Consider the following 144179-nt stretch of genomic DNA (forward strand, 5'->3'; position numbering starts at 1 on the left):
GGCTACGTGGGAAGAACGTCAAGACGTCTGCAGGACCGCATAAACCAACATGTCCCCAGATTTATCAGAACACGTGCTTCACGTTCAGTGAAAAGCTCACCCTTAACTCATCCACTTAAAATTGATGCTGATCGGTCAAAGGCCATTAATTCTGCCATCGGCAAACATCTGTTGGATAATCCGATTTGTGCGAATAATTATCGAGACGACCGATTCGAATCGTAGGGCGAGGCCGTTCACAATTCCATTTGTGTGCCTTGGAATCAACTTTTATCAAAATACACCAACCGAAACTCTGTCAACAAAAGGAGTTCGTGTACCACCTAAAAATAGTACATTGAACGCTCTCTCATTCGAAATTTCATGCTGGTGACGTCATATTTTGTGATACGATTGTTGATATACAATGTTCTTTCCAATTCTCTACTAGCTGCTGACGATTACCCCTGACGAGTGTCAGCCGAAAATATTCGGGTCCATTTCAATATGAATATACTATTTAATAAAACATTGGGTAAAATAAACAGCGTTGGTCGTGCAGCGTCGGTCGTTGGTGAGTTAAAAGGCAGCAGCGTTTGTCAGGTAAGGCGGCAGCACTTGTCAGGTAAAAAGCCGGCAGCAGTCGTCAGGTAAAAAGCCAGCATGCATATAACGAAGGTCCTCTTTAAATAGTCGGAAAACCAGACACGCGCACAATCATCATCAATTATTGGTAATTGATGATCCGACGTCGAGAGGGTACGTGCGGTACACCAATCCGCCATACTGGTGTTCACTGCATGGAATCCCTTCTAGGATGTAGTAAATAAAACATTTTGGAAGATCAAAAAGAACCCAACTACAAACAGTTGGTCCGAGAATTGGTATCTGCAGAGCAAACATGAGCATTAAATCTCATTTCGCGTTCGGTCATCTTAATATATTTTCTGATAATATTGTGGATTAGAGGGAATAGAAATGGCCCTGACTTCGACTCCGACTCCAACTTCTTTATCATGAAAACAATTGCTTTCAAAGGTAACTTTAAATTACTATAAGAATAACTAAAACAGGATTTTCATGTACCATCAGTCACTGTTATTAGTAACGATTCAGATCAGGGGCGGCCAAATCGTACCCCACAGGCCAAATGTGGCCCGCGAGAAGGTTTTGTGTGGCCTGCGAGGTAATTCTAGAAATTATATATTAACATCAGGTAAAATTGCAAGGCCAGCCAACATTTGATTAGCCTGACCGCGAAATTTGATGATGACTATAAAACATCAGTTTTGACGCTTTGGCGTAACCAGGGCCCAGCCACATTCATCGCAGATCTTCGTATATGACCAGTGACCACAAAGTAGAATATTCCGTAGCAGATTTATTTGACTTGAAATTTTTCTTTCCCATGATTTATTGTCACATTTCTTTCATTTGGTATTGGAACCTCTCCTGGTATTTACAAAATACGCGTAATTTACAGAATTGAGTCCAACTATACTCGCAATTAGTAGATAACGTGCCGTCCAACATGAGACTTCTTGTGCGCTCGAACGAGATCGTCGGCGATGAAACATTTGCACAAAATGACAGGGGCATGTTGACCGAAACCATCGATATTGCTACGTCTAAAACGCCAAATAATCCTGTCCTTGCCAAATGAGCCCATTACAATACAGAGGTAGGGCCTATTTATTGATCGAATTTATTCATTGCCATTGAAAATATTTCGTGCTTCGCGCGACCAGGTCATGACTGCGCCCTGTACAGTTGCACAAGGACTAATCATTACATAATTGTTATCAATGTAAAGGCGTGGTCATATAAGTCGTGTTTTCAATGTTACCTAAATCGGTTCGTTCCTATCGGATGACTAAAAAAAGGTTATCAACATTCAAGTTGCCCGCGCAATGGTTCGTAAATCTCATGTTGCTCTTTAGCCGAAAAGGTTGGCCACGCCTGACATATATAGAATTGGGCATTATTTGCAAATTACAATTCAGTTGCATGGAGGAAGAAAGAATCAATATGCATATTCGCGAAGCAGTCACAAATTGATGCAATTTTTGTAATTATACCATGATATTGTGACAGAGTAAATATATCGTCTGGTTGTAACATTGGTGTAAATATATCCAAACGCTCCTTCCCACATGACAAAATTAGAGATAATTGTATTGTAGCTTAACTGCTTGAGTTTAACAAATGATTAAGAAAGACTGCAAGTCCTAGTCCTTGAATACTCGACTAAGTGCATGTAGACCAGACATATGCTATTTGACTATACTTCCTAAATTTCGTTTATGACGAATGTCTATTGGTAGCAGAGGTGGTCGAAGTAGTCAAGAAAGCTACTCAAGTAGAAGTAGAAGTAGCGACGAAAAGTCGTAGTAGTAGAGATACTTCTTCCATAACCAACCTAAAACTACTTCAAGTAGAAGTAGAATTGACTGACTTTAAATCTACTCAAGTAAGTAAGTAGTTGTGAAAACGATCCTAATTCCTTCACATGGATTGTCAAAAAGATATAAATTGAGCAATACGAAAGGTGCCGAGCTTGATTCATATTGATGCATACCAGGAGGTATCCAATTTTCGACAGCATATGCATTCGTCCACATTATAGGGTGAAAATGATGGGATTGATATGGAAATGCGATACTTATCCTGTTTTCTCGAACAGCACGTTTTAGAAAATACCATTGTATAGCGCCATCCCACATATTATAAGGTCCGTAGTTTAGTCGAAGAGCAATACGGAGAAGTCGTATAGGATACGGTGTAAACACTTTGCGCGATAAGTAAGCTTTAATAAAAAATATGGTGGAACGTAAAAATGCCATAATTAAAGGCAATACTACACTGGCTTTTATACTTCAACATGTATGTTATCCAGACAAAAGAACTGATATTAATTAGAACTCAAAGTATATGATACTGGGAATTGAAAGTGAAATATAAATACTACTTCTAGAAGCGGATCATGTATTTCATGTCTTTAGTCAAGAAAGTTTCAAAGGTGGTATACAGCAAGCTACAACACTTTTCGAGATTAGGAAACGCCACGGACGGACAATGGACATGCTAGATTACGATATGATGAGTGCTAGATTGCGAAACATCAGTTTCAAACGTTATGATGAGCCATATATACTGTGATGAAATATTTGATATGGCGAAGGGCGACAATGTGGTGTGAAAGGAACAACGCTAACGATACTTAAATTATATTCACCGATGCTATCGTTAAATTATACTGGTTAACCCGTATCCACTGCGCGCGACGCGCGACGAAAATTTTGGGCTTTACTCAACTTTCATGAAAATTAAACGTTGATACTCCGTGAAAACAGCCCCGAAATTCCTTAGGCTATCTTCCTGATTGGTGGATTTAGCTACTTCTACTTGACAAACTGAAAATAGCGAAAAGTAAGTAAGTAAGTAGATCACAAAATATTACGAAGTAGAAGTAGCGAAAATCAGATCAACTTGAGTAAGTACCAGAAGTAGAGGAAAACTACTTGAATACTTCGAAAAAGTAGACCACCTCTGCTTGGTAGTGAGAGTGTGTGTGCTTGCAATCAGTACAGTGTGTAGGCTAATGAGAAAATTAGTAAGATGCATATAGTTGTTGACTCATACACAAGAGCAACACTTCGATTATTTTATCTACCATTTAATTATACAGGATGGGATATATGTCGTGTTTGAATGATTCATACATATACTATTAGGTTATTAGAGAGTCCATGTTATAATAATGATAAAATATGAAAAAAGGTAGGATATTTAGAAAGGCAGTCTTGCATGCATGGTGAATAATTCGAGCTGTGCCACAATGAAACAATTTTGCAAGTCATCGTTAATCACATTTTTGCATATGTTTAATGGCTATATGATAGTCATAAAACCGTCACTGTGGCATATAATTTTCGAAGTAAATTGGTAATACTGTAGGAGTCGGAGTCGGTAGGTTTAAAGACTCAGGAGTCGGAGTCGGTACGTTTGAATACTCAGGAGTCGGAGTCGGTCCATTGAAAATGTGTGGAGTCGGAGTCGGAGTCGGTGGTAAAATTTACCGACTCCACAGCCCTGGTTGTAACCAAGTCACAAGGCTTCGAGTCACAAGTCAATCTCACTTTTATAGTTTTGACTCGAGTCGAGTCGAGTCATTTTCAATTCACCACCGAGTCAAGTCCGCGTCCATCAGGTCAGCGTGCATAGCGTTGAGTCCGAGTCATGGTATTATGACTCGAGTCGAGCCCAAGTCATTGTGTTGACATCTCCAGTTAAAGTCTTTTTAAACCCACTTTCTATAATTCTGTTTGGTGATATCGAATGGTTCACATTTATACTAATTTTGCGCGCTTTTACCGGTTTCTGGCCGCATTTTCAAGTACCAGTACCAATAGACGAAATCTCAATAGTGTGGTTACTTTATTATTCTTCGAAATTACAATGAAATGGCGGTCTTGGCCGTTTGAGTATCGAGTCATATGACTTGGCCCGAGTCATGCGCAATGACTCGAGTCCAAGTCGAGTCAATCCACAAATTGGCTCGAGTCGAGTCGAGTCATTTCCGTATTTTGAGGAAATGACTCGAATCAAGTCGAGTCATCAGAAAATCGTGACTTGAGTCGTGACTTTATGTCTTTGTGCGTCGTGGCGCGGTAAAATGGCCAACGCCGATATGCCCATTTTTATATATGTTGCGTATTTTTTCTTACCCAATAATCAAGATATTTGGCAACTTCCCAGCAAACACTAGATGTCTTTTGAACCTGTCAGGATATCTTTTTCTTGTCCAGCCAGGTTCAAATCATATCTTGTGCATGCTTTGTGCTGAAGCACGACTTAAATATATCTTTTTCATGTCCAGTCATGTTCAAATCATATCTTTGTGCAAACCTTGTGCTGAAGCACGACTTAAATATATCTTGTTCTTGTCCAGTCAAGTCCAAATCGTATCTTGTTCATACCTTGTGCTGAAGCACGAATTAAATATATTTTTTTCTTGTCCAGTCAAGTCCAAATCATATCTCGTCCATACCTTGTGCTGAAGCACAACACAAATATATCTTGTTCTTGTCCTGTCAAGTCCAAATCATGTCTTGTCCATACATTGTGCTGAAGCACGACTTAAATATATCTTGTTCTTGTCCAGTCGAGTCCAAATCGTATCTTGTTCATACCTTGTGCTGAAGCACGAATTAAATATATCTTGTTCTTGTCCTGTCAAGTCCAAATCATGTCTTGTCCATACATTGTGCTGAAGCACGACTTAAATATATCTTGTTCTTGTCCAGTCGAGTCCAAATCGTATCTTGTTCATACCTTGTGCTGAAGCACGAATCAATTTTTTTTTGTCCAGTCAAGTCCAAATCATATCTTGTCCATACCTTGTGCTGAAGCACGACACAAATATATCTTGTTCTTGTCCAGTCAAGTCCAAATCATGTCTTGTCCATACCCTGTGATGGCCTCCGCTGCTTTCGGTGGTTGATGGGTATTATAGAGTGTATAATTGGAATTGGTCGGCTCCGAAATTTTGGAAGGCAATTTGAAAGTCAGCAAAATCCGGCTGGAGAATTTCCGGTTCTGCGTCCCAAAAACTTCTACCAAAATCATGATATCGTATTTAAGATTATAATTAAGAATGTTGCTAAAATCCAACTGTCGAAATAAATTCAGAATCCGCATCCAGTCCGGCTGAAATCGCTGAAATCCTGCTACGACTCCGGCTTCTGATCCGGAGTGTAAACGAGAGGCCGTTTCTCCCTTGCGAGTTCACATAAGTTTTGGCGCGGAATACTGGCAGACAAAGCGCTCTCGTAATGGCGGCTTACAGCTATACAGTCGTATGTTAGGTTTAGTTGCGTTCTGGAATTAATCGTGGTAAATTGAGGCTCAACCAACCATATTCCTTCAGAGGATTACTGAAAACTTAACTGTAGATGGTAATTTATATATGCTTCATACGAAACATAGGTATATGATGTATGGTATAAATGTCACAAAGTATATATAGAACTTGGTTTGCACTTTTGCGAATATCATAAGCTATTGTGACAGTGCTGGATTATATATAATATCATCAGATGGTGGTCGTTGAAATCATTCATTGTGATCGAATGTTTTTGTACTTTTGTCTATAATAGTGTAGTGGGGGCTCAGCTACCAACAACGTGGTAATGCCCAGACATAAAATAAGACGGGGGAAGCATAGACGTAGGCAGTACCAGAAAGAGTGGATACGGTCCAAGCGAGCTAGAATCGGCGATTTGACGGGACGGATCGTTTCATCATCATCAAGTCACTTGAGTACCTACTCCGAAAAGTCCAGTAGCAGTGGTGATGACGTTATACCTGAACCTGCAGTTATGTCGCACCGTTTGCATGATGCATATTCAGAGACACCTTTGTTGAACAAAGTCGGTACCTACTGTGGAAACTCCAGTAGCAGTGGTGATGAATTTATACCTGAACCTGCAGCTATGTCGCACCATCTGCATGATGCATGTTCAGACACCCCTTTGTTGAACGAATTAAAGTCACCCGAGCTAGAAGTTGTGAATCAGGAATCTGATGATGATGACGATGCTGAGCATATGATTGAAACATTCAAGACTGGGCTTGCTCATTGGGTTTCGGTCTGCAATATAACACAGAGCGCAATGGATATGTTGTTACGATTTTTAAGAGCAAATGGATCCTATATGGATTGGAAACAACTTCCTAAAACGGCTAGATGCTTGCAGAAAAGTGCAAGACAAATTGCCCTGAAAGAAATTTCACAAATGCAATATTATTATCTTGGTCTAGCTGTGGAATTAGATAAAATCATGAAAACGTATGCAAAATCTGAACTCGAAAATATTTTCAACCTTGAATTGTCCATGAATATAGACGGTTTGCCAATCTTTAAGAGCCTTAAGAGTAGTTTATGGCCAATACTGTTTTGCATTGACAACTTGGAACCCCAAAAAGTGTTTCCTGTTGCTTTAGCGTATGGGGGGTCGAAGCCGCAAAACCTTGACTTCATGCAAGATACAATCGATGACCTAAAAATTTTATTACGCGATGGTTTCTATTTTGGTAACAAGAAGTACAGTGTTAATTTAAAATGTGTTATTGCAGATGCCCCGGCTTGTGCTATGATAAAACTAGTCAAGCAATTCTCCGGTTATTCATCTTGCGGAAAGTGTACCATTAGGGGTGTTTATGTCGGTAATCGAATGACATTTGCCGATACTGCGAATTGTGAATTGCGGAGTGATCTTTCATTTCGCAATCAAGCTGATGCAGAACATCATATAGGCTTTACTCCTTTCTGCCAACTTCCTATCGACATGATTGCTGTGTTTCCTATAGACTATATGCATGCGGTCTGCCTCGGCGTGATGAAGAGGTTGTTGAGGTGGTGGACCACCAATAAAGGTCCAAGGAGTGTTCGTCTTTCACCCTCACAAATTGCAGTAGTGAACACAAGACTATTAAGCTTTAAAAGCTGTGTTCCAAAGGCCTTTGTGCGCAAGCCTCGGTCCCTCTCAGAGCTTGATCGCTTCAAAGCTACTGAGTTTCGAATGTTTCTCTTGTATTTTGGCAAAATTGCGCTAAAAGGAATTTTGAGGGAAGATTTATATCTTCATTTTTTAACGCTCAGTGTCGCAATTTGTATTCTTGTGTCTACTCATGTTACTAATGAATTAGCAGATTTTGCAAACAAGCTTCTCCAATCCTTTGTTCAGAAGAGTAGTGCGCTTTATGGCCAAGAATTTGTTGTGTATAATGTACACAGTTTACTCCATTTATCGAAAGATGCTGTCAGATTTGGCGGCCTTGATCAATTTTCTGCTTTCAAATTTGAAAACTACATGCAATCATTTTTGCGGAAAGTTCGATCTGGTAAAAGTCCATTATGCCAGATAGTAAAACGACACAGTGAAACTGTGCTAATGGAATGTCTGCACTTAGCTGGAAAGGAAAAGAACACACCAATGACAGCAGAAAGACCGAACAATGCATATATCCTTAAAAATATGTTATGTTTTGAAATTTTGAAAGTTGCGACCAGTGTGGAAGGATATCTTTATGGTCGTGTCTTCTCAAATGCTAAGCCGTTATTCACATTGCCATGCTCGTCGTCAATTATCGGTGCTTTCAAGGTTGAAGCTAAAAAAGGTGTTAATACCCGAGTCCATATCAAGGATTTGGCTTGTCAAGCCATTTTGATGGAGGGTTCTCTTGGTAAAATCACTTTTTTGGCAGTTTCCCATGATTTTCGTTATTGATAATTTCAGTTTCAAAGAACATTCAAGAGGTCTTCGCATTAGGTTTCATAGCATCTTATTTTGACTATAATTGTAGCCTGATATTCAAAATTTTTGTCTTTATATTTGCAGATTTCTAGACAACTACTTGTGTGTTTTTGGTTCTGTCTGATAATGATGGTGCTGTCTGATGAAGATGAATACCTGATTGTTATATTTCTCGAAGGAAAACAATCAGTTGCTGTGATACATAAAAGCTGGAAAACCACTGTAGATGTGAGTTCATTCAATCCTTTTTAACAGACTTGTATAAACTACCCAATAGTTTGTTGATGGTCAACGATTTGACGGTTTTGAGTAGTTGTAGCTCCAGTTGCTGATTTTAAAAACTGATTACGGTACTTCTGGTTCCAGTTGTGCTTTTTGAAAATCCAATAGATTATACAAGTCTGCTCGTTCGTATTTTATGGATTGTAATTTGCATGAAATTGTTTTTATCTATATTCAGGGAGTATTGCATTGCTGGTGGCCGAAGAAGAATGAGAATTATAAGGCAAAACACAAGAAGCAACCGAAATATGATACGGGCAATTGGTCTCTGTACAAAATATGTATCAAATGCTCATCCAGTAAGTCAACTCATAATTTGTGAAGGTTTACCATTACTAAGTACCATTAAATTCTCTTGCTTAGCTTGGAGTCTGGAGTTTTTAATTAGGATTGCAGAAAAGTTCTGAGTAGAGTGCTAACGTTATGTCACTACTGTATATAGGTATTGATAACTAATCTATAGATAGATATACAACACATGACTCACGGTTGAATACGCCGAGGCAAAACCCTAAATCTAGATCTAAAGCAGTCACGAATTCGCGCGGCCCCAACTATACTCTGAAATTCTAAATTTGGCCCTGACAGTGAAAAAGGTTGAGAACCACTGAGCTATACAGTTACTTGCGTACAGTATTTCATTAGCAGTCTAAGTTTGCGTGAGCGATACAATATCGTTTTTTCGAATTTTCAAATTTGAGTAATTCTTGATCTAGTTTTGCTGTTTAAAAATCCAGTAGTTTAATAAATCTGGAATCTGACCATCTATATCAGGGGTGGACAATTATTTTCCTCCGCGGGCCAAATGAGAAAAATAAATACGTTGGCGGGCCGAGTGAACATTTTTAGCTATATTCTCCAGCGTATTTCCAGCGTTGGCGGGCCGAGTGAACGATTTTTCTGTTCATTTGATATAGCCTATGGTTTTCGTCATTCAAAAAGCAAGTTTTATGTTTTGAATTCGAAGAAACCTTTCGCGGGCCGCACAGAATAGCTTCGCGGGCCGCATTTGGCCCGCGGGCCGCACTTTGCCCAGGTCTGATCTATATTATCCATCTGTTTTAGATGAATGGGACAAGGCCCTTCGTGATATGAGGGCAGTTGCAGACAATAGTAGCTTACCCTCCGCTTCAGATAAGGAGTGCTCTTGTCAATGATGCTTCAAATGCAAGTTTGCCATCATTGAGTGAGGAGAGTGTTCAAGAACAGCATGACCCCAACATTGAATGTAGTGGCCAGTTGCAGGGAATCAACCAATGCAGTAAGTTCCTAACACTTTGATTCATTCTCCAATTTAAGCAATAGAGTCGCTCTATTTTCCAGACGATCCTTCATTTGTAAGCAATGTTGAACTGCAAAATTCTGACTGTCAACAACAAGGCCTATCACAAAGTAATGGTAAGTTTATAGCATATGATCAATCCAGTATTATTGAATTCAAATAATTTTTTAGCTGCTCCATGTTCTTCATCAACTCCAACATCTGCACACAGTGACCACTCTATCTCTTTGATGCGTAAAGACATCAAAGACATCAAGTTGCAAATGAACATCATGATGGACCTCAGCTCCAAGCAGATGAACCAGATGATGGATCTAATTAAAGGTCACATGATCAACGACTCAAAAAATAAACACAGTACAACAGCCCCAATCTTGCTTGAAGATCTTATTGAAAACCCCTGTCAAACCGTATCTCAGCTGGAACAACTGGAAAAGAACTTGACTGACGGCGATTGCAAGAAGTCTGAACTGGTATGATTTGTATGACTTGTATGACATTTGGTATGATTTGTATGACATTTGGTATGACTTGTAGCACGGCACACTTCTAGGCTTTTGTAAGGCACCGGTTATTCTAGGGGCGCCAACTCAAAATTGGTCGCAGGCCACTTTTCAATTTCGGTAGAGGATGCAGGCCGCATGAATTCAATAACGAGATTAATTAGGCCACAGAGTTGAACGCCTTATGAAATCTTAATTAGGGATTGCACCGTGTGTTGATTGATCAGGGAGAAAAAACATGGCGGCGCCTGCATGACAATGTTATTTTCAAATTCACATTGTCCTCAGCATTATCGGTGGGAAATGGATTTGAAGTGACATTGCTGTCGTTGTAATACATTCATTAAATACGATTTATTCATTGTATATGTGGATAAATGGGCGAATAATGTATCGATTCAGCAATCCGGCCTATATCCGGCCCGCCGACTGGAGAAGTTGCCCACCCCTGATCTAACCTCTCGTCAAGATCAACGTTCCATCAAGTTATTTGATGTCTATGCAGGCGCGTAGCCAGAGGGGGGGTTTCGAGGGTATAGTCGTCATTTACGCATGTACTTAACCATAATGAATTGATGCTATATTAGTGAATTCGAAAAATATCGAAACCCTGCCATATTATTTTAAAAAACCCTACTTATTTTTTGCCATTTGTATTTTGTACTACAGGTATCTGCTTTGAAAGGACTTCACGGTGAACAATTGGCCTCAACGGTCAGAAATATCATGACAAGCATAGCTGTAAAAGATGTGTGGCAATTGTTCAGCCTAAAAGGTCAAAGAAGCAAAAATGGACAAAAAAGAAGTTTTCAAAATTTTACTCTTTACAAGACTATAAAACGTAAGTTGTTACTGATATTACAATCGCGATTTCAAAACCCATGATAACGATGTCTTCGAGAGCATTTTTACAGAGTTAGGGTATTTTGCTTTCCCTTCTTGTGAAAGATCATCGCAGCTAAATTGCAAATCGTTGCTGACCACACACCCTTATAAGCCCTCGTTTGAAGTCATCTTCTACTGACATTGCCGACATGGCGAAATCACAAGCAAGTGCGTTGATTGCGCAACTCCATGTTGAGTCTGGAATGTTTTGAAATACCAATTTTGACACCATGGGGTGATCACATTCGAGAGAGATTGTTACCGCTGGCGGAGATTCCGATTTGCCGCATTGTTTTGTAATGCCGCCCCTGATCTACTTATATTCTCTTTGAAGGAGCATGTAAAGTGGCTCATCCTACGGCCGACAGTACAACAATTACAACTAAAGTGGGACGATTTCTAACTGTTATTGGAGCTTGCAAGGTAATTTTGTTTATGAATCTGACGTCTGTGTGACAGCTGCGTTCTTTATCCGTAAGTGAATCGTTGCTACCTCCAGGGCCACTACCATTCATCTTCAGAACACTATACCAGTGGTTTCCAAACTTTGACGTGATGTAATTTAAAAAAAAATTATAGTTATTTAACTTCTCGGATTATCCTTGATTGGTGGATAATCCGCGATTTATCAACGAAAAACTCACATAAACCCGCTTCTACTGGTCGGAATTGACTCAAATTTGTTTTGCAACGTCTTTGAAGACAGCTCAACAATTTCATGGGGTTGGCAGGAAAATTGGGAAATTTTTTTTTTAATTTTCAATAATAAATTAAAAATTTTAATTGGATCTGCGGAGTCCTATACTTGTTAGAATCGAACCAAATTTGGTGTGCAGCGTTTTTAGGGTAACCTGACAATTAAATCAGTGAATGGCTGGAATCCGAGGAAAAAAGTTATTTTTGAACAGCCCTACTGCACACGTGAGCAATTACGCAGTGCTTAGTTGGTCTCAGCGCAGAAAAAGCGCAGAAAAAATCTGAAGTGATGTCATTTTTTTAGTCGTTACGTACTACTGTCGAAGGGACCGCGCAGTGAGTTGGTGAGTGTGTGCAGACTCTTCAAAAATTAGAGGGAACATTGGGCCGGCTGTTTCGGTGGCGAACAAGATGCATGGCAAATATGGCTCAATTCCAACGTGTAGAAGTCAAATCATTGAGATACAAAATTAGGGATTGGAAACTTCGCTGGTATATATATTAGGTACATTTTACAGCTAGCTATACTATCCCATTCACCAAAGAAATGTTTGAAGCTGGCCCAGAACGATAACGATGAGTTATACGATCTTCCAGGGCCGTAACTGTCACACTCCAAACACCCAATTAGGATAGCTCGACTGGACCCAAAATTACTTTGTTGGTCGTTTGTTGAAGTAGATGTAATCAAATTGAATATTTTTGTCGTGCTTAGCGCGATTTCTTGTCCCTGTAGGTCTACATTTAAATATGATTAGTAAGATAAAAAGGTGCTTATGTTAGAGAAATATGCAAATCGGTGGTGGCGATTACCACACATTGAAAAGGACTACGACTCTACTCTGTGCTAAGAGATGGGCCTCAAGAACATTTTCAAACAACACACACCACCAAGGTCGTCGTGACTTCCTAAAGGCGATTCGGAATCCTTGGATGAATGTGACTTGCCATGACCGTCCCATTGTACTCGCAACCAAACACATATAATGACTTTTGCTCTACTGCTAATCAATCGAAGTAATCAATTCATTTATGTTTTAGGATGACGATAAAGGAGAAAACAGGAGCAAGACTGTTATCGAGGAGGCTGAAGATTCCGATACCGATAACATAGACTAATGCTAATGCAGAAATATTTGCTGAAGTGATTGCACAGTTCTGTATCAAGGCCCAATTCTTGCTAACGTATTTTCTTCATCCATGTTTTTTTTGGCGTGTTTTGTTCTGATTTCATACAGAACAGAAAGCCATAAACATGATTTTTAAAATTGGCGATTAGTTTTAATTCTGAATCAAGGCCTACCTCTTGCTGCCTACTTCTTGCTAACGTATGTTGTGTCACGGACTGTTATTTTACCTTGATTCTTCATCTATTTTTATTCCAATTTTCCGTCGAGGTCTAGTCCAGTTCATTTTTTTTTGAACTGGTATAATACAGAACAAAAAGCCATACATGATTTGTAAATCTGGCGATTCGTATTCGTTCATATGTGAAGTCCAGCAAATAGCAGGTTTAGCCAACCAGGGTTCAGGGTCACACAGGGTCGAGTTATACAAAAAATCTCTTCTAGGATATGTTTAAGGATGTTAGTCAGGATATCTTTGAGGATGTTTATCAGGATATCTTTGAGGATGTTTCTCAGGATATCTTTGAGGATGTTTATCAGGATATCTTTGAGGATGTCCATCAGAATGTCTTTGAGGATGTTTATCAGGATATCTTTGAGGATGTCCATCAGAATGTCTTTGAGGATGTCCTACAGGACATCTTATATATATCCATTTCTGTCGACAAATGTATATATTTTGCAGTTCAGTGAAGGACATCTTTTGAACTCATGGAAGATGTTTAAAAAATATCTTTAATAAGTTTTGTGTTTGCTGGGTTGAAATCGCGTATAGCGCGAAAATTTTTGAAGAAGTTCCATAAATTTCCATAAAATACTCTATAATTTATGCGAATTCACGAAATAATTTTGGGCCCCCTTCGAGCTCGCCCCCCCCCCAATTGGGGGGTTTGGGGTGCGGCAGTTACGGCCCTGTGCGTAGATCGTGTGTATGTGTATCATAAGTCGGTGTATATATGCCGCAAAAACATCAAGGACAAAAATTATCTACGTCCTTTCCTCTCCTTTGATTCGCCCTCTCACTGACGTTCGCTACTGATGAGAGTCAGTCGTAAAGCTTTTAGTGAATAAATTACCAATATGAAGTTATTGTTTCGCGTTATTCTGCATGAAGGAAATGTAATCTATTAGTTTGATAACTAACCGAACTTCACTATCTCTTTTAGTATTGCGCGGGCTTGGTAACCATTGTTACGCCAAACAGAAGTTCTAGCTAGAGTTCTACCTTTTTCGTGTCGCTAGAACTTTACGTACCCGTTTTCTTATTGGCTCAAGCTTTACAAATACATGTATTGTTACGCATTTTTGGGTAAAAACCCACGTTTTCTCTCACGTCTGCCCTTGAGACTTGAGATTCATCAACGTACGCTTCTCCGTATCGAGTGAATCTGAAGAACTCGCAACGACAGAATAGCAAGTCACCGCCAGCTAGGGATGGTGTGAACGTGAGGTTCACGTTCGCGTTCTGTGTGTGAACCTCGGAAATTTAGAGGTTCGCGTTCACAACAGAACCTTGGTAGGTTCTGCACTGTGAACCTTTTGGTAAATTGTAATTTTAACTCCATTATAAGATCTTTGGCTCAAATTGATTGCATTTCAATTGCGGGCCACTACATGCATGGTGCTGGCAGCATAGAAAATCAACACTAAACGAGCATGCACCATTCACCTCGACAACCTTAAAAGTTTTACTTGCTTTGCTGCAAAAATTTTCTCGGAACATCCAGCTTTCCGTTTGTGAATATTTAGTGACTCTCTGCTGTGAGCTTGACCCGCAATCGATATACGTAGTCAGCGAATGATGCTTATTATCAACCGATCAATGACATTGATATCGTTTTCTGATGTAAAAAATCGAACGGTCGTACTGGGTCAATCTTGACTTCATATCTTTACTGTATCATTAAAACCAAATTCGTGCGATTAAGGTGCTTGCTACTGCTGCATAACTTGTTGTTTGTGGTATCGGTAACGAGTATAGAAACCAGTTGTACACTCTGCTCAATATCAATGAATTAATACTCAGACTCCGAACACATTGTCCGGTCTGGCTAGGACCGTTAAGGCGTAAGCTTGTAATCCTTGGTAAGTAATCGTCGAAATTGTTGGCAAAGCGACGGAAGGTACCGATTTTATGCAATTATTATATCCTTTGATTACCGCAATTGATACATTTAACGACGTTTAAAACGCCGATATATACTTCATCATTGTGGCATTATGTGGGCCGAATCTTCGCTAGGTATCGCGTACATTAATATAGGGCATATGCTAGGCCAGGGATATATAGAACTCCGGGATGGCTGACTGCGTGAATTGCGTCATCGCGGTATTACCTAAGTAGGTCCCGCTTCACGCATTCAGTTTTGATGCACGTTCCGGTCAGCCGCTTCATCTGTGTGTAATTTTAAGTTTTTGAGAGCGGTAGAGGCATATAATATCCATGTTTATGTTCTTATATAAAGCTAGAGGTGAACTAGGTTATGAGATGTTCAGGTAGTCTGAAACTTTGCGGTATTAGCCCTAGTCCTTCAGTAGCAATTTACCGGTATGCCGGTATACGGTCATTTACTCGCCTTCGGAGTATCTCTGCTTCTGTAGTATCTTATGTAACATGTTTTGCTGCGCTGATAATCGTGAGAAGATAACAAAATATAGAATAATTTCCAACGTTAACATTGATATCCGCAGTATGATTTCGATCGCGCCTTGCGGTATGTTTTTCGCGAATGTATCTCACCATCCAAGGCTTTACATTGTACAAGTGCAAGTGTACATTTACACTGTACTGTGTGAACTATGAAGGCGACCGTTAGGAAGGACTTCGTCAGTTAAGATCTTGTGCTATAGATTAATATGTGAATATGCAGGTAGTACTGGTATTGCAGGCTTACCGGTATTCCAGATCATTGCTGTATTATTCCTAGTAAGAATTGGAGCCACTGAGTACACTACCGGTGTGCAAGATTCAAGAGGCATTTCAATTAAGGATAACCAAACATTTGAATCTAATACAAACGCAACACGTCAAGGTCGTTGCAGTTGTAATTGTCCATAACAACTGTTGAATACAATCTCTTGTTACAGATACTATTCACCAGTTACATGTCTAGTAAAACAAGGCAGGCATGTGTTTGTTTGTTAATGAACTGCACCTTAATGCTACAGTACTGGAATTATACTTCAACAGACGTGCACTGTTGTGAACTGCCAATGGCTGACTCCCAGTATATGGCCACAACATTTGTTGACCATTTGCTCTTACTGAAGCCATGAAGATGCCCACTCCCTTGAATGGATAAGCCAACATAATCGTCAGGACACGATACGACCCTGAGATACGGCCTGTCTTTACCATATAAACACTTACAGCCTATAGGCTATAGGCCTGTACGACGAAGGAAAAGAAAACTCTGAAGATTGCTTTCAATTTGCAAGGTTTCGTCAAATCGTCGCAATAACGCATGGAGCTCTCCTTAGTCGGCCCAAGGTAAGTTTGGCTGATTCTAGTGATACGTTATCAAATGAGCGATTTACATTAATCTTGATGTGGTTAAAGTAGTCAGCATTGCTACTCAAGTAACAGTCGTATTCCCGGGTGTACTGGTGTTTGAACTTCTTCAAGTAGCTGTAGAAAGTGAAATGCTTGCAAGGTACTTGAGTTTGGAGATGGCTGCTTCAAATTTACAAGATGTACCTTCGAAAATAGGCAACACCTACTTGAGTACTGCAATGAAGTAGAAGTTCTTCACTATTGACCAGCTCTGCATACATCTATATATATATATTCTTAAGGTTAATTTGTGTCTCTAAATACATCATTTGTTCATTTTTGTTGCAGCTTCCGGAAAAACAAACGCGATGTTCCAGTATTTGCATCACGTCAACAGTGGATATCCTGATGTATTATACTGGGCACATCCCATTTAAATCTTGGCAAAGATGGCCACAATCTGAATATTTGGATCTCGTGCCTCCTCACCGAGATGTTTTTTGACATGGAATCATCTATCGCTCAATCGGAAAATCTGCAAGACAATGATACTGAATATTTCTTAACTGATAAATGGCATGAAATGCTTCAGGAGGCCCATTCATGATGTACCGTTAAGCCATGGTGGTAATTTCTACACTGCGGTCATGAAACTATTTCTCGGTGAACAAAATATCAGCTGAATTCAACAACTGGGTCTACCAAATGCTTCTCAAATTGATAATGATATGTACCAAACTTCTACCCCCCGAAGCTGCATTTGAAACTGAAGAGAAGTATCAATGGTGTGCTGATTTCTTGATCAACTTTCATTGAGTGACATAGAAGATGACAATGCTGCTATCACAATTTCGAGTCCTTACAGGCCGTGCTATCTTTTCGTTATTGTAAATGCTCCATGGTAGGGATGCATTTAAAACAAACGGTGTTTGAAACGCCATGTTTAAAACATGCTTTAAACAGTGTTTTAAACAAAGGCCTTTTGAAAAAAATTCTTTTTAAGTTGTAAAATTATGCCATAATTGTGTAAATACTATCCAAAACACGTGTTGTATGAGCTCACGGACGATTACCACCCGATATAGCCGACAAATATCGATATGGGATGGCTGGAACCCTCAAAATAGTCGGTTCAACAGCAATAGCACAGATATTTCGTCAAAGGAGCTATATTTACACTATATTTTCAATTGTCAAAGTCAATCCAATATGACGTCACTATTGAATATTCTTGACGTCATGGCTTAAAAAAAGATGTTTTATACAAGGGCCTGGATTTACACATGTTTGTTTTAAATGCAACCCTATACTCCATCGTAATTGTCGATTAACGCGAATCGAAACTGTTGATTTAATCAATCCTATTACCCCCCCCCCCCCTTCCAGCTGCAAGGTTTCCGACAATGGCTTGTAAATAGGTAGAAGACGCTGATATTATTCGATATTCACTGTTATTTATGGCCTGATGCAGATTATATGATGTGTAGAAATTAAACACATTCATGATTTACTGAAATACAGAGTTGTCATAGTTTACTTGGTTGGCTATACAGCAGTGTCATACTTTACTAGGTTGGCTATACAGTAGTAAGGTTGTGATATGGGAAGAATGTCTAGCTTACTCACTAACTATTCTGCAAAAGGTTGAGGATCATTATTCTAGAAACAGCTGTATCGCTAGCTTGCAGAAAAGTGGATATTTCGAGGCAGATTGCAGGTGACTTTCTGGACCTACTTAGGTAAATGCCAAAATTAAGTCAGCCATCCCGGAGTTCTATATATCCCTGATGCTAGGCTTACCATATTTCGGAAATGAAAAAAGAGGACACTTTTTCAGAAATTTCAGACATGCAAAACTGGAGAAGAATTCTCAAAAACCGGTAAATTTTTTCCACTTCATGATCGGTTGACTAAAAGAAAAAAAAAAAAAAAAAAAGGTCATCACTTCCGCTCAGAGCTCAAAATCACGTTTTTCACTCCACATTGCTGACTAAAAAAAAAAAAAAAAAAAAAAAGGTCTTCTTTTCGCTCAGAGCTGAAATCACCGCTTTTCCATCCGAAATACCCGCCGGAGCTTCACTTCTGCGCTAATTTGCGGCATATCACTCGCAATTTGCTCTAAATCAGACCTAAATTTTCAAAAAAGAGGACAAAATCTCAAAAAAGAGGACAAAAGGGCGTCCTCCGAGGACACTTTCAAAAAAGTCAAAAAAGAGGACAAATCCTCTTGAAAGAGGACGTATGGTAAGCCTAGCATATGCTATCACTTCATTGAAAGAAAGGGTTGGAATTAGCAATATGACGTCACGAGGTTCACGTTCGTGTTCACACAGAACCTTTCAAAATGGTTCGCGTTCACACGAACCTGAACCTTTCAGAGGTTCACACCATCCCTACCGCCAGCCACGCATTGGTTCAGGCACGACGAGCCACTGTTACAGTGGGATTCCTTGCCTGAAACGGTAATTATAATGAAACAAAATGTTTAGCTCGGTAATATATTTTGCCCCATTTAACGAAAGGTTGGCGGCCTCTGCTTTCTTGCATAATAAATAATGAACACGAGATGGCAGGCTGCAAATACATTTGTTTACCCCGTAGCGGCAATCGATAAGAAGCAGCGTGGGTAACGCCGTTTGCCTGCTTGACTTTGTTTGAATTGAGCGCCTGGACATTCAAGAATGATGTTACAAAAGTGAGTATGCGTTTCGTAGCTGTTGTTGAAATCGAAAACACTTGAATCTATTTATCGCTTGAGCAATGAACTAGCAAGATGGGACATTCGGTATTGTTTTGCCGGCATCTTCAAAGTAAATAATGCCTAAACTAAGCCCGACAACATTTGAAATTTCTGTCTTCATTCTTGACAGCCAAATGATATCGTCGCAGTGGAATCAGAGTAGCTTTATGTCCATTTTACACATATTGATAGAATTCGGTTTCTGTAAAGTTTTCATTTTCGTTTGACCATGCTTTAACTGTGAAACAATAAGACAATCATAATAACCATCGCCAAGATATAGCTGAAAATTTGATCAAACTTGAACCTCAAAATTTGGAAAATGTTCAGCAGCTACTTCTATCTATTTTTTTAGCAATTTCGGTCTTACTTTTACTGATGAAGTGAGGACTGTTGAATTCTGTGAATGATTGAGCTTTTAAGGCATATTCAGTATTCACTACTATTCAGCCATAATCAGACCTATAAACTAACGTAAAACCTATCTTCGGAAACGCCGTGCTTATTGGGACAGGTTTTGATACATCAGTTTTGTATGCCTCATCAAGACGGATTAAAAATCGTGGTCTGTGGTATATATCACCCGAGAAAGAGGGTCTTATTTTCAAGCTATTTGGGTTTTACTTTCAAGCAATTTAGGTCTTAGCTAGCGTAATCGGGCTTGCCGCGTTGGTAAGACTTCAGGTAAAAATTCTCCTCAAGATAGTAAGACCAAATATGTTTTATAGTGCAGCTTTACCCTATTAGTGAACATTCTGAGTTGACATTAATTATGTATCGTGTGCAGGTCAATTTCTTTCCTAACAACGAGGCACAGACTATTTGGATTAATGATGGATTTATCATCCACAAAAAGATTCCGCTCTGAACATGTAAAGGGAAAGAAAATAGCCATTGAAGGAAATATTGGTTAGTAGTTACTGCCGGTATATTTTATTGTATGTATAGCCTACTATGAATGCATTTCAAATACAAACACTAAACATACGCTGTTCTCAATATCTATGTCTCTTTTCTGTAGATCAACCGGTTGCCAGTAAACTCGCCCCAAAGTAAATTCGGCCCAGTCAAATTCGGCCATTACATCAGTAAATTCGGCCCACCGAGAATATTGTATTAAAATGTATTACCAACTGTTAACATGAATTAATTACATAATTATACTATTATTAAGTGATTTGGATGTCAGGGTATGCGTAGATCGCGTAATCACGGGAGATAGCGCGGATATTCACGGGGACCGAATTTACCGACGGCCGAATTCACCGGTCAATTCACTGGTTACTCGGTCAATTCTGCCGAGAATTTTTTATAAAAATGTATTACCAAATATTAATGTGAATTAATTTCATAATTATATTATTATCAAGTGATTTGGAGAACAGGGTATGCGTATAAATATATATATGTATATATATATGCCGATGTTTACGGGCCGAATTTACCGACAGCCGAATTCAATCGGTATATTCGGCCCTCGGAGAACATTGTGTGAAATTGTATTACGAACTAATAATGTGTATTATATTACATAATTATAATATTATCAAGTGATTTGGAGGTTAGGGTTTAGGGTTAGGATTAGCGTTAGGGTTAGGATTAGGGTTAGGTTAGGGTTAGGATTAGGGTTAGGTTAGGTTAGGATTAGGGTTAGGTTAGGATTAGGGTTAGGATTAGGGTTAGGTTAGGATCAGGGTAAGGGTTCAGGTTAGATAATGGTATTGTAACTGTTATTGTTACTCTGGCCCTGGCCGAATTCACCGAGGGCCGAATTCACCGACGGCCGAAGTGACCGAGGGCCGAATTCGACGGGCCGAATTTACCTTGGGCCGAGTTTACTGGCAATCGATCAACCATATAAGACATAGACACTGTTTTTTTTTTTAATCTGCACAAGGCAGACTGCGTACAAGGTACAATCAACAGATAACTTGCTAGAAGGTAATGCCATTAAGTTTTCTAAACTGTTCGCAAACTTTTTCTTAGTCCCTTTCAAATGCCGACTATCACATATAGCTGCAAAACACTTATTGTAGCAACTTATTTGATTTAGCCGCAGGAAAATCGACCTTCATCAAAATACTCGAGGCAGAGTGTGACGAGTGGCATATTGTACCAGAGCCGGTGGCAAGTTGGACCAATATCACCAATGAAAGTAATGAGGTAATGAGCTTTACACTGTTGAATGTGAACCTCGATGTAGTTTATTCTCATTCATCTTACCATTATCAAGATTGACTGTAATTTTTTGGCTTGTACGGGTTTGTTAGTGTTACTTTTCTGTGGCCACAGATTAGAGCGATTATTATAATTCTGGCTGTGTATCGTTACAGAAAAAGTTTTTTTTTTTTAATTTTTCGATTACAGTATGGATCACACAGATGTCAGTGGTCAGTCAGTAGCTATTAAACTATGGGATATTCCCTTCTCATGGTGTGCAAGATTCAATAGGTGCAAGAAATTATCTTAAAAATAACATATATAGGTTGTTCGTAATGTTACAAATGGCAACAAACAAGGTTTGAAATATACTGCTGTATATCGAAACAGTAACACCGTCTGCAAATACTTACCGGTACATGAAACAAGCAAAGCTAATCTGAGATTTCCAAGTTATAGAGAAATCCTTTGATTATAACTTCAGCCGTACTGGTTTTGTATAGAATAATCAAAATATCGTGCGTTGCCATTGTTACAGCACAAATTACTGGTCTGTGATTTTAATTGCGATTTCATTTTTCTTTTAAATCAACCCTTGCTTTCTCATTACCTAATAGTAACACATTCACTTAGCAGCCAGTGTGAACAATGTCAATGCATTAAAAGTAGCAGTGAAACTAATGCTCTGCACCTCTGCAGAATATATATACGGTAGTTTAAAATTTTGGCTTGATGTACCAAAATATTTTCTGGTTTTCTTGGGTTAAATATTTATCCACCCTGAATTGCGTGGTAGAGCTTGAGTTTATAAAAAATCGGATCAGACCCCGTCATCATACCATACAGTTGATTGCAATCTTTTGTCCTGTATATAATTTGATGATAACGTGTCTGTGATAAACACTGGTCTTGGATTACTATGGCCTGACTGATATCATGTATTTGACCCGATACTGATAAAACTGATAACTAGTACCTTTGCCGATAACCCAGATATATTCTACCGATATTCAAAAGATATGACCTTGACGTGCATTTTCAAAAATTGACAGCGTTTATTTGAACAGCTCGACAGACATTGCTATGCCTGGACATGAAATCAACTAGAAATACTGCATCTGGACACGTAAGCTGTAAAAAATAGAATAATATTCCCAGCTTTACCATCGCAGCTATGATAGCTCTTGAACTTCCTACCACCGTGTTGTGAAGTCACGAAAAGTGCAGACATTTTGTCCACCTCTCAAGGTCGATACTGTTATTTCAAAGTGTATATTGACTTGATATTATCGGGAAATCGATAATAACTAGTCTGGCTGTATCTGCGACATTAGAAATATTAGTTACTAATAAATTTCAAAAAGTTTGATGCGCCCCTCCCTAATTGCGTCACAGGCAGCCGGAGGAAATCTGCTAAAGATGTTTTACGATGACATCCACCGATGGTCATACACGTTTCAATCGTACGCCTTCTTTAGTCGCTTACGACTGCAAAGAGAGGGCTTGCCTGAAAAATTGTCCAAAGCTAGAAACCCAGTGCAGTTTTTCGAGAGAACTCTGCTATCAGATCGGTAAGGCAACTTGTGACCGCAGTTTACAGGTGTCCAGATGCAACCTTTCTAGTTCATTTCACAAGTCCGAGCATCAGACGTGGACAACTAGATAATTCTAGTCTAATTAGACTAATTACAGCGAAATGCTGGTATTCTAATTTGTGAAATGTTTCTTTGCTCTATTTCCAATTCTAATCTAATTTGTGATATGATTTTGTGTTCTCATTTTAATTTGAGTTTTCCTGTAATTGCTACCGGAGAACTGCGTAGTGTAAAGCTAGCCGAGCTTGCTGCACGGACTAGGGTTGGGACTTCGGGATCAAATTTGAAATCCCGGGATCGGGATTTTCCCGGGATTCTCGCTTCTCAATCCCGGGATTGGAAAAGTATTAAAATACACATACAAGCTACACAATAGGGCTGTTCAAAAATAACCTTTTTTCCTGAATCTTGCTGGCTACGTTATTAAATCCTTGGGTTGCCTTAAAAAACGACGCACACCATATTTGAATCCATTCCAACCAATATTCGCGGGTTTCGTAGAGTTTGAAAATTTTGAATTTGCCCAAAAACGCAAAAAATTTTTTTTTTAAATTTTTCTGCCAACCCCATGAAATTGTTGGGCTGTCTTCAAAAACTATGCAAAACAAATTTGACTCAATTACAAGCCGTAGAAGCGGAGTTATTTCAGTTTTTATTCGATAATTCTGGGATTATCATTGATCGGTGTATAATCCAAGAATTATCATCGAAAAAGGTTTATAGTTAGCGATACAGCGCCTTCTTGCGTGTATAATAACTCTATATTCGTTCATCGGTTCAATATCAATGACCACTCCATCAGTATTTCAGACAGCTAGCAAAATGCAATGACGGTATCATGTTTCATACTTCGAAAAGGCAACTTGACTTGAATTGTGACTTGACTCGTGACTTGACTTGGCTTAACTTGACTCGACTTGACTCGAGTCACCTCCAAAAATCGAGTTGACTTGACTCACGTCACCTTTGAAAATCGATTGACTTGACTTGACTCGAGTCAAAATGTGCAATGACTCGAAATGTCTCGTGACTCGAAGGTATTGACTTGATCCCAACACCGTTAGACACCATATACGAGACGACAATTGCATCATATCAACGTAAAAACTCTTGCGCCAAAAGATCGCAGCCATCGGACATATGACACGTGAGAGCGATTCGGGTGTTTGGAGTGGCTTTAGAGTGAATTTTACGTTGTCAAATCCGAAATAAGAAATTTCCAGTTAAATATTGACGAAACTTGAAATTTCAAAATGCTGACGCTGTGACGCAGGCTGCAGAAAATGTTCTCGCGGGCCGCATGTTTGAGACCACTGTTTTAGACAATCAGCCGAGTTTGTGACACTGCTTTATTACCAAAATAAGAGATATGGCGCTACGTAAGCCTTGGTAGATGCTGTTTACAAATCCCAGGATTTCATCGGGATTGATCCCGGGATCGGGATTGCTTCAAATCCCGGGATCGGGATTTCCCGGGGTCCCAACGCTAGTACGGACATGCTTCTGAGATCGAGCTATGATTTAATGTCCAAGTTTTCGTGAATTCACTAATTCTATTTTTAATTTGTATTTTTATTTCGAAAAAAAACTGTCTAGCTACTAGCCGTAGTTCTGATTTTAATCCAATTTGGAATAAACTCTGTAGCTATAATTATAATTTTACTTTATTTTATAAACGACATTGTGGCTATCAGTCTAATCCTATGTAATTTGAAAAAACTGATCAAATAAATGTTGGGAACTTCTGGAAATGCGCCTGAATGTAGATGCATATATCTTTTCAATATCACTGAGTATATCATCAATTTGGTTACGGTGTTAGTCATTGGTTTTATCGGTAGTGGCACAGAAATCGGATATCGGTCCTGGTTCAACTCATACTGACAGGTATTTTGGCACATTTCAGCCAAACCTGTCTCGTAAGACGCCCGGGAACATCATGCGACTGTTTTATAACAACCCAAGGCGGTGGACGTACGCATTTGAGTCAGTCACGTTCATTTCACGTTTGAGAGTCGCCGCCATGTCACCTTTCCACCCCATCAATCGGTTCTCAAATTATTTTTTTGAAAGATCCGTCTACAGCAGTAGGTGAGCCAGACTTGTGCAGACTACTAGATTTTCAAAATAGCCACTAGAACTACAACTACTCATTTTTCAAAACTCGCCAATAGAATTAAAACTTATCACTTTTCAAAATGCGCAGCTAGAAGTAGAGCCACTCACTTTTCAAAACTGGCAGGGTTGTAACCAAGTCATAAGGTTGCGAGTCAAAAGTCAATCTTTCTTTTTTAGTCTGACTCGAGTCCGAGTTTAAGTCTTTATGTTCACTGTCCAGTTTTCATAATATCATAATTTTCATTCATAACATCGTAATTTTACTTATATTTATTTTATATTCATCATTTTCATTCATAATATCGTAATTTTACTTATATTTAGCAGTTTCTGGTCCTATTTTCAAGTACCGGTATCAGGACTGATAGACGTAATACCAATAATGTGGTAACTTTACTATTCTTCGAAGTTACCATGAAATGTGCGTCTTTGGGCTTTCTAGTCTCGAGTCATATGACTTGGTTCGAGCCATGCGCAATGACTCGAGTCCAAGTCAAGTGAATATAAAACTTGACTCGAGTCTTGTCATTTTACGCAATTGAAAAAATGACTCGAGTCAAGTCGAGTCACCAAAAAATCGCGACTCCGAACGAGTCATGACTTGAGTCATTATAACCCTGAAAACTCGCAACCAAAATCAATTACCTTTGAAAATACGCAACTAACTGGTGAGTTAGTTCTAGTTCTAATTGCACATTTTGACAATCCAGTAGCTCGTAAATGTCTGAGCCTGCTTTGTAAATTTATCACTTTAGTTCAACAGTGTATAATATCTACTGTGAACTGATAGGGAAAACAGTGAGAATATCACGAATGATTCAACCTGTTGCAATAAGAAACGACAATTTCTGGAGACTTGACACGGCAGAAGCATGATAGTTTTTTTTTATCTCTTCACAGATAGAATAAAAGTTCATGTTTACAGACTCGTGCAAACTACTGGATTATTAAAATGCGCAATTAGAATTAGAAGCTCTCACTTTTCTAGAACTAGAAATACTCACTTTTCTAGAACTAGAAATACTCATAAAACCAGTACTTAGTTGACATCAACTTACTAGAATGGTAGTTTATATAAGTGTGGGTGTGTCAAATTCCAATGTTCTCACGACAAGAATATTATTTTATATTTTGATAGATATATATTTGCATCAAACTGTTACGAAAGCGGATTAATGTCGGATATCGAATGGAATCTTTATCAAGATTGGACTTCCTATTTGTTACAATCTCTCGGAGACCTGAAACTTGACGGCATCATATATCTTCGCGCTGACCCACAAGTAAGTGTAAGACTCGGTCCAGAAGTGGTCAGTGAAGAAGTACTTCCACATTTTCCCAGAGAAATCAAGTAGATTTTGTGTACTCGTACTATTCTAGAGTGTTTGTGTTTTTAGACTAATTCCACTTTGCAGTTTTTTCGGCTAAGGTCTAACTAGGGATGCTGTGAACGTGAGGTTCGTGTTCAGTGTGTAAACCTCAGAAATTAGGAGGTTCTGCACTGTGAACCTTTTACATGTAATACAATCTTTCACGTCAATATAGCGTCTTTGGTTTAAATCAGTGGTTCTCAACCTTTTTCCCCTCGCGGACCGGTAAAATTTCAAAAAATGGCTGGCGGGCCTGTGAACTTTCAAAATTGAAATGAAGCGAGAATGTAATGTATGCAACCGTTTTTTGCAATGATATGGTGCTAGAAAATGACATTTAGAGGGCTTTTATCGTAATAAATTATCTTCATGACGAGGGCATCCATGTGATTTTATGGTAGTGAGTCGCGGTAAAATTGCATTGTCCAGATAAACGTGCTACCGCAGAGAGTCGTTTACAGTATTTCGTGCCGAAGGCCGTGGATTTTACCGACCACGCCAACTCGAAAAATATTATTCTCTTCGACAATATCGAGAGAAGAAGCGTTTCGGAGTCGAACCGAGCACATTGTCGTGCTACCTTGCTCATTGCCCGCTGCCACCAGACGCCGTCTACTCTGGCAACTACGAATACAATGCGTGCCACAAGAAAACACCTTACAGCAACTATACCGGCCATGCGCAAATCCGGGCCGAAAAATCACTTCGCCGGACCACCCCAAAAAAACGTTGTTCTTGGCCCCCACAGGGTGATAAGTCAAACTTCCGTGGGCATCGTCCCCAGGCCCAACAGTTAGGTGGCTGTTTTCCCCTGTATTTGTGAGTACATTCATTCTACTCAGTGTAAGCAGAGAGTTAATGTAGCTTGATCGTAACAATAGCGGAAATTTTCGATCATTCATGACTCAATCGGTTTTCTCGCGGCCGAATTTTTGGCACACCTTTCGGAGTCCCATTATAGCTTAACCTTCATTATGTGTTGGTACGTCGTGGTGCGGTATTGGCTGACGCCGAAATGTCTCTTTCAAGAGATCATGTGTATTTCTCGGAGAAGCTAATAAGCAAGACATTAAATGACACTAAAGCGCGAAAACAAATTGAAAATGTAGGAAAAAGTTTTTAAAAAAAATAGGCCATGATTTATGTTCATTTGCTAAATAGTTTTGGGCCCTTATCAAGCTCAGCCCCTCTCAAATTGGGCGGTTTGGGGTGGCCCAGTCACGGTCCTGTACGAAATGAATGAATCGAAGACGAATGATCGCGCAAACTGCGCTGTTAAGCGATGAGTAAGCTCGTACCTGTTCTGTACTTGTCGCCTTCAACATTGCATCTTGAGGTTAATAGCAAGAACGAAACACACTACATGTAGGAAGTCAGGGAATTGTCCTTAGTCGACCAAACAGTAGATTACATCAGCGAAATTGATATGAAGAATGCATTGATACCTAATGTAAAAAATCTACCAGGCGTACGGGATCTATCTTGATTTGATATCCTTGTCGTATCACAAGCACCAAATCCAGCAGTTAGAGGTGTTTCACTTTTTAGAATACCTCTGTCTGGTTTAGCCGAGTCCTCATGACGATGGTTGACAAAACGGTTTACTGAAATTATTATAGCATTTGATTGTTCCAGTTGATAGATTAGGTGGCGTTTCAGAAGTCAGCTTGTACTTCAGCATTGTGGCATAATGTGGCCGGAGCCGCCGCTAGGTTTTATATACCGAAATTTAGTGTTGGAATTAGTAATATGACGTCACGTGACAGCATAGGTTCACGTTCGCGGTTACACAAACCAGAACCTTTCAGGGGTTCGTACCATCCCTTTTTCTTACTTTCTCATTAAATGTGTCGATAAAAATGAGAGTATCATAGAGTAGAGACTCGAGTCTGCGAGGCAGTCGATATCACTCAATCAGAGTTGTAAAAAATGATTGAATATGATTTCAAATTGGAACGGAGTAGTGTACGCTTGGGCTCTACCCTTTGCACCCTGACCTCGAGTTGACTCGTTGGTGAATGAAAAAAATGACTTGACTTGACTGGAGTAAGGAGTGTAAAAGTAAGATTGACTTGTCACTAGGCTACATTGCAATTATTAACATTACAAATACATAATATACATTGGGATTTGGTAGCATTTCCTGCAGCGAGTCTTCAGGATTTATTTTCGAAAGGGCTCCTCGAATTAGATTAAATTATTTATTTAATTGTTTGTTATTAAATTAAATTGTACTTGTAAGCATTGTTTTGAATTACAGTTTTTTTTTCCGAATCTCGTCAATGCAATCTTCTAGATTTTATTCAATTCCGCCGGTTCTTTTCGCATTCAGAATTGTAAAGCTGATATGTCTGAAATGCGTTGTATATAGAGTGGGCAGAATGCTTGAAGCACTCAAATCTGAATCGAGTGTTCATTCTAATGATATGAATTGAGTAATAAGAGATGCTTTCTCGAGTACCGGTACTGAAATGATATGGTCGTTGCCATCAACAAGAAGGATAGTTCCGATACTATTTTCCACTGCGGAAGTCTTCAAACCTCGATTGGTCATATCCCAGCATACGTAATAATACATCTGTGAAGCCGTGATTAACAAACAGCATTGTCACGTAGTGCACTGAAATTGGTTAGGTCGAAAAAATACGAAATTAACTTTTAGTGTGATGTAGAACTGGCATTTTATTCTTCGAGATAGCATAAAAAGGACATATTTGAACTTCCCACGGCATTCATACTGTGATGGCGTCTTAATGAGTGATACTGACTCGGGTACTTGATTTTCCGAGAGTTAATTGTTTCTATTTTGATTGAAGGTGTGTTACTCGCGGATGCTTAACAGGGGCAGAAAGGAAGAGAAAGATGTCAGTGTGGAATATTTAACAAATTTGCACGAAAAGCACGAAGCTCTGTTCAACACACAGAGCATCGAGTGAGTTGAGATCATTTTTATGATATTTTCACGAAATTCCCGGTCTTGATTTTGGGTTGCTGAGCTCAAATCTGTAATTAATATTTTGTCTAAGATGGCGGTGATGGAAATGCAGTGACATGTGTCTGTAGGCGAGGTCGATAATCGATAAGTCAGATCATGGCCCGGTAATCTCACGCTGTCTAATACTTGTTCGGTGAAAACTGCTATTATTTTGACTCAAGTGTGGACATGTTCGCCGACTCTGTTTGTAATTTACTGCCTTTGCGAATTTCTCATCTAAATTCTTTCAATACAGAACGCACGATTCGCTTTCCGAAATTCCGATTCTCACTTTCGATTGTGACGGGGATTTTGTCGACAATCCTGTCATGAAACGAGAAATGATGAAGAAGGTACTTGTATTTTGCTAAGCAGACTTCGAGAACTAGATAATTTTAGTTGTCTCATTAGACTTATTAGAGCGAAATCCCTGTAATCTAATTCTAATTAAATTTTTGAAATGTTTCCAGGATCTCATTTTACTTCCATTCCAATTTCTGGTGTTCCTAAAAATGCTACCTATAGGTGTGTCGTGCAAATCAAGCCTAGCTTGCTGTACAGGCATTTGACATACTCGTGCTTATGAGAGTCAATTGTTATTTGATAGGAATTTAACTTGATTTTTTTTGTATTTTATTCAAGTTTCTATAGATTAATTCATTCTAATTTTAATCAAATTTGGAAATCGTCCAACTCTATTACCGAGTGAAGCAGTGTAGTTTCTTACCGGAATTTTGTTTACTTGCCGTTGTTGTTCTTTATCCTTGTCAATCTTTTTTTTACAGGTCCTGAATTTTGTATGCGTGAAACCATCAGAAGAATAGTGAATTTAGTAGAACAATTTCCTACCCACTTCAAGTGATATTCGACCATTCAATCCCTTTTTGTGTTTGGAATGCAAACTTCTTCATGCGCTGTGAGTAGGGCTGGGCCGGATAAAATCGAGAGCCCAAGTGTGCAAGTGATAAGATTCTTAATCGAGTATTCGGCATCTGTCAGTATGACGTCATAACAGAATGAAGGATGTGGAAAATTCAAGTATGCACCTTGCACGTGACCAAAAAAATAGAATTCCACTTCTACATCACAGTAAAGGTAGTAGATATTATTTCGACCACGTCTATTTCATCGCACTTTGTGACAATGCGGCGGAATGATCTCGACTTCACATCAATGTCATTTCCATTAACGCGTGTAGCTTAGTACTGCATGCTTCGTATGCGACGACATGACCAATCGAGGTTTCAAGACTTCCACAGTGGAGAAAGTATCAAAACTATAATTCTCGTTTATAAATTAACTCTTTGAGGCAAGGAGCATATCATTCCAGTATTGGAAAGCATATGCCTCACTACACGACTCGAATCATTTAAATTGATGCTCGATTCAGATTCGGGTACTCGAATGATTGTGCCCAGCCTAGCTGCGAGTCGCTGCCTGTCAGTATAAGGATGTCGAAACGAGTCATTCGATCTCAAGCCACATTTACCGAATGATTTGACTTCGCTCGAGTCACTGCCAGGAAATGAGTTTACTCGGACTCAGCACATGGGAAATATGAAATGCCTTGAGAGTCGAATTTTCAAATCGTGACATATTCTACTGCACAAAGCATTTTGAATTTCTCGTCCACGCTAAGAATTGATGTCGCCATCAATATTATTCATTATTTGCTGTGTTTCATTTTCGTTGTGGTTATTTTCATCGGCAGACAATATTACCTCTTTGAATTGCCCTGAACAGCGTTTACGATATCATTACAACTAGGGCTGGGCAAAATCGAGTACCTGAGTGATTCGATTCTGAATCACGAAATATGCGTCGAGTCGAGTAATCGAGTACCACTCATTATGACGTCATAACAGAATGTCATATGTAAAAGTTCAAATATCCACATTTTATGGGACCACAAAGAATATAATGCCTGATACCAATCACATTACAGATACTTTGGTATTTTTTCGACCATTTCGATTTCACTGCACTTGGTGCCAATGTTACGGCATGATCATGACTTCGGAAATGTGCTATTTCAAATAACGTTCGAAGCTTTGTACTATATATTTCGTATGCTACGATACGGCCAACCAAGGTTTCAAGGCTTCCAACTGTTATAATTATAATCGAAACTATAATTCTCGTTGCTAAATTGATGTTCAGTGGCTCGAAAAAATTGTCTTTTACTACTCGACTCGAATCATTCAAATTACTACTCGATTCAGATTCGAGTACTCGAATCATTGTGCCCAGCCCTAATTACAACTTGAGCCCGATCGATATCGTGTTTTTTTGCCGACGCTGATAAAACCGATAATGGCGCCTTCACCGATGACTGTAAGAAATATACAATATAAATATTCCCAATCTAGAAGTTGCAGATGACAGTTACCTGCTACCATGTTGCGACGTCAAGAAAATTGCCGATATTTCTTTCAATCTGTGACTCGATATTATCGGCTGTAATTACAACCGAACATAGTTTATCCAACAAGCATCTTTCGGGTATCGAAACTTCCGCACAGTGAATGGATCTGTGGATCCAATTTGTGCTCTATGCGAGATTCCGGTTGAGATTTACAAGCACCGAAAATGACTTAAATAAATGCGTACTGTGAATATTGGACACCATATCTGTAATTGAACGAGATGGATTTCGTACCGACATGACCGGATTTATTCGTCTTCCATCGTGAAATAGCGTCAGGGAACGAATCAGCAAATCGGAGACTCCCAGCGAACGTACAAACTTCTGGATTTTCAAAAGACACAACTAGAACTACTCAATTCTTAAAATTCCGGAACTAGGTCTGCTTACTTTTTAAAACTAGCTACTAGAACTACTCAGTTTCCAAAATCAGCAACTAATAAGATCTGTGGTTCTTGACTGGTAATGCACCAATATGGAATCGGTGTCTCGTGCACAAGAAATATTCTACTTTTTGTGTCTGAATATTTTATTCGGCATGGTTCATAAAAGAAAAACATGCGCTAAGAATAAATACAGTCGCGACTAAGGTACGGTGGCGGAAAAAAGAATTTACTTGAACAAATGAATAAGCGAATCACATACATGAAATGCAATATTATTTTAGGACAAAGGACAGAAGAGGACGGGGCCAGTTCGCTAGAAGAACATGAAACATAGATAAAGACGCCCCCACCGAAAACAACACAATACATGGTGGTGGGGGCCTACAAACAACAAAAATAAGGCGCGAACTGGCGAGATCCGACTGCAGGCAATATAAAGTATATAACTATTGTGGTAAAAATCAAAGTCTTCTGTTACACAGAAAGTTTGGGGAACTCCTCCCCCTAGCAATTGGGCACCATACTGCAAATTAACTTAATTAAACAAAGCATACTAAAATGACCCTTTCTTGTTAATATGGGGATGAGTCCGTGAGTTAAGCCCGTGACCATGTGCCTGCAGTCGAACCCCGTGATGGCTAGTGGTAATTCATTCCATGGATAAAAACACACAGGCACTCAGAGTGAGTGATAAGAAGGAGAAAGAGAGAGACCACATGTGCGCACCAAGCACGGCTCAGGAAGAAAAACACAAAAATGTTGGATAGAAAAGAGAAGAAGTAAAGTTGCGTGAAAAAGGGGGGGTCAAGTCCTCTCGCGGTCCCGTACGCTACACCAAGCCTTCCAGACACGATGAGAGCCGCGCTGAGAAGCGACTACGGCTCGCTCTGAGACCAGCCTGGACTCGAAGAGAGAAACACCCATCGCACGTAGAGTGGCCTGGTTCCTGGGGTGGTAACTCCCCACGCTACACACAGGTGTGACGCTGATAACCGTCTTGGCACACCAAAGATACTAAGCTAAATGTACGGGGTTCCAACCCAGGAATGCATTAAATGTGTAGTTATCGTGTGTAGAGAGAGAGAGAGTCTTTATTTTCATCGAACCAAAATACATAACAAACGGCAGTGATGGTGGTACAGAAAATATGCGTGCACAGTATTCGGTATTAGATAGGAATGATCGATAATGTAATGTGGTAGATTTTTGGTTTTGTGACTCACTGAAAATTATCGGTTCCCCGAAGGCTTGCAGATTAGCGTAGGGCACACCTAGGCGTTTTCGGGTACATCTAGTAGGCATTTCACGGCCCCCGGGCCAAATACGGACCGCGAAAAGTTGCTTGGAATTTTGAAATATACATTTGAATATGTACTAAAACTACGGGCTTTATAAATTGAACCGGAAACGCATTTACTTTGAAGGCTGTTTATACTGTTCCATGTTTATATTTATGCACCGTGGTTACGTAGCCCAGCAAACACCCGATCTCCCACGGACTTACGGGTACGTCCACAATTGTGCCCAGTCGTCCCACGTCCCACTTTTAGTGACTGAGGACTTGCTCAGTAGGTCACAAATTGACGTTCAATTATGTAACTCCAAGAGACCCCCAGAGGAAGTAACTTTAAGAGTGCTCCTATGCCAGTCACCAATGACCAGTCCAGTGGATGTCATAATAGTGTGATGCCTGGATGCCACCAACACAGGAGTTGATTTGGATGTCCTTACTGGGAAATCGTTTCTATGAACTCAAATGTGCATTATTCTGCAGTCAATGCTGAATAAGTTGTGTTGAATACAGTCATGATACAAATGAAATCTAGTGGAGTGAAGCCGTGAATGTTGATATGGTGTGACTTTCTCATCGCGTGGAACTTCGCAAGCCCGGCTGTCGATCATTGCGGTCGCACAGTGCTAAAGAGGCTCGATATAATGTGCGATACAGAGCCACAGTGGCTTATTTTATTGTGACATTACTGGGTCGAAAATGGCCACATCAGGGGCAAATACTCGTAATGCATGTGAAATATTCCGATATCAGAACTTGATAATCGTCATGATGGGATTGTGATGACTATTCCAATCACGGAACAACGCAGTAAGCAATCCTCTCGGCTATTTCGATAATGGAGTCGAACACGCCTGTTGCTTCAGATTCATCCAACCATAAAACCAGAAGCCTGCCTTCTTCTATTTGGCGAGCATCGCGCATGCGCCGCGCGTGTAATTCAATTTGATCACCGTATGTAGCAATGGCGGAGGGACGAATTATCACAGTAATGGTTTAGTTCATAATTGGAAACGTTAACAGCGTGGACTGTGAGATGTCTCTATCATGAGTACCGGAAGGGCAGGGAGCTTGGTATTTGAGTGCTATATTTAATAAACAGCAATAGTCTCGATCATCATGAACTGCTGATGCGATATAATGAATTCGATTATATGATTATAGTGGCACGGCTGTAATATCACCTACAGACGGAATTGATCGACCCGCTGCTAATCGGTAACTCATGCAAGCCGATAATTCTTGTAGTAGGCTACATTTGATACTACATGATAATGTATTGATCATAGAAGTCTGATTTATTGTGCTCTGTTCCATAATGTCTCACAAGCAATAACTTGCCATTTCATGTGCATCCTGTGAAAAGTTTTACAAGGATTTCCTAGGACTGCAGGACCCAATCAGCAAACCAGATGCCGCATAAAGTAATGTACCGGTATTTTATAACATATCGGTATCTACTGAATTTTGAAATGTTATGTATAGGCTTACAGAAATGTGGAATGTTCCTTTATGGAATGTGAGATTGCTGAATTTGTGGATGCATGAAGATTGTAGCATCACATTAACATCCATTTTTGTGTCCACAACAGTATATAACCATAACCATCTATAATAGTGTTAATAAAATAATTGAGGCTTTCAGTGAACATGTAAGAATTTTTGGCAATATTGGTTTATATTTAGGGTATTTTAGGAACAACATTTTAATAGTTTGTTAGCCCATCTTTAACCTCGCTCTAATCAAAGGATACTCAAACACTAAATCAATTATAAACTCTATAAACTTAACATGTTCATGGCCTGGTGCAGACGGGTTGTTGGCAATGTTACCGCAATGTTGGCACGGCCTCCGTGCATACTTTTATTGCTTGATTATAACTTTCGATATTAGTATATATACACGGAAACATTGCCTACATTGCAGCAGTATCAAAAAAGTAGGCTATGGATGGGCCCTAAGGAAGGCTGATTGCTCATGGTCATCTTGCCGTCTATAAGAAAACACAACCTTATTATCAATGGATTCTTACTATATATGGATGGGACATATCTGTGTTTGTGTATACAAAGTTACTTCATTTCTACCAGGAGACTAGATATGGAACAGGCAATGTTATGTAGTTCTAAACTTGAGAGGAAGGCGCCGCAGTGGTGCATTGTTCATGGATCAAGATGTTAAATTATGTAAGTTGAAGTTACGAACTATATATGATGATTTATGATATTTCATTAATTAGCAATTTATTACCCTGAAAAAAGTGCCATCGATGATGCGGAAATATACAATTGACAGTGGTTCGCAATCGGGCTGCTAAAACGTGCTGGGTGGAACTATAATTTTATTATAAACTGCATTGTTATAGTGGCACAGAGCGTGTAATTTCAGTAGGCTGTCTTGAAAATAGTCACATACTTGGCTCGAATCATAAGAATTGATACTCGTTCGAGATTTGAGTAACCATACCAATGTGCTCAGCCCTACTGATTAGTCATTGTAGTGAGTAGAATGTGCGAATGGTCCAGCTTGAACTTCATTGTCTTTTTTTTACAGGATATTCTAGATTCCTGGCTTGGCTTCTTGACAAATGGCTTCACTACAAACATTATAATATCTTCGATTATTTAGATCGGCAATGTCTTCAATTGATAGTGTTCAACAACGTCAAGAACACTGTACAAAGTATGTCTTGATGACTGGAACCAAAAACGTTCGGAAGAACTACTGCCACATGGAACAAGCGTTGCTGTAAAATCGGTGCTGCGTCATCCTCAGGAAAAAGTCAAAAGGTATAAAACATTGAATACACTTCATGGAAACCAGAGGCTGTGAAAGTAATCATCTTTTGAACTGAAGTAGATGTAATGTTATGGATTTATACACACCTAGAGGTAACAACTTTGAAGTTGCGTTAGATCTACTCGAAAAGGAAGTAGATAATGCACTTCTGGAAAGTATACAAATAATAAGTTTGAAAAAGTAGATTTGGTCGAGGTGTTGCGTAGGCATTCTTAGCGTTTAATCATAGTTGGTGGTCAAAATACATATTGTTTGCACCGGAGTTTAAATAGTTGCAACGCCTTGAATTTCTACTGTACAATTAGCCATTTACCAGGCTTGTAAAATTCACTTCAAAATGAAGTAAAAAGTTCTAAAAGAAGATTTTGTGCTCTATTCTATCCCAGGGGTTCTTGAACAGGGCCCGTAGACCCTTTTGTGGTACGATATGCATCGTGGAATTAGACCTATATGCTGTGGTTCTCGTGCTATGCGCAATTTTATGTGAATTGACTATCTGATTTTAATATAGGTACCATCAGAAATTGTGTTGAAAATAAATTTTGGGCTGCTAGAAATCTTATGAGTAGCATGAAATGTGCGATCGCTAAGGCTAAGAAACAATGCTATTACTATGGCTAAAGTTGTTGATATGTTCCAATAATAATCGAAGCCAACATCTAATTCTGAATTAATTTGACTTTGGTAATGACAGTAGCAACAGCCTACTTATCACGACTATATCAAAACCCGGTTTAGGCTACACCGCTCAAATGCTCTGATACCAGATCAAATTTCAGTAGATTTTAAAATACAACTGTGACACGTCAAAGGTCCACCAACTGAAATAGTATGACCCAGAGTTTGATGATGTCATGATGCATCCTATTGCATCATCTCTATAACTCATTATTTTAACAAATTATGCCCAGCACAAAAATAATTTTATTGAAATATTCAAAACTGATTTTTTTCGTGTCAAACGTGAATAATACAATAGTAAATTATATTCTCGAGATGTTTGTGGAATGCCTGTCTGCAAGCTCCCGTCAAATAAGGCCTACATGGAAATTATACATTGAATATCCCTATCTTGCTGCGTCGTCAAAAATCCGGAAATTGACCTGCGACCACATTTGAATTTGAAGCCTCTGCTCTATATGATGTGACAACATTATGAACAAGGAAAAGTTGAAATATCTATCTCGTATGCGAATTCGAAGAAAATGAATACCGGCTCTACATCATATCGAAGAATGTTTTTTAGATTTAGGATAATTCCTATTTTATTGTACTTTGAGACAATACATTTGTCATTCACACGATCGTGCGTAGCTACGTCCTACATGTGCCGTGTTCTGTGATATGACGAATCTATGTTTTTAGGCCTCGCAGTGGTACATAGAATCGGAATTCTAATTCTTGTTGAATACAATTTATGTACCCTAAAAGATCATCTGTTTCGACTTATCGTTGCTCTATTCAGATCCGTGGCAAGCCCTAGTTGTAGTAGGTGATAAGTTCCAAATAAAGGTGGTCAAAGTATTCATCGTTAGTACCGTACTAAATGATATAAATAGCGATTTACAAGACATCAAACTACTTCCAAGTGTCGACATGGTCAAAATATGGAGACTTGAGGAATGTCGTAGTTGTATGCTCTTAAACAGAGATAAGGAAAGCAATCATGTTCAGCACTCAATTAGAAATATTTGTAGCGTCAGTAGTCTAGTACAAGTAAGAGTAACGCAATGTATTTCTACTCGGGTTCAAGCACTCAAGCATCGATATACATGGCTTATCAAAACTATTTTAGGTTAAGTAGAAGTTCTGGAAAGTACTGAAGTATGTACTTGAGGTGTTTCCACAATATAATTTGATTGACGGGTTTCATACTCTGTATCACAACGTCAGAAGCTCCCGTACTCGAGTAGACATTGTAGTATCGTCATAAATTATCACTCAGCACAAGTAGAAATAGCGGATCACAATTAATGCATGAGGGAATAGAAATTGAAGCAGCTCTGACGCAAATTTCATGTGCTATGTCAACAGAGTGGCTCTACAAATGATTTGCTGACATTGTTGTATATGTTTCAGGCAAAACAAAGACCAAGAAGAAAACTGTTGTTGCAACCAAGTTTATTGCGAATACGCACTCGCGCTCTTAACATGATGCGGTGCAAATGATGCATCGTTTTATAATATGCAATGTAAATTTTACTTATGATTGCTCCATGCTTTTCCCTGTTTTAGTTGTATTAGCAGTTGTACTTTTTCAAAGTCATGTGAAACGTTTATTTCTAATTTCATGATGCACTTCAATTGAAATGTTTGTAATGGTAATATAAAATTGACTTAGAACTTGCTGTTATATGCAAAATCCCACTGACACATTTATTCGTAGTGATTTCCTGATCGATTTTTCACGTAAGCCTGAACTTTGTTTACCAGTAATAGTTCATTAGTTAATGTTGTACTTGTATTTTGCAATTGTCGTTGTATTTTGCAATTGTCGTTTTACAGTAACCCAATATAAACAGTTCGTTAGTTTATATGATGTTGAATTCCATGTAATTGCACCAGGTTAGGAGGGGAGTCCTGATATGGTAATCCTGAGGAATGGAACAGGTGGTAAATGACATATCCATAGGGAGTCACGTCACGTTCACAGCAGATCCAATGAGTCCATATGAAGTCGCTTCACGTCCATAGTAGACCAACTCAGGAAGTGTTTAGGACGCTTCTAGTAGTCGACAAATCCACTCCAGGGAAGTAACACTGGGCATCCTGCGTCTTTTCCGCAGGAAGTCAACTGGACATCGGGTGTTTGCTGGGAGCCTACGTACATCGTATCTAGATTCAAAATAAGGTCATTATATATCATGGGTTGATTAAAGTTGGAATTATGATATAAACACGCAGACAAGGCGAATTTCGGAAAACCTGCCTGTGAAACTACCAACACAAGGTTATTTCACCAAGCTACCCACCGCTCGGGAGTGACCAAGCTCCAGCTCCAGAGGTCAAAGTAGTCAAGAAAGCTACTCAAGTAGAAGTAGAAGTAGCGACGCAAAAATCTACTCGAGTACGGATAGAAGTACTTCTTTCATAAGCAACCTAAAACTACTTGAAGTAGAATTTGCTGACTTCAAATCTACTCAAGTAAGGAATTAGTTTTGAAAACGGTCATAATACGTTTGCATGGACTTTCAAAAACTGCAAATTGAGCTATGCGAAAGGTGCAGAGAGCTTCATGTACAATTCATATTGATGAATCCCATAAAAGGTATAAATTTCCGACAGCATGAGCATTAGACTGCATCAGGAGATGCAAATGATAGTTTTACTATGGAAATGAGATGCCAATCTTTTGTTTACCCGAACATCCCGTTTTAAAAAAATGCCATGGTATGTTCCCTCACGCAAATTACGGCCTTTAGTTTAGTCCAGTGGTCGGGAACCTATGGCTCTTTTTGGGTATAAGATGGACCCGGCATCGCGCGTCGCGTAATCTTGGATTGCACCACACGTCGGTTGATCAAGAGAATAGTATGACATGGAGACGCCTATATGAGAATCTAGTTTTCAAATACACATTATTGTCATCCTGATCTACGTCAAGGATATAGGCCTAACAGCCTTGGAAGTCACATTCCAATTACAGATCCAAATGACAAACAACGCTTCGCTACCCACGTACAAATTGATAAGTAGCTTTCTAGTACTGCAATTCAAATATAGGCGTGTAGTGCAACGTTTCTGTTACCACCGAATTGAGAAGTCGATCAATAGGCCTATTCATTTTTGGAATCAGTGCTAGGCCTATATAGTTATATTAGATTTGTATCAGTTATTATAAATTTCGAGCTATTTACGATTAATTGCGGTATCACATGATGATTAGTAGCCTACGAGTTTTTACAGAGAAAATATGGCGCCCACGACGAATCTCAAGTAGTGGGTTCGAATTAGTATTACAATGGCATCATAAATTTTCAATTGTGACGTAAAATTGGTGGACATGTGTTGCTCTTTGGGAGTTAAAATGGAAAATATAGGGATAACCTGGCTCTTCAGACGAAAAAGCTTCCCGATCACTGGTTTAGTCGAAGAGCAATACGGAGAAGATGTATGGATACGATGTTAGCACTTAGCACGATTCCTATATGATGATAAAAAAATGGCTTAACGTAAAAACGCCATATTGTGTAATTGTATTTTAGGAAAATAGACGGCGATGCTACACTTGCTTGTAAACGAACTGAGACTAATTAGAACTCTAAGTAATGATACAGCGAATTGAACGGAAATACCAATACTACATCAGAAAGACGGAAAATGTATTTTATGTCTTTTGTCGAGACATTTTTAATGGTTGTTCATCATCATAATCATCATGATTGGTTTATTAGCAATTTTATCAGTTCCGTACACCACAAAAATGCGATACAAGGAAAAGATAGTAAGGTGTCGAAGAGATTTGGAGTAGTCTATATGGATCAGACACCCACCTTGGCCTATGCGATGTAAAGAGGAGGCATGCACACTGAATGAAAAGTAAAGAAGATTGTATTGAAAAAAGCAAGAGAAAAAATCGGGGTTGCATGTCATGGAAGGCGAGATCGACTGGTCAGGTCGTGGTCCAGTAATCTTGAGGATGGACTAGTATTTATTTAGTAATAATTGCTTGTATTTCTACTTGCTAAAACAGATCTAACGCTTAAAAAGTCGATCAGAGCCCACTTCTCCAGATTAGAACACGCCATTGGTTGACGATATGATGGGTAAATGCTAGATTACAAAACGGAGGTTAAACGTTATGATGGGTCATATTTACTGTGATGAAATATGTCATAAGGGTGACAATGCGATGCAATGCAACCTAAATAATATTCACTTTCGTGAAAACATATTTGTAACTCTATATCTACTTGATGTGAAGCGCGACGGAAATTCTGGGTTTGACTTAAAATTTTCTTAAAATGGAAAGTAAGAACTCCGTAAAAACTGCACGAGAATTCCACAGTTTCTCTTTCTAATTAGGGGTGTCACTACTTCTACTTGACAAAATGAAAATAGCGAAAAGTAAGTAAGTAAATCACAAAATATTATGGAGTAGAAGTAGCGAATATCCTATCTACTTGAGTAAGTACCAGAAGTAGAGGAAAACTACTTGAGTACTTCGAAAAAGTAGAAGTACTTCGTTACTATGACCACCTCTGGTTATATCCCGCACATTTTGGTTTCATATTAGAAGGACGTGTCTATGGAACGCTGACTGAGTATGGGACTGCGTCGCGTTCCCTCTAGGGTCCGCAATAGAGAGTCGGCGAATACGTCGGCCTGCACTTTATTGTACGACAGAAAACATTAACGGACTAATGGTAAAACATCGGATAAAATAAAGAGCGTTGGTCGATCGTCAGATGAAAAGGCGGCGGCACTTGTCAGGTTAAAGGCCGTAGCAGTCGTCAGAGGCCGTCAGCATCGAATGAAGCCCTTCTTTAACCCTTTTAATGGGGGGGGGGGGGGGGGCTCACTGGTGACCCAAGTTCAAGTTCATCTCTCAATAGATGTCGTGGCGGGCTGCTTTTGATTTCTATGGAAGGCCAGCTATATCTTTTCTGATTTATATGATACCTAATTTCAAGGTATAAGGCATTGCAACAGTAGTGTGGTCCTAGGTTGTCCTATATACTGTTGCAAGCTCTTCAATTCACGGCACAGTTCTCTGACACGACAAGAGGATACGTTCGTCCTAGTAGCGGTTAAAATGAGTCTGGCCTCAATGCCAATCTCTATAACAATGAAAAATTCGAGGTTGATTGTGGGAGTTCCAGGGCCACGAGCGGACAGTCAGCTTTCGATTGATACCTGTTTTACCAAATTTAATGCTCGGCAAGCCGGTCAAAAATGACCGTCAAATTGCCTGTAGCCAAATGGAAATTGTGACGTGATGCAATTTCACTGAGGCGTGAGATTTGCCTGTGTCCACACCATATAGGACACTATGATGGAATAGCACTTTTCATGGCAGGCCACAGGATATTTGTGGCCGGCCACAAAAAAAAATCTGTGGCCAGTGAGTGGCCACGGGAATGCTGAGAGTCCGTCTCGTTTATGTTGCACTAAAATCGCGAGAAAGTAGCATTCAATTTTTACAAAAGTTGCATTCATAATTTTTGCTGAATCATTATGGTATTAGATACTTTGTATAAATTAAATTTAAATCAAATTTGTTGATTCGCTATTTAACGGTCTGACGAAACCGCCAAAAATTACATTTTCCCGGTACACAGCATGAAAATTACGCAATGTGGGAGTAATTTTCCCTCAAAAGCCAAACAGCATAGCGATTATCCCCTCCCCCTAGTCGAATAACACATCCCAAACCCCCTAGCTTTTCAAACGTATCCCAAGGCATTAAAACTCACTCTTGGCCCGAAAAAGTTGACCCATCATATAGCTCTTTGTTAAATCAAAGACAATAGATCCATACCAGAAATAGTTTATAGCATGTTTTTGTCGCAATATTTGATAAAAGTTGGTGTGAAAAATAGAGAAAAGTTGCACTATAAAATCCCTCGAAACAGCTTAAAAAACCATAAGAAGCTGGAAAAGAAAGTTGCAAAAACTTGGCCTAGTGTCACACGTTCTTTGATTCTGACAACAATTCGAGTCATTTCTCTTCGTCATCGAGTCGCAGATTTCCAAGGATAGTGTGAGTGATCTCAAACCTTTTTCAACGGCGTATCGGCGCACCCCTTAAAATGTTCCATAAGTGTACGCAATCAGAAAACAAAACACAACAAACTACATATTTACATTTTCAAACATCGTTTCACTGCGATTGATGAACTTGACGCTAATCCATAAGTAAGTATATTCTTGCACGAAATCTGTTCTTCATCATGCACATTGCACAGCTTGAAAACCTTGCTCACAACTACCAACTGTATGTAGAGGGAAAGAGGAAAAAACTCTCCACACATTTTACTGCTGGATACGACTTTACCATACTATACAATCCCTGCTCATCATTGTACAAAAGCAATACACTCAAGATTGCAACAGCATTAATCAAGTGTACCTTGATGCTGATGTGATCAGACTAGTTGACCTTCACAGTAGTATCGATCATTCCTATCTGATACCGAATAATGTGCATGCATATTTTCTGTACCACCAAAATTGCCGTCTGTTCCTTTATGTATTTTGGTTGGACGAAAATAAAGACTCTCTCTCTCTCAGGTAATCGCCATGCTACCTAGATTAGACGAGCTTCGAGCCGCGTCATCATATTGCTTACGTACAGCACACGTATATATCCAAATCAAAGATATAATTGCAAAGAAAACATGAAAAATGTAAATACGAATACCTGGACGTACATATTAACTGACGAAAATCAGATTGAATCAACGGCAAGGAAATGTCGCATACAGATTGTAAATGCATTAAACAAGAACCATGAAACGTTGAATGTCGGAGTGCGTCACATATACTATGCAATACAAATTTTGTGCAGTTGAAAATAGCCAATTGGTGCCGATCGACTTTGGTGATAGTAACAGGGATATCTAGAACTAGATATCCCTGGATAGTAATGCAACTGATAAGCAATGTTCCCGCTGAGCTGCGCACAGAAAATGTAAGTTGCACATACAAAATCCGAAGTGATGACTTACTCTTTTTAAGTCATTACGCACTGTTGTCCAAGGGTCTGCGCAGTGAGTAGGTGAGTGTGTGCAGCTCGTCAGAAATGAGAGGGAACATTGCTGATAAGGTTAAAGGATAAAATGCGGGCCTTCGAGAATGATTGTAGCGCTGCTCTAATTCACCAAAATCTTACTGACTCGAATTTTCATCACAGTTCTTAGGCACCTTTCTTGCGTCTGCAAGTGACAGTACCATTGCTAGTTTTATTTTTTATCTAGCAGACTTATTAATACTAATCAGTTCAATATGGTTAGTAGGTGTCGGCACAACGATTAGGATCGAGAAGTACTCCGACTATATGCTTCTTTCCACTAATAGCTACAGCTTCCATACTTTTTCTCTTCGTGGAAGCCTCTATCGAAGCGCATGTAGAGCCAATCTAACCATGTTTGTCGAAACGAATTTCTGCTAAGTCTTGATTAATTCGGAGCACCGTCAAAAAGATGCAACAAGATAGATTTTGTCGAAAAAATACTCAAGTTCTTTGTTGCTGTGTAGAACTGGAATTATTTTTATTTTTGGTGCCTAATCAAATCACCCAGGTAGTCTATTTTGTCCATCTCTGTGCATTACCAATAAGCAGAAGAGCACAAGTCGATTCTGCCAGTTTAAACCGATTAAGGCCACAAATTTCCATCCCAACTCCGAAATACATCCAAACCGCTTCATAGCTGAACAATCTTTCCTTTCCATTTCCCCTCAATGCCATTTTCGGTCAGTTTAATCTGTACAACCTATTGCAGGCAGTATATTCTACTCGTCGTTGATCAGGAATCAGAAGAGAGAAGTGTTTGTTTTCCTTTTCTTGAAAGTAAATTTGCCACCGCGACCTTGACCGCCCCATGGCGGAAGATTTCTCTTTTGATTCGAACCCTGAATGGAAATGTTGAAATTAAAGGAATGACAGACCAATTCGAGTGAAATGCCGGTAGTCGAATTTGTGAGATATTTCTCATTTAAATTCCAATTCGAATCTCTGGTTTTCCTGAAAATGCTACAGGAGAACTGTAAGGGAATCAGCTCTGATTTGATATGAAGTGAACTTTTTGTGAATTTTTTTCTATTTCTCTACAAATTCAGTAATTCTAATTCTAATACAATATGAACAAAAATATGTAGCTATACTTTTAATTCTAATCAAATTTGGTAAAACAGTGTAGCCATAATTCGAATTGTAATCAAATTCAAAAGAAAACATGCAGTTATAATTCGGAATAAAATGTGTAGTTGTAATTCAAATTCTAATCAAATTTGGAAGAAAATTAGTAGTTATAATTCAAATTCTAATCTAATTTGGAATAGCTGAAAAATTTCCAGTTGCCAAACTCCTCCTATGACACCTGCGCTTTCCATCGCATGAATATCGGGCTTATGCACCTGCGACATAGCAGTTGTTGGTGTCGGGGGTTTTTGATGTGCCGGAATTACGACAGTGTTAGGTTTGAGAAAGTGTCTCGACGATAATTCTTCTTTTCCTTTTGCGACGTTTTGCGATTGAGATAACGGCAGAAGGCCGAGCCCTGCAGGTCTATGAAAAAAGGAAAACAGCGTTTATTCAAAGGAAAAAACTCATCAAGCAAAACTAGTCCCGAGTCAGCAATCTACCAAACTAGTTAACTAACAACTATAGTTGTTCCACTTCTCGTTGCGGACTTGAAATAAAAATGTTCTGTTGCGTGATGTTCTTGCAGCCGTTGTTAGCTCAGAGCCAATGGCGCAGCCAGGGGTGGGTTTTGGGGTCGAAACGGATCCCATTTCAAACTTAAAACCCCGCCTTTCCAAAATTTCGATTTTATTTCCAATAAAACTCCACTCATTTGCAATTTAGTAACTCATAATATCAGTTATTAGTTACTAGCGTTTTAATTAGATAGTTGCTGATTTTACAAGGTCTTTCATTCTTGTTCTAGAATCAGCCAGTTTTAAAATGCCAGTAGTTGATTTTTTAATGCACAGCTAGAACGAACTAGAATTCAGGGTTGTAATCAAGGTCACAAGTCAATCTCACTTTTATAGTTTTGACTCGAGTCATTTTCAATTCACCACCGAGTCAACTCCGAGTCCAAGTCAGCGAGCAGAGGGTCGAGTCCGATTCATGGTATTATGACCCAAGTCTGAGGTCAAGTCATTGTGTTGAGTGCTCAGTTTCGAGTTAAAGTCTTCCTAACCCCCTTTTTATACCTGTTTGGTGATATCCAATGCTTCGCATTTACAATATTCAAATTGCCCACACTTTTAGACATTTCTCGTCACATTTTCAAGTACCAGTACCAATAGACGAAATCCTAATAGTGTGGGGACTTCACTATTCTTCAAAATTACAATGAAATGTCGATCTGAGCCACGAGTCTAAGTCGAGTCAATACACAGTCATTACAAGCCTGCTAGAAGTACTTGCTTTTCAGAAAACACAATTAAAACTAGAACTACAAAAAAAAACAGTAGTTTGGTAGTTTCTACCAATCAGCACACAGATGGATCACATGATGCATCACATTCGCATATATTGCAAATCGTTTGTGGACATCAAGTCCTAATGAATGTCAGTCAAAATTAGATGGAGTGAAAAAATCTTAATTATAAACACGTTGCTTGCTACAAAATATAGAAACTTACTTGTCACGAGTTTTAGTTGAAGAATTGGCCGCTTTGGAAGTCTCTTTTCTATTCGCTGTTTCGTGGGAGGCCCTGAATATATAACGGGAGAAAACATGGTTTCCAGCAAATATCAAACAAATCTGGATTGGGTTTTGGTCTCAAATTGCTGACAGCAACCATTCAAAGTTTTCTCATTATTGCAACAAGTTATGAAAATAGATATATGTTACTCACGAGGAAGGGTACAGCCATTGCTATGCTTCGGCATGAAATAAACTAGAATGGCAGCATCTGGACACTTGTAATCCATATAACAGGGTTGTAACCAAGTCACCAGGTTCCGAGTAAAAAGTCAATCTCACTTTTATCGTTTTGACTCGAGTCGAATTAATTAAAAAACATGAGATTGCTTTTTCAAATTTTACGGTCAATTCCATAAAATTGTTAAGTTGTCTAAAAAATGATTCGTCACAAATTTGGCTCGCTTCCAACCACGGGGGTAGTTCTGCAACTAACATTTGAAGAGTGTTCCACCATAAATACTATTCAAATCAAAAATTTTCCCACAAGTATGCGTGTCCATAACATCTTGTAAACCTACCGTTTACTCGTAGCGGCAGGCCTCGTGTCAGAGAACGTCGTCAGTCCGTATTTGATCATGAGAAAAGCCCGGGCAATCTTCAGCTGCACCCAGTCGATCGGCATATCCACCAGCTCTTTGATGGGATACAATCTGCTTACGTCTGTGCGACACAAATCAAAATCAATTAGGACGCTTGTGATGTCGTAACGGTTGTACGACAAGCAATGCAGGGATGACTCGACTCGAGTCAGCACGAAAATTCGAGCGATGTGACTTGAGACGTCACTGAAAAAACATAGTGACTTGACTTGAGTCATGTTCAAAATTCGAGGGACCCGACTCATTTCCATTTCCACATCATCCATACTCATAATGAGTGATACTGGAATACGCGACACGAAGCCTGATACGATTAAGAATGGAATTATGCAGGCACTCCGTTCTGCCAAGAGCCATAGTGGTGACGTCGTACTCTGTTTTCACATTGTGTTGAAATCCCTGGAAACGCGCCAAAGCTTCGGTCAAATGAAGGTGTATTGTCATGGCTTCATTACTAACAGCTTCTAATATCAAGAAGTACTCTTCTTACCGGAGTTCAAAGTTGGCTTTCTAATTGCTCTTTCCACCTGCTCGATCATTTCCTTTGTGATTTTCAGCCTTCTGAAATTGACCGGGTGACCGGCCGATATCGCGTCTGCAAGATGACTGCCCAGAGTCGAAGCTTGCAGTCCGCGTTCTTTCGCAATTTCCTCCTGACAAAGAAAGATTGGTACAACAAGTGTGATTGTTATGGACAAAATTTGTTGTGCATCATTTTTTAACCAATATTACAATTTTACCGAATAGCCAATAAAATTTTAAAAAGTTCTTTCTGAACAACCGAAATGTGTATATGTAAAGAAAAACACTCCTAACCAGCGACATTCCGCGGTCGTGAAAGAGGTTGTAGGTGATCAATTGCGAATCACCCATTTTCTTTGTAGCGAGGCCCGTCTCGTTTTTCAACTTCTCGCTGTCCTGCGATGCCAGCAGATCGTTTTCTTCTTCTGGGAAATTATTGGTGCTCGCCGCGTGTTCCTCGCAATACGATTCGATCACTACACGATAAAAAATCACACAGTCACACTCGTACAAACTACTGCATTTTCCAAACTCATTTTCAAAAACTAGTACATAGGACAGTGGTACTCAACTGGTGTGCCGCCGCACACTAGTGTGGCAATTAAATTGCTCAGGGGTGCCGCTAGCAAGCGTGGTGAACAAGGTCGGCTTGTAACAAAAATGTAGGAATCCAAATCCCTAGTGTGGCATAATCGATGGCTCTATTATTTCACCCGATCACACACTATGTAAAATGCGATGCGATCAACAGACGCAAGGATGCCGAAACAGTCATCATCCCGCTCAACCTAATGCCAGTGTTTGATCTCGATCTTTTCTTAGACTTCATCATTCTTTTCATTCTTTTCCTTGGATTGATTGGGTATTTCGTAGGGCTTATTATTGTAAAGACGCTCGTCAACATAGGAGAGGAGAATCTCAGATAAATCTTCTACGCTTTGGAACTGGCTACTGATACATCAATGGTGGTGATACGTTATTTCGCCCACATATAGTACGATACCATTAAGGACGATGATAACTGAACATAGGTTTTCACGCGGCTAATTGAGACGTGATGCTGAGGTGTGACCCAAGGTGCTTGCATTTTCTAGTCACCCCAGGAGACTGAACAGTGACATTACGCGTGAATATGGCCCTTTTCTGTTTCTTTTTTTAGTAATCGTCTTGAGAAATCATCGACAGGGATGGCACGAACTATTTTCCCTGTGAGAGGGTGCCGATAGGCCAAATAGATTGAGAACCACTGAACTGAACAAGAACTACTCACTTTTGAAAACTAGTAACTGGAACAAGAACTACTCACTTTTCAAAGCCAAATAATTAGATCTAGAACTACCGTACTCAATTTTCAAAATGACCAACCAGAACTCCAGCTAATCACTTTTCAAAATCCACAATTAGAACTACGCATAAAACCAGCAGTTCATTGGCCATCGACTAAATAGACTGGCATTTCGCGCAAGTCAGCACTAGCCATTGCGTATCAAAACTCAACTTTAATTTCACTTCATGTTTCAGTTATTTAGCACAAACAAAACTGTGCAGCTATCTTGTAATTCATATCTAATCAGGAAAAGTTGAAAATTGTCTAGTTATCTAACTGTGAGTGCTATTGCACTGGACAAACTTTCAAGATATCAATCTCACCCGCTAAAACCTCAGTGGCCATCCTGTTCGCTTTCACGACCGAGATACCATCGACGAGAAGCAACATGTCTCTGTTGTTGGGCCTCACCGTTGCGAGTTCGATCAGATCTTTGTTGTTGGCCACCAAATGAGGAGGAATGTCCAAGTCCTGAAATCATATTGTGTTTGTTTACAGGAAATTAAAATATGATAAACAGAATATGGAGTTGGTATTACACTATGTTAGAAATAGTTATAGGGGCTTATAGAGGGAAAATATATCATCTATCAGCTGTCAGCGTTATCAGTTAAGGTGCTAGTTATCGGTGGGGGTGAGTACAATGATTTGAGCACTCAAATCTGCATTGATTCTAATCATTGAGATATGACTGTCAAGTACTGAATTGACACACTCCATGCCATAAATAGTCAATTTACCAACGATAATTACTGTGTTTACACCATTTTCCACTGCGGAATGCTGTAAACCTCGATTGGTTGATCGCAGCATACAAATTCTGTAATACGAAGCTAAGCACGGTAATGGAAATGAGATATCAGTGACACATACATCCACTCACAGTATTGTCACAAAGTGTAATGATTTAGGTATAGTTGAAAAATACTGAATGATCTTGAATGTAATGTACAACCGGCATTATATTCTTTGTGTTGGCATAAAAGGTGTACATTTGAACTATCCACATTTGCCCTACAACTGCGACGTCATAACAAGCGATATTAGAATATTCGCCTCGATCACAAGCCAAATAATAGATTCAGAATTGAGTCATTCAGAAGGTACATGATTTCGCAAAGCCCTACCAACTTGTATGTATTTTCGGTGATGGGCAGTCGACAAGGAAGAAAGGTTGAATGATTTTAGCGTTCTTCTTTTAATATACAATGAATTAATAAATTTAAATAGAAATAAACCCGAATATTTTTGGCTGACACTCGTTATGGAAATTGGAATTTGGAAATTCCAAAATGGTGTGACAAACCGCATTTTCTGATGCCTGTTTTATTCTCCGCTATATTACAAACGGAACCCGTAAAACACGAGTACATACGTGTGCAATATTGTTACGTAGCGAGAGCAACAAATTATACAGCGGTCCGGTGTGCGGGTCCATATCTTGCGTCTTTTTGTTTTGCTGCGACGATGTCTTTGTGGTCTTCATGATAAACGGCCCGAGTAAAAGCTTCTCGAGTTGATCAGACGTGATGTGCTTCGACGCGACAGAAGGCAGGATTCTGAATACCATTGAAAACATCATCGATGATTCCTTACACAAAATATGGGTCATCTCACTTTTCTGAGTGTGATTTCATTTTCAAAAACTAATTTCAATGATGATGTAAGCGAATAATGTGCCGTTACACAGGAAAACTTCTTATGCAGAAAACGAAAATTTTGCTGGCAACTAGAAAATTTCCAGCATTTCCCTACTATGCTGCAATTAGAATGATAGCCACAAAGATCTCTAGCCTATAACCAATTAGATTAGAATTACTGAATTTCCAAAAACTCGAAATTGAATTGAATTCCAAATCAGTAAGAAATGCGACAAAAATCAAGTTTGGTTCATAAAATATCTGAGTTCACATCGTAAGCATGAGAACGGAAAATGTACAGCACGATACCGTTCCCCTGCACCATTTTCATGAACCAAATATGAGATTGAAAATCAGCGCATAGAAACATTTCGCAAATTTGATTAGAATTGCATTACCGGATTTTGCTCTCTACTCTAATAAGACCACCAGAATATCAAGTTCGCGACAATTGGTCAACCGACGACAAAAATAGGCATGAGGATTTTAGGGATCGAAACTCCATCCTTTTGAAATGCCGACCCTATCTCCCAAATTTCTGAGGTAATTTGGGCGATCAGTTGTTAGTTGTAGTAGTTGTGCTTTATAGCTAGTTGCGAATTTTTCAAGGTCGCACATTTCGAAAATTGAGTAGTTCTAGTTACGAATTTTGAAAATCCAGTAGTTCTTGTTCTAATTCTAGTTGTGAGTTCTGAAAAGGGACTGGTTTTATATTTAGTTGCACATGACGCTGTACAAGGCAGGTGACAAAATAGCCTTATAGGCTTTCTCTGTCTTGCACCGCCCCTTCATGCTATCCCGGATATGCTGAGTGCCAAGCAGGAAGCCACAGATGCCAGCGTTACTGGTTAGGTCTTTGGTCTGACCCCGCCGGGGATCGAACCCACAACCTACCCGATCAAGAAGCCTGACGCTACACTAGTAGTTTCAACAAGTCTGCTTAAACGGCATACATAAAAAACGACATACTGTTCGTTGTGATCCAACGCTGTCGCGGGTTGGTTGCTGTGCGACGTTCTCGGCTGTTTCTCGATCAGATCCACCGTCGGCGGCAACATCAGTTTAAGGTCGGGAGAGAAATTTCGCTTGTTCATCCATTCCATGCCCTTCATGGTGATCTCTGAACAGAGGCAGTCAGTAACTAAGTACTCCCACTTGTTTCACACTACTCAGGTAGCTTTTTGAATAATATATACACATTGAAATAAACCAAAACATTTTTGTTGGCAACTAGTCATCAACAGTCGTGTGACCAAATATGGCGACATTCGGTGACACGACTGTTGACATACAATGTTCTTGCCAATCGTCTACGACAGGGGCGGGCAACTTCTTCAGTCGGCGGGCCAGATATAGGAAAATCAAGTACTTGGCGGGACGGATTGCTAAATCGATATATTATTCGCACATTTACCCAGTTATACAAAGAAAAAAAATCGTATATAATGAATGTATTTTACCGACAGCAGTGTCACGTCAAAGTCATTTCTCGCCGATAATAAGTTGTTCAACTGTGTGGTCTATTTTATCTCGATATTGAATTCATGTGGCCCGCGGCCTCTACGAAATTTGAAAACTGACCTGCGACCCGTTTTTGAGTTGGCGACCCCTGACATAAGCGGTATCCTACAAAGCCTAGAAGTGTGCCTTGCTACAAGTCGACGGTTACGGAATCAAAAATATGAAATATCGGCCTGGTGCAAATAACCATTGTAATCGACAAACACTATGATTACCACAAACGACATTAGGGTTGAGTAGATCCCGTAAATGCCGATAATGCAAGTCTTCTCGTTTCGTCGAACTTGAGCGTAAGCTCCACTCTCGCTGCGCATGCGCATACACATACACGTATATAATAACATACAGTCACTAAAATTTGACGAAGTAGGCAAGTATTGGGGAATCTCGACAGACTGGGGCCGCTGGCCACATTATCATGCGAGACGGAAAACTGTCCGCGGGCCGGACAAAATCCTTTCGGACCCGGCCCACCCGTATGTTGCCCGCCCCTGCTGGATATGAGGCGAAAATATTCGGGTTCGTTTCAGTATCAATGTACTATTCAATTGTATGTTGAAGTTCCATATGTCCAATTATGTTTTGCATGTCACACTGTTTACTCAAATGGTTGTGATTTTAAAGATTGCTGCACTTCTAGTCGAACTGTTTTTCGGCAAGACTACTGACTTTTTCAATTTGGATTTCGAAAGGTAAAATGCAGTTTTGGGTTGAATTAGCATTACTTTTACAAGATAAATTGCCAAGAACCATGGTGGACATATCGTCACTGTGGAATTATTCTACATATTCTGACCAAATCGAACCAACAAGATAGCGCAACGGTGAAGCGTCCGGCTTCTTGATCGGTAGGTCGTGGGTTCGATCCTTGGCCGGGTCACACCAAAGACCTGATTAGTAACACTGGTATCCATGACTTCCCTGCTTGGCGCTCATGCATTACTGGGATAGCATGGAGGGGTGGTGCATGACTTTGAAAGCCGTAGAAGGCTATATCTGCACCTTCCTTGTCCAACGGCATATGCACATCATGCGCTCATGGTATGCATATGCACAGATCGTGTGTATGTCTATCATGAGTCGGTGTATATGCCGCAAAAACATCAAGGATAAAAATATACTACGTCCATTTCCTTTCCTTCAAGTAAGTTTTTGAAAAGTTTTCAGAACTCATTCCACAATATCATGGCCATGGTTAACTTTGAGATGATGCGACAAAACATTACTATGGCCAAGATATGGCCGGACAAAAATGAAGTTTTAAAAGAACTTGATTGTATCCAAATTTGAAAAATTTGCATCGGCTACTTTCATTACACTGCAACGATATTTTCGAAAATCCTGCCTACCTTTAACTACTGATAAAGGGGGTACACGAAAGGTCTCCAAGTTCATAAATTTTTCTGCAGTGAAGGTGGTCTTGATCAAAGTTCGTCAGTCAACCATACACAGTAACTCATAAGCTTACAGAGTTAACTATTTATATTGGAAGCGCAAAGCAGGGTAGTAACCAAGTCAAAAGCCAATCTATATTCCTAGATTTGACTGTCTCTGATCAAATGACTTGGTCGAGTCATGCAAAATGACTGAGTACAAGTCGAGTCATTGGATACATGGAATTGACATTGACTCATGTGGAGTCATTATAACCCTGGACCAGTGCACCCGAAGCATTGTGTCCACCCCGCAGCGATTCTCACCAATGGAAGCGCCAAAGGTCCCTTTCCTCATTTGCTTTTCCTTGAGATAGCCTCCGTTGAGCAACGCCTTTCCGAGAGCCTTCCACCATTTTTGGGTGTGATTCGAGCCCATTCCGAACTGGCCGTGGTTCAAAAATCTCGGGAACATCTTCTTGTTTTTCTGAAGCGCGCAAACAAGGACATTCACATGACAAAGTTGCCAAAAACAATAATCATGATACTAATTATTGTAGTAGAAAGATGGTTTGTTATCCCGTATCTTTTGGATTGTATAATTCAGATTGGTAGATTGGACTTGAACCTTGCAATGACCTCATGGTCCAGCCTTAGCTGTCAAGTCTATATGTAATTATCTTAATACAATTACTCAATACAAGAACTTGGAGAGTAAATAAATTCCAAATTCGTGAGAAATACAACAGAAATCAAGCTCAGTTCATATCAAATTAGCTGCCATTCACATAAGCACAAGAAATGAAAATATCTGTACAAGATCGGTTCGTTTTAGCCCGATACAGTTTGTGTACAATTTTCAAGAAAACCAAAAAGGCCAGAACTAAAATGAGAAAGCAATACCATTTCGCAAATTAGATTAGAATTTCATTACCAGCCTTTTTGCACCCATCATCGAATTGTCGTTACGCTTGACAACAATACTTCTGCTCGAGTCGGATTGTAGTCTATTATAAATGTTGGAAGCAGAGTTGGATCAATTGTAATTTGTAATTGTAATTGAATGTAATTAATTACATTTTTTAATGTAATTGTAATGTAATTGTAATTGAAGCATTTTTATTTTGTGTAATTGTAATTGTAATTTGACAAATATTTTGCTTAATTACAATTTCAATTACATTAAATTGCTATTGAGACCTGACAAGCACAACATAAAATAATTGACTTATAATGCATTCTCTTTAAATGTCGACAAGGAATTTGGTGGATCCATGGTGGATCCTTGACTGCGCCCTTGCGGGCGAAGTTTTTTTATTTTTACCGCTATGCTGGTCTCGGCTGCTATTGTATACAATATTTAGATTGCTAACCAACGGATGGATTCGCAACATGTGACTCACGATTGGATACGCCGAGAAGCGAACTGCTGAGCCGGCTAAAAGCAGCAGAATTGATTGTCCGATAGCTAACGATCCAAGCGTCGAAATTTGATATGTATGGTCCTAATCGAAAGCTAGTGTCGCACTGATTCCGCAATAAAAGTATATTTCCAGGCAATGGAACCATCCCAAAATAGTCGTGAAAGTCTGGGAATCGGCATTGTTCTGAACAATCGCTGGGCGTAATTGGTAATTGTTGTGGTCATGCTGCTGCAGCGCTCTCACTTTTCAGAACAGTCGGCCTTAAACGGCTATTTTGGAGCAGTTACATTGCCCTGACGAGATTTTATTTTGTATTTTCGGAATTAGTACATCAATAGCTTACGATAAAGACCAGATGCATCAAATTTGGACGCATGGATTGCGAGCTCTAGGACTATAAAGTTTGCTGCTTTTAGCCGGCTCTGCAGTAGGCCTACGTTTGTCGGTGCATTCATCCGTGACTCACATCTTGCGCAATGCGCATCTATCCGTGGGTTGGCAATCTACAATACGATTTCAGATCACGATGCTGCATCGTTACTTCGTCTGGCTAACTATAACCAGACCACTGGGTATTATATAACGTCTTATCTGACAAAGCACGGTTTTGTTTTTACTCCTCATCCTAATTCCTACGTTCCTCGATAAAAATAATATTATTTCTTTAATTATATACTATATACGCAAATCCAACACGTGCATATTTTATAATACTTTTTCAACGACATACTGCACCCTATCCTTAATCCTAACTCATAGGTAAATAACATTTTACATTTCCAATTACGTGAGCCATAATTACAGAGCATACAAAACACGCTTATATTGCGTCACAATGACATCTTACATAGCATACTATTTACGCACATAAACGCATTTATTACTACACAATCTGAACTAGACTTGAATTGTTGTTAAATACGACGCTACGGTTGTCAAGGAGCACGGTTGAATTTATGATTCAAATACATGTTCAACAGCAGCAATTGTAATTGTAATTGTAATGTAATTGAAGCATGCAAGGAGTAATTGTAATTGTAATTGTAATTTGATATTTTTCGCGTGGAGTAATTGTAATGTAATTGAAAAATGCATGAAAGTAATTGTAATTGTAATTGAACTGAAATAATGTAATTGATCCAACTCTGGTTGGAAGCAAACTCGGACAATAAGATAATTCTAGTTGTCTACATAGATAATTAGCGTGAAATGCCACTTAACTAATTCCAATCTAATTTGAGAAATGTTTCTAGGCTCTCATTTTAATCCTAATCTAATTCTTGGCTATCCTGAAAATTGCTACTGGAAAACTGAATCGTGCGAAACGAACCACTCTCGGTGTACACTGTACAGATGTTCGTTATTCTCGTGCTTGAGAAAATAAACTGCGGTTTGATATGAACTCAACCTGGTTCCGTTTTCAAGTTTCGTAAATTCCCTCGATCTAATTCTAATCAATTTGGAAAAACTGAAACTCACGGATCCGGCGACGAAAGAAGTCGGCATTCCGAGTCCAAATCTCTCTCCCGTGATCTTTATTGCGCTGAACAATTGCTTGGCTTCGGCGGAAAAATCTTTCTCTTCCGACTCGGTAGCAATTTCCTGACACGATTTACCGCTTTTTTTGTTCGACTCGACTCTGGAGAAGATCACGTGTAAAAGGACGACTTAGCAATAGAAATTAGTATATTTTATACAACCATAGAGACAATTGTGATGCTTGCACTAGATATTCAAACTTCATCAACCAAAAGCTGCACAATTAGTGAAAACAACGACCACATGCATTGTGAAGAAGCTCACAATGACGGCGTGCTGTTGGATAGTTTGAATTATTCTTTTAGCCGCAGTTGCATTGCGATAGTTTCTGAAGAAAATGGGACCAAAAACCTTTTCCCGACTTTTTTTGCTTCGTCTTCTTCACTGCACAGCATAGGCGCCGAACGTGGGTATGCAAGGTATGCCACGCATACCTAGATATTTTTTTAGGTATGCGGCATACCTAGAATTCGGTTTGGCATGTATCGGCATAAGTCCCGATTGTGTTATTTAGAACGAATCGCAATGCATTTCCGTTTACGACATTACCTGCTGTCGCTTATGTGAGCGAGGTAAACCGTTGCGACAAGTGCGTTGCCAATTAGCGAGATTTGTCTGTGCACAATGTAACGCGACGCGACTGGGTGATATCGAAAGCTTCGGATTCATAACATACTCATTGCCTCACACAAAACATGTCTAATCAACTAGAAAAAAGACAGTGTCCGGGCCTATTTTGAAGTATTGGTCCTGAGACGCGAGACTCGAATAAAATGCCTCCATTCACGTGGAATAACTTGAGTACAGATCGAGTCAATGCACAGATTGATTCAACTCGTGCCGAGTTATTTTCCATTTTCAAAAAAATGACTCGAGTCATGTCGAGTCAACGAAAAATTGCGACTTGAATCGAGTCATTACAACCATGCAACCCACACACCTTCTCTTGCAGTTGTCGCAGCATTTCTCAGTACCGGAGATGCTGCTACGAGCCAGTTTGTCAAAGTGAGATAGAACAGACTTGCGTCGGCAGCCAACCGTCGTCAGGTAATTCTCCATCTTCAAGATCATGGCGGCCTTGTGTTCGCGGAATTTCGGGTTTGAGATATCGCGCAGAAAAAACCTGCAGCAGAATAGGAAATTTTACGACATTTCGGAGTTTCTAAATTCCAATTTGAATTCCAATTCCAATGAACCCGAATATTTTCGGATGACACTCCTCATGGGTAATCGTCAGAAATTAGTTTAGAATTAGAAAAAGCAACAATCGTATCACAAAATAGGGAGGTGAAATTTCGAACCACCGGGGCAAACCTCAAAGTACTATTTTAAGATGGTAGGTCTACATGAGCTACTTCTACAATTTCCAACTTTCCAAATTTTGATTTATTGGAAGGCTTTAAAATCATTCAATTTTTCCCTACGTGTACTACTGTCGTTGAAGAGTGTTTATTTTAACACATCTTCCTATTCTACTCAAACCTATCATCGAAGAGTTAACTACTCAACACTCGAACTTCAGGCTACTTGCACGCATATTCTAAGACAGGGATGAGAAATTGCCTTTTTCCGGATGGCCAAATGTGAAGCAGAAAATACATTCGCGGGCTGAGATGAAAGTTTAGATGATGTTATGCGGCGAACAGTTTCATTTCTAAATTGAAAGCAGTGAATTACATTGAATAACACTGTTGCTAAGTTGATGCGTTGATGGCAGGCTGCGTCCCTAGCTCTGTATGCCTTGATAAAATGCTTCTGGCCCGGGTCCGCATCAGTCGAGTGTAAAGTCACTGCATAATTGTTCTCATCATGCCGTCTCAAATTATATTCCTTAATATATTTATATTGTCTATATTCCAAGGAACTTTGCACGGGCCTTTCATAATCGCGTCACGGGCCGCACAATGCCCAGTAAGAATGTTCAAAAATATCTGTTTCTTTCAAATTTTACTGGCTACTTGATAAAGTTGTTAGGCTACCTAAAAAGTGATGCACACCAATTTTTGATCAATTCCAACCGATAGAAGCAAAGTAATTGGAGAACACACTTTTGGATTTGAACACAATAGTATTTACGGTAGCAAATTCTTTCATTGTTTTTTAGTAAATCAACCCGCCGTAAATACTAAGATTTGAAATCATAAATTTTGAACATCAATAACTTTGCTTCTACTGGTTGGAATTGAGCAAAAATGAGTGTGCAGCGTTTTTAGGTAATGAACAATTTTATCAAGTAGCTAGTAATATTTTTTAAAAAAGGTTATTTTGGGAACAAACCTAATGCCCAGGTCTGTTCCAAGACATTTCAAAACTACTTCAAGTGGACGTAGAAAAGAAAGATATAAAAGGCAATCAAGTAAGTAGTGCTGTTGAGTGGATTTATTTCATGTGTAGTGTACATTTATTATTAACTCAGAACTTGCAAGAAGCATCACCATGACATTCACAAAATAACTACCGTGATTAAATGACACTCTTATTAAAGCAATTTTCACAAATATATACTATCAGTCTGCCGCCATGATACAATGGCTATTTTCCCCATATCTTACGCTAATTTCATTAATAAAAATGATTCAAACCAATCACTTGACAACCAATAATCGGCTGGCTTCTCGTTCATACGACAAATCTGCAAAATAGCAACCTGTTTGTATTGAAGTCACCCAACGAAAAAAACGTGTGGCATGATGAAGGTAGGCCGTCTCTGCCCGCTCGACCGATTTCCTGCAAACAATCATGGTCACATCGAGTACTTATTAAGGCTGGACACTATCATTCGACACCTTTAATCTGGACTGAGTTTCAATGATAACGCTTCAAGTCATTTGTTGAGAGATTATTTTGTCACATATTGAAATGATACGATTCTGGGCATAAAGAGTTGATTCATCAATAAGAATTATTGTTTCAATACAATTTTCGACTTCAGAAAGCTGTAAACCTTGATCGGGTGCATGGCATAATGTGACAAATGTACAATAAAGTGCAATTAAATAAGTGCGGTGGAAAAAAGCAGACAATAACCTTTAATGTGATGTAGAACTGGTATTTTGTTCTTTGTGATCATATTTTATTTGCCTGGTAATCTAATTCTAATCGAATCCGTGAAATGTTCCTGTGCTGCAATTCAAATTCTAATCGTATATCTGGTTTTTCATGAAAATGCTGCAGGAGAAGTGTATCGTACGGAACGATCCAAGCTTGCTGCGCAGTCATTAGCTATTCTAGTACTTAGAAGAACCAACTATGATTTGCTATGAAGTGAAATTCATTCAATGCCAAACTTTTCACGTATTCAGTAATTCTAAACTGAAATTTGGAAAAGAAGTGTGTAGCTATAACACTAATTCTTATCTAATTTGAACAAAAACTGTGTTGCTATTCTAATTCTAGTCTAATTTGGAAAAACTGTGTAGCTATAATACTAACGCAGCTCAGCAGCACAAAACCTGATAGTAACTCTCGATGTCCTTGGGAGCGCCGTAATGTACGATCCTCCTCACGTCTGGTTTATCGATGCCCATTCCGAAGGCCACGGTGGCGATGATGCATTGAATCTCGTCTCGCATAAACCTGTGATGCGCCTGCTTGCGTCTTTGGATTGATAAACCTTGATACAGCGAGAAAATATTACCATAGCTAGGCCGGTTCATTTAGGACTTGTCTAAAGCAGTTGAAAATGAGTTCAGATTGACCGCGTCAAATGTAAATAGGTGAAAAATTTTCAAACAGTTCAACTTCTAGAAACTGCATTGTCTCATCGCTAGGGCCAGACAATCGACTATTCAAGAATCCCTCATTATGGCGTCAGAATAGTATGAATGATGTGGAACGTTCAAACATGTACCTTTTTTGCGACCACTAAGAATATAATGTCAGATTTACATGACACGAAAGATAATTTGGTATTTTTTCGATCACACCTATTTCATTGCACTTTGTGACAATGCTGTTGGTCGATCACCACTTCTAAGATATGTCAATTCCAGTGACGTATGTAACTTTGGACTACATGTTTCGTATGCTGCAATACGACGGACGACCAATCGTGGTTTCAAGACTTACACAGAGGATAATACTATCAAAACTATAATTCTTGCATGGACCGTATCATTTTACTACTGGAAAGAACCCACTCTCACTGTTCGACCGAGATCATTAGAATGAAGATTCGATTTTGATTATTTGAGTCTTTGAACCATGCCTTTTGACACTGCTGTTAAAAATGACAAATCTCAAAGCCCGTTCTTACCAGCGTGATAAATTGCAGATGGTACACCGAGGGATTGCACTACGCCGGCGATCCTAGCAGTTTCCTGAAATGAGACAATCATATTTTAATGCTTATGCCCAGGGTTGTAACGAGTCGGGTCATGACTTGACTTGATTCGAGTCATTTTCTTAAAAACAACGAAAGACCTGACTCGAGTTGATTTGTGTTTTGACGAGACTCTGACGACCAAGACAGCCATTTCTATGATTTCCATTGTTCGGTTGCTTTAGGGAGAATTGCGACTTTTCTGTTTGTTACATTCTATACACCGTCAAATGTGGCTAGATAGTACTGACGAAATGTAACAAATTTTGTTTAAAATGTCTCAGCTTTCAAGTATAACCGGTATTGAAGAGTTCTGGGTCATTTTTAAACAGATTGGAACAACTATTTTAGCATTGTGACTTACATTGAGTCCGTGAACTGTGTATTACAACATGATGCAGGAAAACATGTTGTGAATTTTTAAATTGATTTAAAATTTGATGTTTCTTTCTCGAATGAAAGGAAAAGCACGCAAATTATTCCATTTTGCAATTGGGATGTAAAATTGTACTATAGGTTATTTGTCGGTATAGAACCACTGAGCTACGATAAATCCTACCATCAACCATCAATTTTCGACACCATAAATAAATTGGTAGTGAAGACAGACTTGTACAAACTGGTAGTTTTCAAAGCGCGCAACTAGAACTAGGATTAGAACTACGAAAAATTCCTGTAGTTTGTACAAATCTGCCAACAGCCCATCTAGAAAATATTAGTTCGAAGAGCAGCTAAAGAAAAAAATGTAGCAAAAATTGTAAATATCCAAGACAATAAATAAATTGATAGAGAAATTGTAACAGCCAGACTGGTACAAACTACTTGATTTTCAAAATCTTCAAATAGAACTACCCGCTTCTCAGAATCCGCAACTAGAACTAGGCTACTCACTTTTCAAAATCTGATACTAGAACTAGAACTAGAATCATCACCAGAAATTTGATGATGAAAGCAGAGCTAAGGAACACAGTGAGAAAATTGTGGCACTTAAAGCCAAACTAAGTAGCTTAGCGCATGGTTTTTGTGGAACTGCAATCGACAGAAGTGATTTCACGATGACGTCCGATTGCTACAGGAGCATCAGATCCCTGAAATCCAATAAGTCAATTCACATAACCAAACCTGATAAAGGACCTGGTGTAGTCATTTTGAATAAGTGTGACTACATTTCTAAAATGGATTCAATTCTTGGCGACAAGTCTAAATTTGAAATCCTTGGCCCTGCGTGTGACAATGACAACACCTCCAAGATAGAAGCTCGTATTCAGCGTATACTATTGACCCTCAAGAAGGCGGGAAAAATCTCTTCTGCTGAATACGACGACATCAGACCCACTGGCTCCATTCGACCACGTATGTATGGTCTTCCGAAGACCCATAAATCGAATGTACCCTTACGTCCGATACTATCGATGGTTGGATCAGCGTATCACAAAGTCGCGAAGTGGATTGCGAGATATCTTGAGCCGGTGAGTTTGTTCTATGGTGGTAACTGCATTCGTGACTCATTCACATTTGCTGATACCATTCGTAATGTTGATCTCGATGAGTCCGGAATCTCTATGTGTTCATTTGATATATCTATCTAGTTTATTCACGAACGTGCCAGTTCAAGAGACTATGGAGATTTGTGCCAATGAACTCTATGGTGGTGTCCTTCCATCTCCTCCATTCTCGAGGTCTTCTTTTGTTAAATTAATGCGATTGATCACTTGTGATGTCGAATTTAGTTTCAATAACACCATATATACACAGATCGATGGTGTTGCAATGGGATCGCCGCTTGGTCCCATTCTGGCTAACATTTTTGTGGGGTATTACGAAAAACGGTTATTCGAAGATATTGATCGACCATTAATGTATCAAAGATATGTTGATGACACCTTCGCCATATTTGAAAATGAATCCCAGTGTCAGGCGCGTAGCCAGCCGAAAAATATGGGAGGGGTTTGAAATGAAGAGGGCGGGGTTTCGATTTTTATAGCATCAATTCATTAGGGTTAAGTAGTGCGTAAATGACGATTTTACAATCGCATCGCGTTGACGAACTTACGCGTATGATAAGCTTGCCAACGTGTCCGGAAGTGCTGTTAATTAACGAGTCCCTGATCTCTCGCGAACAATTGAATACGCGAGCTTTCTCAACGCGTATTACGCGCATATTAACGCATATCACGTAACCTCGGCGACGATTTGCACAAGTCAAAATGTCCGAGTTGTTATGTAATCTGTTCTATAATGGCACCGTTTTCAGGTGGTTCAATTTCAAACCTTTCTCATCTTTTATAACTCAAGCATTGACACACATCTTCCGATGGTTATGTTCAAGTATTAGCGAAAATCAATCAAGTATGTACGGCGTACGCACGTACAATGTCGTCGTCGTACATGTTTGAGGTCGATTGCGGACATTTGATGTCATTCAGTTTAGCGATGTCACTCTTTAATCACAATCGCAAATCCGCATACAATCCATCGAGAGATAGGAGCCAAAGCATGCCAGGCCTGAGACGCGATCGTTAGGCTAGCGATGATATCTTTCGTATCGGGCGTATTGTGGATGCGATTGTTGTGTAAGCCAACGATGATATGGTGCGGGACAGGCAAAGCAGATGCGATTGTGCAGGCGATGGTATAGTTCGCACCGGGCCTATTGCATATGCGGTTCTTCAAGCCAGAAGAACTAGGCTTGTAAGAGACGTGATAAATCAGGCTAGCAACAATTGCCGAGCGCGCGCCAATCGATGACTTAATTTCGCAATAATCTCAGCGAGATCGATTCTCGTTAGTTTTTGTTGTGCCGATGATTGCGAAATTAAGTCATCGGTTGGCGCGCGCTCGGCAATCGTTGCTAGCCTGATTTATCACGTCTCTAACAAGCCTAGTTCTACTGGCTTGAAGAACCGCATCTGCAATAGGCCCAGCCAATTAGCCGCGGCCGCGCGCAAGCCTGGCCCGGCTGTGTTAAAGGATTTTAGCAAAAATATGTTAGCGTAGATTGAAGAATGCCGTTTGAATACAGTGTTCTTCAGATAACCTGTGGCTATTTCTTTGTTCTTTGTTGATATTAAGCCGTCAAATTGTAAATCAAAGTTGCGTTGCCGTGTATCGGTGAATGCGTGAGATTAAGTATCCAATTGTTGAAGCATAGACCCAATAGAGTTCTAAATTTGATGAGATCGCGGACCACGCGACAATTATGAATTACGCGTCGCCAGTGAGGTGAATACTGCAATACATCCGATATTATTAATACTGATTACGCGCGTTCGGAAAAGCGACACGACGAGTTGTAGCTACACTGTCACTGTGATTACATTATACGATATAATGACCTTGTCTCCCTTGCACGCACGAGAAAAAAGCCCTCTCTCGTCTACTGTGCACACGAGAGAAGACGCTAGAAAAAAGCCATCTTATAAATCGGTCATATCATTGCGCAAGAGCGTGCTGCAAATTAGCTAGTGCTACTGACCGACGAAATATTGAAATGCATCGAGAGGGGTTTCGCGTAAATGGAAGGGGTTTCGCGTTTCAAAAGTCGGGGGTCCCGACCCCCGAAACCCCTCCCCTGGCTACGCGCCTGCCCAGTGTGATTTGTTTCTGAGCAAATTGAATGGTCTTCACCCATCACTGAAATTCACCATGGAAAAAGAGGTTAATAATTCATTAGCATTCCTTGATGTTGTAGTGGAAAAGACGGGTGCTAATTTTGTTACATCAGTTTACCGTAAGCCTACATTCAGTGGGCAATACATTTCGTGGGATTCTTTCTGTCCAGTAAAACGCAAAGTAAATTTGATAAGAACTCTGGTACACAGGGCTCTGATGATTTGTAGTAAAGTCAAACTTGATTCTGAATTGGAGAACATTCGGTCAATCTTTCAGTCAAATGGTTATCCTGATCATATCATTAAAATGACCATAGATCGTAAACTCAAAGATTTCAGAAAAGTTAAACCGTTTGGACCTAGAAAATGTCCTGTTTATTTGCATCTTCCTTGGATTGGGAAAGTGTCCAACAGGTTTGAAAAACAAATTAAATCGTCAGTGAGTCATTGTTTTTCACAAGTAGAACCTCAGATAATCTTCATGACGAAATCTCTGATGCCTGCAACGCAAAAGGATGTGCTACCTGCGACAAATCAAAGCAACATAATATATGAATACACGTGCCGATGTGGCAGTCGGTATGTAGGTCGCACGTCTCAGCGCTTGCAGCATAGAATTCGCCAGCATGTCCCACGGCAAATTAGAATAAATAATGTTTCTCCAACTCCTTCATCGCAGTCTGTTGACACACTGCGTGATTATGATCAAGTTACTGCTTGTAATTCGTCTATTGGACAGCATCTCTTATCCCATCCAGAATGTGCTGATCATTACAATGACAGTCAATTTTCTATACTTGCTCGTGGCCGTTCTCTTTTTCATTTAAAGGTCCTGGAATCTACGACCATAAAGCTACGAAAGCCGATTCTCTGTCGCCAGAAGGAACGCCTCTACACTCTTGTGAATATTTCATTAATGTTATGTGTTGTGTTTTTTGGTTATTTATAACCGAATATGTACTCGTTAACGTTTGTTTTGTACCGTTACTACCGATCTAGCCCGTCTACTAGTAGTTTGTTTTTGTTATTATTACGTCATACAGACAAAATAGTTCTTACATTTCGAATTTGATTCACCCTATCACTAACGTTCGCTACTGATGAGAGTTAGTCGAAAAGCTTTTAGCGAATAAATTAACAATATGAAGTTATTGTTTCGCGTTAGAACTAGAACTAGAACTCAAAAATCCAGTAGTTAGTAAAAGTTTGCTTACAGCCCATCTAGAATATCTTAGATTAGCTAAATAAAAACGCACCAAAAACAATACAATATGGGTATAGACAAGATGTTTGAGTAGCACCCAACTAGACAAGGTGTCCCACAAACCAATATTGTATTTTCTTTAACGTACCTTTTTTGTGGGGCAATATATGATGGTGGGTCCGTCAAATTCGTACCGAACCGGCCCTTTCCCTGGCTTCTGTCTCATTAGCGAAAGCAGATCGGCGGACGGGTCACTTGTTTTGTTGTAAACGTCCAAATAGAGGTTGACCCTTTACAAGTGTAAATCCATATTGTTGTCAGATTTGGACAAGTAGCTCATATTTCCAGCTATCCTATTAGACTAATTAGAGAAATTGCAGATCATCGAATTCTAATCTAATTCGTGAAAGATTTCCACGGTCTCATTTGATACCGGTACTAATCAAATTTGTGCTTTTCTTGAAATTGTTATAAGAGAACTGCATAGCGGAAATCGAGCCAAGCTTGCCGTGCATGCAATTGCCATTCTCATGCTCAAGATAATGAACTCTGATTTGATATGAACGGACCCCGATTCCATATCCAAGTTTTGCGAAAAAACTGAAACGAGTCATTTCGCAAAAATGACTCGACTTGACACGACTCGTCATATAAGCGAGATCAAGCCATTTTCAATACTAAATTATTCTGTATTTGTTAGTCGATTCTGAACGAATAGTGACTTAAATTGTTCTTAAATAACTTGACTTGACTCGAGTCACCTTCAAAAATGAAATATCTAAATTCGAGTCATAGCGTGCAATGAATTGACATGACCTGCGACTCGAAGGTAGCCCTCCTCTCCGTTTAGACTGTGACAAAAGTGACTTTACGACAATACTGTGACTAAGATAATATCGACTAAAATAGCGATTGGTCTCACCTGTCAAAACTTGTCAGGGTTACGACTGGATTCTTCAACTTGAGAGAAGTGCAGATGTCTCGACGAACAGCGGGTGTCGCTGTGGCAGTCACGGCCAGGATTGGAACCTGTGCAGTGGAGAAGGGTGATAGTTGATTTGATCTGCATTGTAAAATGACGAAATCTACAACTTCTTGGAGGTAGGCTACATAACTTCATTATGAAACTCCCACAGAAATTTTCCACCAGTATGGCTTCCGATGGATTCGCAGATCGTGTTAATTCCTCACAGTGTTCTGTTTTATCACTTCAATAACCTGGCAGCAGGATATAGATGTTACGAAAAAACCACGCTTAAGCTATTGCCTACAATACAATAGCATCTTCCAAACTTGACAAGACCTTGAACTTCCCAACTTGATAAGAACCAGCCTAAACTGCGGCAACACCGTTTTTGTCAGATCATGATGTAATACACCGTGGTATATAATCCGGCGCTTACTGAATATAAGCATATCGGGTGATCGCAATACCATTAATGAAACCCTCCGTTCCATGTTTGCCGGAATTATCAGCGACACCATACCACTGCTCATCATCAGTAACCTGTACTATGTCTGAAGTCTGATGTTCCATTATTTGAAAATCTAATTAGGAAAACATTGTATAGCTATTATTTTAACTCTACTCTAATTTAGAAAAGTCAAAAAATTCCAAGATGTTCAAGTCTGGCAGCATACTCAAAAGACTTTCAGCGAAAAAAAGCTGAGAAAACATCATTCTGTAAGATGGTGTTTCTAATAGGGTCACAGCATTTTCATTTCCTGAAACTGAACAAACATCACGACAGCAGGATGCAACATACGTTCGGCAGTAACGATTTGAGATTTCCCAGTTTTCTATAGGAATCGCGAAAATCGTGTCCCCACTGCGACACGCAATGAGCTTCGTCGATGGCGATCAGAGATATGTCGACGGTCTCGCTGAGAGCTCGCAGATTTTCCGATGCAACCGCCGCGTATTCGGGAGTGATGTACACCACCCTGTACTTTCCTCTGTGAAAAAAGATTGAAAAATAGTTACAACAGCGCCTATCAAAACTCGATCTGCTGAATATAATACAGTGTTATATCTCAATTGCAAAATGAAAAAAATGGACATCGAGTCCGTTCCGTTTTAATTCAGAAATTTGCAACCTATTTACTGCATCGTGGATGATGTGCGATTGTGCATGTGCAAAGTTCAAATATGTACCTTTTACACCACAATGCCAGTTCAACATCACATCAAAGAGGATTTGGTATTTTTTTGATAATGGCTAGTTACCGAAAAAGCCCGCTCATGACTTCACTTTTATTTTCTTGCGCCGAGCCCAGAAAGCAAGCCGGGATGCTGTTGGTCTCCAGTTTCAAGACCTGGTCCTCCATGAGAGAGATCAACGGAGATATGCAGATCGCGGTGGAATGGGAGTACACCGGCGGGAATTGGTAGCAAAGACTCTTTCCGTATCCTGGAATGAAGCAAAACAGAATATATCAATCACTCGCTGCGCACCAGAGCAGGCCAGCAACAAAGCACAATGGAATTGTGTATCGATATGGAAATGAACCGGAATATTTTCGGCTGACACTCGTCGGGGTTAATCATCAGCAGCTAGGAGGGATTTGGGTAGTACATCGGATATCAACAATCGTATCACAAAATATGACGTCACTAGCATGTAAATTCGAACGATCATGTCACACGGATGACTCAAGCTCGATGACAAGATTACCCCTGACGAGCGTCAGCTGTTCCCATTTGGGTTCATTTCAATATATATTGATTGCTTAATTGTATAATTGAAGTTGTGTACTTGGAAGAGTCTCTTCAAATAAGTGAGTAGTTCTACTTAGTCAGCGTATTTTAGTTAGTATTCAAGCCTCTACTTGCAAGTACTTTTAAAAATAGATTCGGTAGACGGTTTGCAAACGTGAAGCCTGGTATTCTTAAACTTTCTTAAAGGTATGGAAAAGTTCCGTCCTTGCTCTCCGAGTAGACAGCAGCTCAAATGCGACCCGTAGAGGAGAATCATGCACCCCTTGTTTGCGATTGCACATGTTATTTGCTAGTCTTTATATTTTAGTACATTTTTAGAGGAATCAGTTCGCCAATGTAGCTGGCCTTATTTGTATTCGGTTTTCCCAATCATTGTAATTTTACGATTTTTGTGATTTGTAAGATTTTTAGTGATTTTGATTGTTCGATTACTCTTTATTTATCTTTTCGCAAGTGACGTGTTCCGTAAAGCTGTGCAGCGCGCTCTCCATATCATACATGCCCGTGAAATCGCAGCTCATTAAAAATGCATTCAATTTACGTGTGAGGATTGGGTCGCGAGATGTCACTGAAACTCAAATTGCGGTCGCGGTCCAAAAGTTTCAGAACCACTGCGTTAAGCTGCCCGTCAGAGCTAGATACTTTCAAAATTGCAGCTTGTAAAATCTCTTAGGTAGCCTACTCGATTTCGTCCAGCCCCATTACTAGCCTGCAGAAAACGCGAACACAACATTGACATACCCGTTGCCATCACGACGCATTGATCTCTTTTCTCGTTCAACGTCGTGTTGATAATTCTCCATTGCATGCTGAACAAAATGACAATAGAATATTTGTGACGTTTTGTTGCCAATCATGAAGAAATAGAGCAGCCGCTGTTTCAAACTTGTAAGGCGAGCAGCATAACCAGGGTACGATGCCATTCTTTTCAAAATGTGATCAATCAGAAGTTCCTAGTTCACACAGCTTTCATTATCTGGTTTTTGATTACTTACGTGAAGGCTTTTCTATTGCCAAGTCACTACAGGCAGACCTGGAAATGAACAGTGGACAACTAGAAAATTTACAGTGTTTTCAAATTATATCACAAGTACAATTATTGCTACAAGTTTCATTTAAAATTAGGCTAGAATTAGTAGTATAGCTACAAGTTTACTGACCATGACCAACTATCATGGTTCTTCCCCACATAAGAAACATATATACCGGGATCTCAATATAATTCAGATACGATTGTTGATAGATAATGTTCTCTCCAATTCTCTACTAGTGCTGATGATTACCCCTAACGAGTGTCAGATGAAAATATTCGGGTTTATTTCAAAATTAATACATGATTCAATCATTTAGAAAGAAAACAGTGTGCCACTCACGGTCTGAACTTGGAGTGTCCAAAATATTGCTTGAGAACGTCGATGTATTTTTTCTCGGGAGGAATATAATTGGCGTCGACCCCTTCCTCATCGTTAGAATCTTCAGTTTGCTCTCCGGACCCAAAAGCAAACTCTCCTTTATCAATTTCATCATCAAAAGACTCATCTATGACATCGCCGCTTGCGGAATACAATTCCTGAATATCATGATTTTGCGTTTAGTTGTGTGTAGCAGACATCGGAAACTAGAGAATTCCAGTGGTCTAATTAGACCAGGGGCTCTCACCTTATTTCTTACCGCATAACACCGCTAGATTTTATTATTTTATTGCATACCAACCCTGACGCATCATAACATATTTAAATAGGCCTATACCTTCGATCAAGACAATTTACATTAGACATGCATTTACCATTTGACTTTACCACCGAATTAGACTAATTAGAGCAAAATGCCTGTAGTTTCATTCTAAACTAATTTGTCAAATGTTTCTATGCTCGCGTGCTCTATCAATCTATTTCAGACGTTACTGCAAAGCAGGTTTAGCAACGTGTGTCCTCGATTCTCGCCAATCGTGGATTTTTATACCGGAAGTAAATTATGCCAGGATGCAACAGTCGATTGCCAAATAAGGCACGAAATATAGGCATGGCTAGAGACATTCATGGGACTGCTGCAACACATCCACTTAATAGCCCTTGTAAACAATGGCATTCTTTGCTGTGCATTTAGAAAGGAAGTCGACGATTGAAAGTTAACACAGTTCAAACTTTTGAGAATATTTCAACTCTTAATTTAATACAAACGAAACTTGATTTTAGTTGTATTTATATTTCGAATTCAGTAATTCTAATTCTAATCTAACACGGAAAATCTGCGTAACTATAATTCTAATTCTCAGACTTTTAAAATCATTTGATCTAGTTCTAGTTGCGCATTTTGAAAGTTTACTAGTTTGTACAGGTCTGTGAACAATCTTTTGTTACATAGAATATTAGCGAAAGAATTCCAAATCAGCCCACCACACCAAGTGGTAAAAGCCTCATTCAAAGCACAAATTGTAATCATAGCCCAGCCAAACTAAAAAAATCAAGTCATATTATCTCATCACACAAATGGAAAGGGCATGTTTTTAAAAAAAGTGCCACCTGATGTGACTTACATGTTGGCCTGGGCGTCAGCTTACTAATTTTTAAAGGCAATCTGACCATCAGAAAAAGTCCACTAACAGTAAAGTAACTGTTGGACATACTCAGAGGCTGCCAGTAAACAAATACTTTTGCTACTGTAATAACTTACTTCAGTGGTTATCTTTCTAAACTACTTCCACTTCTAGATGAGCAGTTTATTAAGCAAAAGTACTGACTTGTGACACTTTCAACTTTGAACAATTTATAGTAATAGTTTGGGGTTAAGAATGTTAAGATTACGTGAATTTTATTCTGAAAATGCTACAGGTGAAGTGTATTGTGCAAAGCTAGTCAAGCTCGGTGTACAGACATTCCCATTCTCATGCTTTATGATAATGAACCGAAATCTGATTTGATATAAACTGAACCCGATTCACTATCAAAGTTTTGCTTGAAAACTGACTCGAGAAACTTCACAAAAATGACTTAACACAACTCATCATATAAGTAAGGGGATTGTGTCTGCCTCAGTGAGACCAAGTGCTTTTCGATAATAATTTATTCTCGATATATTTGTTACTCGATTCTGAATAAATAGTAACTCAATTTGTACTTGAATAACTTGACTTGAGCCACTTATGAAGAAACTTGATTCGAGACATAATGTGCCATAAATTGATATGAATTGTGACACGAAGGCAGCCCTCCTCTCCCTTCAGATTAGGATAAAAGTGATTTTGCGACAATACTGCGACTAAGATAGTATCGCCTGAAATAGGGATTGGTCACCTATAGAAACTCGTCAGGGTTACATTCTTCAACATGCTTATGAGAATGAGCTTATGATTTGATATGCCCAAGTTGTAGCGACGTCGATAATTCTAATTGTAATCTAGCTTAGAAAAAGTGTGCAGCTATCATCCAACTTGTAACCTAATTTGGAAAAGCTGAAATTCTCAAGTTGGCCAACTCTGGATGACATGTCTCGGAAATTGTTATTTTTACTTGTCATCGAGTAAAAATCGAGATCGCTAATTCTTCTTCTACTAGAGTGGCAACGCAGACTATTGGGACAACCTTTGAACTTACCCTTGACTCTGTGCGGTGATCTTTACGATGGCTGGCATCTCCTGTGATCTGAAATTGAGAAGAACACTTGACTTGGAAGCATGGCACAAAAATGAACATGGTAATGTACAGTACACATATCGAGAGACTCGGGAGGTACAGAACTTCAATATGCAATTGAATAATATATTGATATTGAAATAAACCAAAATATTTACGGCTGACACTCGCCAGGGATAATCGTCAGCAACGAGTAGAGAATTCGAAAGAACATCGTATATCAAAAATCGCACCGTTATTGCTGGCAAGATTCTGGATATACAATGTTTATTTGAGTTCTCTAGTTATTGACAATTGACCCTGAAGAATGCTAGCCTGAAATGACAAGGGAGTATTTAAAATTCATTAATTTATTCAACTAGAGCTAAAACAAGAACTACTCAATTTTCATAATCCGCAACTAGAACTACAAATACTCACTTTTCAAAATCAGTAAATATAACTAGAAGTAGAACGACTTAAAAAGCCAGGAATTAGTTGAACGTCATCCAATTATATTGATAGTTTGTACAAGTCTGACAGTAGGTCACAATGTAGAGAAAGGACAGTACCACAGCGCGTTCAAAATCTTCTACAATCACATCGTCTTCATTTGAGTAGTGGTTCGACCTAACAGGAGCTGGATCATCTGATATGAAGTCATCCAAGAGTCGACCGTCTTCCGCTATAAATGCGTCTAGGTCGTCATCTTCGATAGCGAATGGATTATCTACCGGGGTACAGGGTGTGTTATTTTCATTGCCAGTAGCCCTTTCATCTTTCAATGATCCCTGGTTATTTGCGGTCTTGCACGTTTCTGGAGTCATTCTGGAGAAAAGCAGATACGGACGACTAGCACCTTCATCGATAACCCAATATATTCAGCCGACGTTCAAAAAGAGATGAGATCTAGCTTTAAGCGCACTTCTAAAACAATGTACTTGAACAGCTTCACAGCCATTGATATGCTCATAGGCGCCGACTTTTATTTTTTTATGAGGTGGCGAAGTCTTGTGACGTCATAATTGTTACATATGGATGACGTCATCGTTGCACGAAAACGCACTTTACTACATGCCGCTGGCGTACGTGCAGAGTTAAACCATTCGCGTCACGTTTTAATATCGGCCATGCACTCATTAATATCAAACCATGCAGTCGATTATTAAATGGAATCTTGAAACGGTACGATCATTCGAAAGTGTAACTGCGACCTGCGCAACCGACGGAATGTATCGAACAAAAATCAGAATTCACGTCACTGAGAATCTGCAGTTGCATCAATGTTATTCATGCGCAATTCGCCGTGTTGAGTAACGAAATACAATACGCACTGGCCTTGCAAGTAACACACGACAACTCTCGAATATTTCAAGCACACAATAATGATGATTGCAAGCGCGAAATCGCGCTGCCAATCAGTAATTGTCTATTGCGGTTTCTTGCTTCGCGTTGACCAACTCGCATCGCGGCAATTGTTTGCTGATTAAAACAGTGATTTGGGCGACATTGGTGCATTTCCGATTTACGTTCGCGAATCATTTCGGGAGTACTTTGGTCAATTCGCAAATTCAATTTGCATGTCGACGGCCGCCAACACATACTAATTAAATTACGTGTTGATAGCCGCACAAATTTGCTTCTACGGCTGCAGGTTGGCCACCCCTGGGCCAAAAATTAATTCCACTTCAGGGCGCATGCCGCGATCTTATCAATAGAAATCCGCTGACGACCTAATGCCTAATAGTTTAATATTCGATATTGTTGTTCTCGATAAAAGTACATCCAGCAATCAAGTTTATCGTTGTTCAAACGAATCGAATAAAATCAGAATTTGTGCCACCCAGAATCTTGTGATGCATCAATATTTGACAATGGCATGGCATGGCCTACTGCACGTTAATAATGAAAGGAACTCTGAAAAATGACTTTGTGCGACAATTTCGGAGTACGAATGTATCCAGTAGATAACAAGTTATATGGATGATGGGATGATGGCAAATGCGAAAGCGTGTAATTTGATCAGAATCGCCACGGATGGGTTCGAGTCCGACACCGTATTGAGTAGCTTTCGTCGCGACAATTGTTTTCTCATTATATCGGTGTTTAGGCTGTATTGCTGCATTTCCCGATTAATGGCACTGGCAAAGCCTTGTTAGAGTAACGAATCTGCGCAGAAATGAATTCCAATTTGCAGGCACACGCAAACACATCCTCCAATTTCGCGCTCCGATTACCAAGACTATTACTAAGCTAGCTAGCTGGTGAATGGTTCTGTAATCGAATATGGGTACACATAATTTAGATTTCAGAAAAGGAGAACGTCTATTGGGGTGCTTGGTCGGGAGAGGAGATCTACGATGGTGCTTCTCAGCACACGCTAGGCGCGTAGCCAGTCGAAAATAGGGGGGGACTTGGATTTTTTCAAATATACCAATATAACATCAATTCAATTCGGGTTAAGTACATGTGTAAATGGCGATCATGTAATCTGTTCGTGTTGACGATTTTAGGCGTATGATAAGCTTGCCAAAGAGTCCGGGAGTGCTGTCAATTGGCGAATCCCTGATATCTGGTGAACAATTAAATACGCGCGCGTATTACGCAGTTTCGACGACAGTTTTCGGAAATCTGAACTTGATGGCACCGATTTCAAACCTTTGTCGTCTTTCAGAACTCGAGCCATGATACACATCTTCTGATCGTTACGTTAAAGTATTAGCGGAAATCAATTACGCACGTTAAAGTGCGTTTGCAGCGATTCGATGTTACTCAGTTTCGCGATGTCGCTTTTTAATCAATATGACATAAAACAATCACTAGTTAGCGTAAACTCGACCGCATTGTCTCAAAACCAGCGAGAGATAGGAGCCAAAGCATGTTATGCCCGAGACGCGATAGTTAGGCCAGCGATGATAGCTTTCGCACCAGGCCTATTGCAGATGCTATGGTGTAGGCCAGCCATGATAACGAGCACACCAGGCCGAAGCCGCCAATGCAGATGCGATTGCGCAGGCAAGCGATGATATAGTGTGAACTGGGCCTATTATAGATGCGATTGTTCAAGCCTGCGGAAACAGGCTAGCTCGGTACGCGATAAATCAGGCTAGCGACGATTGTCACGCACACAGAAATGAATGACCTAATTTTGCGACCATCTCAGCGGGAGATCATCACAGACTTTTCTCCCTAATTGACAACACGTCTCTCGCCAATCAGCCGGGCGGAACATTGATAACACAATTATTGAATTGCAACTGGGTATTAGAGTTAGAATGATCATTTCAAAATGACGGGGCTTCGCATTTCAAATAGGAAAGTTCGACCCCAGAAACCCCCGTAGCGACGAGCCTGGCACACGCGCGTATCGAAATCGAAGACGTCTCTAACGAGGTCGCATCGATTCGCCTGATTACTAATTACTGGTCACAAATCACTTGGGCGTTTGAGCATTTTGTACGAGGTGGCCGCCACCTCGTAACCGCGTAAGTCGGCGCCTATTGATATGCTTATTGCTTACACATGAAATAAACCAGAAAGCATGCATCTGGGCAATAGTTTTTTAGATTTACTCAAGTAGGTTGTGCCTAATTGCAGAGATTCCTCATGTGGTTCTGATTTTAGACACCTACTAGACTACTACTAATACAGTTTTCATTCTTTAAGCAAAACTAGGGCTTTTTCGATTTGAAAACTACTCTAGTAAATAGTTTCAAAAAGTAGGTTGGTCGAGGAGCTACAGACTTCAACCAGTTAACCAGCAACTAACGAATAATGACTACAGGGACTACAAATATGTAGAATCTTTGAAAACACACTAAAAATACAAGTGCTAGTGCCCTTATGACAATTTCACTCGTAAGAGTGCTTGAAATGTAACTCAAATCTACTCCCTTTTCAACATCTAAATTCAAAAAGATGTAATTTTGCATGAAAAACTGTTCAAGTAGTAGTGGCATTTGTCTACAAACAAACACTTGAGTAAGTAGTGCAAGTGAGAATGGCCTACTTATACTCCAAAAAGTGAAAGAACTTCGTTAGTGACCACATCTTGTTATTGATTACTTCTGTACCAAAAGCGGAATGCTAGTCCTAGTAGCCTAACCAACATTCCAGTAGAAATTAACCTGCACAAGAGTATATATCTCAATTTTTATGAAAATTGAAGAGATTCATAGAAGTACCTGACTTCAGAATACAACTGAATACTTATTTACACAGAAATAAAATAATATCATGACAAGCTCATACTTGGAATCGACAGATTTGAATTTCCATTTTGTTGTAGCTTCTGGCTTCACATCTCCGATACAAGGCTCAGTTGGCCGAGCGCTTTGGGATGGCTGCGAGTCCACGATGGCAATAACTTCATTCTCCTTCCTAACGCAGTTGAGGATAGCTGATGTGTCTGGTCTCTTTGCATTGCTAGTGACGGCTGATTGCAAATCCCGTAAGTTTTTTTCAATCTTTGACAGGGCATCTGAAACTCTGAGAAACAAGTTGATCGATGTAAATACGATATCTTAGGTAGGTGTAAAGTTGCAACAAAGCTGGAAGAAATTATGTCCTATTATGTCCTTGGTCAATAAATTTGCCGATGGTCCCAAATGTTATATATAACATGATGTGAGGTCATGATTTAACTTGATTACAAATATCAAGCCCTGACTGTATATGAACAGAACACTAGAAAACAGTTGGACAACCAGAAAATTTTCAGTTATTCAAATTAGATGAGTTATAGCTATACAATTTTGTACAAATCAGATTAGAATTGGAAATAAATACAACTAAAATATGTTCAGTTCAAAACAAAACATAGTTGATTCTCAAAAGGACGAGAATGGCAAATGTCTGCACAGCAAGCTTGGCTCGTTTCGAACGATACAATTCTCCTGTAGTAATGACAGGAAAATCAGAAATTAGATTACAATTAAAATGAGAGCACAGAAACCTTTCACAAATTAGATTAGAACTTGACTTTAGTAAACGTGTTTTTCGCTCTAATTAGTCAACTTGAATTACAACACTGTCCTAGTCAGCTAGAACGTGGTCCATGCAAAACTACGAAATGAAATTTGGTATGTACAGAGTTGGTACATTTTTTATCCGTGTGTAACGTCAAACTCAGAATGGCCATCCCCAATTTCTGATGTAAATTTTCCTAGCCCAATTCTGGTGGGAGTTTATTGGTAATGATTTCAGTGCATTTGCCCAACATCCAGACTGGAATCGGTGGTTGTTTTCGACAACATGTTGTGCGTGATTCGAAAATTTTATCCGCGTGACGGAAATATTTTTCGCTGATTGGATACGGAATTACTTATTAAACGACACAATATGCGAAAATAGACCTGGTATACGCCGGACTAGGGTTACGCCGTGTATTTGCTGTTGCGCAAATGCCACGCTTGCTTGCGTTCATTGTAAAGCGCAAGCGCCTTATTCTGGATCTGGACTCTGGTATCCCTTTGTGACGTCAGCATAATTCATTAATCGGTGTGATCAGATATATATGCTCGCGTGACGTTGTGCGTGACGTTGCCACCGATTCCATTCTGGCCCAATATGAGACTTATTCTCATAATCTCATTGTTGTAGTAGCGGCATCCCGGCGGCATAGGCTATATTTAACATTGATTTGTTATCGCGTAATGGTCTGCGGTCGATATATTTTTCAATCTTTCATTCACAATTACAATACTGTGTCAGTGTGTGGGGTCACACCCATTCTACATATCTTAAGCCCATTATCACTCTCCAAAATAGTGCTATACGGGCACTAAGTGGTGTAGGTCTTCGACGTAGATTGCTGCCAGAATACAAAAAACTTGGTATTCTGAGAGTGACAGACGTCATAAAATACGAAACTGCAAAAATGATGCACAACATCTTCCATCATAATAGATCCTTCTTCGACAAACATTTCACTACTTTTGCCTCGGTACACTCGCACTTCACTCGTTCTGCCTCATCTAATGGTTTGTTACTTCCGCGTGTAGATAAATCGTCCTCCCAGAAAAGTTTCTATTATATTGGTGCCGCTACCTGGAACTCTCTACCAGAAGACCTCAGAGATTTGCCCGATCATCTATTTAAAAAACGTTATCGGAAATATATATTAGATAAGTATAATTGATAATATGCCGATTTTGCAACTACTGTCTTATTGTTGGAAAGTACCGTATAATCTACTCTATTGACCCTTTTCTGCTCTGCTGTCTTGAAACTGTAATATTTATAGCTCGTGTATCCTTGTTGAATTTTTTTCTCTGCTTTTCTTGTAGTTTTGTATATTTATTGTCATTTGTTTTGTGCCATTGAATATAATGTGTATACTCCTTCAGGTGGCGACTGTGTACTAAGGCCTTGCGGCCCCTCGTCGTCATCCTGGTCCGTACCGGATTTTCACTGGTGTGACAAATAAATGATTGATTGATTGATTGATTGATTATCACTAATATGGAAAATTTGCAAGGTTCCACCGTCCCACCGGTTATTTGATTGCATCGGAGTTAAAAATTTAATTGACTGTAAATTGCGCCTAGATTTAGTATCTATATTCTATACAGAAAGAACATTAAGCTATATAAGCATATAACATATGGAATTGGTGAATATTGATTAAGCTACTGATTACCTTGGTTGAATCTCAGCAGAAATGGTTGGAGGGTGCTTGCTATCATTAACAACTTCAATGATATCGTAGGCGACCTCTAGTATGTTCACCAGACTGTTGACAACAACACTTTTATCCATTCCATAGAGGTATACAAATCTAATTAATCACGTCTAAAAATAAATAGCGGTAACATACGGTACCGTGTGATTAGAAATCATGAAGCAATACACAACAAATGCATGATGGACTACGTTTCGAACAAATGCCACACATCTCAGCTAATCACAGCAATAAAATCCACAAGTTTACAAACAACTTATCAGTTCAGATTCAGAGCATATAACCACTGCTTAAAACGGCTGGTAGGCTACTTCGTAAATTTCTACTTCAGTACAATTAGAAGTAGTGTGATCTCGTGACGGTGACCTAATATTGCGCAAAATTCTGAAACGGTTAAGTAGGAATGGTTCAAAATCAAATCATAACCACCTTCAGGAGTAATTAATGCGGAACCTATCACTTTAGTTTAGTTTAGTAGGCCTATACTTCTAAAATGTAGAAGTATATCGTTACTGACCCTGGCCACAAAGCTTAGCTGACTATGGACAATTAATGCAGAATGCCGGTAAAACACGAGCAGTGGCGTAAGTATGTTAACGATAAGGGAAACATGCAAAAGCTCCTAGTTTTACATGACCATCAAGCTTCAACCTTCAAGTTCCGCGCGCTCTCAGCTATCATAATCAATGAGCAAATAAGTTTATTGTTTACTCATTCATGCGTAACCTTCGACGATTGTATTTATTTTTTAAAAGCACAAGTCAATACTGACAACTAGACACTAGACACTAGATTGGACTATTAGAGCGGAATGCAGGTAATCGAATCCCAACCTAATTTGTGAAATGTTCCTATGCTTTCATATTCATTCTGATCTAGGTTAAGGTTTTCCTGTAAATGTACTGAGTCGCGTCAACGAGCCAAGCCAGGTATTGGTCATTCAGCCATTCTCAATCTCATGCTCATTAGGATGGAATCTAATTTTATATGGATTAAACTTTTGTTTGTGTTTTATCTAATTCAATTTCCAAGTTTTTTTTTAAATCAGAAAATAGTAAAGTACTCTTCATTCAGTATACAGCGGCCGAGGGGCGCTGGCGATTTTGAAGAGTGAGGAAACGCTCAGGGGGCGATATGGGAGCGCTTAAGAAAGATGCCTTCGCAGCAGTGTTGGGATGACTCGAGTCACCTTTTTCGCATGACTTGACTTGACTCGGGTCACATTGCTAAGATGACTTGACTTGACTTGACTCGGCGTATCAGAAATGTGGATTGACTCGTGACTCGGAGCAAAATTCACGAGTCAATTTCAAGTCATCAATTAATCGGTGCCGATAACAATCACTGTATTTTGCATATGTTCGGATTGTTCGCGAAACGCTGGTGTAACCCGTGAGAGCGACCAATCATTCAATGATCGTACATTTTACTGGGCCTCCATTGTTCTTACACAAATAAATTGACCACAAATGAAGTGATCGAAGCTTACAGCTTACGTTGTCGTAAACTAGTTATAGTAAAGTCATATAATAGAAAATTATATATTTCTGTTCTCTGTTCTTGCCTTAACCAAACCTCTTGTTTTGTTTGAATTTAAATTTGAATTCGAATATAGTTTAAGTACTCCTTAGTAGTTATATAGATCGCTCGCGATTCGTAATGGGCTCTTAAGGGCGGGGTGGCGAGCGGCTGGAAAACTGGGGGTGGCGAGCGGCTCTTATGTCTTATGGCGGGGGTGGCGAGCGGCTATTGCGTCTTATGGCGGGGATGGCAAGCGGCTCTTATTTCTTACGGCGGGGGTCGCAAGCGGCTGGGAAACCCGGGGTGGCAAGCGGCTCTTTTGTCTTATGGCGGGGGTGGCAAGCGGCTATTGTGTCTTGTGGTCGCACGGTAACCCTTTTCAGTATAGGGATCGGTCGCATGCTAACGTTGTGGGTATAGACCGCGGCGGCATGGTGTTGAATATGTATCAGATAAATAGTCATGTGAATGAACCTTTGTTAATGTGTATATCGTAAATTATTATATATGATGTCGTAGTTTAGTCGTGACAAATGACCGATCGTGTTCTAACTCTTTCCTCGCTATTGATTCCTACGTAACCTGGATAATACTTCAGATCGGATTATTCGCACCTTGTATACCGCTGTTTCGCACCTACAGAATAGTCTGCTGTTCACAACCACAACAAGAATCACAAGTATACACAACATTCGTTGAATTTATTACTTTGAAATCAAACTCTTCACAAAAGCACGCACAATCGTATCATTAACTTTTTTATCATCACCAAAATTATTCAAGTATTCCTTGGCTGAAAATCCTTGAACTCTTTTTATCAAGAATGCTATAGCATGATCTCCACACACATCCGAAGTTTTACTCTGTAACTGTTTCCCAGTCACGGAAAATTCATCCGGCTCCAGGAATTCGATTATCTGAGGTTTTAGTGGTCCGAAACCTAGTGAATCATGAAAATGAGTATCGTCATCTCTGTATATAGGCCTACACACCCAGTGAGACCCAGGCAAACTCGATTCGTCGTAATTAATGGTGATAGCGAATTTTCCGCTAGTTGGTTTCTTTGGTAATTGGTCTACTGGATAAGTTCCTAGATATATAGACTTCGTGTATCAGGATGGTTATAGAGAATATCATTGATCTCGCTTATTCAAAAAGGTGTGAAATAATTTTAAAATCCTACGACCGCTCACAGGGTAATGCTCCAGACATAGCGATCGCTCATGATTTGGTGTTACAGACATATCGATCGCTCACAAGGTAATATTTCCGTAATTAGTTTGTCACAGAGTCGTCGCAGACGGTGATTCGTAAACCAACAATTTGACACTTTCTGGTGGTCGCTATATGTTTGACACTTCGGAACGTGGTTGACTTTAGTTGTATGGTGAGAATCATGCGAAAATACAAGTAATGTGTCAATTTGTCAACTTGAAATGAAACTTACTACACAGCTCAAGTTGATTCGTATCTGAATGTGTTAATTCGGTACAATTCTAATTATTTCGAGAAATCTTTTTAACGTGATCTTTTGATTCGAATGTAACCTGAATATTACTGACGCCGACTTTCAGCCACATTGAATTATTCGCACATTCCGCGCCGCTGTTTTCACACCTATAGAATCAATACCAACTATAACTCTACAAGAATCAAGAATCACAAGTAGGCCTATGTACATTATATAGGTATTGTCTTTATCAACAGGAAATCAAACTCTTAACAAAAACACGCAACTAATCATTTGCCAACTCTAGCATTACCAAAAAATTCAGGTATTGTTGATTGAAAATCCTTGAGTCCTTATTATCAAAAATGTTATAGTGCCGCATCCGAATCCATTTGCAGGATGTACTAAATGTAAATTCAGATAATCCAAAATGATCGAAATATTAGGACTTTGACATAGTCTGAATTGAAATACATTGACAAACATGACTACCAACTTTCACCCAGTCACATTTCGAGATTATACGTACATTGATTCGAAACAAGTAATGAAACATTACAACTCTATTCGCGACCTGTCTTTACGTTTGTCAAAGAGAGTTTCAGAAATACTATCACTATGACATCTCAACATTTTAACATCTTACCAAACGCAAAAGCGTAAAATACAAAAAACCTTGTCAAGTCAATCCGTTTGTAACTTACCCAACCAACTCAACAGTATCCTTATGAAAAGTAGACAAGACTACGCGAGTAATCACCACAATCCAAAATCCATAACAAGTTTGGTTGTATTCATAGTCCGCCAACTCGTATTTTTTTTTATTCAACTGTAAAAGTCGTTACTATTCTGTAACCTAAAGTAAATACTACTCGGTGTGTGGTTTGAGATTAACATATGTTTTGAGTATATGATATTTGAATGTCTGACCGATGTAGTTAAGAATTCATTTCTTACGATCGAACACCGGTGTTACATTGAAAGTTATCATGTTGTAAACATCCTTATTAACACATTGATTTTGACATATGAGATTTTGTAATAGTCGATCATGACTTGATTATTAAATTATGACATTATTAGACCGGGGTTGTGTTGAAGGTTATTACGATACAAACAAACTTGTCAGAAACACGATAACTTTCAATGTAACACCGGTGTTCGATCGTAAGAAATGAATTCTTAACTACATCGGTCAGACATTCAAATATCATATACTCAAAACATAATATGTTAATCTCAAACCACACACCGAGTAGTATTTACTTTAGGTTACAGAATAGTAACGACTTTTACAGTTGAATAAAAAAAATACGAGTTGGCGGACTATGAATACAACCGAACTTGTTATGGATTTTGGATTGTGGTGATTACTCGCGTAGTCTTGTCTACTTTTCATAAGGATACTGTTGAGTTGGTTGGGTAAGTTACAAACGGATTGACTTGACAAGGTTTTTTGTATTTTACGCTTTTGCGTATGGTAAGATGTTAAAATGTTGATATGTCATAGTGATAGTATTTCTGAAACTCTCTTTGACAAACGTAAAGACAGGTCGCGAATAGAGTTGTAATGTTTCATTACTTGTTTCGAATCAATGTGCGTATAATCTCGAAATGTGACTGGGTGAAAGTTGGTAGTCATGTTTGTCAATGTATTTCAATTCAGACTATGTCAAAGCAGTGGCGTAGCAGCCACCTGGCGGTTCTGGCTCTGCGCCAGGGGCGGCAGGCTCCAAGGGGGTGGCAAAATGAGGCTGCACAGTGAGAGAGATGCCTGCATCATCGTGATGGTTTGAAGACGGAGATGCGATAAGGACATTAAAGTAAGGTCATCTAGTCTGCACCCCGTTTTTTTTCTCCTCCGTGATTGCTGGGCGTCTAGCGGGATAACCGCGGAAACCAGTTTTCGAGTCTTCGGTCTGACCCGGCCGGGGATCGGGCCCACAACCTACCGATCAAGAAGCCGGACGCATCACCATTACACTATCTCGCGCGGCGTGTAGACAGCCGGCTAAAAGAAGAGTGCTTGGTAGTCCTATAGCTGGCGTCCGGTCAGCTAAAATTTAATCAAACAGGTCTCAATCGAAAGCTAGTGTCGCCCGAAAACACGAATTAATATGTTAACATGGCGATGGAATCACTCCGAAATAGCCGTCACGGCCGATTGTTCGGAGAGTTCCCAGAAAAAGGAGAATGTCTGGCGAACAAACAGAAGATGCTGGCCTCAGTGTTGTTGAAGAATTTAGAAGATGCATGTTTCAAGCATAGGACAGATTTAAACTTGAAGCTGAAACTAGGTTTACCGGCATTCACCACTTAAATGATATATTTGGATTTTTGAATTCCCACGCGCTGCTGCAAAGCGAAAGTCACAATTTATTCAATATGAGGCCTCTAGGACAGGGGTTCTCAACCTGGGGGGCGCGCCCCCGTTGTGGGGGGGGGGCGTGAAAGCATCTTAAGAGGGGGCGCGAAGAATCGGTCAAATGATTTTTTTTCGCGCTATGCGCGATTTACCTCCAATTCACGCGTGTTTCTCTATATATAGACCCAGTTTCTTATTTTTGAATTCTCTCATCAACAGTCATAACCTTCCATGCCATCAAACAATCATTTAGGGTTGCTAGCATCCCGGTTGGATCTTGTAATATGACGATACGAGGGCGCGGAATTTTTCACTATCCTAAAGAGGGGCGTGTCTAAAAAAAGTTGCGAACCACTGCTCTAGGACGAACACAAATTAAGGTATAATCATATGAAGTTGTTCAACTTGAGATTTTAAAAGGGTTAAGAGGCTGGTGCGGAGCAGTGAAACCACGTTTGATCGTAGTGCAACAACGTTTAATGTTTTACAGTGGTTGTTTAATGCAAAGCTACTTGATTCGACATCGTATTTATGCTCGTGTCTGAAACTTTATCTGAACATTGGTGTTTCAACTGCGAGCTGTGTGAGGAGCTTCTCAAAGCTCAAACTGATTAAGTCTTATATATTTAGTTCTATCATGATTCATGAATAATGATCGGCTATCAGCTCCATCCATTCTGTCTATAGAAAGAGACTACGTTCAAAAACTTGAATTTGAGGATATTATCGCTGCTTTTGCTTTGAGGCGGCCATTGATTTTCTATTTGTACAATACATTCGTTCGCTATTTCTTGTTTTTATTATTTTTGGCGTCATTAACGTCGAGACGGTGAAGCTGAGAAGCGGCATATTATTTGTAATTATTCCTATTTACAAGATTACTTGAACATCAATCTATGTCGAAATTTGATGAGGTCTACCTAGGGGGCGGCATTTTCAAGAGAGCCAGGGCCCAGGGGCGGCAGCACATGCTGCTACGCCACTGTGTCAAAGTCCTAATATTTCATTTTGGATTATCTGAATTTACTTTTAGTACATCCTGCAAATGGATTCGGATGCGGCACTATAACATTTTTGATAATAAGGACTCAAGGATTTTCAATCAACAATACCTGAATTTTTTGGTAATGCTAGAGTTGGTCAATGATTAGTTGCGTGTTTTTGTTAAGAGTTTGATTTCCTGTTGATAAAGACAATAACTGTATAATGTACATACTTGTGATTCTTGATTCTTGTAGAGTTATAGTTGGTATTGATTCTATAGGTGTGAAAACAGCGGCGCGGAATGTGCGAATAATTCAATGTGGCTGAAAGTCGGCGTCAGTAATATTCAGGTTACATTCGAATCCAAAGATCACGTTAAAAAGATTTCTCGAAATAATTAGAATTGTACCGAATTAACACATTCAGATACGAATCAACTTGAGCTGTGTAGTAAGTTTCATTTCAAGTTGACAAATTGACACATTACTTGTATTTTCGCATGATTCTTATCATACAACTAAAGTCAACCACGTTCCGAAGTGTCAAACATATAGCGACCACCAGAAAGTGTCAAATTGTTGGTTTACGAATCACCGTCTGCGACGACTCTGTGTCAAATGCGATCGGTATGTCTGTAACACCAAATCATGAGCGATCGCTATGTCTGGAGCATTACCCTGTGAGCGGTCGTAGGATTTTAAAATTATTTCACACCTTTTTGAATAAGCGAGATCAATGATATTCTCTATAACCATCCTGATACACGAAGTCTATATATCTAGGAACTTATCCAGTAGACCAATTACCAAAGAAACCAACTAGCGGAAAATTCGCTATCACCATTAATTACGACGAATCGAGTTTGCCTGGGTCTCACTGGGTGTGTAGGCCTATATACAGAGATGACGATACTCATTTTCATGATTCACTAGGTTTCGGACCACTAAAACCTCAGATAATCGAATTCCTGGAGCCGGATGAATTTTCCGTGACTGGGAAACAGTTACAGAGTAAAACTTCGGATGTGTGTGGAGATCATGCTATAGCATTCTTGATAAAAAGAGTTCAAGGATTTTCAGCCAAGGAATACTTGAATAATTTTGGTGATGATAAAAAAGTTAATGATACGATTGTGCGTGCTTTTGTGGAGAGATTTCAAAGTAATAAATTCAACGAATGTATAAATGTGTATACTTGTGATTCTTGTTGTGGTTGTGAACAGCAGACTATTCTGTAGGTGCGAAACAGCGGTATACAAGGTGCGAATAATCCGATCTGAAGTATTATTCAGGTTACGTAGGAATCAATAGCGAGGAAAGAGTTAGAACACGATCGGTCATTTGTCACGACTAAACTACGACATCATATATAATAATTTACGATATACACATTAACAAAGATTCATTCACATGACTATTTATCTGATACATATTCAACACCATGCCGCCGCGGTCTATACCCACAACGTTAGCATGCGACCGATCCCTATACTGAAAAGGGTTACCGTGCGACCACAAGACACAATAGCCACTTGCCACCCCCGCCATAAGACAAAAGAGCCGCTTGCCACCCCGGGTTTCCCAGCCGCTTGCGACCCCCGCCATAAGAAATAAGAGCCGCTTGCCATCCCCGCCATAAGACAAAAGAGCCGCTTGCCACCCCGGGTTTCCCAGCCGCTTGCGACCCCCGCCATAAGAAATAAGAGCCGCTTGCCACCCCCGCCATAAGACATAAGAGCCGCTCGCCACCCCCGGTTTTCCAGCCGCTCGCCACCCCGCCCATAAGAGCCCATTACGAATCGCGAGCGATCTATATAACTATAGGGGAGACCGGGGACAATTGTAACACTTTTCGTATTTTCCAACATTACGTGTTTTTCTCGTAGAAATTTCACTTCCAAAGTTTTATATAAAGAAGCCAACAACTCGATAGTTGATATGAAAACTAAATTGGAACTCAATCAACAATCAATCATGGAAATTTTGGGTCGCAAAAATCGCTGCTCAAATGTTACAATCGCCCCGTACCCAGGGGCAATTGTACCACCCTTGCGGGGCAATTGTAACAGTGCTATTTATAACTAAACACCAACTAAATGAACAACGAAAACGGAAGCACAAATTGTAATATTGTATGAAACTAAAGGAAGAGACGTTTGAACGCTTCCAGGCTACGCCCCATCGCATTTATGGCATCTGAGTGCAATATCACCCTTCGTGTCTTGTTCAAGCTTAAAGTGTACAAGAGACACATTCATTCCATCATCTCCCTACACATATTCGGCCTCTTCTACCAAGGTTCTGTTGTTCAGCGGGCATAATGGGTTGGTCATTCGGTCACCTGCGAAGGTGCGAAACCGACCTGGCTAACATATCTTGGTTGAATGGGCCGATGATAGTATAGTAAAACGAGGACGCAACATTGTGTGGCGTCAAAGCTATAATGACATTTATCTGTGCTGTAGAAAATTTACATAAATTGTTCACATCAAATATCAAAATGTAAGTGGGCCATGATCAAAGTCAGAGGACAAGAATTAATCCATGACTATTGAAGTTCGACACACCAAAAGTCGATCAACATGAGAAGGGATTGTTGAATCACGAAAATAACCGAACCGTCAGATTCACATCACCACTATTGTATGGCCGTTTCGACAGATGATCATGTTAGAATTGGTATCGCAAGGCAGTATCTGTTCTGGTGAACTTCTGGCTGTTGCAAAATTATTCTGCAGTAGATGAATGGTAATACCAACATATGAACAAAGACATTCAGAATTGATAACATATTGTAACGGGAACATATTGTAACGGGGCAAAAGTAACGGAGTGTTACGATTGCCCCTGACACGCTCGACCATGATTAGTGTCTCAGTATGGTACCTTCCCGGCGATGCAAGTCCTATTCTTTCCATCACCACGGTAGACTATAGTAACATTGTTCCATCTACACATATTACGTTGTAACTACTTGAGGTACTATTCGTCTAGACAAATTATTCCAGACCAGAAAAACTTTACTCAAGGGTCAAAAATTTCGTTTTTTGCAAATTATTCCGGGGTTTCGCATCGTAGCTCAACGTAACTCCAGGTATAATAGGAGAGATAACTACTGCATGCGCACTTAAAATATCAAGCTGATTTCTCCATCCTACTAGCGCTGAGGACGATTGTTACATTTGCCCCTAGTTACATTTGTCCCCGGTCTCCCCTACTCTCCTCAACCATTGGCGCAGGCTCGAATTGTTTCATATCAATATGTAAATGGGTAAAGGGTAATGTATTGCATCTTATCAATTCGCGATACAGTGCCTTCTTGGGTGTGTATTCAACTCTATATTCGTTTATCGGTTCAAGATCAATGACCCCTTAACCTGTATTTCAGACAGCTAGCAAAATGTAATGACGTAATCATGCCTCATACTACGAAATAGCAACTTGACCTGAATTTTGACTTGACTCGTGACTTGACTTGACTTGACTCGACTTGACTCGAGTCACCTCCAAAAATTGAGTGACTTGACTTGACTCGAGTCACCTTCGAAAATCGATTGACTTGACTTGACTCGAGTCAAAATGTGCAATGACTCGAAATGACTCGTGACTCGAAGGTAGTGACTTGATCCCAACAGTACTTCGCAGTAGATGATGTGGTAGTAGGACATATCCTTAATGAGTATTCAGAGCAAATTAACATGCAACAAGACATGTCAAATCCCGAAATATGTGGTCGCGCTACGCGACGATGTTGCTACATATTATGTTTTCATAACAACGCTTGCTAGGGTTATTGTCAACAAAATGTTGTATTATATAGCGCGGCGCAATTAAGCGAGTGAAAATCGAAGGAGGCACTGCATAATGCATATCACTTTTGAGTGTGAGATACAACATCAACATATACGATTCTGGAAGATTCGTTGCAAATTACTTGTTAACAAAACTGCAAAATACTACTCGAAGCATTACCAGACAGTGTACTCATCCAGTGTTGAGATCAAGTCGCTGCCTTCGAGTCATGAGTCATCTCGAGTCTTTGCAGATTTTGACTCGAGTCAAGTCAAGTCAATCGATTTTCGAAGGTGACTCGAGTCAAGTCAAGTCAAGTCACGAGTCAAGTCACAATTCAAGTCAAATTGAATTTTCGACGAATGAGTGATGATTGAAAGTCGCAACATTTTGCCAGCTGTGTGAAGGACCGATAAATTAGCCATTTATCTTGAAACAAATAACGAATATAAAGTTAAATGTACACGCAAAAAAGCGTTGTATCGCACACACCACGTAGAACTTACAATAAAATACGTGAGTAACTGTATAGCTAATAAACCAATGATGATGCTGCAGTCTGTTATTATCAGCGTACATCAATGATATATATAGGCCCTATCATTGGCCAAAATAAAGGATCGAATACGAAGCCTCGGGAAGTTTAAACAAATTGATATGGTACAATACACTACCCATCTACATGTCCGCGAGAATATAAACGCATAAACTATGTTCGATTTAAATCATACAAGAGGGTTGGTAAAGGTAAGCACAGCACAATGCAAGCGCTGAGCCATTTACGAAACAGAGATACGTTGCTATTAATCTACTACTACTACGGTAAATGTTGAATAGTATATTGATATTGAAATGAACCCGAATATTTTCGGCTGACACTCGTCAGGGGTAATCGTCAGCAACTAGTAGAGAATTGGAAAGAACATTGTATATCAACAATCGTATCACAAAATGTGACGTCACCAGCATGGAATTTCGAATGAAAGCGCGTTCAATGTACCATTTCAGGTGGTACACGAACTCCTTCTGTTGACAGAGTTTTGGTTGGTGTATTTTGATGAAAGTCGACTCCAAAGCTACGGTGACGTAAGCTGTGATCATTACGTTTGCGTATTTGTGATGTAACAAGGGAGGACCATTGAAACGTATAATAAGTGAATGACTGGTTGCTCTCACAAGTGTTACCGACGTATCGCGAATAATCTTTATACACATGAATTCATACAGTAATTTAGTCGACACCATTTAGGGCCTATACTTATTGATGACTTGAAATGGACTCGTAAATTTTGCTACGAGTCACGAGTCAATCCACATTTTTGAATCCCCGAGTCAAGTCAAGTCAAGTCATTTTTGCAAAGTGACTCGAGTCAAGCCAAGTCATACGAAAAAGTTGACTCTAGTCTGACTCGAGTCATCCCAACACTGGCTCATACCTATCAACGGTATTTTGCATCCTAATACAATACTTGAAGACCAGGCAGGGTGTTTATGTTGAAATGATAGAAGACTGGCACCAAGCCACGAGAGGCCCACTGTGGTAGAGACATAATAATAGAATCAGAATTATTTACATGAAACCAGGCAGGGCTTCAGAGATGATTAAAGGACAATGAGAGAATGGCAAAGAAAATAGGGAGCTCGTCAAAAGGAACAAGCTAACAAATGGTACCCATTATCGCGAACAACGCGTCCTAAGAAAACACAGTATTCCCAGGGTGTCTCAATGTGCCAAAGACACGGAACGATTAGACGTCACGCGTGGAAACTATTACATATAGCTGCAGCATATATATGAACCCTGGAAAATAGATTCTTAAGTCACAGGGAAAGAGTGGTCAAGGATATGCCTCGGCTGGATGTAATGCGAGCCAACTACTATGGTCTGCGTGCAAATTAACGAAAATGCTGCGCCTAGATGTAATGCGTCCAAACTATCACACATAGCGCAGAATACATATGATATTGCTGTACTGAACAAAGAAAATCCTGTCATAAGAATGAGTGGTTAAAGACATGCTCATATTAGACGTCATGAGGGCGAATTACTACGTCTACATGCAAATTAACGAAAATGTTGCGATTGGACGTAATGCGTGCAAACTACCACACATAGCGCAGTAGCAATAAATTTCTTTCTCTAGTACCGGCTCTTCGGTAGGCCTACAGCAGTAATTTCAACCAGAACAGCAAGGTAAATATCCATGTGAGAGTTCGCGATTTGGTTGGTGGTCCGTCAATATGTCGTAACGTTTTCTGTAAGTGGTCGTTGTTTTGGAGCTGAAAGACATTTGCTATAACTTTAATATTTGGCACATGTAAGGTTCTATACAAGCTTCGTCTAGGGATATCGTGGTCATTTACTACAAATGCTGGTTTCCGGAACTGCGCTCACCGAAACACAAGAGCTTTTTGCGATTTCGTTGCAATTCTCAGCATAGACGCGATTCGCCAAAATGTGGTAATTTTTTCCAAAAGTCGGCGTTGTTTTCGAGCTGAAAGACATTTGCAATATCTTTAATATTTGACACATGTGAGGTGCTATACAAGCTTCGTCTAGGGATATCGGGGACATTTACTACAAATGTTGGTTTCCGGAACTGCGCTCATCGAAACACGAGAGTTTTTTGCGATTTCGTTGTAATTCTCATAGACGCGATTCTCCAAATGTGGTAATTTTTTGCTGAAGTCGGCGTTGTTTTGGAGCTGAAAGACATTTGCTATGGCTTTAATATTTGGCACATGTGAGGTGCTATACAAGCTTCGTCTAGGGATACCGTGGACATTTACTATAAATCAGTTCAATACTTTGTGGTGTATTGAACTGATAAAATTGCTAATAAACCAATGCACGATGACGATGAATTTTATATAGCGAATGTACCTTCGTTATACAAAATTGGAACTAACCAAAACTATCATTGTACTGGTGGCTGAAATGCTAATATATATAACTTTTTCCTGGGTCAGGACGTTGAATCGCTATCAATAATGAGAATCGGCATTGTTCGGAACAATATTGCATCGGCATTAAGGATAATCACTGCATATTTGGTATCGTTCACATCGACCTGGCGTTATATGTCGTACTCCTTTCACTAGCTGGTTGTGTCAGCACGGTTAGGCAATGTTTCACACCGGGGTGTGCGAAAACCTCTCATTTATTCAAAATATACCTGGTAAGCATTTTGGCCCTTCTCCGGTATATACCACTGCACTTCGACCTTTTAACGTTAATTCAAGTCTCGTACACCCTTTAACACAGATTCCGTGGTGAGTAGGGTTACCATATACGTCCTCTTTTAAGAGGATTTGTCCTCTTTTTTGACTTTTTTGAAAGTGTCCTCGGGGACGGCCTTTTGTCCTCTTTTTTGAGATTTGTCCTCTTTTTTGAAAATTTAGGTCACATTTAGAGCAAAATACGAGTGATATGCCGTAAATTAGCACAGAAGCGACGCTCCGGCGGGTATTTCGGAGTGAAAAACGGTGATTTGAGATCTGAGCGAAAAGTTGACCTTCTTTTTTAGTCAACCACCCGGCAATATGAAGGAAGAAACGGTATTTTGGGCTCTGAGCGGAAAATATGACCTTTTTTTAGTCAACCGATCACAAAGTGGGAAAAATTCACCGGTTTTTGAGAATTCTTCTCCGGTTTTGCAAGTCTCAAATTTCTGAAAAAGTGTCCTCTTTTTAGATTTCCAAAATATGGTAATCGTAACCTTGCATATGTTCGGATTGTTCGCGCAACGCTGATGTAACCCGTGAGAGCGACCAATCATTCAATGATCGTGAGTTTTACTGAGACTCGATTGTTCTCTCACAAATATATTGATCGCAAACGAACTGATCGAAGCTTACAGCCTACGTCGTCATAAAGACATTAACTAGTATTTCTATTCTGTGTTCTTACCTACCTTACCCAAACCTCTTGTTTTGTTGAAATTAAAATCGAATATAGTTTATATAATCCTCAACCATTGGCGCAGGGTCGAATTGTATCATATCAATTTGTAAGTGGGTTATGTATTGCGTTTATCAATTCATTTATCTATTCTCTATTTTGGCTAGTAACTATAAACTGAGGCTATGCAATTATACTTACGTAGTTTAGCAGTTCTACGTATGTGTGAGCGATACAGCGCCTTACTTGCGTCTATATTTAACTCTATATTCATTCATCGGTTCACAATCAATGACCACTTAATCTGTATTTCAGTATAGATAACTAACCTAGGTAGGTTAGTTATCTATAATTTCAGACTGCTAGCAAAATGCAATGACGTAATCATGCCTCGTAACTCGTAAAGGCAATTCGACTTGAATTGTGACTTGACTCGAGTCACCTTCCAAAATCGGTTGACTTGACTTGAGTCAAAATGTGCAACGACTCGAAATGACACGTGACTCGAAGGTAGTGACTTGACCCCAACACTGGTAAACGGCGAGAGTAAATGATAGCCCGTCGCTTCAACGAGTACCCAAGAAGTAGCTCTTGGTTGCAAAAAGGTTGGTGACCCATGTAGTATGTGAACGCGAAACACTCGATATGATCCAAACGGAATTGGAAATATCTGGGTTGAACAGGACGCTTGAACTCGAAACCGAACATAATCAATTGGACTCGGAGTCTAGTCTGAACATTATGACCCGGACTCTACCCTCTGCTCTCAGACTTGGATTTGACTCAGTGATGAATTGAAAATGACTCGAGACTCAAAACTAAGAGTCAGATCGACTTGTGACTCGGTTCCAACCCTGGTTTACGAAGCCTATCATTCTCAAATTCAAAGCATCTTTTCGCGGGCTAGTGTCACATTTGAATTCTGATTACGCATACGGCGTCGATATGCTCGTATACATAAATAACCAGGTCTTAAAGTAAACGCATTTCCGATTAATTTACACAGCACAGACTTCGAACCGCTAGCATTTCAAAGGATATGCTTCCTAAATTCGAGGCAACTTTTCGCGGGCCAGGCAGAGCTGAGTCCCCCGCCGTATATTATGTTCTGTTCTAGGCCAAGATCTGATTAAAAGACGACTCCAAGTCGTTTGGACACCTCCGCTTCTTTTCATTGTATCGCAGACTTGTGGTGTTATGATGTGATACAAATTTCATAAAATAACTCACCGAACTGCCGATCTAACACCCCGAGATCACAAAGCCAACACAAATATAAACGGAAGACACTTTATTGCACAATGATTCACAGACTACTGCACTACATTAACATGACGAAGATAAACACAATTTCTTCACAAGTTTGCATATTTCACATTCACAGATGATTGACAGGACGGCAAACCGAGAGCAAACCAAGGAACAATGGTAGCAAGATATGGTCAAAGTCGAAGTAACGACATAGACCTCCTCCATTACAATCAGAAGCACTCATTAGCGAAATGTGCCCAAACTACTTCAGGTGGAAGTACATAAGGTAAGGTCTTAAAAGTACTCTAGTAGTTCTACAAAGTAGATTTGGTCAAGTCGTCAATCGGTCAGCATTTGAGTGAAAACCTCGCCTGTGCCCAGCACTATGATGACAATATGTTCACTGTCATTGCGCGTGGTAGGTGCTATTATTCAGTTGGATAAACCTATTTTATGTAGACAAAAAGGTTTCCTCTGTAACCTACAAATTTCTCATTAGTGCGCGTTGTTTCGTGCGTGTAACTGTTTATTTCCGAATTGCGCTGCTACTATAGTACCGTATGTCCGTATACTTCAGGGGTGGGCAATTATTTTCCTCCGCGGGCCAAATGAGAAAAATAAATACGTTGGCGGGCCGAGTGAAAAATTTTAGCTATATTCTCCAGCGTATTTTAATTTCAATTATATTTCTAAATCACTTTGTTAATACATGCTGCTCCTAGAATGTGTTGATATTACGGAATGAGAAAGTGACGGCTAATTAAAAAATATCTATTTGCTGTCATGATTCGAAACAATGTTAAGCATGATACATTTCATCTCTCTTCAAACCTCTATTCACGTTCTTCTATTAAGACTCTAAAGCAGTGGTTCTCAAACTTTTTTAGGCACGTCTGCCGTTATGATAGTGAACAATTTTGAGACCCGTTATCATGATATCACAAAATGCAACCAGAATGCTAGCAATCCCAACGGATAGTTTGATGGCATTGGATGTTATGGCTGTTGATGAGCGAATTATGAAATATCAACGTCGGACAATACACAGAGCAACAGCTATAATCTGTAGTATATTGCGCGAAGCGCGAAAAAATTTTTCGATAAAATTGGACTTCGCGCCACACTTCTGATGCTTTCACGTCTCCCAGTTCGAGAACCACTGCATTAAAATAAATATGCAATAGTACAAAGCTTATATTTTCTTGGTCGCTGCCATCTGAGCAGTGTGCACTGTGCAGCTTAAATAGCTTTTATGTTGAGAGAAGCTTGCAGTTTTTCTAAACTTCGCCCTCTCTTGACCGAGTGTTTCGTGTTTTTGTCATAAGAACGACTTTAATTAAAATTCCTAATCTCGGCGACATGCTCGGCAAAAACGGAAGGATGGGTTTACCCCTGACTCCAGTATGCGAATATTTATTGCTCTAAATTCTAAACCTTCTTTGAATTTCAGTTTTCGGCTTTCTTTTTTGGCATGCCCGTTAATCTTTTATGTGTGATAGTTAAGACAGAGTCATAGTAATCGCGAGCACTGATCGACTTGTCTTACGAGAATTCGTAACAAATTGGAACACATACCGTATGACGCGTAATGTGACAATGGCAACGAGGAAGGTTTGAACTAAACTATATGGAAAGAGAAATTTTTGAGACTTCAATTGCTACTCATGCTTTGCCACATTGCCTATATTTTGAATCTGGATTACGCATGCCAGGTACGTATAGGCAGCGTAATCGGGGCATATTAATGAACAGGCTTCAAAGTAAACGAATTTCCTCTTCATTTGATACAGCCTATGGTTTTCGTCATTCAAAAAGCAAGTTTTATGCTATGAATTCGAAGAAACCTTTCGCGGGCCGCACAGAATAGCTTCGCGGGTCGCATTTGGCCCGCGGGCCGCACTTTGCCCAGGTCTGGTATACTTGATAGTTTGTTATTGTTGCCATTGGTACAATGCGAATTTCATGGTCTGTGATTTTGATTGTTGCGTCATACTTTGCCTTTTTGGTTTTGCTTTTAAATCTGTTAAAATCCCTTTTAGTGTGACGTTAACTCTTGAAAAGAGGCACCCGAAAAGTCTTTGAGTTCAATAACTATTCTGTTACAATGGATGTTGTATTGAAAGCTATATTCAAGTTCTGTACCGCGAACCACCTATTTCAGGACCAATACTTGAAAAATAGGTCCAGAAAGCGTCTTTTAAAGAAACATGTCCTGAGTGACAAAAACGAGTATACTATGAATCCGAGGCCTTCGATATCACCCAGGAGATTCACAGAGGCGAGTTGAACTTAAATGAACTCGATCATCAACAGTGAACACTATGACACGGACTCGACCCTTTGCTCCCTGAGTTGGACTTGACTCGGCAGTCAATTGAAAATGACTCGTGACTCGATTACGATCCCACAACTAACAAAAAATAGCATAATACACTATCACCTACTTTCTACTTTACAAAATACAAAGTGTGACAAGCAAGTAGTTTGTAAGTAGAAGCGGAAGTAGTCTGCAATCACAAGCATTCGAGTAAGTAGCAAAAGTAGGCAAAACCCACTTTTTCAGTACTCCACAAAACTAAAAGTGTTTTGTCACCGACCACCACTGATTGTAATCTAGATTTCGTAGTTTCGAAATTTTCTTCTCATTTCTTCCCTGACGTCAGTCACCGTACCATTGTCAGAAAAAACTTTTCTTTGCACGGAATCTAAATTGAAAATTTACAGTGTTACATTTTAATAACATATTTACGCAACAAATATATTATTAAAAGGTTAATTTAAGTTGGAAGGAAGTTGTACTAAAGAGCTAAAACTCTGCACGAAAACTTTGGGTTCGTATATATTTACGTAATGAGTACCTTGGGCCTACGATAACTTAGGTAACCAAGTTATCGTAGCCCTAGAAGTAGCCCTCCCAAAAGACATTCTTTTGAGAGTGTTACAGGTCTACTTCTCGTGAAATTTAATCGCATCACAGACAAATTGTTTAATTAAAAGTAGCTTACAAATCGTTTAAAACTAGTAATAAGCAGACTCGGACCACTCGATGATGCTGGTTGTCAAATCAGACTGATTAGAGCGGAATGCCGGTAATCTATTCCTAATCCAATTTGTGAAACTGTTCTTGTGCTCTATTTTAGATTCTAATTTCCGAGTTTCCTGAAAATGCTAGAGGATAACCGTATCTCGACGTATAGAAATCTGCCACTCTCCTGCTCATATGAGAATGAACATGGTTTTTAATGTATTTCTCTCCAATTCGGAATTGAATTTGAACAACTTCCAAGTATTTGCGCAATGCGCATTCAGTAGCTCTAATCTAATTTATAGCTATCATTCTAATTCTGATCTGATTTTGAAAAAAAAACTGTATAGCTATAATTTCAACTCGAATGTGAATTGGAAAATCTGCAAATCCTCTAGCTGTCCAATTCTTGTACAGTACAATGTAGAGCGGACTTTTGTCAGCATGAAAGAGGCAAAGTCGCAGTTTTTTCAAAATCGACCCAACAATCAAAATCCAGTAGTGTCAACAGGACTTCGCCTACCCAAATTCTAATATAACCATGCATTACTATAGCGTCAAAAAGGCAACATTAAACTTGTTCTTAAATTCGAGCATCCAATATTTGGGTTCATTTTCGAAAGTTCACCAGCCGCATCATTTACCTTGAAATGTTACTGGTTCCCAAGCTGAAAAAGTGAAAACCGCTGTTTGACAGGTCAGCACTACTATTCCATCTTAGTAGCTAAAAACTTCCACGTATTGATTTGTTTAGTCGCAACACTTGACTAGTCACTTATTTACACCGCAGCATCTTCTATCACCTCTCTTTCAAAGACATGAATTATTAACAATCGAATATGGCTCGCACAAAGAGACGAGCTTAGCGACCAAGTGTAAAGGTCCATCTGTGGAGAGTCTTTCGTTAATTCCTAATTCATGGCACGCAGTCAACAATGAGCTCATTAAAATTCATTAATCCAGCGGAAGTCTGCTGGAATACACAGAAATGAGACGCAACGTACCTTGGCTCTCGGTAATCCTTTCAGGGGACACGGTGCTCGCCCAATGCATGGACTGTAATGCAGAATATTGTATTGGTGTTGTAAGGGAGCAAACTCATACAAAGTACTGGATTTAACCCCTACTCACTCTAAAAAAATTCCAACTAGAACTGCCGCGTCTGCAACTACTGACTTTTTAAAACTCACAACTAGGACTAGAACTAGAACTAATGAACCAGGAAATTCCGCGATCGACTAACTAAAACACAAATGACCGGATTCAATTTCAAAGCAACCTGTTCATTTTTATTTTGTCGGAATCGGATCGGCTTTCCACATGAACATCAGTACAAGATTAAAATGGGAGGCGTTTTGACACAAAACACCCACCCCTGACCACGCCACTGTTAGTAGCGATGATTGTGAGCTAGCAATGGCTGCAAGAACACCGTCATTACGATTTACGCCAAACGACGACATGTTTTCTAGGCCTTTGGCAACCGTTTTTATAAATGCGCAACTAAAACTATTCAGGCTTCCAAATCAAATCCGCAATTAAAACTAGAACCACTCACTTATCAAAACTTGCAACTAGAAATAGGCCTATTCACTTTCCAAAAAGCGCAACAATAACTAAATCTACTCACTTTCAAAATCAGTGGCTAGAACTAGAACTAGTCACTTTTCAGAAATAGCATCTAGAATAAGAACTAGAACTAGAAAGCGGGTATAGTTGACAGTGAAGTGACTGGATATATCGGTAGTTTGTTCAAGTCTGCAATGTTGAATTCAGTTCTCAAGCTTACCATCTTCATTGAATTTCTCATCGTTTTCCACTTGTTGTATGACAAACCAAGGCCGCTATTCCTCCACAGATCGTAGTCTTTCCGTTCCTGTGAAGGGAGTAGAGAAATTTGATCGTGCCACTGAAAAAACATGCCTATAAATGCTTTGTCATACATTGAGTGCGCACAAACAAAGTGGTCGTGTTTTAGATCTGATCCACTTCTACTTCAGTAATTTGACAAGGAAAACTACTTACTTTTCACAATTTTGAATTCGAATACTATAAAGTAGTTCTGCGATAGGTTTGCATCACTTTTATGAGTGAAATTGTCATAAAAACCACACAAAATCCGAAGATTCTACCTCTACCTATTGGCAGTGTTATTGGTCATTTAGTGTCAGTCGTGGAAATACATCTTGCAATTCAACAGTAGCCTCCTTCGATGAAATGCAAAAAATATGCGACCCCTTGACCAAATCTACTTTTCAAACTGCTTGCTCGGGTAGGCTACTTTCCAGACATTCCATTCTCTCTCTTCACTTGAAGTAGCGTTTACATGTCTTTGAAATTGCTACTTGTACTTGTAATTGCTTACCTATCGATTCAGATCTGATCTGTAACAAAGTAGTATTAGGCCCACTAAGCAGGAATTTTCGCTTTGAGTAATAGATGAAGGGATTTAGTCTTTACACTGCTTTCTCATGGCACCCGAGATTACTCTGACAAGCAGGAGCACTTCCCGCAAAGATGCACGGTTGTAATGACACGAGTCACGGCTCGACTGCGACTCGAATCGCGATTTTTTTGGTGACTCGACATGAGTCGGGTCATTTTTTCAAATGCGTAAAATGAATTGACTTGAGTCAATTTTTGTATTGACTTGAATTGTACATGAATGTACCTGAATCGTGCATGACTCGATATTATGACGGGCAAGGGAGACATTTCATTGTAACTTGTAAGAATAGCCAAGTCCTCATACTTGGAAAATAGGGCCAGAAACAGTTAAGACTGAGGAGAATTGCGATATTATGAATGCGAGTCATTCTATACCACTCCGAGCTGAGTTGAAAAGGATTGAACTCAAAATCAAACAGTGAATATAATGAGTCAGACTCGATTGAAATCACTATGACTCGCCCTCGACCCTCTACAGGCTGACTTGGATTCGGAATTGACTCGGTGGTGACTTGAAAATCACTCGAGTCAAAACTATAAAAGTGACATCGACTTGTGACTCGGAGCCTTGTGACTTGTTTACAACCCTGTAGCTGGGGCAGTGGGCACAATAATCTGAGTACTCGAGCCCGGTTCCAACATTAACTATAATGATTCGAGTCGAGTAGTAAGAGACAATTTTTCGAGTACTGAAATGATACACTCCATCATCCCTAAGAGTTAGATTTCAACAAGAATTATAATGTCGATACTTTTTCCCCACCCTGGAAAAATAGATAGATCATAGATACCTTGATTAGGGGTTTCCAGCATCCAGTAAAAAGAAGTTACACATGTTGAAGTCGTGATCAACCACGTAGCATTGTCACAAAGTGCAATGACATACGTTTGGTTGAAAAAATATCAAATTATCTTTAATGCCATGTAAAATTAGCATCACATTGTTTGTTGGCTACATATTTGAACTTCCCATAGCCTATCATTCATACTCTTATCTCGAAACCTAATACTCGATTCAGAATCGAATCACCCAGGTACCTACATGGTTATGAAAAGCCTAGTTGTTACAGGTTATTCCAGAATACCTACATCAGAGCCAATTATGCTTCAGATCTGCCTAATCAATTTTGGAACAGTTATCGATTCAAATAGATACCAGTAGGCTACTCATTGCACTTTGCGACAATGTTGTGGGCTGATCGTGACTTCAACAAGTGTAGCAATGTCATTTCCACGATCGCATATAGCTTTGTAGTAAATGTTTTGCGTGCTGCTATATTATTATTCGAGGTGTACAATTTTCCACCGTGGAGATAGTGAGACAATGACTCGTTGATAAATTAACTGTAAATAGGCAGGAGCGTATCATTTCAACACATATAAACACAATCTCTTACTGCTGGAATCATTAGAATAAATACTCATGATCCAAGTGATCGAACCATTCTGCCGGGCCATACTGACCAGCACATTAGATGTTTTTACCTGCGGGTCAGTGAGCACATCTTTAGCAATCTGAAGATGTGCAAATGTCTTGGTGGCGTCTTCGTTGTTTCTATTTTTATCGGGATGACATTGTAAAGCTCTGATTTTATATTCCGTATTGATTTGCTCCGGCTGGAAAGAAAATGAAATAGAGTTTGGCACCACATGAAAATTTCTTTACAAAACATTTCAGCGAATAAATATTTATCATAGTCTAGAAATGAATGATGGCTTGAGTCTTGTGAAAATCTCCCATGCTTAATGAAGGATCAAAGTTAAGTCTATGTAAGTATGTATAACAGTTGTTCTTACCCATGGCAAGACACACACCTGACTTCTATATATGGTAGGCGTAGGGCACAAGTCACATTGATCCACACATTTGCAAATATTCATTTATAATCCTTTTGCTTTGTGTGAAAAAGATGTTCCAAACTTGCATGATATGGTAGATGTTAGAATTGACCAGGTGAAAATACGGGCTTTGTCGTGGCCTTCGATCGGAAAATTTTCAGTTTCACCAATTTAGGATGGCAACTACAAAACTTTTTTTCCAAATTAGAGTTGAATTAGAATTATAGCAACACCGTTATTTCCAAATTAAGATTGAAATTAGAATTACTGAATTCACGAGAACTTGGACATTGAATCAAGTCCCATTAATACCAAATCATGGTTCATTCTATTGAGCATTAGGGCTGGGCTCAATGATCCGAGTACTCGAATCTGAATCGAGTATTAATTTTAATGATTCGAGTCGAGTAGTATAAGACGGTTTTTTCGAATACTGAAATTATAAGCTTCTCGCCACTGAAAGTTGATTTATCAACTAGAATTATAGTTTCGATACTAATTTTCACTGTTGAAGCCTTGAGACCTTGATTGGCGGTATCGTAGCATACGAAACATATGGTACGAAGCTACGAAGGTTACTGGACGTAGCACATTACCGAAGTCATGATTATCCCACAACATAGTCACCAAGTGGAATGAAATTGGTATGGCCGAAAAAATACCAAATTATCATTTATGAGATGGATAAATTTCTTGTTGGGACATAAACGGTACATATTCGAACTTTGATGTATCACATTCTTTTACGACGTCATAATGAGTGATACTCGATTACTCGACTCGAAGCATATTACGTGATTCAGAATCATCCAGGTACTCGATTTTGCCCAGCCTTATTGAGTATGAGAATAGCAAACGTCTGCACAGTGTACAGCAAGCTTGGCTCGTTTCGCACGATACAGTTCTTTTGTTACATTAGCATGAAAACCAGAAATTATCTTAGAATGAAAATGAGAGTATAGTAACGTTTCACAAATTAAATTACTTAGCAATCAAAGGCCATAAATTCTGCCATTGGCAAACATCTGTAGGATGATCTCGCTGGCGGCTTGTGCGAAAAAATATCGAGGCAGATTTCGTCTCGTTGGGAGGGACCGTTCAAACTTTCATTTGTGTGCCTTGGAGTAGACTTTTATCAAAATACACCGACCAAGGCTGTGCCAACAAAACAAAAAGAGTTCACGTACCATCCCTAAATATTGCATTGAACGCTCTCGTATTCAAAATTTAATGCTGCCGGTGTCATATTTTGATGATGCGATTGTTGATATACAATGTTCTTTCCAATTCTGTATTACTTGCTGACGATTACCCCTGACGAGTATCAGCCGAAAATATTCGTGTTCATTTCAATATCAATATATTATTCAATTGTAAATTGATGTTCTGTAATTCTAAGATTCTCTTTTGATAAAGAGGAGTGAGTTGTCAATGATAACACAATTGTACAATCGAGCCCAACCTATATTCCATAGAAAAGATATCAGCCGTTTCAATTGGGATTAAATAGAGGTGGTTGGCTCTTATGTTAAAGGCAATGTCAGGGCACGTTATTATCGGAATATGGTGATGAATGCTTCATCAATATAAAGGAGTTGTCCTACTTTAAACTTTTAAACTCTATCTGAAATTAGTTCACTGTGGATGCTTGGACACACAATCTATCAATTATCAGGTCAAGTAATAAATATTCGAAATGAAGTATTGGCGAACAGAACGTTTACTTGTGGTAATGAACGTTTGCGCATGCGCAATGATTTCGCTCAGACTTGCCTGTCAAGAGAAACTGTAGTGGGTTTGTGCTAATATATAACTCTAAAACAAACACAATTCCAAAGACTTTCAATGAATTGTAATATTACTATACTGACTGCACTACAAATGATTTCAATCAGTGGTTCTCAGCGTGAGAAGCATTAACATTTTAAAACAAATCAACAAAATTATACAACCCAAAACTAAGAATTGGAACTGTAATTTAGTGAATAATCTGCTTCAGTGAAGCTATGTTAGGCTTGTTTTTTTATTTAAAGAAAATAGACTTCACTATTTACTTGATCCTATAGCACGTGAACCGGTGAAATGTAGGTTAATTGTACTAGCGAAATTCATCAAATTTCACTTGAAACGTCCTAGCTTTCATATATTACTGGCCTTAAACGAGTTACAGACTTCTTTCAAGCAGTTTGCTATGGCACTTTCACAACCACTTAATGACGTGTAGTAGCTCCGTTAAAAATGTGTTTCATTTCTCTAATTAATGGAAAAGACTTCAAACGCTTACATTTTGCAAGTGAGAACAAAATTGAAACAAATTTGGTGGACAGGTCGAAAAAGTAGACGCGTGTCAAGATCTAATGATCCGAAACTTATATGCATCTTATAACACGCCTCGACATCCGTCACGAAATCAAAAAATTCAATGAATTCTGATTGAGTTCTTACCGTGGACGACGGATGACATCCGATGACTTTGTAGTAATCAATAAAGGACGATTCCTTATCAGGTTCGAGCATCTTCTTGTTAATAAATGAAGATCAGGTGTGTCTGTGTATCCCTATTCCGAACATAGCACTAATTCTGTTAAGTAAAGCATGGTGAATGCACTAGAATTTACATGACAAAATAGCAAAATGTTGCTTAGAATACATGTCAAAACACTGTCATTAATAGATAATCGAGCAGGGTCTAATAAACCCAAAACGTATTACAAACGGATACCTAGGCTACTACAGGTGAGTACCAGATACACAGTGGCAAAAAATTTCGGTACTGTGTGATCATTCCACACCTTCTTGCAGAATCGGACAACTAGATAGTAATCATGTGAAATGCTTTCAAGTTCTCATTTTAATTCAAGACTTATATCCAGTTTTCCGGTACATGTTACAGGAGAAGTTTACAGTGTGAAATGAGCCAGGTTTGGTGTACAGACATTTGCCATTCGCATGCTTACATGAATGAACTATGATGTGTTATGAGCTGAACATGATTTTGTTGTGCAGTAACTCTAATTCGAATATAAGTTGGGAGAAATTTTCTAGCTATCATTCTAATCCGAATCTAATTGGAAAAGAGAAAAATTTTCTAGTTGTCCAAGTCTGCTTCTGAAATTCAGTTTAGTCTTGAAAACATTATTTTACATTGTGTGAATGAGAAATTGATATCAGAGAACAGACAGACACTATTATTCATATGGAAATGGAAATGAATGAATCTCCTTTTGCCACAATAAAATTATGACGACACACGAAAGGTTGATATTCTGTCAATTCTACATACGAAACACAATGAAGAAGTGGTAAACTGCACAGCGTCGCTATTGCAGGGACATTACAGGACATGTTATTACGAAGAAAATGAACGCCAAAAAGTTCAACTTGGTACAACAAGTGTCATTGAAAAAGTCTACTATCTACTATGGCATAGGCTACATAAGAAATTCAGTATGGCGTGTACAATTTCAACAACCATACCATAATTAAACTATTAACATGATGGATTTTGTGTTTCAAATTATAATCAATACTCTATGATCAAGCGAAATTGCATACTGGTTTTGCGATGGTTTCTAGAAGGTATCCTGAAATCCGTGAAAAAAAAAAAATTTTCCGAATACTATGTTTGAAAACATTCTACCATGATATTCTCATTAACCATTCTTCTCAAATTAGATTTGATAAGCATTCGTGTTCTTTGTAAATTAAATTTCAGTAACGAAAAGATCATACTTATTTAGACATGAGTATTTATGAGTATAATTATTGCCAAAATATCACCCACACGCGAATGTATAATACCTGATGGATTGTGTAACTAATAGATGCAAATATCAAGTCTACGATATAGATTTAGCTAGATTCAGCAACAGAAGCCGATAAGTGTCCGTAACTAAACGGAAATTGGACTTTGAAAACAAAATTTACTTTGGAATGCTAATAAATGTGGGCAAATATACTACACAGCAATCGCTACAAGTTTGATCGGCAGAATTTCATCAATAACGGCCACCTGTAAATGTATTCTGATGTTTGGTAGTTCCTAAGTGACATTGACAGAGAGCTGAGTAACAGATTTGAGACATTGTGGCCTCCAAACCAAATTATAATGCACGATTCCAAACAGCATCCGCGAATATTCAGGGTGAAAAGTCAGATATCTCCGACCAATTAAGCATCGGGAAAAAGCAAGCAGCACATTTCTATAGAGAAAGAAGATTATAAGTAAATTGACTAAATTCCTACACAGACGTAAAATTGGTTTTTGTAAATATCATACATATAAAAAAAATACACAACAGGTTATTCAAAAATAACTTTTTTTCTTATTTTCCTGGCTAGTTATGGAATTGTCAGTCAGGTTGACGAAAAATTTGCGCTGCACATCAGATTTGGCTCAAATCTAACCCGTATAAGAGAAGTTATCAAAGTACAAAACTTTGGATTTGCTGAAAATTTTTCAAAACCTCTGTTTCAAATTTTAGTGGCTGGCCAACTCGTAAGTTATATATAAGGTCTAAAAACTGATGCACAACACATTTAGGTCAATTCCAACTCATAGAAGCCAAGTTAGAAGTAATAATGATAGGACATCATGCAGTAAAGATTGTTTATTGCAAGTTCAAAATTTTCTACTCCAATAACTAGGATTTTACGGGTTAGAATTCAGCCAAATTTGATGTGAATCATTTTTAGCCCATTCAACAGTTGCAACAACTATCCAGCAAAATCTGAAACTTGAAAGTTATTTTTGAACAGCCATAACAACACAAAAACAAGACTCAGAAAGCTCTCATGTGATGTACACTATCAAATCTGACAACCTGTAGCGATGTGTCACATAAATCTCGCAGTGGACATTAATCGAATGGAGTATTCAATTACTGCACTCCGTTGTAGGCATATTCAGCCTTATTATGCATCACAAGTCTTCCATCGGCGAAATAGAAACTATCAGACTTTGTTTCATACGGAGAATTCACCATTTCCTTCATCATGTCTTCAGACAGGGTCGGGAATTCGTACATGTGTTCGCACGAATTTTTGCTGTTCGGTATGCAAAATCCAAAGTCAAAATCAAAGCTCTTCAGTAACTGATTGCGAAAATAATGTCTTTCGATCATGCGAAAATTTTTCACCGGTTCATCACCAATCACAAACTCTACAGTAGCACCAACCGTTTTTAGCTTGAGAAATTGCGGTGTAAATTGGTAGCGTACAAATCTGCTTGCATTTTCGTCCATATCTTCTAAAGCTTGTGGATCCATCTCTTCCACACTGTCTGGCTTCATTATTTCAAATAAAACACTTCCGGTATCCAAATTTCTGATTTTAAATCTCGTGAAGTCGATCCCGTAAACATTCGCGCTCAAAGGACAGAGATAATTCTCGGTAGAGGTTGCTAGCTTCAAGACGTGTTCTGGTTTTATTACGTCCATTTCCTTCAATTCTTGTTCCGTTATGGTGTCGCCGCTGCATTCGCTGTCTGAGTTGCGCTTTTTCTGCCTCGCGAGGAAGCCAGATTTCTTCTTATTTCCGCCTGATGACATGTTTTTGACACTGGCCATTAGCGTAATCCGAAACTAACTTGGGAACGGTACAGCAAACACTAAAAAAAAACTCAACTGAGTGAGGGATGCTACCATTTACGAGTTGCCATCGGGAACTGGGAAAACTCATGTGATGCGAGCGTCACCTAGACGTGAATGAAAATAAATGATGTGAACATAAGGTGTCGATAGCGGACCATTCTCTAATCGGCGATGAGCAGATCTTGATTTCTGAGAACCCGAATCCGAAAAATCTCATCCCAAAATCTATGCGAATCCGAAAATCCAAATTAAATTACTTTATTCGAATAATTCTGAGCCAAGACACAGCTCTGAGGGGAAAGCTTTTCAGGGGTTAGCTGGTTTATATTCAGAGGGGGTCAAAGTAGTCAACAAAGCTACTCATGTAGAAGTAGAAGTAGCGACAAAAAGATCTACTCAAGTACGAGTAGAAGTACTTCTCCCATAAGCAACATAAAACTACTTGAAGTAGAAGTAGAATTGACTGACTTTAAAAGTACTCAAGTAAGTCAGCCCACGGCTCACGGCCTAGGAAGCTGATTACGTCCAATATCATCGCGATCTCCAGATAAAGGCCGACGACCCCAAGATATGGAACGATCTCTCTGTGATTGAAGCATCCAATCGGCTTTAACCAACTCTAGGAGTATACCGTCAGCTTATAATTGCGATTACAATCAGACTTATTTCAGTAAATGATGGTTATTTATATTCATTTTGATTGCATTTTTTGGCGAGGGTGGGGCCTGGAGCTTATACTAATATCATTATATACGTTGCATTAACTCGCGCGCAGCGCGAAGAACAATTTTGAATAGCATAAATCTGCTTGAAAATAATATTGTTTATGTTGATTTAGGGAAAGCTTTTGAGCCTACTCACGCCTTCAAAATTCCGGACATTATTTTGAAAATTCCTCTCGGACACATATTTTTCAGTGAAATTCCGGACATGTCCGTGAAATTCCGGACGTATGGCAACCCTATGGTATGCTAAAACAGCTCTAAAACTGAAAAAAGTCAGAGTCCACTTTTCCAGATTATAGACACGCCATGGAGATACTAGATTACGATACAATATGTCAATAAGTAAATGCTAGATTGCGAAACATCAGTTTCAAACGTTATGATGAGCCATATATACTGTGATGAACTGTTTCATATGGGTGAAGGGCGACAATATGTTATAAACCAGTGTTTCCCAACCTTTTTCGACTCATCGCCCCCTATTCAAGCTCAACGCCGATCATCACCCCCCAGATTTTGTGAACCGTAAAATCGGTACGCAATCTGTAATCGCGGTGGGTTGACTAAAAAAATATCATTTCTACGACTTGACTTCAATATAGCCGTTTTAACGCGTCATCGCCCCCCCTATCGCCCCCGTCGCTATTTTCGTCCCCTGTCGCCCCCTCTGTCCGTTTTCACCCCCTATCGCCCCTTCGTCATTTCGCCCCCCTAGGCCGCCAAATCACACCCTGGGGGAGATATCGCCCATGTTGGGAACCACTGGTGTAAACGGAAGCACGCCAACCCACCCACTACCTATTCACCGATACTCTCGTGGAATCATACTATAGTCACACCATATCCACTGCGCGCGAAGCGCGACGAAAATTCTTGGCTTCACTCAACTTTCATGAAAATTAAATGTTGATACTTCGTCAGAGCAGCCCCGAAATTTCATGCATTGTTACGCATTTCGGTTATAATAGGCTTACCATATTTTGGAAATCTAAAAAGAGGACACTTTTTCAGAAATTTGCAACTTGCAAAACCGAAGTAGAATTCTCAAAGACCGGTGAATTTTTCCCACTTTGCGAGCGGTTGACTAAAAAAAAAGAAAAAAAAGGTCATCTTCTCCGCTCAGAGCTCAAAATACCGTTTTTCTCTCCACATTGCCAGGTGGATGGCTAAAAAAAAAAAGTCATCTTTTCGCTCAGAGCTAAAATCACCGTTTTTCACTCCGAAATACCCGCTGGAGCGTCACTTCTGTGCTAATATGCGGCATATCACTCGCAATTTGCTCTAAATCTGACCTAAATTTTCAAAAAAGAGGACAAATTCTCAAAAAAGAGGACAAAAGGGCGTCCTCCGAGGACACTTTAAAAAAAGTCAAAAAAGAGGACAAATCCTCTTAAAGCCTAGGTTATAAAAACCCACGTTTATCTCAAGTTACGCATTTCGGTAATAAAAACTCACGTTTATCTCAAGTTGACCCTAAGTGCCTGACCATAGCAATTTACAACGTTGTAAATTGCTATGGCCTGACCCTAACGTAATTATTCTCTGCCTACATCCGTGAGCAATGTTCCCTCTAAGCTGCGCAAAGTGCGCATGCGCGCAGTCCGGACAGGGTCTCTGCGCACAGAAAATGTAAGTTGCGCACAAAAAATCCGAAGTGATGACCCGGGGCCTACGATATCGTAGGCCCCGGATGACCTTTTATTTTTTAGTCGTTACGCACTGTCGTCCAAGTGTCTGCGCAGTGAGATGGTGAGTGTGCGCAGACTCGTCAAAAATTAGAGGGAACATTGCTCGTGAGTTAAGGAATCACCAACCGAAGGACAACAAGTCGTAGTTCAGCTACCTATCGCTCCAGCACGACACAACTGTCTGTAACAGCTGCAATACTATATTGCAGTGGTTCTCAACCTTTTTGTCTTCAAGGGCCACCACGAAGTTTTAGTTCACATTTAGCTCAATTCTCGTCCAATCTTCATCTGTCTTGTGCAAATGATAACTGTAGGCTTAGTGATAAACAGCAACAAAATGACTTTTCTTGAAAATAAGATCATACGATGCATGTTCAAATTGGGTTGCCTTCTACTATTACAAAGCGAATTCTGCAACTGCATTTCCTAAATACGTGGTTGTGTCTTGAAAATCGGCGCCTTCGATTTGATAAGAACGATTGCCGAAAATCCATTTCCACCAATATAGCTGGTGGCGAATGTAATATTAACGCGTAACTTTTCGGACGACACATGTGGATATGATCGCAACAAATATGGCATCAAAATTGACAAACAATTTATTTTAATGAACGTATAACGTCAACCCTGGTCATTTCTATCTATTAGCTTAGCTCCGGTTACATTTAAAACAAAAATCAATATAGGCTATCGGTTACATTTAAAACAAAAATCGATATAGGCTATAACAAACATGTTAAAACAAGGCCCTTGCTTAAAACATATTTTTTTTGTTTTGTTTTAGGCAATGAGGTCACGAATAATCAACTGTGACGGCATAATGGATTGACATTGACAATTGAAAATATAGTGTAAATATTGCTTCTTTGATGAAATATATCCGTACTATAGCTGTTGAACCGACTATTATCAAGGTTCCAACCATCTCATAACGTATATACGCCGGCTATATCGGGTGGTAAATTTTCCGTACGCTAATAACATGTTTTTTGGAAAGTATTTACACAATTATGGAATGATTTTACAACTTCAAAAAACACATTTAAATAAATGCTTTTGTTTATAGCACTATTTAAAATATTTCAAGCATGCAACCATTAGTTTTAAATGCAACCCTATGTATAAATATCAGAGAAGAAAATGGATTTTTGTAAACATTTCGAAGTCACCGCGATTGACCTTACTCATTCAACTTTTTTTTCACAATCTTAAAGAAAACATCTCTTAACAGCAAAAAAATTTGCATCAGTAGGCTATTGCAAATTTAGCAATTAAAATGAGTCTGCAGAGTAGGATATTTCATCTCAGGCGGACATTCTGTTGATGTGAGATCTGGAATGTTACTAGTAATGAAGCGAAACTGCCTCGCGATTTTCCGAGTTTAAAAAAATACAAATTAGGTTATCAACTATTTTGAGGCTTCCGCGGACCCCCTCAAAATGCTTCGCGGACCCCCAGGGGCCCGCGGACCCCCGGTTGAGAACCACTGCTATATTGGTCATTCTATGAGAATACGCGATTACTAAGTAATCGTTATTTAAATTTTGCTGTCGGAACGTTAAAATGATTAAATGCACTATAGAACACGACGGCTCGACGTGAGTGCTCATCAACATTCCTAATATAACAAATGTGATCAATAGGGCAGGTTTCTGTTGCACTAAAATCGCGAGAAAGTTGCATTCAATTTTTACAAAAGCTGCATTCGTAATTTTTGTTGAATTATTATGGTATTAGATACTCGAAAGGTTCCTTTGTATGAATCAAATTTGTTAATCGCTATTTAACGGTCTGACGAAACCGCCTAAAATTACATTTTCCCGGTACACAGCAAGAAAATTACGCAATGTGGGAGTAATTTTCCCTCAAAAGTCAAACGGCATAGCGATTATCCCCTCCCCCTAAAACAAGTCGAATAACACACCCTGATACCCCAAACCCTCTAGGTTTGCAAACGTGACCCAAAGGCATTACATGAAAACTCACTCTTGGCACGAAAAAGATGATCCACTAACCCAGGGGCGGGCAACATACGGCCCGCGAAGGGATTCTGTCCGGCCCGCGGACTGTTTTCCGTCGTTCATGATAATGTGGCCCGCGGCCCCAGTCTGCCGAGATACCCCACTTCTTGCTTACTAGGTCCAATTTTAGTGACTGTATGTTATTATACGTGTGTAGTGCAGTGGCGGCTCGTGACAATATCGGGTGGTGGGGCAAGGGCTGCGAGCGACTTTTATCAACATGATGTCACAATGGCGTTTTCCAACGTAAAAAAGTAACTTTAATATGATGGTCACATGAATTTCCCGACAACAGTGATTTTAACGTAGGTGCCGCGAGAGGTTTGCCGGTGAGCCGTGACTTGAAGTGTGGTAACAAATGTTTTATTCATTTTTTTAATCAAAGGATTATTTTACATAATGTACGTGAACTAAGAATCGTCCCTATGCCACGAATCAATTATCAGGTCATCCTTAGTAGCATGCGTTATGATTTCATGGTAGAGTTAGAGATTACGCAAATCGATAGGCCGTCCGAAAGTGTTTCGAACACGATCCTGGTGTGTTACGACCACTGAGCTGGTGGTTACGAGTTACGACCAGGTGATAGGCAACCAAAGCGGAGGTACCCGGCGTACGATTGGATCAATGGACTGGACAATTTCTATCATCATCATCATTGGTTTATTAGCAATTTTATCAGTTCAATACACCACAAAAATGCGATACAATGAAAAGACAGGAATATGTCGAAGCGACAAGGAGTAGTCTTCTAGACCTTTAATTTTCGCTCTAAAGGCAACTGCGTAAACTAGCCTACGTACGGAGCAAAGATTCAATACGATTCATGTTCGCACTTGACTTGACCAGACTAATTCCAATGACTAGAACTCGAGAGATTGCGTAAGCCTAACTGCAAAGGTCAACGACTTCGGACACATACGCAATTGTTATCTCATAGATTGGGCCTGTCATATTGAATCCAGAACATCAATTTGAATGGTCTTTGAAGAACTAAGGACAGCAGCCTCGGAACTTCGGTCTCGGAACAACATAGTACATTTTGGCCTTGAAACTGGAGATTGTGACGCAACACATGCGGCTTACTGTCTGCTGCCAAATCGCCGTTGGAAAATATATTAATCAAAAAATACATGAATGAAAGCCGTAAACTTAGCATACTGTTACATGAAATCATCGAGAAGTAGCATTCGCAATCTCATAACCCATTCCGGAATGGTACACTGTCAAAATCAATACAAACAGACGAACACCGAACTTTGAGTAAAATAGATCGAGGAATAGGCTGATCGAATGATCACCTGTTAGCCGACATCGAAAATGAAATAGCTATCGCATTTGACAGGGGATTGTAAGCAAATGGTTTGAAGGCCACAATTTCACAGTGAAATGCACATTGGCGAACATAAAATTATGTGAATATTTGAATGCAAACCGAGAATCTTAGTTAGCTGTTTCATGCGATCATCGAGATATACCATTGGAAATATCATCACCGATCTCGTTATGGAACGCAGACTAGATTAGCACAGACAGACACCGGCTTTTCCGTGAGATCCGCAATGATGTAGGTAGGCTAAGTATCAGATCAGCGCGCATCTCTACCATACTCGACCTCGAAAACGAAATAACTGCCTCAATCATTGAGCGTCAACTTTAAGACTTGGCACCGCGTTCGATACTAAAATCAAGACATACCGTGCAAAAGCTCATGACAGATCTAGGTATGGAACATCGTTAAAATCAATAGAGACCAATAACGGCTTTTGCGTAAATCTGTTAGCGATAAATGAAGAGTCAGCTCTCACTCGAATTTGGAAACGAAATTACCACCCACATAGTTCAGTGACAAACTTAAAACTTATTACAGCGGTCGATACTAACATTAAGACTTACTGTGCCAAATATCATGACCGATCTCGGTATGGAACATCGTCAAAATCAATGGAGACCAATACCGGCTTTTGAGTAAAATCTGGTTGCTGTACAATGTACATGATAGATCAGCACACACTGAACTTCGGAAACGAAATTACTACCCTTATCTTTGAGTAGCAAGCCTGAAACTTGGAGCAGTGCTAAATACTACCTTCACGACATATCGTACCAAGTTTCAAGAATTATCATGGTGCGAAACACCGTCAAAATCGACATATACCAGCAAAGGTCGAGTCAACGCATATCACGGTAACCGAGTTCAGATATAGATACGATTGTTACATCACACCTTAAGGGCGACAGGCATAGTTGCCCCACTTGCTCGGCCATTTTACGAATAGGAGAGACTAAATCACCGTTTCTTTATTGTGCGCGGCTTTGAGAGATTAGATAGTGAAAGCTTGTTATGAGCGCTACCGGGGCAAGCCCCGGCTAGGCATTCACAAAGCGAAAACGCAGAAGAGAATTCGATTTTCGCAGAGACTTCGCTATGTATGGGCATTTGTTAGCGAAAGCACAAGAATAATGCGGGTTTCGCCGTGATCTCGGTATATACTGATTGCTGTGCGTCTATAAATGGTTAAATTGTTAGTGAACAGAATTTTAGGTGGGGCAATGCCCCAGTTGCCCTATAGGACGAGCCGCCACTGTAAAAATTGCTAATAAACCAATGATGATGATGATGATCCGTGTCCGCCCGATAATCATCAGTATATGAAGAAGCAAATGTTAATCCAGCAATATGTTTAGAAATTGGTAATAACAAGAAATGATAAATTTTCAAGTGGTATGCGTATGCGATGAAAATTCTGAATTCAATCTAACAAATACTAGATCGTGTCGAAGAAATGTCACGCACCACCACGCAAACCGTGTGCGCCATCGCGTGTAAATCAGAGTCTGGTCTTTTCCTCTCTGGCTGCGCCAACGTGCCCACGTCCGAAATGGTGAATGTTCCCAAAACCCGTAAGACATATTGTCGCGGAAAAGAATGCAAGCGACATCGCCTGCACAAAGTAACCCAGTACAAGGCCGGCAAGGCTTCCTTGTACGCGCAAGGAAAGCGTCGATATGACAGAAAACAGAGCGGATACGGAGGACAGACCAAAGTCGTGTTCAGAAAGAAGGCGAAAACCACCAAGAAAATCTTGTTGAGAATGGAGTGCACGACTTGCAAAGCCAGAAAGCAGCTCGCGATCAAGAGGTGCAAGCATTTCGAACTTGGAGGCGACAAGAAGAGGAAGGGACAGATGATTCAGTTCTAAGTTTCCCCGTCTTTCTTGGAGTTGATTTTCATGTGATGGATTATTAATAAATCCGTTACCAGAACTTTGTTTGTGAGGTATGTAACTTAGGATCATTTGAGGGATTATTCGAGTCTTGATTTTGAAGCCGAGGAAGTATTGCAAACGATCCTGTTTAACTTGCGATGTAATGAAAAGATGGGAGAGTGTCGTCAATATTGCCATCATCATCATCATCATTCCACTCTATACTGTACCTGGTAATGAAACTAACAGAAGATCTAGACCCTAGATGTGGAACAGATTCAGAATCCTGAAATACTTTGGCATAATACGAGTATTGTAATGAACCCGAACATTTTCTGCTGGCACTCGTCAGGGCAGGAATGAAATCTAGGATAAACTAGACTCACAGACCTCAATGTATAGGCTATAGGCTATTCTTATAATGTACTAAAACTAATCCTCTGTTGGCACCAACTGGATTGGTGGATCATTTTGATAACAGTTAACTCTGAGATAGGCCTACATAAATCAAAGAATGAGCCAATATGGTTACTACCATATTGGGTACTGAGACTTGTGTGGAATTGGTGTCTTTTGCTCACACAACGTTCTATTTTTTTAATAAAGTACTTCAACTTGGAGAATCATCGCTGCTCAACTGATCAATCACGCAAAACGTACCGGGATTCCGGTAGGGGGAGACCTACTATAACATTACTTAACCCTAACCCCTAGCATCGTTTCGTCACGTGATCTAATCACGCCGTGACTGTGTGATTTACGCATGCCCTGACCTCCAAATCACTTGATATTATATTAATATAATTGATTCACATTAACAGTTGGTAATACATTTTTACACAGAATTCTCCGAGGGCCGAATTTACTGATTGGATTAGCACCTCGGTAAATTCGGCCCCGTTGATATCCATGTTTTATCCCATGACTGCGTGATTACGCATACCCTGACCTCCAAATCACTTGATAATAATACAATTATGTAATGTAATTTACCGGGTAAATTCGGCCCCGTGAATATCAGCGTTATCTCCCGCGATCTACGCATACCCTGACCTCCAAATCACTTGATTATAGTACAATATACAAAACTAATTCATGTTAACGGTTGTTGATACATTTTCATACAATATTCTCAGAGGGCCGAATTTACTGGCAACCGCTACAACACATGAAAAAACAACTGAAGAAACGGTCACATAGTATTGATGAATAATGATTCCTGGAAACCGAATAGTGACTGCAATGTGGGAAGAGCGAAGAAGTCTTCGATGAATTTGTGAAGTCTGTTCATGTGGACTGGTGAATTGCGGCCTCATCGTCCAAGTGTTTCTCACAGCAGAAAGTAGACATGTACCACTATAGACTGTAGTTGACAGTCTCTCAGAAATGGTTTACCAAATGCTCGAGATTAGGAAGAGCATCTGCGATATCTACAAGTTCATCATCAATGGTACAAGGTGTAGATAGCATCTCAAACGACCAATTCAAATAATTTCACCCTTTGTTGTGCAATGAGCACGAGCACGGATGTAGTTGCATTTATTTCGGCTTGGCCATGAAAGAATATCTCTCATGTTCACTCGTATAGAGCTGTAAGTTTCTATTTAATCAGCACTAAAAAGTAGCAATTTGAGATCCACAAACTTGTGGAAGTAATAAAATAGGCTTACCATATTTTGGAAATCTAAAAAGAGGACACTTTTTCAGAAAGTTCAGACATGCAAAATCGGAGAAGAATTCTCAAAAACCGGTAAATTTTTCCCACTTCGTTATCGGTTGACTAAAAAAAAAAAAAAAAAGGTCACTGTTTTTCACTCCGAAATACCCGCCGGAGCTTAACTTCTGTGCTAATTTGCGGCATATCACTTGCAATTTCCTCTAAATCTGACCTAAATTTTCAAAAAAGAGGACAAAAGGGCGTCCTCCGAGGACACTTTCAAAAAAGTCAAAAAAGAGGACAAATCCTCTTAAAAGAGGACGTATGGTAAGCCTATAATAAAAGAAAGGTCCTAAAAATAGTTTGAAACGATGATTTGGTTGCGCGTTCTCACACTACTAGCATTATCGCAGGCGACTGCTTTTGAAATTGCAAGATTTGTATTCGCAGCCAATGCAAAATGACTGTTCAGTGTTCATACTACAAATAGGCGCAACTCTAACCCTATCTCAATATTCTGAAGGTGATTTAACGTGTAACATCGATGCAACCAATACCTAAACTATTTTATACTTTTCAAAATCTGAATTGTAAAAAGTATTTAGCTTTTCCAAAATACTATTCAAGTAGAAGTAGTCTGAGATAACCACGTAAGTAATGCGGTAGGCAAAATCTACCAGAGTACTCCTTTGCTTACCATCTTTGCGGTACATAAGACAGTTCCATATCGACAGCATTTACGAAAACGTTTATTTGGTATGAATTGGAAACCCACCGGGAAAACTGAACTACGACAAGAATACAACACAGAATAAGATAACACAAGCAGGAAAATCAAATTTATGCGCAACATGATTGAGACTGAATGTTGATTGCGAAAAAAAGCTGTCACGGTAGAGTGGTGTCTTGACTGCACCAAGCCATTTAAAGTCTTATCTTTTCAATGTATTGCAATTGTTGAAGTCTCTTGAATCGTAAAGATCACAATAAATATGACAATATCGAGTCGATATCTCAATTTGAAAGAAATATTGGTATGAGCCATGAGAGTTGAAAAACATCGGTAACTTTCATGAGGACACAAAATGGTAGTAGGGAGTCATAGAAAAAATATCTCAGACTGCTACAATGGGAATATGGATCTATTCCTCACAGTTAAAAACTATCCACATGCAGCTAGGGTTGTAATGACTCGAGTCATTTTCTTAAAAATGAAAACTGACTCGAGTCAAATTGTGTAGTGAATCGTCTTGTACTCGAGTTATTGCGCATGACTCGGACCAAGTCATATGACTCGAGACATGGGTCTATCAAGAATTTCATTGTAATTTGAAAAATTAAAGTTATCACACTACAATTATTTCGTGCAGCCTTTCCGGGTCCATCTATTTTGTGCATGTCGGCTATGTCGCAGCTATGTAGCGGCTATGTCACAGATATGTCGGAGCTATTTGGACTTTATTGCAGCTACAGGTCGACTATGTGACAGATGTCGCAGATATATGTCGAGTATGTCGGCTAGGTAGCAGCTATCTCGGCTATGTCGCCTACGTACGGAGTTATTTGAGATTTTCCTTGATCCTTGATCGGAGAATAATAATCCGAGAATATCAACGAAAAACTCGAATAACTCCGCTTCTACTAGTTGGAATTGACTCAAATTTATTTTGCATCGTCTTTGAAGATATTTCAACAATTTCATGGGTTGACAGAAAAATTTGGATTTTGTTTTTAATTTTTCCTAATAAATTAAAATTTTTAATCGGATCTGCGGAGTTTTATACTTGTTAGAATTCAACCAAATTTGGTGTGCAGCATTTTTTAGGGTAACCTGACAATTTCGTCAATGAATGGCTGGAATCCGAAAAAGTTATTTTTGAACTGACCTAATGTAGGTACATATACGAACTTGTACCGTAGTAGAATAAACTTTATATTCAAATACTTATAACTGACCATCAGGAAAGCTAGACAACAAGGAAACCCAATCTTTTTTCGTCTATTGTATTTGCATTACAAATACTATGACATTGCAATGTATAAAGACAACTAGCATCTGCTTTTGGATCAGACTTCGGCATTAAATCCTTTGCCTGAAACGTATGTAAGCCAATGTCAAAATTCAAATTATTGCAAAATCCACTTCTGCATGCCCGGAGTTGATTACGTAGCTGCTACATAGCCGACATAACCGCAACATAGCTGCGACATAGCCGGCATAACCGCAACATAGCTGCGACATAGCCGACATATATAGCAATGGCTGTAAAGCTAAGCTATTCATGCAAATGCTGTTAAGTTTCGGAAAGCACCTTATGCTAAATGGCTATATATCATGACTCTACGACCAGTGGTTGTCGGCTTGTCGAGACGGGCAATTTAACCCCCTCGTGCGCAGAAATTTGGGGGGGGGTTGCCGGCTGGAAAAGGGGGGCAAAAAGTTTTAGATCATTTGTTTGGATTTAAGAACCCCCTCTTTTGATTTGATAAAAAAAGTTGTTTTCCCTCCACCCTAATGGCTAGAGGCTGAATATATAGAAGTTATCGGTGAAGATGCTACTTATCGGTATTGACTGAAAAATCCAATATCGGTGGGGCTCAAATAATGAGGATAGGAAAATATGTGTGGGATCAGTGTCAAATAATTGAGATCAAAATGCAGTTACTAAGGAAATGAAACTATTATAAAAGCAATGTAATACAAATGTAAAACAAAGGAATAATATCCTAAAGCAGACTTATTTCTTCGGATTTTTGGCTTTGTTTAAATTCAGGGAAACAGTTGTAATACACAGATCAAAGACTTGTATTCAGACAACATCCGCTTACTTTTGTTATTTCTACTGGTGTGACGAACCATGAAATGGCCCAAATGCGGTCAAAGTGGCCGGCTTTCCTAGTAATAGAGGAGAATCGCATTTCTATCACACGGCATGTATAAGTGTGAGAAAATGGAAGTGTGAAAGGTCTGCAGGTAGTTTTGAGAACTAACCATGGTCTAGGGCAGTGGTCGGGAACCTATGGCTCGCGAGCCATATATGGCTCTTTTAGGTATAAGATATGGCTCTTTGTCAATTTTTTTTTGTACTGAATTGATCAATATTGCGACGAATTGTTGGTAAATTTTCATCACGGCAAGAATAATTATTCTCGTAGCAGTAGAAACATGTCTTTGAGGGGTAAACACAATGCCTTCTTCAGGTTTAGGGGCTCGGACCTCCTCTTTTAAAAATCATCAAATATAATTTACTGTGACGCCTGTGGCCAACATCACTCGCGAATTCTATGTACCCGACTCGAAATCTTGAATTGTGCGATACGTTGATTAATCAAAGAGCATTTCAAACGCAGTCTCCAAATACGCATTGTCTTGCTGATCTATGGCGCGAAATGAAATGTTGTGGATGCGACAATTACAAACTCGAATTACAAACAACGTTATAGTTATCCACGTTCTTGATTGGTAGGCATATAGCTACGTGTAATACCGGCAGGGTTGTAACCAAGTCACAAGGCTCCGAGTCACAAGTCAATCTCACTGTTATAGTTTTGAATCGAGTCAAGTCAGTGAGTTGAAAGTCGAGTCCGAGTCATGGTACTATGACTCGAGTCCGAGTCCAAGTCATTGTGTTGATTGCTCAGTTAGAGTCTTTTTAAATCCACTTTTTATAACTCTGTTTTGTGATATCGAATGGTTTGCATTTAAAATATATTAATATTCCTCAGTTTCAGCAGTTTCTGGTCGCATTTTTAAGTATACCAGTACAAATAGACGAAATCCCAATAGTGTCGTTACCTTACTAATCTTCGAAATTACAATGAAATGTCGGTCTTGGCCGACTGAGTCTCGAGTCATATGACTTGGTTCAATTCATGCGCAATGACTCGAGTCCAAGTCGAGTCAATACACAAATTGACTCGATTCGAGTCGAGTCATTTCCTTATTTGGAGAAAATGACTCAAGTCAAGTTGAGTCATCAGAAAATCGTGACTCGAGTCATTATAACCCTGAGTACGGCGATGAAATGTAGGCGTGTAGCACATCGTTATGTTACCGCCGAATACTTCGAGAATTGAGAAGTCGATCAGTATTTAGATTTTCGGAATCAGTGTGACAGTCACATTCGATTATGATCAGTTATAATCAATTCTAAGCTACTCACGGTGAATTGCGTTATCAATGGTGAGGCTTGGCCCGTCTGTGCCTCACCTCTCGATTCGAGCAATATTTTCGAACAATAAATACCAGTTTTTACAGAGAAAATATGGCACACACGATGAATCCCATGTATTGAGCTCGATTTAGTGCTACCATGACGTCACGAATTTTCAATTGTGACGTAACAGTTGATTGACTTGTATGGCTCTTTGGGAGTTGAGACGGAAAAGATAGGGCCAATATGGCTCTTCGGACAAAAAAGGTTCCCGACCACTGGTCTAGGGATTGCATGCTTTTGGCAGTAAATCGGAAGTGGTTAGTTTTAAAATTGCAAGCTGCATCTTCCTGGTTGATGGCATTATATATAGGTGCAATTTTGAAAATATATTCGCTAGTTGCTCTTAGGGCTGGGCGCAATGATTCGAGTACTGGAATCTGAATCGGGTATTGACTCCAATGATACAAGTCGAGCAATGAGAAATTTTTCGAGTACTGAAATGCTACGCTCCTTGCCACTAAGAGGAGATTTATCAACGAGAATGATAGTTTGGATACTATTTTTCACTGTGGAAGGCTGTGAACCTAGATTGGTCGTATCGCAGCATACAAAACATGTAATAAAAGCTACGTGTGTTTGTGAAAATCGTCATCAACCCACAGCATTGTCACAAAGTGCAATGAAATAGAAATACTTCATAATCTTGACTGTTATGTAGACCGGCAATATTCTCTTTGTGCTCGCATAAAAGGTAGGCTACATATTTCAACTTTCCAGATCATTCGTACTCGATTCAGGATTGAATCACTCAGACACTCGATAATGCCAGCCCTTATTACGGTGATGCTATTTGAAAGAAGGAGATTAAACATCCCAAACTATGTAGGCTACTTTAAAAGTTCAAACTGTGAGAAGTAAGTAGTTTTGCCTCAAAAACTGTTGAAGTAGGGATGAAAATATATAACAAGGGTCGGCAACCTACGGCCCGCCAAGCGAAATCATCCGGCCCGCGACAAAATAATTAGTTACCATAAGAAAACGGCCCGCGGTTTCGTAATGAGTTCCTATCTGCAGTGCAGCACTGCTTAGAAAGACTGCGGCATTTCTCCGATATAATAGTATCCTACGTCGTATTAGTCTATTGTTACGCCATAAAACTGGTACGAAGGGGGTCGACTAGTTGTCTATCTCGTACTAAAAGTAGGAGATGGAGAATGTCTGTAGAGTAGACTAGACCAGTGCTTATCAAGCGGGTGTATCGCGCAACCGAAGGTATACTTTTTTAAGGGTTATTTGCCACTCAGATATGGTGCGACAATAAAGGTGCCGTTCCTCTGCTCAGACGCAATGACAACATCTCAAACTTTCCCTGTTTCATTATAGATAACTAGCCTCCGTATTTTAGTCATCTATAGTTTAATTCACCAGAATACATTTTACGCCAAGACAACAAACCTGGATAGCGTTTTGGACACAAAGGTGAAAGCTTATTTTATCTCACGAACTGAATCACCGACAGTTAGCCTACCTCAAATATTACTAGAAGCAGAGCATCAATATGGCGATGTCTTGTAAATTTGCCATGTTCGCGCATTAAGTCGAGAAGCTATGCTTGCACGAGTGCATGAACTGAGAAATGAAATAGCAACTTTCCTTGAAAATACAAACATCGCCGACTCATAATCTTGTCATCGCAAATGGGTATCTAATCTTGCTTTGGTAGTACATTTAACGTCACATCTAAACAAATTGAATTTGCAACTTCAGGGGGAAACAACTAAATACATGAGATGTTGAGAAGCATTTCAAATAAAACTGCGACTCTGAGAAAGTCAACAGTACAAAGAAAATTATGCTCACTCTACCATACTGGAGGAGAGTAAACCTAGTACCAGCACCATACATTTGTAACTGTGATATAGGAATATTAATTACTGAATTTCCACTCGCTTTTCCGACATTCGTTCTGTACAAAATAAATTCTGACTACTCAGTACTCCGTTCAATGTGGACGCCAATACCATTGCCAGAAAATTTCAAATGGGCCCATTTGAAATGTGATGCAGTTGAATTCAATGACAAATTTCATACAAAGAGCATATCGCTGAATGACTTTGACAAAGAGTATGTTCTTGAAATTGGTCTTTATCCCAGCTTGGCCAACAATGCAAAAGAAATGGAAAAAGAATAATTCCGGCCCGCCAAAATGTTGTGCACTCGAAATTTGGCACGTGACTATCAAAAGGTTGCCGACCCCTGATATATAATCCAATGACTATTACGGCGTTACTGCAACACGCGACAGTGACACAGTTGGGGTTGAATATTTTCAGTCTCGCTTATTTTCGTTTGATAGCGTGACGACGCGAGAGTGTAACCGCACTTATTTGTCTCACAACTCATCGTCAAATCTTGCTTCTTTAATGCGTTCAGACTTTCGGAACAGCATTCTGTACTTTCTCAGCTCCTTTTGCATCGATTCGATCTTGAGATTTTGATTCTAAGCAGAAAATTACAAACCAGTCAATAATCGACACGTAAAATATACTTTGAAGACCTTATTGAAGGTACAGAACTTCAATCTACAATTGATTAGTATATTCACATTGAGATGAACCCATCAGAAGGAGTTCATGAACCATCTCAAATATACAACAGGGGTAAAGGCAATTTCAAGACAACAACTAGACCTGTGCAAGTATTTCAAGTACCTTGGAATTCATATAGATCAGTGGTTCCCAAACGGTGGGGAATTCAATGGTTTCTGGTGGGGAATATTTGTTCAAAATTATATGCAGGACAGTCTACATATTCACGAAGACACATGCGCAATTACCGTTACCTAATGAACTGCTATGGAATGTATGTATCGAAAATGATATTGCGTGTTGTTCAAAAAACCTTATTTTTAACTCTGGATGGCCAATCATGGCGTCACAAACGCATTCAGCACGACTAGTTTGACGTGCAATAACGCTTTCGCGAAATTTTGAGCGTTACTGGTATCGGTTCACAATAAGTTTTATGTTGCAGTTTTAGGCGATTGTCTTGCGTACTAGTGTGGTTGTGTGTCTTGTATAGTCAAACCAACAAATAGCTGCTCTGTGACGACAGAAGTGCTGGGTAGTGGGGAACAGGACCGTAACTGCCGCACCCCAAACCCCCCAACTGGGGGGCGAGCTCGAAGGGGCCCAAAATTATTTCGTGAATGAACATAAATTAAGGTATTTTTTTAAAATTTATGTCACTTTTCAAAAAAAAATTTCGCGCTCTTTGCGCGATTTAATATTGCCTAATATCTGATTATTGGACACCCCTTGAAAATACTTAGAATTTATAGAAATAGAGACTTCGGCGTCGGCCATTACTGCGCCACGACGCACCAAGGCATATAAAGTTATAGGCCATGTAACATGCAACTCTAAGAAGTGTGCCAGAACAATTAGCAGCGAGAAGACCTTGGCCGAGAAGGAATGCCGTGTGGTGACCCCAAAACCTCGATATATATACAATATGCATATATGTTTAATTGGCTAAATGGCTGGCGCCGAATGTTCCTGTCCTGGCGATCTGAGCCCCACCGGATAAATGCCATCCCGCAGGGAAAAATTATTTGCCAGTGAAGCAATACCATTCTGAAATCGTGTGTGCCTTTTAGTTTTGGCGAATTCCATATCTTTTGACGTAGCAGATATAGGAGGTCACGAAATAGCATAATGTATCGAAGTCAATATACCAACGGGTCCGCCCTAAGACGTTCAATTCTTATTTAGGGGTCCTACCTTTTCCAGCACACCTCATTAGCTCTACCGGTAAATCTGATTACGTGAGCAGAGAGGGGATTAAAAGATTGTTAGCAAAATATATGTAATTCCCGATCGTATTGGCCGATTGAAACACGAATTATATAAAAGATTGCGAAACACTGATATAGATGAAGGTCTAACATGGCGTGATCATATCACCAATGTATGCGCAAAAGTTTCACGGAACATTGCTGTATTATGGAAGCTTAACCCAATAGTTCCAAAACCATTTCTCTGTACTCTTTATTTTTCTATCATACATTCCCACCTACAGTATGGTATTATAATTTGGGGATCTGTAACCAAAACCCTATTGTACCAGCTTCAGGTCGTTCAGAACAAAGGTTTAAGAGCTATTGCTCAAATACCGCTCTATACTCGACTTGATACGTACTGCAGAATGTTGCGTATTCTTAAAATTAGTGATGATTATATATTTGAACTAGCCAAAGTAATGTATAAAATTAATCAGCTGCAAGTCCCTGTATCTCTACAGAACTCTGATTTGATATGAATTGAACTTGATTTTTGTCGTATTTCGATCCAATTCCGATTTAATACAATGAAAAGTTTTGTAAGTTCTAATTTATAACAATAATAAAATAATTTATCGAGTACCCAATATAACAATATATCATTACTAGGGCAACTTTTTGTTTACAGCTTCGGCAGCTTCCTAAATATTCCGAAGTTATGTAGAATGCTGTTTGGAGGAATCTTATAGTGCAACTTTTTCGATTATTCATGAAAGTTTTTTCGATTTTTGATGCAACCAACTTTCTACTGGAAATATTTGTCAGTATATGTAAATAGATCGCTTGATTATGTCACGGTTTTTTGAGATTTTCGGTGACATACACGGCCAAATTCGACTGAAATACTGTAAATCAGCACTGAAAAAAACGAGTATTTCGGGAGCTGAGCCGGAAAGTTGACCTTTTTTTTTAGCATTTGGTCAACCAAAGGAGAATGTGGATGGAAACTGTATTTTCGGGTTGGAACTGGGGAAGTTGACCTTTTTTTAGACAACCGCCCAAAATGTGGTTATTTAGTGCAACTTTTGTGGAAAATAAATGCAACTTTCCACGGATTTAACTGCAACAAACACTTGCCCCAATCATTACTACACTAAGGCGCTGTACACAAGAGGCACTAAAATATGAAAGAAGACGAAATGTATAAAGGACCGAGTACATAGTTGTAGGGCGGAATGAACACTACTGCAGTTTGAACGCTCAATCTAATTTGGAAAAATCTGTGTAGCTATTATTCTCATTCTAATCACATTTTGAAAAGCTGAAAATTTTCTAGCTGTCCAAGTCGTACGACAGCATACAACCACTTCTGGTGACACATTATGGACTCCTGTCTTCATATATGTCAGTTGTTGTTCACTTTATTTTCCAGCAGCAACACAAGATCAATGCCATCTTAAGTCGAGCATTTCTTAATTACCTCCAGCTCGTAAATGAGATGGCTGATAATCTTCTGTGTGTAGGTATTGACTTTCATCTTCCCAAAACGCGCGGCAAGCAGGAACGCCAGATAATCGTTTTCGGCGTGCAGCGTACATTTCATTGCGCTACCAGATGATAACGTAGCGAATCGAAGCTTCTTAAAGGACTTGACAGCTGCAAAAGATGGGCGTTAAAATGTATTTTGACTGAGAGCATGCATGCATATTGTGTAGTACAGTTGTTAAAAAATAACTATTATTAAAAGAAAGACTCTTGGAAGTACCAGGGTTGTAATCACTCAAGTCATGACTTGACTCGAGCCAGGCTAGAGTCGTGATTTTCTGTTGACTCGACTTGTACTCGAGTCATTGCGCATGACTCAGACCAAGTCATATGACTCGAGACTGTGTCTACAAAGACAGGTATTTCATTGTAATTTCGAAGAATAGTCAAGTTATCAAACTATTTTAAATTCGTTTATCAGTACTGGTACGTACTTGAAAATGCGATAAGAAACTGATAAAAGTGAGGAAAATTAGTATATTGTGAATGCGAAGCATTCGTTACCAACGAGCAGAGTTGTAAAAAGTGGGTTTCACATGACATTAACCGTTAACTGAACAGTCAACACCATGACTTGGACTCGGACTCGAGTCAAAACATGGTGATTCGGACTCGACACTGTACTCCGTGACTTGGACTCGGACTTGACTCGGTGGTGAGTTGAAAATGACTCGACTTGACTCGAGTCAAAACTACAAAAGTGAGATTGACTTGTGACTCTGAACCTTGTGACTTGGTTGCAACGCTGGCAGGTTGGCTACAGAACACCAATATACAATTGAGTACCGTACTATATTGGTGTTAAAATAAGCCCGATTATTTTCGGCTGACACTCGTCAGGGGTAATCGTCAGAAACTAGTGGTGAATTCAAAAGAACATTGTGCGATAGTTGATATACATTGTTCTAATTTTTTTTAAATCTAAAATTTTCTACGCTGATGACTTTTCAGGTTGGAATTGAGCCATGCTTTTTGAGAATAAAGACACTACAGAAATAAAAAAAAGTTGATAAAGAGAACAAAATAGCACCGTTAAATTTTCATGAGCTGTGTTTTCTATTGATACTTGAAGCCAATAAATAAGTTGTTTTTTCTGATTTTCATGGTGTACCAGGAAAATTCGAAAAAAAAAAGTTTTCTTGTACAACCCTATTGCGCAGCAGAGTTGGCCAACTAGAAAATTTTCAACTTTCCAAATTAGATTACAATTGGAATAATACCTGCACTGTTTTTTAAACTAGATTATAATCAGAATTTTAGCTACACGATTTTTTCCAAATTAAATTAGAATTAGCATCATCGCTACACATTTTTAAAACTAGATTTGAATTAGAATTAGTGATTCGGCAAAAAACTTGGAAAGTGAATTAAATTCTAAATTAAAAAGAAATACAACAAAAGTCAAGTTCAGTCCATATCAGATCATAGTTCCCTTCTCATAAGCATGAGAACGAGAAATGTCTGCACACCAAGCTTGGTTCATTTCGCACGACACGGTTCTCCTGGTGCATTTTCAGGAAAAGCAAGAGCTTAGAAACATTTGACGAATTAGAATAGAATAAGAGATGGCGCAAAGAACCTTGGGCAAATCGGATTAGAAATAGATTACCGAGATTTCTCTCTAATAAGGTACCTCACTAAAATTATGTAAATGTCCAACCAAAGCTGTTATGTAGCATACCGTTACGGTTCAGGTCCGTATCTCTTCTCGAGCATACGGACAATTTATTCGCCGAATTTCGCACTTTCTTGTCTGGATGTTGTTCTGTCGGAATGTGAGTGTGTTTGTACCCTCTCATGAAGAAACGTATCGACGACGGGCTTCCGGATGGATTATAAACTCCTGAAACAGAAAGGAATTGATAAAAAGCAACTTGTAGTGAATACAGAGATGGTTAGTAACGAAGCACTCCTCTACTGACATTCTTCTGCATCGTTTAACGAGTGAAATTGTCAAAAGAACTGCACATTATATACCGCGGTAGCTAAATATATTTTATGAAGAGGCAGTTGGTATTTGTATGAGAGTAAGTTCCCTTACTACGAAGAATTATGAACTTCTATAGATTAGGGTTGGGGTTGACAGAATGGATTCCTTAACTACAGAATGGAACAAATGAAGTCTGTTGAACACTGAGTTGTCGCGCCTGGGTCGAGTTCAAGTCTATCATTGTCGAGCAGTGATTCTAAACCTGGAGGTCAGGACACACACTAAACTCATAGATATGATCTGGAATGATACGCCCGCCAGAGCCATCATTGGTCATTGGAGGTACGCAGTGTGCAATGGCGTATGCGGAAATCGAAACTTCTTTCTGAAATGCTAATTCTATCTCCAATATTTTTAAGTTGATTGGTAATTAAGCAAGTGGTGTCACGCTGTTGCATTTGAACCGAACAATACGATAAAACTTTCCAAGGTGAAGCCTTACATGTAAAAACTGGTATCTGAAAGGGAATGGCACAAATCCCACTGATTTGCAATCAATATTCACTCGCTATCATGTTTTTGTTTCTTGTGAAACATAACCACCTAGTGACGGCATCCGCAATTAAGCCGGATTTCAAACGTAGCCTAACGGAAATGCAGCTCCGAGTAAGAGAGAAATTACGATGATGAAACTAAATGTCTCCACCGACTCAATGGCATAGTCGGTTAGTGCTCTATCTATCTATTTAAATTCTCTAGTACTTGCTGACGATCACCCATGCTGAGTCTCAGCCGCACATATTCGGGTTCATTTCAATATCCATATTTCATTGAATTGTATACTAAAAATATGTGCAGCATAAATAGCCGACACTGACCGATTTTGAAAAACGGTATTCTATCTCCATCATTGCGGCCACAAGGTCCGGTCCAATCCACGATTACTTCATCATCCATCCACACTCTTATCATGGCATCCGACGTAAGTGAACCAGGGTTGCTATCTAGAAAGGCAGGTAGGGCAGTAAATAAAAGCAGAAGCAGTGGTCATAAAGGTAGTCAGTGAAATTGCTGAAGTAAAAATTCATGCCTGGTACAAACTACCAATTTAGTTATTTGACAGTCAACTCACTGATGGTATTTTGTCTAGTTCTAATTGCAGATTTTGGAAAATGAGTATTCTAGTTCTAGTTGCGCATTTGAAAAAAACACTTGGTTGCCAAAGAACCATAAAACATGTGTCATCGTCAGGCGTGAATTATGATACCGTTGTTCTGTGATGTTATTGCAGCCAATGCTAGCTCAGACTCCTCACTACTAACAGTGTTCATGCGGAAACTGTTTCCGATTCCGATAAAATAAATATGAATGAGTTGCTTCGTAATTGAATCTAGTTTAGTTGCATGGTTTTGAAAGGTCGTTAAAGTTAAGTAGTTCTAGTTCTAGTTGTGAGTTCCAAAGAGTAGTTCTAGTTCTAGTTTCACATTTTAAAAACAAAGTACTTTTTGCCTACTTGAAGGAATAGGAATAGAACGTTACAATATATGATTCTGTCCTTGGTGATTTTGCGGCATATACATCGACTCATGATAGACATATATACCGGTACGATCTGTGCATGTGCATACCATGAGTGCGTGATGTGCATATGATGCTGGACAAGGAAGGTGCAGATATAGCCTTGTAAGGCTTTCTAAGTTTTGCACCACCCCTCCACACTATTCTGGTAATGCTGAGCGCCAAGAGCAGAAGCCACGGATACCAGTGTTACTCATTAGGTCTTTTCACGCTCAATAAATTTGAACTGAAAATAAGATCATGCATTTTACTTTGTGGAAGCAGATTGATGTGTAGATTAGTATTATTAATACAAATTATGACTCACAGTTCGCTCCGCCAGTGCTGTATTGGCTCCATTTGATCTCCCACTTGAATTTTACCCAAGAATCGAACTTGAAATTTGCGATTGGCAAGGTCCAGAGGACGTTGTGCTAAATGGAGTAAATTAAAATTAAATTAAAATATCAGTGGTGGAGAGTACCATATCGAGTATTACTATTTGGCTTTTGAAAAGCAGCATTGCCGCCAAGTATAGTAGAACTTTCTACACAGTCTGTACTTGTATGATGCATCAATGAGTCAATTACTCAATTCGAAATGGTATCACTCAGGCAAGGCTAGCAATTTAGGGTTATTGATGGTCAACCAATTGCTGTTTTTTGAGTAGTTCTAGATGCTGTGGTTTGGCGTGAATCATGATAACGTTGTTGGGAACAATTTCCCGCAAAAGTCAAACAGCATAGCGATAGCCCCCTCTTACTAAAACATGTCAAGTAACGCACCCCACACCCCCTAGTTCTGCAAACTTGACCCAAGGCGTTCCAGAAAAACTCACACTTGACAACTTAACAAAATCAATGGTCTTAGAAAGGTTGCCCAGTAAAAATGTTATTTTCGGTGGTCTCGCCAGGGCATTCCTGAAATGGGAAACCATCTCAAATTTAAACGACAGAATTAATAACGCGATCTATTAATATATTGTTCGGGCACAGTCGTGCTTGACTGGTGTATTTGAAGTTCTTGCTTGCAAACCATTGTGTCATAGATAGTGAGATGCAGCTAACCCATCATATAGCTCTTTGTTATGCAAATCAAAGAGAATAAAACCATACATTGTTTATCTTTATAGCATGTTTTAAAATCATTCCTTTACATTTTTACGCAACATTTGATAAAAATTGCAGTAAAATTTGGGTATGACAAATTGAGAAAAGTTGCAAAAAGTTGCACTATAAAATCACTTCAAACGGCTTAAAACAGTGGTTCCCAACCTGTGGTACGCGTACCACTAGTGGTACGTGTACGTCTTCCAGGTGGTACGCGAGTAGATTCTGTTCATTTTTTCGACCAAAGGGAGTTATTAGTTCAGATGGGGTTGATTTTTTTGAACCGTCGTCGTCGTGGGTATGGGCAATCCTGCCAATGATGGCCTACGGGTAAGAGATCTAGTTGTAAAGCATTGGGATTCTTACCTAACCAAATTCCGTTTCAAAATATTTGACCACAAGAATTCCAAATGGATCCACTACAGCAGGGGTTGCCATCCTGCGGCCGTAGAAGGAAATATGTGCGGCCGTGGACACGTATTCCAATTAGTAGGCCATGTCCTGGTGGCCATCGACATGAAAATTGAATTTACGAATTTTCTCCCAAATTTTTAGGAGATTTTGATTAACCTTGAAATTTTCTTCGCGCTGCGCACGTTTCAACGCGACTTCATTTTTCGATTTTAGTGTAGTAGCTCCCTTTGCAACCTGAGCACTACAGTACAGATGTGTACGGCAACGGAAAATGATTAGCTCCATGTAGAAATACCAACTTGGAATCGTGTTTTCCTCACGAAAGAAATTTGTTTCTATGGTGCGTTTGGGTGATTTCGACATCTTTCCAATATACCGCCAATCCTGATGGTAGGTCAAGAAATAACTGCATGCAACAAAGTGACTTATTACAATTGGTCCACCCAAAGACACATCATCATTTATTACTTGCCCTAAATTTTCGAAAACACAACCTCCATCAACTTTGCCAGGGAATCTGATCACATTGACCAAGAAAGGATGAATGTTTGATAGTAATATGTGAAACTACGAATATTATTCACAAAATTCATTCGTGAATCTGAAAACTTTTCGCGCATAGCGCGACCATGACGTAATCAAGAATATATTCATCACCTGACCACTCGCGATTTCGGTGCGTTTCGTAAGTCGATAAGAATAAATATGTTAGCCTGGCGCTCACTCAAAATGGGCATGGACAGTTTAAAATCGGCATTTGAAGTCCATTTTCTTCATTATAAACTATGTCCTAGAATGCAACCGTAGGCCAGGCCTACATGACTACTCGAAATGCGACCGTGAATAGCAAAAGGGAGGCCACTCCTGCACTACAGAAATCATATACTGCGCCTTATTTTCTGTTTCAACACGTTGGAAACACTTTTTGTCCGCCGTCGGCTCGCGTAACTTATGTAGGTGGTACGCGAGCACTGCATAAAACCTCAAAATGGTACATGGGTGGAAAAAGGTTGGGAAACACTGGCTTAAAACATCATAGTACATTATTCTGAGTATCTACGAAGCTGCCGGAAGCTGTAAAAAAAAAGTTGCAAAAACTTGGCCTGGTAATCACTATTAATAGTCAGCTCAGGGGTGAGCTTTGGTAGTTGAAATCCCTCAAATTTCGAATTTGAACTCGGTACGTTTTGAATGCCTATTTTATCACCATTATTTCTTAGATCAGTGCTTCCCAACCTTTTTCAGTTCGCGAGCCACTTTCCATCCAAATTTCATTGTGCCACCCAGCATGAGATATGACAACTAATGAAAACGTAATTCAACTGAGAGTGCATCGTTGTTGTTTTGTAGCATTCATGGTGTTTTTCGACTGGGATGGTCATTTACAGCAGGCCGATATTCTTTCATTTGATTCCGTAGCTGCCGACTAGTAGCACGACACACTTATTTAAGACACCATTTGCGGGGATCAGATGACGAGGAGCCTATACAAATCGCCAACAACTGAGTCGGACTTGAATCCGCAACATCTGTGGAACATCAAGCTTTCTCGCCACACATAATGCAGACAAGAAAAAATGATGAAGCGCCAATATTTTACGTTGAGCACAATCAGGTTCTGAGTGGCTTGTGTCACTGCAATTGTTATCTCATTGTAACATCGAATCGAACTGGATTGCTGCATTCCCGATCAACGGTGACAAAGCCTTTGGAAGAAGGAATTAGTTCCAATTGTCAGGCATACATAATAACACACTGTCCGATTTTGCGCTTTGACAATCAAAATGACTGTCCCTAAGACCTGGTTCATCAATCATAGCCCTAGCGAGCACGGAAACGTGGCCTGCGGCGATGATGGGCTCAAAACAATTCAATTTAGAGGATGACAACGTGTATTTGTTTGTCTAATTCGAGAAGATAAGGGCTTGGCATATAGAATAGGAAACTGTAATATTTAAAAAATTCTCGCGACTCACTGGTTATGAAGCACTGTCTTCGCTCATTTGCAATTCAAGAATTCGTATTACCGATTATTAGTTAGTTGTGTTTAAGTTAGTTAGTTGTGAATTTTTAAGGCTCGTTAGTTGTAGCTTCGTTGGCTTATAATTGTCGTCATAGTTGCGACTGTTGCAAGTATGGAGAAGTCAGTGGTTCTAATTCTCAGCCAAGTTGCGAGTATTGACAAGTGAGTAGTTCTAGTTCTAGTTGCAAGTTCTGACAATGGAGTAGTTCTAATTCTTGTCATAATTGCGAGTACTGAGAATTGCATGTTTTTTTAGTGCTAATTGCGAGTTTTGAAAAGTAAGTATTCCTAGTTCTAGTTGTAAGTTCTCACAATGGAGTAGTTCTAATTCTTGTCATAATTGTGAGTATTGAGAATTGCGTGTTTTTTTAGTTCTAATTGCGAGTTTTGAAAAGTAAGTATTCCTAGTTCTAGTTGTAAGTTATGACAATGGAGTAGTTCTAATTCTTGTCATAATTGTGAGTATTGAGAATTGCGTGTTTTTTTAGTTCTAATTGCGAGTTTTGAAAAGTAAGTATTCCTAGTTCTAGTTGTAAGTTATGACAATGGAGTAGTTCTAAATCTTGTCATAATTGTGAGTATTGAGAATTGCGTGTTTTTTAATTCTAATTGCGAGTTTTGAAAAGTAAGTATTCCTAGTTCTAGTTGTAAGTTCTGACAATGGAGTAATTCCAAATCTTGTCATAATTGTGAGTATTGAGAATTGCGTGTTTTTTAATTCTAATTGCGAGTTTTGAAAAGTAAGTATTCCTAGTTCTAGTTGTAAGTTCTGACAATGGAGTAATTCTAAATCTTGTCATAATTGTGAGTATTGAGAATTGCGTGTTTTTTAATTCTAATTGCGAGTTTTGAAAAGTAAGTATTCCTAGTTCTAGTTGTAAGTTCTGACAATGGAGTAATTCTAAATCTTGTCATAATTGTGAGTATTGAGAATTGCGTGTTTTTTAATTCTAATTGCGAGTTTTGAAAAGTAAGTATTCCTAGTTCTAGTTGTAAGTTCTGACAATGGAGTAGTTCTAATTTTTGTCATAATTGTAAGTATTGAGAATTGCGTGTTTTTTTAGTTCTAATTGCGAGTTTTGAAAAGTAAGTATTCCTAGTTCTAGTTGTAAGTTCTGACAATGGAGTAGTTCTAATTTTTGTCATAATTGTAAGTATTGAGAATTGCGTGTTTTTTTAGTTCTAATTGCGAGTTTTGAAAAGTAAGTATTCCTAGTTCTAGTTGGATACTTTGAAAATCCAGTAGTCTGTACAACTCTACCTCAGGTACTCAATTTTACTGAGCCCTGATGACGAGCAGTAAAATCGAGCGAAAACTAACTTGTTGTCTTGGATGGTCTCGACATTTCGAAGACTTTATTCCTGAATCGGAGCATCCACCTTTTTCCATAAAGACTCTTTCGTCGGATCGCGCCATTATTATGAAATGTCCAGACTTGAGCGACATTGTCAACGGAGGATAACCGCCTTGGTTGTGTTTGATTCCGATAAACTTCTTGTTGTGGTCGAATATTTCACCTGATCAGATTGGGAAGGAAAACAGTGTTTCAAGAGACTCTTGGATGGACACAACTTCGGTATAAGCTACAGTTGAACAATATATTGATAATGAAGTATAGCCGGTTATTTCTGGCTGACGCTTGTCACGGGTATTCGTCAATATCTTATTCAATTGTACATTGTTTCGTTGGTCAAAGTGTTAATCACAATGCTACTGCGACTTTTAATAAGATTTTCTTCTTTCAACAGAATTGGTGTCGAACTCATTTCAAATATATGGTAGTATATTTTGTTTCCGGGCAGTTATCAGAATCGAGACTTTTAGATAATCATTACTACGGTACTCGTTGACACCCTACTGAGCATCAATATTTCGGTTTAGGCACTTAAATGATAGAATTTACCACTTTATATAATAGTATCACGATAGCGTCATAATTGGTGATACGATTTTTGACATACATTGTTCTTCTGAATTCTCTCCTAGTTGCTGACGATTAACCCTGACGAGTGTCAGCCGAAAATATTCGGGTTCCTTTCAATATGAATATACTATTCAATTGTACAATAAAAGAAATGAACAAATTATCATTGTTACACAATCTCATAAAGATACTAGGATGAAGCAAGATGAATTTAGCGAGCCTAAAAATGACATCATCGGTAAAAAGATGAAAAAAGCAATAGTTGTGATTCAGAATATATTATTTAAGTATTGTGCCAATGGTACAGTCACCGTATCAACTAAAGATGTGTGCTATTTCTAAACTACATTCTATAATGCGGCAGAAACGTGACACTGGCCGACCCACGCATAAGTTTGAGATAAAAGTAGTTTGATAGCAAATTTCAACAATTCATGCAAGGTACCTTGCTGACAGCCGCCTTTGATACAAAGACGATAAAGATCCATTGCAGACACCTTTGCGACACATTGGTTGCTGTCTTGCAAAATGGTCGGGTCCGGCGTTCCGTGCCATTGCGTGATAATGTACTGTCCACCAAAGTCAATATCGTCTTTGGCAATGTACAACTCATACTCGTGAATGTGGATGTGGTTCTGAGGCAACTGTATAACGGGGCACAGTGTCTTTATCAATACCTCTAAAAATGAGAATTGCACTTTATTAGCCCAAAAGCAGTAGGCTACCTGAGCGATTTCATTCTGAATCATGTATTATGCTTCGAGTCGAGTATCACTCAGCATCAAGTCATAACAGTATGGCTGATGTGGAAAGCTTAAATATCTACCTTTTATGTGACCGCTAAGAATAGAATGGCAGTTCTACATCACATTAATAGATTGCCACTGGCTGCTTTTTCCGAAAAATTTTACCTCACTTTTCAAAACTGTAAAACACGGCCTTAATGGGCGAGTAATTATCGTTGGATTCAGACCTCTCAGACTGCGAGTTTATGGTGAAACGTTCTACCATGTTTTGATAGCGTCGATCCAATTGGTTGAGCAATAGCGGTCACTCATGGCTTGTTTGAAAGAGGACATCTCTGTCACAGTGAATAGCACCTACATATTCACACTAGGTATACGCCACGGACTCTATAAGGAACCAACAAAAACTTATCTCTTTTTACAACAAGGTTATCTCGTCTTCTTGATCATGTACACCAGGGATGGCCAACCTGCGGCCATAAAAGGGAATTTGTGCGGCCGTGAACACAAAATTAAATTAGTATGTGTTGGCTGCCGTCGTCATGCAAATATAATTTACGAAATGACTCCCGATCCTTGAGATATTTTAACTACCCTTGAAATTTTCTTGATTCAACAAGACATCTTTTTTCGATTTAAATATAGTGGCACCCTTTGCAATCTCATCCCCACAATACAGATGTGAACAGCAGGGGAAAGGATGCGCCCCATATAGAAATACCAAATTGGAATCGTGTGTTACTCGGGAAAGAAATTTGTCTCTGGTACTTTTGGGTGATTCCAATATATTTCCACTATATACTGACAATCTTGATGGGAGGTCCTGAAATAACAGCATGCAACAAAGTGACTACCAACAATTGGGCCACCGGAAAATCCATCATCATCTAAAACTTGCCCCAAACTTTCGATCAACTCTACCGGTGAGCTGATCGCATGGCTGAGAAAGGAGAAATGCTAGATAGGAATATGTGACACTGCTAATATTAACGACGGAATTCATTCGTGAATCTGAAAAACGTTCGCCCTTGGCGCGACCATAGCTAAACCTGGATCTTTTTCATAGTATGACCACTCGCGATGTCGGTGCATAAGGTAAGCCGATCTGAATAAATAAAGCAGTTCGGATCTCACCGGAAATGGCCATGGACAGTTTAACATGGGTATCGGGCGTCCAGTTAGTTCATTACGACTATGCCGATGCCCTGGAATGCGGCAGTAGGCTACATGAGTCATCGAAATGCGGCTGTAAATAGAAAAAAGGTTGGCCACTCTTGATATACACGCTCGGTTGCCCCACTCTCATCTAGCTTCGGTTAGGCGTTTAAATTCTGAAGTCTATGATATATTAGTTGTTGGTTTCGCATTCCATTGAGGTCGCGTTTTACAGTTTTGGAAAGTGAAGCAACATCCTTCTGAAAAACCCGCCGGTGCCAATTGGTTAAAGACGATTTGCAATTTTTTCGACCACATACCTATTTCATTGCACTTTGTGACCATGCTCTGGGTCATTATCGTGCTACATGTTCGCATGTCGTGATTAGACCAATCGAGGTTTACAGCCTTACTCTGTGGAAAATATCATCCAAACTATAATACTCGTTGATCAATCAACACTCAGTGGCAAGGAGCGTATCATTTCAGTTCTTGAAAAAATAATCCCTCTCTACTCGCCTCGAATCATCAGAGTGACTATTTGAAAAAAATTCTAGTACCCGGATAATTGTGCCCAGTGCCTAGCCCTCTTTGTCAGTTGCATACTTTAGCCGTACGTAATTACATTCTAGCTTGATTTTTGAAAGTTGACCAATCCGCAAAATTTGTTTTGAAATTTTAGCATCTCACAAGCTGACAAGTTTCAGAACCGCTGACCAACACAACACATGGCAAATGCCGTCTTACCAGATTCTGTCGGTATTTCTCCAAAGATTCTAATCCACTCCTCTTCGCTACTGAAGCAAGTTGAAAGCTCCAGTCTGGACTTGGCTCCGTGCTCATTTGGCAAAAACGAAAACCTGAAAAGCAACGCAACTCGAGCAGAAGTGACGAAATCAAATTTGTGTAAATTTGAAAGAGCGTAGTGTTCAGACTTGTACTAAATACTAACTGCCAATACAACGAGTTCAGGGTCAAGCAAGAGCTACTGGTTTTTTGAGTAGTTATAGTTCTAGCTCTAGTTGCACGTTTTAAAAAAAAATTTACTTACTTGCCGATCAAGATAGCGTAATGGTTAAGCGTCCGGCTTCTTGATCGGTAGGTCGTGGGTTCGATTCCCGGCCGGGTCAGACCAAAGACCTGATTAGTAACACTGGTATCCATGGCTTCCCTGCTTGGCGCTCATGCATTACTGGGATAGCATGGAGGGGTGGTGCATGACTTAGAAAGTCGTAAAGGCTATATCTGCACTTCCTTGTCCAGCGGCATATGCACATCATGCACTCATGGTATGCATATGCGCAGATCGTGTGTATGTATATCATGAGTCGGTGTATATGCCGCAAAAACATCAAGGACAAAAATAAACTACGTCCTTTCCTTTCCTTTGTCAAAATATGCGTCGTCATTTAACGTGAATCCTAAATAACCATGTTCTGTTGTGTGATGTGCTTGCAGCCATTGCCAGCTCAGATTTATCACTACTAACAGTGGCGTAGCCCGGGGTGGGTTTTGGGGGTTGAAACTCGTCCTATTTCAAACTTGGACTGATGTTCATTGGACTTTAGGTCTCGTTCTAGTTGCGCATTTTGAAAATCCAGTAGTTTGTACAAGTGTGGCAGTGTTTCTCAAACCCGTCAAAACTAATTCGCACGTAGAACAGAGGTTTTTAACCTTTTCTAAGGCATCACACTCTAACACAGGGGTTCTCAACCTGGGGGACGCGCCCCCCTTGGGGGGGTGCGGGAGGCTCTCAGGCGGGGCGCGACAAATTTTTCTCAATTTTGTAAATGTCTGTATAAATTGGGACTAAACATGTGTGTCACAACCATTCTGAAGAGACAATTATTGAAGATTAAACTTAATTCGTATTCTAGAAAGCTTGCCAAACTCAAACTCCAGCAGTCGCGCTCAATGGAGTATAGGCTGACTTCATCTTCATTTGAGCAAATTTTGATATTCTTTGAAGATATAGAGAAAATCCTACCTGCAAGTCATTCATTACTTTATAGCTTTGGCCAGGGGTTCTCAACCTGGGGGCCCTTGGGAAAAATAATTGCCCCCAAGGGTTTAAAATATTGGATGACCACCTATAGAATGCAATTGAGATTACAGTGTCTTAAATACCTATTTATCTATAGCCAACAGCATCTAGAAATGTGTGGCATTTCTAAACTGCATTCCATAATGTGGCACAAGTGCTACACAGCTGTGCAGAAGTTTCAGATAAAAGTAGTCTGATAGGTAAATACTAGATAAGTGAAAGAGCAGAAATACTTTGAGACAACAACAACCAACTGGAAAGGCAACACAATTTATCATCCCATACTAAGACAAAACCGAAATCTTACCGATAGACATTTGAGAGATCATCACTCAATTCTGTAGTAACACTGAGGTCAATACTGGTTCTATCCATGCCAGTGCCGATCACCGCAAATTTTTCATCGAGTATTTCATCTGAACAGGAGATTCATTCTTTACCATGCTCACACACTACATCTAACTAGTGCAGACACTGGACCGGTGGTGTCAAACTCAATTTGGGTCACAGGCCGGATACAAACCTTTTCACTGCTTGCGTGCAGAATTGACCGACTAGAAAGTTTCCAGCTTTTACAAATTACATCATTATTAGACTTATAGCTACACAGTTATTTCCAAATTGGAGTAGAACTAGAATTACTGAATTCGCAAAAATTTGTAAATTGAATTCGATTCTGAAATAGAAATCAAATCAAGTTCAATTCAAAACAAACCAGACTTGATTCTAATAAGCACGAGAATGACAAATGTCTGTACACTCAGCAAGCTTGGCTCGTTACGCACGGCACAATTCTTCAGTAGGATTCTCAGAAAACAAGAAATTACATTAGAATTAAAATGACAGCAAAGAACGATTTGAATTAGAATACCATCATTTGGTTCAAATTCAGTGCTTCTAATGTGGGCGACACTGCCCCCAGTGGGCAATTTTGAGAAACATGGGGGGGGGGCAAAAATAACAAAAGGGGCGATTGGGGGTCGAAAGGGTACGAAGGGAGAAAATTTTGAATCTGGATCTGCCTCGAAAGTCGACGAAAAGAAAAAGGTAAGCTCCCAAAGATTAAATGTGGTGGTGAAGGGTCTTTTAGGAGTCATTTCGAAAAAAATGACCTATTTTTAGTCAATTCACCAGCGTTCACAGATTAGCTGTATTAAATTTTCCGTTTATATATCCTCTTTTTCGGTCCCGAAAGTATGGGGAGCAAAAATTTGCGTTGAGCTTAATAAGGTGGCGATGAGTTGAAAAAGGTTGGGAACCGCTGGTCGAATTAGTCAATTAGGCAACTAGATCTCTTAAGTTTCCAAAGTCTGGCCCGGTGTTTGGGACAGCTCTGTACTAGACACTCCGTAAAGTTGATATCACAAACCATACCTTTGGATAACAATGTTTTTGTGGGCACAGAATACATCCATCTTGGAATGATCTTCCACTTCACTTCGTCCAGGTGAATCTTGGACCAAACTGTAAAGAAATCAAACAATTTCCATGCTATAACTATTATGCTCAGACAGGGTTGTCGCCTGCCGAAAAAAGGGCCAGGCCTTGAAACTTTTCCATATTGAGCAAGGTAGAATCAATTTTTCAAATGTTAAGTAGGCTACATGCATAAATGCCGATAACACAGGGATCAGATAAGTTTTGTTGTGTTATAATCCAGTCGAAGCTCCACTTTGAAATGCTATGCTAAGAACTAGAAAAGAAACAAGAATACGTAATTTGGTTGGAATTTGGAAATGCAGGAGCTAACAGCAGCTAATACAGTTAGATACCAATGGCGCTATGTAGTGAGAATCCTTACATTTTCAAATGCAGTAGCAAACATGATCACAGGATAGGTTTGTGCTGGTGAAAAATCACTTGAAGAAATTAGTTGAAAATGACGAAAACACAAACTTACATGGGGAAAAACTGCCCATTCTGATAGTGTTAGGATCTTGACCAGATTCATTTCTCTCTGCAACAGGGAAGAAAGCCTAACCAATTCAGTCTTGAATAATATCCTAAAACAACAGGTCAATTCATTTCTTGTTTCCTATGCACCGGTAGTTTGTTATAGTTAGTGCTGGTAAAAATCGAGTACTAGAGTGATTCAATTCTGAATCGAGAATTAGGCTTCAACTCGAGCTGAGTATCACTCATTACAACAGTTAGGGATGATACAGAAAGTTCAAATATTTACCTGTTATGCGACAACAAATAAATAATATGAGTTTTATATCACAAAAGATAATTAGGTATTTTTTTCGACCGAGCCTATTTCTTTGCACTTGCTGACAATGCTGTTGGTTGATCACGATTTCACAGTTATGTCATTTCCAGTAATGTACGTAGTTTTGTACTAGATGTTTTATAGTCCGCGATATGACCATTCTAGATTTCAAACATTCCATGATGAGAAATGAGCTTGATTTCAATTTGAATACTCAAGTCAAATCATTTTACCCAGTCCTAGTTATAATGCAGGCCGACATGCTTTTATCAGAACAAAGGAGGGACAGTTCAATTGAGTGAAAAATAATTCAAACAACGGCTCCAAACTTTTTTCTCTCGCTTAAATCAATGACAACGGCGCTTCTCAATTTGTTACAAAAATAAAAAAGTGAATTAAAAATAAAATTTTGCCATTGAAACGAGCTGTCACTTACTTGATACACGTTCACAAAATCGATAGGCGTACCTTCACTTTCTCTTTCTCCGCTCCCACTCATTCCAACACCTACAGTAAGAGAGTAGAGGAGATCAAATGAGGTGAAGAACTTCAATATACAATTGAATAATATATTTATGTCATGTTTCGTATCTTGCGATACGATAAACCGAGGTTTACAGTTTTCTATAACGGAGAATAGTGTAGAAAGTATAATTCCCATCGATAATATAACTGTTTGAGGTGAGGAGTGTGTCATTTCAGTACTCGAATCACGGAGCCCAGCCCCACTCTTGGGTTGCATATTTGGACAACTACAAAATTTTCAGCATTTCCAAATTAGATTGGAATTACAATTATGAACATACAGTTTATTCCATATTACAGTAGAATTTAAATGATAGCTTCACAGTAGGGCTGTTCAAAAATAACTTTGTTTTCCGGATTCCAGGGATTCAATGATTAAGGGTGGAGCCCAATTCTTCTCCTCAACTAAGTACTGCTTAAATACGAATCTCCACTCAACTAAAAATCGATTGGTACTCAGCGCTGAGTGCGCGCCAATTCTCTCTACTCAGTTAAGTATCGATTTCTAGACGTCGTTTTCCGAGATAGCGTTGCCAGATTTTTTTTCGCCTTCGACCGGACACGCGTGAACGATTTTGTCATGACAACACGACGCTATCGTCCCTATTTCGTCACTGACCAACAAAGTAGACGCAGTTCTCACTGATTTATGCAATGAAATGAATGCAATGAATACCCTCAGCTGATCCACACTCTTTGAAGACGATCCAATAGAAATATATAAATACTTGAAGATACCCGAAACGTTCCTATGTCCCACAGGAGTATATTTGCAAGACGCTACAAACCCATTCGAAATTTATGAAGATAAGTTTCACAGCAGGCGAACACGCCTGAAGGAACAAAATAAATGCATCTATATCGTGAAAACAAATTGAAAAATTAACAGATTTTCAGGATTTCTTTCCAATTCTCTTTGCCCCTCTACCATTCAAATTCCCGAAGTACCCAGACCCACCCGACATTTTCTCCCTTAATTATTCAGTATTTCTTATTGTTTCCAATAGCTTATTGCTGCTATTGTCGAAACTGGCTTGAAGCCATAGCGACTCCATCCCAACACTGATCTTACCATGCAGGAACTCTATCAGCTGATCGAGGTTCATGCTAGGGGTCTGTTCAAGATGCTTCGTATATTTAATTGTGGGAAGAGCATGCGTAATATTAATAATAATCGTTAAGTTATATTTTTCATCTGAACAAGTCACACACATTGTAGAATGCGATAAGACACAATGCGATGTAATGAATAGATATGAGGATATCGAACGACACGCAGTTGCGATCTTTTTTACACTGACATCCACCTCGGCGGCTCGGTCTAGAGTGCCCGATGTCACAGTTCTTTTCGATGTTGATCTTTCTGAAGCCACGGCCCTTTCTAGTTCTTTCCATTCCTTGTGAGTGCTTTCTTTCGACGGGTCTTTTTCTGGGCTTTTTTTTTGTCGCCGTAACAACGGCGACAGCGGGGGATGCTAGCGCATTGTGGCTGCAGAAGTTACCATTCCGGTATACCGAGATTCCGTACAACAAGAAGTCGAAAGGGTACAGAAGATAAAGACAAATACAATCATAAACACAACATCCGTCCAAGCGCCACTGATGTCAATCGCTCAGCAGAACCTCACATCACGAAATTGTGTACCTATATACGACAATACCGGTACTCCGGTATTTGGCGGGTGTTGCCTGCAGTTGCCTGCTCGACCGTGAAAATTGACACTTAAGTCTGGTGGTGCGTTGACTTAGATTTGAGTGCCGATCTGGACGCGTTTGAGTGTGAGTATACTTTTTGGCGTGAGTTGAGTAACGAAATCGTTGCTGAGTACAGAATCGCCACTCAGCATAGAAATTGGGCTCCACCCTAAATAGTTATGTTGTCAAGAAAAATACTGCACACCAAATTTGGCTCAATTACAACCAGTAGAACAGGGGTGGCCAACCTTTTCGACCAAAGGGCCACATGAGATTTATGAACCATTTATGAATTTATGATTATGAAGCGCGGGCCACTTGAATGATGATGTCGTTTTTTTTTGGTGATTTCAGTGAACATGCGTCCATCATTTTAGGCAAAGGATTCATAGCCGACGATCTTTCTGCGACTGCAGACGTGAAGTCGCAGTTGTGCCACATATTCTCTCATAATTGTGAGAATAGTCAGACTCAATGCCGTAAATTGGGCGTATTTTTAAATTTTCTATTTCAAGTGGGGGCACCAATACTAAAATCAAGGAATCGAGTGCTAACAAAAATATCGAGTCAAATAAATCTGCAACAAATTATTCTACTTTATGGTCATATGATACAAAGATCTACGAAAAATGTGGATGGACCCGACCTGCGCCATTGTATCTGCGTCGGAACTGATATTTTAGTCATTAACATCTCAAAGTTCGCGGCCAGGCTTATCAAATTTTTGGTTGGTCTTGCAAGTTCACAATACATTACCTGGGTACCGTAATTTATTTTTTATATTGGAACTAATTTCGAGAATTACCTTGAGGGCCACTCAAAACCTTCTCGCAGACCACGTTTGGCCGCCCCTGCAGGAGAAGCTGCCGCAGAGCCAACTGAAATTTTTTAATTTAATATAAAAAAATTTCAAATTTTTCTGTCAACCCCATGAAATTGTTGAGTTGTCAACAAAGACGATGCAATACCATTTTGAAGCAATTCCAGCCCGTAGAA

At 39.4% G+C, this 144179-nt stretch overlaps 7 protein-coding genes and 2 long non-coding RNA genes across 16 annotated transcripts in view; 5 read left to right on the forward strand and 4 right to left on the reverse strand.

The window, feature by feature from the left end:
* Positions 1 to 9724: 9724 nt before the first annotated feature.
* Positions 9725 to 13391, forward strand: LOC145459377 (uncharacterized). The gene is made up of 6 exons (XM_080338032.1): positions 9725 to 9840; positions 9903 to 9977; positions 10033 to 10334; positions 11034 to 11205; positions 11584 to 11672; positions 12987 to 13391. The coding sequence occupies exons 3-6, from the start codon at positions 10092 to 10094 to the stop codon at positions 13062 to 13064; spliced, it is 582 nt and encodes a 193-aa protein (XP_080194158.1). The 5' UTR covers positions 9725 to 9840; positions 9903 to 9977; positions 10033 to 10091; the 3' UTR covers positions 13065 to 13391.
* Positions 13392 to 15350: 1959 nt separating this feature from the next.
* Positions 15351 to 32145, forward strand: LOC145459370 (deoxycytidine kinase 2-like). 3 transcript variants are annotated; one of them, XM_080338026.1, is made up of 10 exons: positions 15351 to 16562; positions 16914 to 19027; positions 19088 to 19260; positions 20093 to 20214; positions 21359 to 21468; positions 22861 to 23036; positions 26317 to 26461; positions 29365 to 29480; positions 29779 to 29875; positions 30308 to 32145. In XM_080338026.1, the coding sequence occupies exons 3-10, from the start codon at positions 19247 to 19249 to the stop codon at positions 30344 to 30346; spliced, it is 819 nt and encodes a 272-aa protein (XP_080194152.1). In that variant the 5' UTR covers positions 15351 to 16562; positions 16914 to 19027; positions 19088 to 19246; the 3' UTR covers positions 30347 to 32145. The 3 variants fall into 3 exon arrangements, with proteins under 3 accessions (XP_080194152.1, XP_080194150.1, XP_080194151.1); XM_080338024.1 differs by lacking the exon at positions 22861 to 23036 and adding an exon at positions 24967 to 25151; XM_080338025.1 differs by lacking the exons at positions 15351 to 16562; positions 22861 to 23036 and adding an exon at positions 24967 to 25151 and having other exon boundaries at positions 19000 to 19260.
* Positions 32146 to 34332: 2187 nt separating this feature from the next.
* On the forward strand, positions 34333 to 38958 carry LOC145459397 (uncharacterized). 3 transcript variants are annotated; one of them, XR_013921387.1, is made up of 4 exons: positions 34342 to 34434; positions 34491 to 35048; positions 36254 to 36414; positions 38504 to 38958. It is a non-coding gene; the product is annotated as an uncharacterized LOC145459397 (long non-coding RNA). The 3 variants fall into 3 exon arrangements; XR_013921386.1 differs by having other exon boundaries at positions 34333 to 35048; XR_013921385.1 differs by lacking the exons at positions 34342 to 34434; positions 34491 to 35048 and adding an exon at positions 35388 to 35811.
* A 4773-nt stretch (positions 38959 to 43731) lies between these two features.
* LOC145458308 (bifunctional 3'-5' exonuclease/ATP-dependent helicase WRN-like) lies at positions 43732 to 79049 on the reverse strand. Its single transcript, XM_080336640.1, has 25 exons — positions 78858 to 79049; positions 76469 to 76705; positions 72790 to 73045; positions 72200 to 72247; positions 69980 to 70176; positions 69348 to 69415; positions 68115 to 68298; positions 67654 to 67843; positions 66810 to 66916; positions 66036 to 66177; positions 61007 to 61070; positions 60204 to 60364; positions 59399 to 59478; positions 57692 to 57874; positions 56692 to 56851; positions 54116 to 54275; positions 51864 to 52014; positions 50630 to 50813; positions 49578 to 49725; positions 48222 to 48403; positions 47896 to 48058; positions 47325 to 47466; positions 46742 to 46813; positions 45503 to 45653; positions 43732 to 44998 (listed from the first exon to the last, which is right to left on the reverse strand). Exons 1-25 carry the CDS (start codon positions 78974 to 78976, stop codon positions 44900 to 44902), a joined length of 3648 nt encoding a protein of 1215 aa, XP_080192766.1. The 5' UTR covers positions 78977 to 79049; the 3' UTR covers positions 43732 to 44899.
* Positions 79050 to 94187: 15138 nt separating this feature from the next.
* On the reverse strand, positions 94188 to 104062 carry LOC145459382 (dnaJ homolog subfamily C member 12-like). 2 transcript variants are annotated; one of them, XM_080338039.1, is made up of 6 exons: positions 103920 to 104062; positions 101121 to 101252; positions 98977 to 99063; positions 98192 to 98243; positions 97832 to 97855; positions 94188 to 96867 (listed from the first exon to the last, which is right to left on the reverse strand). In XM_080338039.1, exons 1-6 carry the CDS (start codon positions 103989 to 103991, stop codon positions 96776 to 96778), a joined length of 459 nt encoding a protein of 152 aa, XP_080194165.1. In that variant the 5' UTR covers positions 103992 to 104062; the 3' UTR covers positions 94188 to 96775. The 2 variants fall into 2 exon arrangements, with proteins under 2 accessions (XP_080194165.1, XP_080194166.1); XM_080338040.1 differs by lacking the exon at positions 97832 to 97855.
* Positions 104054 to 107163, reverse strand: LOC145459372 (protein unc-119 homolog B-like). Its single transcript, XM_080338028.1, has one exon. It carries the CDS (start codon positions 107039 to 107041, stop codon positions 106355 to 106357), a length of 687 nt encoding a protein of 228 aa, XP_080194154.1. The 5' UTR covers positions 107042 to 107163; the 3' UTR covers positions 104054 to 106354.
* Positions 107164 to 114270: 7107 nt separating this feature from the next.
* Positions 114271 to 114766, forward strand: LOC145459208 (uncharacterized). The gene has a single exon (XM_080337841.1). The coding sequence runs from the start codon at positions 114286 to 114288 to the stop codon at positions 114700 to 114702; it is 417 nt and encodes a 138-aa protein (XP_080193967.1). The 5' UTR covers positions 114271 to 114285; the 3' UTR covers positions 114703 to 114766.
* A 2326-nt stretch (positions 114767 to 117092) lies between these two features.
* Positions 117093 to 144179, reverse strand: part of LOC145459207 (uncharacterized) — a 49532-nt gene continuing 22445 nt past the window's right edge. For 2 of the 3 annotated variants that reach the window (XM_080337838.1, XM_080337840.1), the window contains 12 exons: positions 141432 to 141470; positions 140652 to 140708; positions 140126 to 140215; positions 139059 to 139167; positions 137455 to 137567; positions 135252 to 135485; positions 134203 to 134399; positions 129664 to 129769; positions 128657 to 128782; positions 127530 to 127691; positions 125784 to 125959; positions 117093 to 123022 (listed from right to left, as the gene is read on the reverse strand). In XM_080337838.1, coding sequence (XP_080193964.1) covers positions 122915 to 123022; positions 125784 to 125959; positions 127530 to 127691; positions 128657 to 128782; positions 129664 to 129769; positions 134203 to 134399; positions 135252 to 135485; positions 137455 to 137567; positions 139059 to 139167; positions 140126 to 140215; positions 140652 to 140708; positions 141432 to 141470 — 1517 coding nt within the window. In that variant the 3' untranslated portion in view covers positions 117093 to 122914. The remainder of the gene's footprint in view (positions 123023 to 125783; positions 125960 to 127529; positions 127692 to 128656; positions 128783 to 129663; positions 129770 to 134202; positions 134400 to 135251; positions 135486 to 137454; positions 137568 to 139058; positions 139168 to 140125; positions 140216 to 140651; positions 140709 to 141431; positions 141471 to 144179) is intronic. The other variant, XM_080337839.1, reaches the window with a different exon arrangement.
* LOC145459209 (uncharacterized) lies at positions 133216 to 134128 on the forward strand. The gene is made up of 2 exons (XR_013921308.1): positions 133216 to 133417; positions 133893 to 134128. It is a non-coding gene; the product is annotated as an uncharacterized LOC145459209 (long non-coding RNA).

Source organism: Botryllus schlosseri, chromosome 16, assembly GCF_051294905.1.
Source record: "Botryllus schlosseri isolate E-star chromosome 16, Bs_hap1, whole genome shotgun sequence".
Classification (NCBI taxonomy): domain Eukaryota; kingdom Metazoa; phylum Chordata; class Ascidiacea; order Stolidobranchia; family Styelidae; genus Botryllus; species Botryllus schlosseri.

What these genes read in the sequence shown, in the direction of transcription:
- LOC145459382 (XM_080338039.1), bottom strand. Translation starts at nt 103,991, where the DNA reads ATGCTCGAACCTGATAAGGAATCGTCCTTTATTGATTACTACAAAGTC. An exon ending in TGAGAAATTCAATGAAGATG is followed by an intron (nt 98,244 to 98,976) that starts GTAAGCTTGAGA and finishes TCTGCATTACAG; the next exon opens with TCCATGCATTGGGCGAGCAC. An exon ending in GGAACCAGTAACATTTCAAG is followed by an intron (nt 96,868 to 97,831) that starts GTAAATGATGCG and finishes TTTTCAATTTAG; the next exon opens with ATTCCGTGCAAAGAAAAGTT.
- LOC145458308 (XM_080336640.1), bottom strand. Translation starts at nt 78,976, where the DNA reads ATGGATAAAAGTGTTGTTGTCAACAGTCTGGTGAACATACTAGAGGTC. An exon ending in GTCATGAGCGGGCTTTTTCG is followed by an intron (nt 67,844 to 68,114) that starts GTAACTAGCCAT and finishes CTTTTTTCACAG; the next exon opens with AGGAAAGTACAGGGTGGTGT. An exon ending in AAAGCCAACTTTGAACTCCG is followed by an intron (nt 47,467 to 47,895) that starts GTAAGAAGAGTA and finishes TGTGTCGCACAG; the next exon opens with ACGTAAGCAGATTGTATCCC.
- LOC145459208 (XM_080337841.1), top strand. Translation starts at nt 114,286, where the DNA reads ATGTCACGCACCACCACGCAAACCGTGTGCGCCATCGCGTGTAAATCA.
- LOC145459377 (XM_080338032.1), top strand. Translation starts at nt 10,092, where the DNA reads ATGCGTAAAGACATCAAAGACATCAAGTTGCAAATGAACATCATGATG. An exon ending in ATTGCAAGAAGTCTGAACTG is followed by an intron (nt 10,335 to 11,033) that starts GTATGATTTGTA and finishes TTTGTACTACAG; the next exon opens with GTATCTGCTTTGAAAGGACT. An exon ending in CTGTTATTGGAGCTTGCAAG is followed by an intron (nt 11,673 to 12,986) that starts GTAATTTTGTTT and finishes TTTATGTTTTAG; the next exon opens with GATGACGATAAAGGAGAAAA.
- LOC145459372 (XM_080338028.1), bottom strand. Translation starts at nt 107,041, where the DNA reads ATGGCCAGTGTCAAAAACATGTCATCAGGCGGAAATAAGAAGAAATCT.
- LOC145459370 (XM_080338024.1), top strand. An exon ending in AGATCCGTCTACAGCAGTAG is followed by an intron (nt 25,152 to 26,316) that starts GTGAGCCAGACT and finishes ATATTTTGATAG; the next exon opens with ATATATATTTGCATCAAACT. An exon ending in AACGAGAAATGATGAAGAAG is followed by an intron (nt 29,876 to 30,307) that starts GTACTTGTATTT and finishes TTTTTTTTACAG; the next exon opens with GTCCTGAATTTTGTATGCGT.